Source organism: Solanum verrucosum, unplaced genomic scaffold (genome assembly GCF_900185275.1).
Source record: "Solanum verrucosum unplaced genomic scaffold, falcon-dt-bn FXZP01000183.1, whole genome shotgun sequence".
Taxonomy (NCBI): Eukaryota; Viridiplantae; Streptophyta; class Magnoliopsida; order Solanales; family Solanaceae; genus Solanum; species Solanum verrucosum.
The window spans coordinates 4,437,104-4,558,999 of record NW_026020430.1 but is presented as its reverse complement, the minus strand read 5'-3'; the positions used below and the strand labels follow the sequence as shown (position 1 = coordinate 4,558,999).

Sequence of the window (121,896 nt, the reverse complement as noted above, 5' to 3'; positions counted from 1 at the left end):
TAATAAAGACGACCTCATACCCGAGGGGACTCAAACTCGAAATCTATGAGATGAGGTAAAGCTCTCCCTAATAACAAATATGACTCCGTACCAAAGAGATTCGGCTAAGAACAAAGGACTACTTATCACTGATCCTTGTTGGTTAATAAACAATGTTAATATAAGGATAGCGGTTAAAAAGGGATAAAATTGTCATAATTTGAATTTTTGCTGAGAACAACTTTTGAATACTGACAGCTCTTCTTCTGTCCCCAGTTTACACTGTACTATTAGGCCTCTCTTCCATTCTCAAATCACATGCTTCTCTCACTTTCTTTGCTTAGTGAGAGAAACATCTGCCAATCCTTCAAGAGAAAATCATCATTTTCTCTTCTGCGTTTCGTTAAATAATCGGAGATTTTGATTAACAGAAGATCAAACAATGGCTGGATATGTAGGTGTTTTTGTATCTGATCCATGGCTTCAGAGTCAATTCACTCAGGTCGAGCTTCGGCGTTTGAAATCTCACGTAAGTTTTTCGATTTTCAAATCTATTTGATTTATGACTCTGCTATTAGCTAAGCTCGGATATAGGATGAAAGTTGCGGGAGGTTGAGAGAAGGAGTTACGACATTAGAATTTTGATGAAATTTCTGTATACTAGGTTCGAATGGAGTGGAATGAATTTGTTGGGGAGATGATAACGGGGATTTTAACTAAATTTGAATAGATGTGTAGTTGATTGATTTACTGTGTTAATCGGCTTATCAAATTCAGTTCTGAATTCTAAGGATTTTTGCTGTTTGCAGTTTAATGCGATGAAGAGAGAAAATGGAGGTCTGATGCTCGCAGACTTACCATCTAAAATGGCGAGAATAAAACACGTCGGTGAGAATCTTACAGAACAAGAAAGAGAGTCGTTTCTCAGAGATTCCTACAAAAGTTTGGAAGAAGATGTTGATTTCGAGCTATTTCTTCAGGTAACACACGATCTCATTTAGTAAAATGTTGTTAGTTCGATACTCTGCAGTTTCAAATTTGAAGAAGATAATAGATCATTTTTTTTCATCTTAGAAGCTATAGAAACTGTTTGTTACCACTAGAAAGGCATATTCATGTGCGAACTTGATTTGAAATTACTTTGTTTATAGAACCCTTCTATTGTACCTCCACACAGAGCTTCTTTCACTTCCAAACTATCAGAGGACAATGGAAAAAGAAAAAGGAATTGAGAATCCATAAGTTGATTCAGTCTCTGATCTTTGGCTTTCATTAGTTTCAAATGATTTTGTGTGTCCATGCTCTTGAACATAAACGGATCAATTCAGATGATACTCCCTGTAAATTTTGAGGTTTGTTATTTTGTTTTAACAACGGAACTAGGAAGAGGAAGACGAATAAAGAAGTGAATAACTAGATTAAAGAGGACATTTTAATCTCCCACAAGTATATTCCTTCATCTTGATGCCTTGCAATTTTGACTCCAAATGCATTCGTAGTAACCTACGAGCATTTGGTTTCAGTAGTTCTATTCTATGTATAAACTTTGTTAGAATGTACTCGTCAAGAAATTTTTGGTTTGATTTGTCTAAGAACACAAGTATTGTTGAACTCATGACAGATTTATTTGAAAATCCAAGCACATGCTGCTGCAAGGATGGGAAATACTGCAAAGAGTTCATCAGCTTTTGTCAAGTCAGCAACTTCTACATTGCTCCACACTATTAGTGAATCTGAGAAGGCATCGTATGTTGCACACATTAACAGCTATCTTGCGGATGATGAATTTTTGAAGAAATACCTTCCTATTGATCCTTCAACTAATGATCTCTTTGAGGTTTCCAAGGATGGAGTTCTTATTTGGTGAGCATCAAATCTTTCACTTTGTCTACTAATATGTCTCAAGTATGTAAAACTTCTTTGACTAGATTGTTCATAATATTGTTCTTTTGCTGCAGCAAGCTTATCAATGTGGCTGTACCTGGAACAATTGATGAACGGGCAATAAACATGAAGAGAATGCTGAATCCATGGGAAAGGAATGAAAATCATACCTTGTGCCTCAACTCTGCTAAGGCAATTGGATGTACTCTAGTGAATATTGGCACTCAAGACTTTATTGAAGGAAGGGTATGTATCCCTTTCACTTTTAGCAATCTGTTCTACAATGGATTTGTCCTATTAGGATACAATTCCGCAACAACTTAGTTGACTCCGTTCACTGTTGAGTTACCAAAGGGATCCCATCAGTTGTGGGCTTGTAAACTTGGTTTTCAGCATGACATACTCATAAAACCATCTCAGTCGAAATAGCTCTATCTTTCTTCCCTTGTATTTGAGAAGCATTTATGTAATATCAAAGGAATTGCCTCTCTCTTTTAATTTGAATGCGAATGATACCCCGAAACTTATGTTTGAGGGGTGACGTCAAATTTCTACTTGCATGTTCAGTGATATCCCTGCTGCCCCCACATTATCTTGTTCTCTGGTCCTGTGGCTGGATTATATTGATTTAAGTCATCCATCCTATGCTTCTTCTGTGCAATATCATGGTCTTATTATTATTCAAAGATATGTTCCATGTTTTTAGTATTCCTCAAGATATATTCATAAGCTTACTTTTATCAGTGTGAATTATTGTCTGTGAGATTTTATGGCTGACATGTTTTATCTATCTTCAGTTTCTGCAGTGTTACGTACTGGTCTAATACTTTATCTTTTTTGTCGGTTTCCAGAGGCATCTTGTTCTTGGAGTGATATCTCAAATTATTAAGGTAACCTAAATGTGTCCTTTTCTAAATCATTTAGTGGATTTTAAAATTTTGAAATAATGAGGTAACTTTGGTACGTAAAGATTGCCTTACAAAATGAAGGAATCTTCATTTTAGATATTAAAAATCATGGCCACAGATTTTAGCTCACAGGCTTGAAACCAGTACCAAAACTTTTTAAGGACATTGATTTACTTTCATGCTGTTTCAGATTCAACTATTGGCGGACCTCAACTTAAAGAAAACACCTCAATTGTTGGAGTTAGTTGATGATAACAAGGTAAAGACATACACTCATCTATGCTTTCATCAATTGACAACTTGTGCCAAAACTTGTGTTATATACTTGATTATCTCAAATCTTTGATGTCAGGATGCAGAGGAGTTGATGAGTCTACCTCCAGAAAAAATCTTGCTCAGATGGATGAATTTTCAATTGAAGAAAGCTAAATACGAGAAAATTGTGACTAACTTCTCATCTGACATAAAGGTAGATAAAAATAAGCTGGACTTTGCATCAATTAGGTGTGACTATGCAAATTTTTAATATGTGCAACATTTTCCTCGGTCTTTAATGTTATCTCTTTCCCTCAGAGAGAGGAAGACTGAGCCACTGAGGTGCTTGTTTTTTTCCTTCCAATTCCCAGAAATTCTAAATAAGTTATTTATTGAAAAAACGAAAAAGCATCAGATACATATTTAAGACATCAATGTGTTGAGAGTTCTTAAATAAGCTATTTATCTTTTATAGAATGCGTGGTGCAAGTCTTTCTTGTCCATCCAGAAATAAAAGAAAAGAGCTTTCCTCTTCATCCCTTTCGTGTTATTTTTGTCCATTTTGAGTGAATAATGCTGATTCTTAAGCCATCTGTCTGCTTTTGTAGGATGCAGAAGCTTATGCTCACCTCTTAAATGTTCTTGCCCCAGAGTACATTAATCCTACAACACTCACTGTGAAAGACCATTTAGAAAGAGCAAAGTTCGTATTGGAACATGCGGGTAGGATGGGTTGCAAAAGATACTTAACAGCAAAAGATATTGTGGAAGGCTCTCCAAATCTTAATCTTGCATTTGTAGCACATATCTTTCAGCACAGGTAAGAAGCATGTGTTTCTTTGCGTTTTACATATGAACTTGCTGACTGTTTCTGTTTAAAGTTTTCTTGTGTGTGACTCATTTACGAGAAGAAGTCTCTGGTTAAGCCTTTTCTGTTCTAAGAATTTCAGTTGTGGTAGGAAAAGGTTTTGATAAGTTTATTGCTTTCTGATTAGCAATATAGACAGAATATGTGCAACTTATGGACCATGTTAGTATGCATTTTATCTCGTTCTTCTAAAACAGCATGTCTTGGTGTTTTACCATGTTTCTTTCTTAGCATATTGAATGCCAGCAGAGTGACTAATTGTATGATTAGCCAATTCAGCTAGTCAAGTTTGAGAGTGCCTGTACCACACTCTTGTAATAGAATGACCAATTGTATGATAAGCCAATTCAGCTAATCAAGTTTGAGAGGTTATAACTTCAATAGCAAGTATGGTAAAATTTGTGCTACACATTTCATAGGGACTGACATTTAACTGTATGATTTAGTTATTTGATTACTTGTTTCAATCTTGAATTAACCATAAACCTCTTATCAATAGGAATGGGCTGTCAACTCAAACAAAGCAAATATCCTTTCTGGAGATTTCACCAGATGAAGCTCAAATGTCCAGGGAAGAGAGAGCTTTCCGCTTTTGGATAAATAGTCTTGGAAATTCATCTTACATAGACAATGTTTTTGAAGATCTCAGAAATGGGTGAGTGCTACCTCGGTTACCGAATGCTGCAAACTTTCCCCATGGCAGTGGGCTTATTTGATGTTACTACAAAAATTCCTGACTAACTATATAAATTGAACTCTGTTGTGAGCTAAGTGCAATGACATTTATATATCTATCTGGTATGGAAGTGATAAGTATTCATACCATGACCACTTTTACCAGAGTGCCTGTGCGCTGGTGTATTTATTTCAATCTAATGAACTGTTTGTGTCTTTCCAGATGGTTGCTTTTAGAGACACTTGACAAGGTGTCTCCTGGAATTGTTAATTGGAAAATTGCTACTAAGCCTCCAATTAAGATGCCATTCAGAAAAGTAGAAAACTGCAACCAAGTTGTGAAGATCGGGAAGCAACTGAAGTTTTCTCTTGTAAATATTGCTGGAAATGACATTGTACAGGGAAATAAGAAATTAATATTGGGTAAGTGTTGTCAACCTTTCTTCTTCTTCTTCTTCTTCTTCTTTTTGTCTCCTTTATTCATATCTGTAATACCAACATGCTTTTTTTGGTTTTCGGGGAAGGGGGAGGGATTGTTTAACTCAACTGTTTTGGACCAACATTCTTTGTTCCCTATTTCAGCTTACTTGTGGCAGTTAATGCGATGTAACATGCTTCAGCTCTTGAAGAATTTGAGATTTCATTCCAACGGGAAGGAAATCACTGATGCAGATATCTTAGAGTGGTCCAACAGCAAAGTAAGAAATTCAGGAAGCAAGAGTCGCATGGCTAGTTTTAAGGTAAAATTTCTAAGATCAGTCATTTTCAGATTCAGAACAATAGAGTTGAGTAGGCCTTCGATTGATTATATTGATAAAGCATGGCTTTGCTAGCAGACATATGATCATTATTAGCTTTGAGTGTGTGTGTAGGTGGGTGCATATAGCATCTATTTTCAATGTTTTGAGCCTTGCTTTGAATTGTTTTGTTATCAGTAATTAAAAGGTGTGAAAATAATGTTGGTGTGCACAACAAGTTATAAGTTTTACTTAGGCAGACTATACATGTATACATATGATATGTAAGCCCTGACTATCGAACTTTCAGTTAGTAAAAGTCACAATCAATCTTTTCCTGGTGGTAGATTACCTGATATGGCTTGCAAAGAAAGTTGTAACCTTTTACAGTCTCTGATTTTCAATTGGACACCTGTTTTTGGTAAAAATGGGATGATTTATGATTTATGATTTATGATCAGATATTCTGATATAGTTGTTGGATGAGGGATTACTAGTTGAATGATACCCCACAACTTGGCTAGCATACACCTCTTTTGCCTCTCGTTATCATGAGACAGAGAACTGAGTCTGTTTAATTTACAGGATAAGAGTTTGTCAGATGGCATCTTTTTCCTTGAGCTGCTTAGTGCTGTACACCCTCGAGCTGTTAACTGGAGTCTTGTTACAAAAGGAGAAACTGGTAATCTTATTTCAGACTTCAAATAGGCTCCTTCATTATGTTGTTCTGATTTTATGTTAGCTGCTTGTTAGTATCAACACGAGGCATTGTTTCTCCATTCAGTCCTGATATTGTCAGTACATTAGACTTCTTAGTAATACGAAATTTTGATTGATGCAGAGGAGCAAAAGAAGATGAACGCAACCTACATTATCAGTATTGCAAGGAAACTTGGATGTTCAATATTTTTATTACCCGAAGATCTGATTGAGGTAATCATTCATTTGCTCAACATGCATGGATATTTGATGCATTCTATCTTTCAGGACACTTAATAACCTGTCTGTGATGCCTTTAGCTTTCAGGCAATTGAATTTGCTGCCTCTAATACTAAAACAAGTAAAATCACATGCGGTTTAATTTCACGGATGGTCACTCAACTATGCCTAAGTATCGTGAAAGTTACTAGACAATTCTCTTGCAAGTATAACAGAAAGTCATTCGGAGGAAACAAATTAGACATGATAACAGTGACCATTCGTGAATTAACCCTATCGATGCTTGTATTGTGTCCTCTACTGACAACTGTAATACTGCAAAATCATAGTATAATGGTGTGTATGTGTGTGTGTTTAATCAGGTAAATCAAAAGATGATGCTTACACTCACAGCAAGTATAATGTATTGGCACTTGAAACAACCAATGGAGGACCAAATTTCAATTTCAGATAGTGATAGTAGCTCAGTGGACACAATTTCAACCTCAACGTTGGATGATACCGCGTCTGAGTGTTCAATGGATGACAACAGCAACAGATAAACTGGGAAAATTTTCATGTGTGCTGGATTTTTTTTATCTCCAAATTCTTTGTTTTGATTGAAATTTTGGAAAAAAAATAGGGTGTATGGCTTTGTAAGTAGTCAGTGTTCTATTGCAGTTCTCTTTTAAAAAAAAGAGAGTCTATATTGTGAATATAGTTAAGAGAGTTATTTTGTATTGTGCAAGAGATTTTGTGTAGTATACCTTGGTTTTATATGTTTACTAGTGAATTTGTATGTAAAAGACCTAAATAATCTTATTTTAATATCCAATGAAAATATTATAGTCGTCAAATCCAAGTAAGATTAGATTTCAAGTTTATTATTATTAACGTTTAATTTAATATTTTTTTAAAATCTTTTTGTCACTTAATTCTTTTAGAGATATAGTTGATTTTTATAATAGTCTGTATTGATGAATATATTTTTTCTTAGATAAATGTGTAAGTAATGAAAAAATTTTCATAAAAATTGATCTCTTTATGTGTATATGCAATAATTTTTTTAAAACATGTGTTTGAAGCAAAAGTTTGCAAGTTTATGCACTTTGAAATAACTTTAGATATGTCTTTAAAGTTACGTTGGACAAAGCTTAATTCTACAAAGTGGCCTATAGTGTATGCACATGTCTGAAATTAAGATATTTTATTCAAAGTTCAGACATATCATATCTAAATTTATTTTAAAAAGGAGGTGATTTTATTTAAAACTCAGTATAAATTATTAATTTATAAGATAAGAAAAACAAAACCAATTGATGCGAATTTATAAGAATTTTGTAACAACTATTGTTATTTATTTAAATTGTATGATAATAAGAAAACATTTTTTTTAGAAATAATTTTAGTCCATTAAAAATACAATTTTAATTATATGGTCCATTTCGAGGTAGGTCGTTTAAAAATAAAAATGATAACTAAATCGCAAAAAAGAAAATTTTTAGGCGTTAAAGGTCCCACGATTTAGGAGTTTTTCTTCCCCGCCAACATCCGATTCTTCAGATTGGAAATCGAACTTGTAAGTATAATCTATTAAAAAAATATTTACTTTTTGTTGTTTTGTTATTGAATTTGTGATTATTTTTTTATCTTGAATTTGTTATGCTTATTATGATTCTTTCTGGGAAAAATTCCGACGACTCGAGAAAATTTTGTGATTTTGATGTGTTTTTTTCACATGGTTTGGATGAGTAAACGTATATTTCTAGTTGATGTATATCAATATATGAGTTTGTTCATAGAAAAGTCATGAGGATTCTGGATAACTATTATTTTGTTGAATTTTCCCGTTTGGCCGTACGATTCTAAAGTTCAAACTTGAAAATTTGAGTTTTTGAAGTTGTTCTTGAAAATGCATTTTACTTGGAAAAAAATTGATTTTTTGCGAGTGGAAGATCAGTTTTTGGGAACTTGAAAATATATGAAAGTCTGATCAAATTTCATGGCCAAATAGATATTTGAAAATAAATTTTCAAAACTTAGATCCAAAATCTATGGCAGAATGCTGGATAAGTTTTTATCGGGTCAGTCATTAGGTGATTTATTTTCCTTTGTATATAGCTTGAATCCTATATTGTTTCTATTTTTATTTTGGCAGCTGGATGCTTGTAATACCTTGTTTACTTCAGGTTGATGAGGGTAGTAAATGTTTTCTCTTTATAAGAAACAAATTATCTTCTGTTTGATGAGGTTTTCCTGCGGAGATTTCTATCTCTTCTTTTGATGCAAGGAGAGGTTTTAGAAAAAAGCCGTCATTTGAGCCAATGAATGCTAAGAAAGACAATTTTTTACCAATATGGGTTGTGGTGGGATGGTTAGGTCTCGAATTGAGCCCTGGTAGCGCAGCCTCCCAAAAGGGGCCGTGCAATGCGCGAATGCGAATTAGTCGGGCTCCAATGCGGGTATCATAACCAAGTGGGAAACCAACAAAAAAGAAGACAATTTTGAAGTTTGGAAGTTTATTTATTTTTATTCCAAAGGAAGTTAGTAGGTTTTTTATGATCTTGATAGACATCGTAACTGACAGGTGAATCTTACTAAGGTCAGACTTGAAGATGGTTTCTGAATTGATAAATGCCAATCCCATTGTGTATGAGAAGAAGGAGCGTCAAGCTAGGATTGCTCCAAGTACGGCTGAACATTCAGCTGAAACTATCGACCAGCTAGAAATTTTTGATATCCTTCTGAATGATTGCATTCTACCTGTTATGTTTGACTTGAAATTAATCTTTCTATGATAAGGGACTATCTATGAGGCTAAAACCCATCCACTTCAGAATCTGTGAGTTTTATTCTCTCAAATACAATCATTCAGATTTCAAACGGAGCAGTACTAGCATGTTAAGTCTATGAGTAACGATACATAGAATACCTGGAGGAGGTCTTTGAATTTGCAAAGTAGAGTTAATTTCGTCTTACTTGTTTCTGATATTTATTTTTGTACTCTATAGTTCAATGTGAAAGATGAAGTGGAGAAAGAACCCTTTGCTCCTTTCTTCATAACTTTTTCTTATATTTATTAACGGGACATGTCATTCTATGCAAACAATCAATGGAGAAAACCTTTTGCACCTTGGTGCGCGAAATATGTTGCAAGCTTTCTCTTTTCTGGTACAAACTCTGTTAATATGACTTAAAGGTTCATGAATTGTGTTTGCAAGCTTTCTCTTTTTCTTGTACAAACTCTGTTAATATGACTTTAACTGTGAACAAGTCGTCCCTAATCCTCATGCTCCACGGATCTGATGTAGCATATGGTACTCTGTCCAAACAAAGATCAACCAGGTTTTGAGATTCATCCTTCTCCCAATCCTAGGAATTCTCCCTAAATTTCAATTTCTGTTGAACTTCCCCTTCATGTCTTATACAAATTTGTTGGATTGTCAGCTCTCTCTGACATGAGATTCTATAATGTTTGGAAAGGAAAGCCTCAACTCACACCCTCCACATAACCATATTTGTGGGGAGGGGGAGAGAGGAGAGGGTGATGAGGGCATGCATTATTTGCACTTCGACATTTGTTTTATATCTTTTGTGCTTTTGTCCATGGCAATTTGAAGTGCGCATTGGTTTGCTATTCTTAGCAAATAGTAGAATATTATAGGATCACATGTCATGAAAATTTTCAGGGTCACACTGCTTCCGGTACTGATCTGAGGTGATACTGTTCAATCTGAGATCGATTATCTTTGTATACTTCCTATTCAATTAAAGTATGGGTCAGTGTAACCAATTGCAATCTTCACTTTACTGCTTGATGAACTTTTACATTCTATCGTACTTCTCCTTTTGCTTCACAAATGTCAGTGTCCTTCGACGAGTAACATGAGTACATCCATTTGATTATGTATCCTAATAGGATCCTTCTAAATCTTTTTCTGCCTGTTTGGGTTATCATTGTGTCATTTCAAAGGGAACTAAGCAAGTATGAAGTTTGATTTGTTCGGGTTAAATTTATAGCTATGAATAGGTAATCATTCCTTAACATTCTTACACTACCTTAGAGATATAAAAGATCCAGAGCATCCCTATTCTCTGGAAGAGCTGAAAGTTATAACAGAAGATGCCATTGAGGTAGATGACAAGCGAAGCCATGTAAGGTGAGAACTAAATCCTTTTCGTATGATTCTATTTTGATTCCTCGTAGTTGGCATTTTCTTGTTGTCTAAGAAGAAGAATTTCTTCGATTCAGGGTCACATTCACGCCTACTGTGGAACATTGCAGCATGGCGACTGTTATTGGATTATGTTTACGTGTGAAACTTATGCGATGTTTGCCTTCACGTTACAAGGTATGCTTTATTACCCTTACAGACTCGTGTGTGTTACAATCTTTCCCTGTAAAAAGCATATTACAGTTGATAGACTATTTATTACGTTTTACATGATATGCTGTTATGATTTTATAGAAATCAACAATTCCCAAAATCACAGAGTACTGGAGAAGACATTCATACCTGTAACCAGTCTCTCTATGATATTTCAACATTCTTGTTGCATTTTTAAACTACAAGAATCAACGACTTCTATTGGAAATCATTCTTTTGTTGGAATATTATGATTTTCTTTTAATCATTGACGTTTTTAGTTGATATCTAGCTGTGACTTTAAATTGTTGGAAATGTTAATCTATTTGCAAGTTTTCAGTTTGCTTGTTCTTTTTAGTAATATATCGTTGTTGTCTTGCCAGGTGGATATTAGAGTAGCACCTGGGACTCATGCTACGGAAGCTGCAGGTATTTGTCTCTCTGTATCTGTCATACAACATCCAATATTTAGTCACTATTACCAGTAAACTCCAATTCTTTAGCTGTCACTCCGCCAGCATTTGTCCCTTCTTTTTTGCTTTGACAAAAGGGCATCATCCCTTTTCGAGCAAAGCTCCCGAACTATAAATTATATTTGCTCTTCTTAGCATACCACACGGGCATAGAGTTGATTATGCATTTCTTTTTCTGTGTATATGGTTGTTCACGCTATTAGTTAATGTAAGTTTATCCCAAAAGAAAACCTTACAAGCTTCTTGTTTGATCATCAAGCATTACCACACGAGAGCTTTCTAAGAGCATTACCACTGATCATTTGTTTTGTGATTGCAGTAAATAAGCAGTTGAATGATAAAGAACGAGTCGCTGCAGCATTAGAAAACCCTAACCTTGTCGACATGGTAGACGAATGCCTTGCTCCATCTCTTGAATGAGGAAGTAACTTCTTGTTCAGTATTATGCAGATACAACTTGAAAAACTTTCATCAAAAAGTCCTATGTTATATTATTTTGTTGTGGTTGTTTTTTTAACAGCTTTTCATTGGTTTTATTCAATTCATTATGTTAATAATGTTGTTTTAGTGAAACTATGAAATCACAATGTAGTTGGTTGGCATGAAATAGGTTACATCTTTTTTGTGAAGATCAGATATATGCAATATTTATATCATCATATCCCCTTGGTATTTTCCATATTCACGAATCACGATCATTCGACAGTTGGAATCTATATTGCTCGGACTCTTTAAAAACAGGTCCATGTCGGGCATTCTTGGAGGAGGATCCGACACTAATAGATATGACATATTGTATAAATATATCTACATAATACTCACTTGAGAACTTGAGGAAAAATGAGCTAAAAAAATCTGATAAAAATATTTTATCATGTATTTATAAAGTGTTTAGATTCTCAATTAAAAGACACCATAAACTCCAAATACAACTAGGAACTTGAAAAACAACCAAAACTCTATTTTTACTTTTAAAAATTCTTTTTTCCTAAATTTTTATTTTAATAAAATAACTTTATTTAAATTATATATAATATTTTTTAAGAAAAATACATTCAAATTCTAAAAATTTAATACAAAAAATATGATCAATTACAACTTTGAAAATTTTAAATAAAATAATTTTTAAAGATTTTTCTGACCAAACATCCCCTTAAAAGATCTAAGTAAATCTAGAGATAAATTTTTTAAAATGGTCGATGTATTCCGCATACTTTTTAAATGTGCACCCCCTTAAAAATAAAAAAAAAAATCTAAGTAGATCTAGATATAAAATTTAAAGAGTGATCGATGTATTCCACGTACTTTTTAAACGTGCGGTTAGTTTAGTGGTGCTTTATTGTTATATTGTTTTATTATTGGATGTCCCAATTTTGTCGCATGCCATTTACATTAACTTTCTGTTGTGCCATCCCTTTTTGGCCATGTCCACTTTTATCTTTTAGGACCAATTTGGATTTTGAACCCTTGATAAGTTTAATTAACAAGATTCGTCAGAATCATAATTTAAATTTTATATATTTATTTTTTAAAATTTTAGTATTGAATTCATAATTTCTTAAAGTTATATTTATATTTAGTTTTTAATATAATTTTGATAGATTTTTATATATAAATTGACGTTTTACAGTAAAATAATTAAGTTTAGGTAAATTTGAAGTTTTTTTGAGATATTTTTTTTTTGTTTGAGCACTTACGACTTGAATAATTTTTGTTTTGTTTTTTTTGTTTGAGCACTTATGACTTGGTCCTTTTTATTAGCATTTTTATTAGCACTTACGACTTGGACCATTTTTTTTTCTTTTTGAGCACTTACAACTTTGACCATTTTTTTTTTCTTTTTGGGCACTTACAACTTAAACCATTTTTTTTTCTATTTGAGCGCGTATGACTTGCACCATTTCTGTTTTTTTTTTTTTTTTGTTTGAGCTACTTACGACTTGGATCATTTCTGTTTGTTTGTTTATATCATATCGATGCATGTGACCAATCAAATTATTTTTTGGTGGGAGAGATCTGAATGATTTTTGAGTTCAATCCTTCTTTTTATTTTTATGAAGTCTGTAACAACTAATATACACACTTTAATATCAAAAAAGTATATTCGTAAAACAAAATTGGAAAATGAAGGAATATTGGGTGGCATTAAAGGCTCACCAATTGAATGGTAATAGTTTATTAACCCTTTCACTTTTTTTATGATCATCGTTCATTAACTCGTCCAGTTTGTTTGAACTCAATTACATTCATTCTATTTCTTTTTAGAGATGATTGCATAAGAGATCTCTATGTTTAAATTAATGACTTCTTTTTGTGTGATTAACAAGTAGCGAGACATGAAATAAAATTAAATTCATCAATCGATAGTAGAGTTCACCAAAGATTTTACCTACCTAAATAGTGAAATCTTACAATTGATTGGGATTGTATAAATTAGTGAGTAAATAACGATAAATTTTCTATTTGATTAAATTAAATATCATATCTACCTTCCTCCTGCACACTAATATTTCCTCCTCTATGTACATTGTACACATTTTTTTATTTTTTTTTATGTTCTAACGATTTTACTTTCTAATTTCAACTCAATTTCTCTAAATTAACTATTTCATTTTTGTCATATTTGATTATACATCAGAAAAACAGTTTTTTTTTTAATCTATCTTCTTAAATGAAATCCTTCAATAACAAGCGACATAATATTTAAATCTCGATAAATAATAGGTTCGTCTCTTTACCCTTTTCTCCTTCAAAATCATATTTTTATCTATAGTTGAGTTAAACATCATTACATACATTTAACAGACACATTATATATCACGCTCTTATCTTTAGACGGAAGTCCACAAAATCTCTCTTATGTCTCATCATTATATGGACTTCACAAAATGCACTTAACGATTTTTTAAATATATTTTATTTTATTTTACTTTAAACCATAAATTTTAATTGAGCAGTTTCAAATGATAACTTTGTAGGATGTGAGATTTAATAACCTGAATCCATAAACCAGTGACATATACAAAAAACATATAAACGTGTTTTTAATTAGAGATTAAAGAAGGATTAACAAAATATTATCAAGGGGATTGATTAGACAAATTGGTTGGTGAGGTGATTAATTTTATTTTCTTTTTGGCTCCCATCATGATAATCCTAAAATAAGATGTGTTATTGTCATTAGTTCTAAGTACCAATATTAAAATAAGAGCAGCAAAATTACATCATAAAAACATGATGTGGTATGTACAGTCTCCGTTTTATTAGACTCTGAATAAATTTATAATCTAAACAGCAAAGTGAGCTTTTTGCTTTAAAAAAAGAAAAGAAAAAAGTGATCGTAGGTGGGATTTCTTTTAAAAAAACTTTGTGATATAAAGACGTTATGAGATTTTCTAAAGATATATTAATATTTAAATAAAAAGCTAAATTAAATTATTGTCAAATATAAAACGTGTTTATTAATGATTTTGCAATGAGCCAATAAATAATTGAAAGATTATGTTTTAATAAATAATTATTGATTTTAGCGATACTTTTTGTTTATTACCATTTATAGCAACATATATTATGATAAATCTGCACAATATATTAAAAGTGAAATTATGCATGCAATATAGATGTATTATGTTTTAAAATATATTATACTTGTTTGATAATAAATTGACACAATATATTATAAGTATATTAAACTGTATAATAAATATATTATCCATCAATAAAAATTGTATTATATGTGTTTTTATAAATTATTAATAATATATATTAAAATTGTATTATAAATATATTATAAGAATTCAAGTAAAAATATGTTATTGCTATAAATGGTAAATATTTTTTTAATATAACATATTTATGTAAAGTTTCCGAACCAAGAAAAATAGGGACGGAATTATGATTTTGCTTATAGGTTAGGTGTTTTGGTCCATACTTTATAGTTTAAAAATCGCTTCATCTATATGTATAATTTTTCAATACACTTGTTTTCTAAAACTCAAAACTTATAAACTTAAAATTCTGGCGCGGCTTCAACTTCAGATAATAACTAATTTACTGTATTTTGAAAATCTTATATTCTGTCACTTTCTCCCAATATTGCCTTGAGCAAAAAAAAAGTTGGATGCTACAGTTTACTTTAGCTATAAAAACCCATCAAAGAATTCAGAATTTTGATATTACCAAACATGGCAAAAAAAAACTTTTTTTACACTATAATATACTGTTAATTAGTTTGTTGGCATTTTTGTTTTTGGTAACAGAAGGGGCACCTCAGAAGGCACTGATAACTCAACTCCCTGGCTTCAATGGCACTTTTCACTCAAAACATTATGCTGGGTTTGTATTCTTTTTGTGTTTTTTTGATAAAAAGATGTAATCTTTATCTTTATTTTTGTATTTTTCTGAATGTTTCTTGAAATGGGGTTTTCAGGTATGTTACTATAGATGAAAGTCATGGCAAGAATTTGTATTACTACTTTATTGAATCTGAACGAAATCCATCAAAGGATCCAGTTGTTCTTTGGCTTAATGGTGGACCTGGCTGTTCAAGCTTCGATGGCTTTGTCTATGAGCATGGTACGTAACAACCCCTTTATCGAAAAATTACATTTTATGCACAAGGTTTTTTTTTTTTTTTTTTTACGTATATATAGTAGATGAAGATCCCCTTTTGACATAGAGTGAGGGACTAATAGCGTGTTTGGTAAATCCTTACATTATAAGTGTATTTTCACATGTTGTAGTTGATAACCTTTCTTATTCTTCATGTTAGTAGTTCCATTTTTGTGGAAGCAGACACTAATGTTTGTATTAGAATAGACTGTCTACATCTCCGAATCCTGCTAACATAGGGATGGTTAAGAGTAAAAGATGTTAATCGGAAATGTCGTCCATAGAGATGCATATTACTAGTTTTTTTTTTTTTTGTGTAATAAGGAAGGGTATTTCTTTACATTGCAGGGCCTTTTAATTTTGATTTTGGAAAGCCAAGTGGTAGCCTGCCTTCTCTGCATAACAATCCATACAGTTGGTCTAAGGTTATTATTTGTGTTAATTCTACTTTTAGCATATACTTACATTTCATTAGCCACTCATTATGATTTGATTCTTCCAGGTTTCCAATATAATATATCTGGACTCTCCTGTTGGCGTTGGATTGTCTTACTCGAACAATAAATCTGACTACGTGACAGGAGACTTAAAGACTGCATCTGATAGCCATTCGTTTCTCCTCAAGGTAATATTCCATAAACTTGGGTTGATAGTTACTTTTACTAGTTTTACGCTAGCAATCAACCTACTGCAATACTCCTTTATTCGGGACTGGCAGTGTGAGCAGCCTACAGCGGTGGAGTTCTAAGTTTTATAGTTGTTCCATATAATAAAACTCATTTATTTCTTTGTCCTTCTAACTCATTCATGGTTCAACTAAATGATGCTCTCTCTCCCTCTAGTGGTTTGAGATCTACCCGGAGTTCCTCACGAACCCATTTTACATATCTGGAGAGTCTTATGCTGGAATATACGTGCCAACTCTGGCTTCTGAAGTAGTAAAAGGTAATCTCATGTATTGGTTGGTGCTACTGCTAGGCAGGGGATAAACAAACTAACCTTCTACTACCTCTGTCTTTTAGGTATTGATGTTGGAGTAAAGCCTGCTATCAACTTTAAGGTATAACACATTTCAAGAATTTCACGTGTTAACTAGTTGTCTAGGCTGTAAACTCTTTACGTTCTATTGCGGACAGGGTTACATGGTGGGAAATGGCGTGACAGATGACAAAACAGACGGTAATGCTCTTGTTGGATTTCAGCATGGTATGGGCCTCATTTCAGATCAATTATTCGAGGTATTTGCTTCTTCTTGTTTAACTTTTTATTGCTTGAATCATTTGACATGTTCCAACTTATTGTAGCATAACACATATTGGAGCCTTACTAGCTTCGGGTATATATGAGAAGGTTTATCAAACATAGATGAAATTGCGTTGTCAATTCTAATCCGCCAAAAAAGATGTCACAACTGGTCTCTGATTATTTTGTTTCATGCTCAGGAAGTTAATGCTGCATGCAATGGAAATTTCTACGAACCATCGCGAGAGGAATGTATAAAGTTGTTTCAGAAAATTGATCTGGTAAGGAGTTGTCATTTTGTCAAGACAACAATTCATTGCTCTGCTGTATTTACCCAAATTCACCTTTTTGCCTATTGCAGGTACTTAGTGATATAAACATCTATGACATTCTAGAACCGTGTTACCACAGCAAGGAATCTAGTTTAATTATCACTAATAGCTCAAGATTGCCTATGAGCTTTCGTAAACTAGGTGAGACAGAAAGGCCTCTTCCTGTCAGAAAAAGAATGTTTGGCCGTGCATGGCCTTTTAAAGCTCCAGTAAAAGAGGGACGTGTCCCAACTTGGCCGGAGATTCTCAATGGTGTAGCAGTCCCTTGCACTGTAAGTCATTCTTGATATTTTGTTTGTTCTCTAATGGTTCTCCGTTGAAATCCCAACTTAACTAATTTTATATCAAAACATGTTCATTGCTCTACGCCTCTACCTATGCATACTGTTTATCCTTTAAGCATCTTATGCACTTTTTAGTTCAACTGTTGTAAATATTAAGTTCTTTCAAGCTTATTTTGTTCCCTCTTTTAGCATCATGGCGGATTAATCTTCAACAATCTGAAATGAAATATGCAGGATGATCGTGTTGCTACTGTGTGGCTCAACAATGCAAATGTTCGTAAAGCTATTCATGCAGAGCAAGTAAGATACAGTTTTCTCATCTTATACTAGCTTTAAAGATGATGATTTACCTTTACTCAAAATAAAAAATAAAAAATAGAGTTGGTGATTATGGTTCAATCCTATGGTACAACAGACAACTGTGATAGGTCCCTGGGAGCTATGCACAGACAAAATATGTATCATGATTCTGGAAGCATGATTCCGTATCACAAAAATCTCACAGCTCGGGGCTATAGGGCAATCATATACAGGTTCAATAGATTACTAAGTCTCTTGACTTCTCTCTATGCATTTTTTTGTGATATTTTCTCTATCAAAGTAACTATAACATGTTCTTCCACTATACTCATGTAGTAGGCTGCCTAAGGAAATTGTTGTTAGTGAACATGTACCTGATCACACGCAAATTATCCGATATTGTTTTTGATGCTATAACCAGAACGATTATGTTCATTTTTTTGGTTTCTTGCAGTGGGGATCACGATATGTGTGTACCATACACTGGTTCAGCAGTATGGACAAGATCTCTTGGATATCCGATCGTGGATGAATGGAGGCCTTGGTATGTGAATGAACAAGTTGCAGGGTATGTTCGCGTTTTCACCTTCTAAGTCCTCTTCATGTTTAACCTCTCTAGCTAATACTGTTGCAATTCTGCAATATCCAATTTCAAATGCTTAAATGTTTGTGCAGTTTCATACAAGGTTATGACAACAACCTCATTTTTATGACTGTTAAGGTATGTTCATATCAAGAATTTTTTTTCATTTTTCTGTTTTTTTTTCTTTGATTTAATTGATTGATTTCCGATATCTTCAGGGAGCTGGACACACCGTGCCAGAGTACAAACCACGAGAGGCGTTGGCGTTCTACGCCCGCTGGCTAGAGGGCAAGAAGATATGATAATATGAATCATGAAGGCTGAATTAGTAGACATTAAGTCCAAGTATTTCTGAGATTTTTCTATGACTCTTAACAGGAGAATAATAGGGAGAAGAAGGATATTGGATTTTTATCATGTATTGATGTCTGCAATAAGAATTAGTATTTGTATGTTATCCAATGTACCTTGTGACTGTTAAGGCATGCTTATATTAACTTGCTTTGAATCGAGGATTTATTGAAAACAACATCACTATCCTATAAAAAGTAAGGGTTAGATCGATCTGTTATATTTTATCCTTCTCATACCTCATTTATGAAATTTTATTGAGTATCATGTTGTTGTTGTTGTTGTTGTTGTCATGTTGAATAAGTAGGTGTGAACTAAAAATCAAAAAGCTTAATGATCTTGCATGCTCGGTGTGAATAGATTGTTCATACCATGTTAGAAAAAATAGCTACAAATAAAGATAGATTTGTTACTGTGATTAATTCTAAGTATCAATATTAAAATAGGCGTGGGCAGGTGCAGACTTCCTTCTTTATGCTCATAGGCTTTGTTGTACCGTAATTTTTCTATCTATAGAAAAATCACATTTTTGAAATGTTCCAAGTATAAAATATTTTAAGAAAAATACTTAGAAAAGAGTCGCCACTTAATTTTTTAAAGAAATTAAGAAAACTTATAATTTTCAAAGATTTAAACAGAAAAAATCATTTGAAAATACCAAAGAGGGTTCGGGTTCAATTTACACTTCGAAAAGGGTTTAAGCATTCGAAATACCCACTAACATGCGATTGACCTGCAACTTGACTTAAAATATATTTTTTGACTAATTTTTAGAAAAGGTGATTTAACATAAGAAGAATAACTTACAATATTTGGTTAACTTAAAAAACAAAGTTAAATAAGTGACACATTTATTTTATTTTATTTTTTGAGAAAAAGGATCCAAAATGAAATATTTGACTTGAAATATAAGTGATTAGAATATTAATAAAACTAGGTTAATTAGAATTTATTTAATTCATTTTAAAATAACTTAAACCTATTTAATACATTAAAGCATGAAAATAATTTCTTATTAAATGACTAAACCTTTTGAAAAAATGACTAAGTATTATTATTATTATTATTATTATTATTTGATAAAAAAATGACTTACATTTTCCGAATTTATTTGAGAAAAAACACTTAAACATAAAACATTTTAAAATAAGTTAGAACGTTTTTTCAGTGAAAAGTGTTAAATAACAAATCTTTTTAAGAACAACGATTTAACTTAATTAACGATATAAAAATTGATTGATATTTGATTAGTAAAATAAATGACCACAACACAAAATAATATTTAAAACAAACCAACACTAAGAAATAACTCATCTTTTGGAGGATCTAATTAAATTAATTAAAATAAATTATAGTTAGAATTAAATAAAATTAGTCAAGCATAAGCAAATCAATTAAAAGAGTAAAAGATATTAGGAAATTGGGCTCCTTTTGGGCCAATTTTGCTGCAATTTCTGGGGATTTTACTCAATCCCGTTTTTGGTATACATCAGCTGTATATCGGTGTATATTGATGTGTATAGCCCTTTTTTCTGCGTTCCCGGACCTGTACGTCAACTCCAAAGACTTGTTCTTCAATTTCTCAAGGTTGAATGACTCAATAAAAGAATTTTGGACCTTTATGGCCCATCCGAAACATGAAGTGGAGAAAGATGGAGTCCAAAATGAACTCGAGTTGGTGTCACATGTATTAAAATGATGATGAGAGTTAGTATCTAATGATGATATCTTAAAACTATAACATTAAATGAAAAAAGATGATCGATAGTTTGCCACTTAACAAGACAACAAATAACTAACAGCAACCAAGACCAAGCAAAATGCAAAGAAATGACAGGGAGGCTAAAAGTGAGCCGTGATAGTTAGATTTTCAACTTAGACCAATGCTTCAAACTGACTTCCATTTTTTTTTGACAAATTGATATGCAAAAGAGGTAAACAACTACGGACAATTCAAAAGATAATAACAATGATATAAAATAAAATAAAATAAATAATAATAATAAAACAAGGACTACAACTAAGCAAACTTGTACAAACTAAGAGAAAACAATGGGAAATTTAACCACTTATTTGGAAATGCTAAATACATAACCCGATTTCGTAATTATCCGCAAGCAGTAAACAAGATACTAATAAAATAAGGAACTTGATACGCTTTACAAGACTATCCTTGAACTGAATTGAACCTTCTGTGATGACGACAAGAATAGCAAGACATGGTAAGACAAAGAAAGTCAAATTAGCACGAAGGAGCTTCCTAATCCATGCTCAATTTAGCTCACTGTAACATGCAAAAATAAACTAAAGATGTAATACCAACGAAATGCACGGAGAGCATAATTCACATAGCTACACAAATTTAATACTAAACTGGACATACACATAAGAAAAATACCAACATAAAGAAACCGAATTATCACTTGGCACGATGTGTCAAAATTGGTGATTTCCAAAATTTCGAGAAGCGAATCAATAAAAATGCAAATCCAAAAAGAAAAAAAGCATGCTCACCCACTGTCCAAACTAGGATAGAAATAGCACAAAAACTAAATATGAACTTTAAATTGAAATTATCTCATTATTGCCATTAACAGTAAACCAAACATTTCATATTTTTTAAGCAAATGTAAGCAGTCTGACTCAATAATAATGGCCAGACGCGGTGTTAATCAATAATGCAAGATTCTAGTGTTAGCAAAATGATGAATCTAGCATCATCTATGTGCATAGAGGAGATGGAAATCAATCTATTGCAATTCTAGAAAGGGTGCTAGGGAAAGGAGAAAAATACTCACTTGAATAACATTTTTTGGTCATGGTAACAAACCACATATAAGAGGCCTAGAGAATGATAATTTAACAACTGCTACCTGATGCATCCAAACGACTCCAACAAGTGTTACGTAAATATTGACGCTACAAAAGAAACTACGAATGAACATTAACCAAGCATGATGAATTAATCCCATTTCAAGATTACTACTTGCAACTCAGATAACTCGTATTCGAAAATAGCTTAACATAACCGCTTAGGTCATTCGCGTCCTCCAAACACATGACAAGAAAGCACATACTCTATTTCGACAAGTATGGGCGGAGTAGTATTAAGATGATTAACGAATAAGTAAATAGAAAATCGAAATGAGCCCAACTCAACCAAGAAAAACTCGAGAAGAACCATAAACAGAGAAAAGCAGATCAAACAGGCGATAAAGCCATTTTGAAAATGAAATACATATAATAGCATCGGAAAGACTACGATGAAGAGAAAACTTAGGCTCAAACTATATAGGATTCAGCTCATAACTAACAATAAATATTTCATCATTCAACACTCATCGGAATCGGAAAGAAGAAGGGAAAAAGGCCAAAAGTTATTTACTTTGTTGTGGGCAGCGAACAGGGACAAAACGAGCAGAGGCAACTTCACCACTACGCAATTTCGAACACAAACCAGCGGTTAAAAAATATGGGTAGGAATATTGAACCCAAATCCTCGAAGCAAGTATTTACTCTGTTTTTCCTTAACATGTAGTTAGTTTTGTATTTTAAACACTGTTACTCAAACATTTCTTTGTATTTTTTGCTAAAAAAAAATCCCCCCCTACAATGACCAACAAGGGACTATTTATATCCAGGGAATTATGGTTCACGATTTTAGGGGAAGAAAAAGTGAAAAACGGATAAGAACAAGGGCTAATTCGGAATTCCCCACAAATTCCCAAATTCAAAATCTTTACCAGGACCAGAGGACAATTGGGTTTTGTATGAGATTTCGTCCCAAATCCCAGAAAATTTGGGTCACTGTTTTCTATTGGGGTATTTGGTATTGATGTTGTATGTTGTAACAAGTCTGGGTGGGTTTTGGAATTGAGAGTGGATCGGGTATTTGAGAGCAAGTGAGCCTGGAATGGGCAAAATAAATAAATAAAAATTATACTGAATTTAGGGGTCCTGAAAAGGAAGCAAAGAATATAGTCGGTTTAAAAATAGCCGCACGAATTATATTTTAGCCAAATTGGTGCAATTAAACGAATTCGGCCTAAAAATAAGATGAATTATATTAATTAATTAACGAGCTTCTTAATCTTAACGAAACAAAATAATTAACTTACTTATAAACTAATTATTTAAAAATAAAAAATAAAAATATAAACTATTATATAACTAAACTAATTAACCAAATATTTAAGTAAAACTAAAAGCTTTTCGAAATAATTTTCGAATATCTATAAAATGTACTAATTGCATAAAACACATATATTATTCAAAAATTATAAAAAGTGATAATTATTTAAAATAACTTGCAAACTATTTTTGAAATTTTATAAAACTAATTATTTTAAATCGTTTAAAATTGGAGAAGCTCGAAATGATTAATTTATATTGTGGAGGGTCAAAATTGGGTGTCAACAGGCTTAACCAACCTACATCGTGCATGCAATAACTTGTGATGTGTAATATTTTTCTACAAATATATGTGTATACTTTTAAGGTATTTATTTTTTATGAATTACACAAAAATAGTTGTTTAATGGATATTATTGTTATAACATTATCTTTAATCAACCTTTCTTTCTGCTCTGAAATTCCTGTTATTTATGTACTACAAATGAACAAAAATAATGATTCAAAATATTTTCAAAACTTTTGAAAAAATTACAAGGCTAATCAATAATAGTTTGTGGCTAGATTTTTCTATCACGATCTATCAATCTCGTTTATGAACATTATGATAGTTAGGCATAGTCCGAACTCTTTCATAGAAAGTGACTTGAAACTAATCTCCCGTAATCACCCATCATGATTGGAGTTGAGATGATTTGCACTAACTTGGTTAGGTCAAATATCTGTAATAATAATATCTTTCATATAAATAATGATCTAATCAATTTGACAACAATGAATCATATATGCCATAACTACTATATATGAAGCTGAGTATCAATATTAATGAACTGAACAATATTTTGTTTAGTGGAATTGTTACAAAGAAAATAAAAAAGAAATAGTTTGATTTCTTGCGAGCTTCAATTCATATTCTTTCTTTTTCGACTCCAATCAAATTATCTTAAATTCTTACAAAAAGTTTATGATACTATACTCCAATATATTTAATTGTAGAGATTTTGGTGATTTCCTTGGAAAGATAAGTCGAGATAATCTATGATATTAGTTTTCATTGCATCTCGCTTAATGTGTCTCATATTTGTGCAAGTTTCTTCTATCTTTTCTCATTCTCAATTATTGTAATTTGTAATTATATCTTTATTGATCTATTTTTTTACCGCCAGTAGACATATAAATCAAAGTGCAAAAATCAAATATTTATCACGTAGTTAATATTTGTTGGCTTCTTTGCCTTACAATATCTTTTTCTCTTCTTTTTCCAGTTTTCATGTATTGATATTTTTCGTTTATACATTTGAGGATGTTAGCATCAGATTGATTCTTTCAATTGTACCAAACCATCCGAATCTCTTTGTATTTTATTGATGAACAAGTGCATCTCTAAGCACTTTTTTCTTTAATTATTCTCTATAATTTGGTGTAACTCATGGTACACATATTCTAATTTTATGTATTTCGTTTTAAATTGAATGTACCAATAAGTATGAGTTACAGATGCAATGCACGTGTCCAGAAATTAGTAAATTTATATCCTAACAACAAAATGAGTTTTTTTGGTTTAAAAAAAAAAGAAAAGGATAGTAGGTGGGAGCTTTTTACTAAATGAAAATATATAGCATCAATAATTGCAATTTAATTAGACACAGAATATATAATTATAGTTTTTATTTATTTGTGATATTAAAGATATTATGATATTTTTTAAAAAGATATTAAGATTAAAATAAATGGTAAAAAATAAATTATTATTAAATATAAAATGTGTTCATTATTATTTTGAAATGCACCAATAAAGCCAATAAATAATAATAATATCACATAAAATGAAACAAAGTGAGTAATATAATGAATAGCGAATGAATCGAACAAAAAGTAATAGGAACGGAATTACCATTTTTCTTATAGGTTAGGAACTTATGATCCATACTATATTATATGTATAATTTATTCAATATTCTACTTTTTCTAAAGAGAAAAGTGTCAAAAACACATTTAAATTATTCTTTTTTTTTAGGTTTCATATCTAAACTATTGAGAGGGTGAGTTTAGGTATGAAACTAAAAAAAGAAGAAGACAATTTAGGTATATTTTTAACACTTATCTCAAAAATATGATCAAACATAACTTCAATTTCAATTTTGAAAATTCTAAATAAAATATATTTTTTAATTTTTTTCCGACCAAACATCCTGTTAAAAAATCTAAGTACATTTGGAGATAAACTTTAAGAAATGATCGATGTACTCCACATTCTTTTTAAATGCCATCTCTTAGAGATAAAAGTTAAGAAGTGGTCGATATATTTCGTATATTTTTAAATGTGCGTTTTGTTAGTGGTTCTTAATTGTTTTTCATTTTTTTTTGTTTGAGCACTAATTTGGACCATCTTTGTTTTTTTTTGAGCACTTTCGTAAGACTTGGACCATTTTTTTTTTCTTTTTCTTTTCGAGCACTTACGATTTGGACCATTTTTATTTTGTTTTTTTTGTTTAGCACTAACGACTTGGGCCATTTTTGTTTTGTTTTCTGTTTACCATTAACGTCTTGAACAATTTTTGTTTTGTTTTTCTGTTTAGCACTAGCGACTTGGATCATTTTAGTTTGTATCTATGGATGCATGCGACCAATCGAATTATTTTTTGATGGGAAAGAGTCTAAATGATATTCTGAGTTCAATCCTTCTTTTCATTTTTTATTTTTATGAAGTCCGTAACAATTCATATATGCACTTTGATAATGTAAAAGTGTATTCGTAAAAAAAAATGGAAAAGGAAGAAATATTGGGTGGCATTAAAGGCTCGCTAATTGAATGGCAATAGTTTATCAACTCTTTCACTTTATTATACGATAAATGTTATATTTTGATGATTAAATTAAACATCATATCTGCCTTCCTCCTCAATACTAATATTTCCTCCTCTATGTACACTTTTTAAAAAAAAATATATATTTTTAAAAATATTTTAACGATTTTACTTTCTAATTTCAATTCAATTTCTCTAAATTAACTATTTCATTTTGTTATATATTGATAGATAAGTTAGAAAATAAGTTCTTTTATATCTATCTTCTTAAAATGAAGCCCTTCAATGACAATTAGCAACATAATATTTAAAACTCAGATGTATAATAGGTTCATCCCTTTGTTCTCTCTCCTTCAAAATCATACTTTTGTCTACAATCGAGTTAGACATCATAACATGTATTTAACACACATATTCTATATTACGCTCTTATTAGGGGTGTACTAGTCAAATTGTGAAGTCAAATCACGAATCGAATCAAATTGGAAAAAAATCAATTTGTTGTTTGATTTGGTTGATACGACCACTCTTGATTTGGTTTGATATTAAAAGAAAAAAGTCAAACCACACCTAAAGCAAACCGACATAATATATATATATATATATATATATATATATATTATTTATAATCTACTTTGTTAATATATTTTTATTTAGTTTATATTTTTCAATGTTTAGATATATTATTTTAAATTTGGGCTTGTAAAAAATATTTTATTTGTATTAAGATTGGAAGTTACAATTATATAGTTATAGTTTTTTAAATTTGAAGTTAACAATTTAGTTTGTAAATATTTTGTTTTGTATTTAGTTTGACTGTAGCCTTCAATTATTAATTTAACATAATGAATGTTGATATTTCAATAAAAATATTTTGCACTCATGTGAATTTTACCGTCTTTTTCGAAGATTTCTATTCATTTAACATTTTTAAAGTTTAGCTTATCACACACGTAAGTGAAAATATATTTGATTTCTTTTTAAAACACCATATAGTTATTAAAAACCAAAAAAAATGAAAAAAATGAAAGAACTGACTAAAGCCAAAATGAAAAACCCGACTTGATGTGGTTTGGTTTGGTTTTTAGATTTAATAAACCGACATAATTGATTTAAAATTTTTTAATGAAAAATCAAACTAAACAGACCTATTTACACCCCTAACTCTTATCATTAGATGAAAGTTGTCGGAATTTCTCTTATGTCTCATCATTATATGGACTTCACAAAATGAACTTAACGATTTTTTAAATATATATTTTTTTACTTTAAACAACAGATTTTATTGAGCCGTCTCTCTTTTATTATACTTTGAATATATTTATAATCTAAATAAGCAAAATTAGCTTTTTGCTTAAAAAAAAGAAAAGAAAAAAGGGATCGTTGGTGGGAGCTTTTCACTATAAAACAAAAATAGCATCAATAATTGCAAATAATTTTTTTTTTTTAAAAAAACCTTTGTCATATTAAAAATGTCGTGAGATTTTTTAAAGATATATTACTATTAAAAATAAAAGGCTAAACATTGAAACATTGTCAAATATAAAACATGTTTATTATTTTGAAATGCGCCAATAAAGTCAATAAATAATAGTATCACGTAAATGAAATGAAGTGAGTAATGTAATACTAAATATAGAATGAATTGAATGGAGAAAAATAGGGATGGAATTACAATTTTGCTTATATGTTAAGTAGGTCTGGTTCCTACTTTATATTTATCTTTAAAAATCACTAAATCTGTATGTTTTATTTATTCAATACACTATTTTTTCTAAAATTCAAAACTTAATCAAAGAATATACAGGAAGTTATACAATAACACACGAGGATATGCTAATTAATTAATAAGAGATATATTAATAAATATTTATATATGAAAGATATAGTCTTGAATAATAATAATTTTCTTTCAATTAAAAACAATTTTAAAAAATATTTTTTTCTCAAAATAAGTGTTTTTCGCCTACCAACAACATTGTCAAATAGACTCTAACAATATTTTGAAAACCTTATCTTGTGTCACTTTCTCCTAATCTTGCCTTATTAGTAAAAGTTGATGGACTAGTTATTAGTATGATGCTACAAAAACCCATGAAAGAATTCAGAATCTTCATATTACCAAACATGGCAAAAAAAATTGTTTTACACTATAATATACTTTTAATTAGTTTGTTGGCATTTTTGTTTTTGGTAACAGAAGGGGCACCTCAGAGTGCACTGGTAACTCAACTCCCTGGCTTCAATGGCACTTTTAACTCAAAACATTATGCTGGGTTTGTATTCTTTTTGTGTTTTTGAGAAAAAGATGTAAACTTTATCTTGATTTTTGTATTTTTCTGAATGTTTCTTGAAATGGGGTTTTCAGGTATGTTACTATAGATGAAAGTCATGGCAAGAATTTGTATTACTACTTTGTTGAATCTGAAAGAGACCCATCAAATGATCCAGTTGTTCTTTGGCTTAATGGAGGACCTGGTTGTTCAAGCTTTGATGGCTTTGTCTATGAGCATGGTACGTAACAACCCTTTTGTTGGAAAATTACATTATATGTACGAGGTTGAATTCTATTTGCGTACATATAGTAGATGAAGATCCCCTTTTGTGAAAATTTTGTCTCCACACTGTTGTTGCAAAGATAGAGTGAGGGAGGGACTAATAGCGCGTTTGGTTAATCTTTACATTATAAGTGTATTTTCACATGTTGTAGTCGATAACCTTCCTTATTCTTCATGTTAGTAGTTCCATTTTTTTGTGGAAGCAGACACTAATGTTTGTATTAGAGTAGACCGTCTACATCTCATCCCTTAGGCCGGGGTGAGACCCTTTCCGGAACCCATGTGGAAATGTAGTCCATAGAGATGCAGTTACTATTCTTATTCATCATATTTCTTGTTTTTCACTTATAATAAGGAAGGGTATTTCTTTACATTGCAGGGCCTTTTAATTTTGATTTTGGAAAGCCAAGTGGTAGCCTGCCTTCTCTGCATAATAATCCATACAGTTGGTCTAAGGTTATTATTTGTGTTAATTTTACTTTTATCATATGCTTACATTTCATTAGCCGTTCATTATTATTTGATTCTTCCAGGTTTCCAATATAATATATCTGGACTCTCCTGTTGGCGTTGGATTGTCTTACTCGAACAATAAATCTGACTACGTGACAGGAGACTTAAAGACTGCATCTGATAGCCACTCATTTCTCCTCAAGGTAACTACATAAACTTGATTCGATACTTAAATTTACAAGTTTTACGCTATCAATCAACCTCCTGCAATGTGAGCAGCTTACACCGGTGGAGTTGTAAGTTTTATAGTTGTTCTGTATAGTAAAATTCATTTATTTCTTTGTCCTTCTAACTCGTTCATGGTTCAACTAATTGATACTGTCTCTCTCTTTCTAGTGGTTTGAGATCTATCCGGAGTTCCTCACGAACCCATTTTACATATCTGGAGAGTCTTATGCTGGAATATACGTGCCAACTCTGGCTTCTGAAGTAGTAAAAGGTAATCTCATGTATTGGTTGGTGCTACTGCTAGGCAGGGGATAAACAAACTAACCTTCTGCTACCTCTGTCTTTTAGGTATTGATGCTGGAGTAAAGCCTGCTATCAACTTTAAGGTATAATACATTTCAAGATTTTCACGTGTTAACAAGTTGTTTGGGCTGTAAACTCTTTACGTTCTATTGCGCACAGGGTTACATGGTGGGAAATGGCGTGACAGATGAGAAAATAGACGGTAATGCTATTGTTCCATTTCAACATGGCATGGGCCTCATTTCAGATGACTTATATGAGGTATTTTCTTCTTGTTGTTTGTATGATTTTTTAGTGCTTGAATCATTTGACTTCCCAAACTGTTTTTGATTTCTGGAAGTCATATATATATAGCTGGCAAAAGATGATGCTTTGAAGTCTCTAATGCTTTTAATTAGGACATGTTCCAAATTATTGTAGCATAACACATAATGGAGCCTTATAAGCTTCTGGAATATATACATCTGTGGATCAAACATAGATGAAATTGTAGTCAGAAGATAGTGATCAATTCTAATCCGCCAAAAAGATGTTACAAAACAAATGTTAAGCTATGTGTTGTATACGTCTACCACTCCAATATAATCATGGCCTCATTGTCTATTAGCAACTGGTCTCAGATTATTCTTTTTCATGCACAGGAAGCTATTGTTGCATGCCATGGAAATTTCTACGAACCAGCGGATAGTAATTGTTCAGAAGTGCTTAATAAAATTGATCAGGTAATTAAGGTGTTAATTATTCTGTCATATACTTGATACATTTCGTCGAAACAGCATGCATTTCATAATCATTGCTATATATGCTCACCTTTTTGCCTATTGCAGGTAGTTTATGATGTAAACATTTATGACATTCTAGAACCATGTTACCACAGCAAAGAACCTAGTGTAATTACCACTGGTAACTCAAGATTGCCTATGAGCTTTCGTAAACTAGGTGAGACAGAAAGGCCTCTTCCTGTCAGAAAAAGAATGTTTGGCCGTGCATGGCCTTATAAAGCTCCAGTAAGAGCCGGACATGTCCCAACTTGGCCGGAGATTCTCAATAGTGTAGAAGTCCCTTGCACTGTAAGTCACTCGCTCTTCATTTTTTGTTTGTTCTCTAATCGTTCTCCGTTGAATTCCCAACTTAACTAATTTTATATCAAAACATGTCGATTGTTCTAGCTATGCATCCTGTTTATCTTTTAAATATTCTTATGCACTTATTCTATTGTCCAACTGTTGTAAATTTTAAGTTCTGCTTATTTTGTTCTCTCTAATTTGAGGAATTCATTTTTTGCTTTTTAGGACTTTCTTATTTTGGAACCCTCCCTTTATCCTATTGTGACCTAGCTCTTTAATGGAGTGAATTTCCTTATCTCAAATTCTGGTTTAATCTGAAATGAAATATGCAGGATGATCGTGTTGCTACTCTGTGGCTCAACAATGCAGATGTTCGTAAAGCAATTCATGCTGAACCAGTAAGATACAATTTTCTCATCTTTACCTTTAATAAAAAAAACAGAGTTGGTGATTTATGCATGGTTCAATCCTATGGTACAACAATAGGCAACTGTGATAGGTCCCTGGGAGATATGCACAGACAAAATATATCTTTTTCATGATTCTGGAAGCATGATTCCGTATCACAAAAATCTCACAGCTCGGGGCTATCGGGCAATCATATTCAGGTTCAATAGAGTACTAAGTCTCTAACTTCTCTCTATGCATTTTTTTGTCCTCTTTAATTTCTCGTATGTTTAGTGAGCATGTACCTGATCACATGCACGCTAATTATCCGAAATCTTTTTTTGATGCTATAACCAGAATGATTATGTTCATTTTTTGGTTTCTTGCAGTGGGGATCACGATATGTGCGTTCCATTCACTGGTTCAGCAGTATGGACAAGATCTCTTGGATATCCGATCGTGGATGAATGGAGGGCTTGGTATGTGAATGAACAAGTTGCAGGGTATGTTTGCGTTTTCACCTTCTAAATCCTCTTCATGTTGTTTTACTTCCTCTAATGTGTTGCAATTCTAAATCCATTTCAAATGCTTAAATCTTTTGTGCAGTTTCATACAAGGTTATGACAACAACCTCATTTTTATGACTATTAAGGTATCATGTTCATATCAAGTAAAACTTTCATTCTTCTGTTTTTTCACCTTTCTTTGATCTAAATTGATTTCCGATATTTTCAGGGATCTGGACACACCGTGCCAGAGTACAAACCACAAGAGGCGTTGGCGTTCTACACCCGCTGGCTAGAGGGCAAGAAGATATGATAATATGAACAATGATATGATAATATGAATGATGAAGATTGAATTGGAAGACATGCCCGGTGGCTAGAGGGCAAGAATAATATGAATACTGAAGAATGAATTTGTAGACATTAAGTCCAATTATTTCTGAGATAATATTGGATTTTTATCATGTATTTCAGTCTGCAATAAGAAATAAGTATTTGTATGTTATCCAATGTACCTTGTGACTGTTGAGGCATGCATGCTCATATTCATTATTTCACTCCAGTATTCATCTCCCACACTTATTTAAGCTCATCCACAACTATTTGAAAACATGGTTAATCGAAAACAATCCCATAAAAAGTAGGGTCCTCGGACCTCATTTATGAAATTTTATTGAGTATCATGTTGTTGTAGTTGTCACGTTGAATAAGTAGGGGTTAACTAAAACCAAAAAGCTAAATGATTTCGCAGTCTCACTGTGAAGAGATAGTTCGTACATAGAAAAAATATCTACAAATAAAGATAGGATTTGTTATTGTGATTAATTCTAAGTACCAAAATTAAAATAGGCGTGTCACATCGTCCTCTGGTTGTTATGAATTACACAAAAATAGTTGTATAATAGATATTATTGTTATAACATTGTCTTTAATCAACTTTTCTTTCTGCTCTGAAATTCCTGTTATTTACGTACTACAAATGAACAAAAATAATGATTCAAAATATTTTCAAATCTTTTGAAAAAATTGTAAGGTGAACCAATAATGATTGTGGTTGGACTCCTCTATTAATCATAAATCTCGATTATTAATATTATGATGGTCAGGCATAATCGAAACTCTGTCATAAACAGTGGCTTGAAACTGATTTTCCGTAGTCACCCATTATAATTGGAGCTGAGATGATTCATACTATCTTTATTAGGTCAAATATATGTAATAATAATATCTTCATATAAATAATAATCTAACCAATTTGACAACACTGTAACATATATGACATAACTACGTATATATGAAGCTGAGTATCAATGAACTTTAGAATATTTTGTTTAGTGGAATTGTTACAAAGAAAATGAAAAAAAAAATAGTTTGATGTGGTATGTACAGTCACCCTTTTTATCAGACTTTGAATAAATTTATATTCTAACAGCAAAATGAGCTTTTTGCTTTAAAAAAGAAAAAAAAAGATAGTAGGTGGGAGCTTTTTACTATATGAAAATATATAGCATCAATAATTGCAATTTAATTAGACACAAAATATATAAATATAGTTTTTTTTATTTGTGATATTAAAGATATTATGAGATTTTTTAAAAGATATTAAGATTAAAATAAAATGGTAAAAAATAAATTATTATTAAATATAAAATGTGTTTATTATTATTTTGAAATGCGCCAATAAATAATAATAGTATCACGTAAAATGAAACAAAGTGAGTGATATAATGAATAAAGAATGAATTGAACCAAAAATAATATGAACGAAATTACCATTTTTGTTATAGGTTATATATGTATGATTTATTCAATAATCTGTTTTTTCTAAAATTAAAACTTATAAACTTAAAATTCTAGCTCAGACTTAGAATAGATAGGAAGCTATAGAATAACAAATGCCATAAAAGTTTCAACAAAAACAATGATTAAATAACAGAGTATTTTCCGTTAGAAAAGTCATACCAGCATAAGCATGTGAGTTCATTTATAGTATTATCTTTTTTCTTGGTAAGATAATTCAATTATAATATACCAATTTGGTACTATTAAATAACAACCATATAATAACTAATTTACTGTATTTTGAAAACCTTATATTCTGTCAGTTTCTCCCAATCTTGCCTTAAAAGCGAAAAAATTGATGGACTACTTTTTAGATACAGTATAATTATTTTCTCAAAATATAAAAACCCATCAAAAAATTCAGAATCTTGATATACCAAATTAAACATGGCAAGAAAAAACTTTATTTTACATTGTAATATACTGTTAATTACTAGTTTCTTGATATTTTTGTTTTTGGTAACAGAAGGGGCACCTCAGAGTGCATTGGTAACTCAAATCCCTGGCTTCAATGGCACTTTTCACTCAAAACATTATGCTGGGTTTGTGTTCTTTTTGTGTTTTTTGATAAAAAGATCTCAACTTTATCTTTATTTTTGTACTTTTCTGAATGTTTCTTGAAAATGGGTTTTCAGGTATGTTAACATAGATGAAAGTCATGGAAAGAATTTGTATTACTATTTTGTTGAATCTGAAAGAAATCCATCAAAGGATCCAGTTGTTCTTTGGCTTAATGGTGGACCTGGCTGTTCAAGCTTTGATGGCTTTGTCTATGAGCATGGTAACAACCCTTCTGTCGGAAAATTACATTATATGTACTAGGTTGTACTTTTTTTTATAGTAGATGTAGATCTCCTTTTGTTTTTATAGTTGTACAAGGGACTAATAGCACGTTTGGTTTATCTTTAGGGTAAAGAGTCTTTACATTATCAGTGTATTTTCACATGTTGTAGTTGATAACCTCTCTTATTCTTCATGTTAGTAGTCTCGCTTTTTATGGAAGCAACCACTAATGCTTGCATTAGAGTACAAATCCTGCTAAAGTGGGATGCTTCGTGCACCGGATTGCCCTTTTTTATTGTCATTTGATAGTTATTAACTCATACTTGTAGTTATCTTTTAACTGATCTGCTAGTGTGAAAATGCTTTTTTTGACACATTCAATGTATAAAAGTTGAAAACTTTTTAATATTTTACATAGATAATAGGTCAACCAAAACTGTGTTTTTGACAGTCTCTTTCTTCCTTGACAGATTTGAAAATTCTTTTAACCAGCTCAAGTAAAAGATGTTAGTTGGAAATGTAGTCCATAGAGATGCAGTTGCTATTCTTATTCATCATAAACAAAGGATTTCTTTTACATATCTTTTTGTTGTTTTTTTATAGTAAGAAAGGGTATTTCTTTACATTGCAGGACCTTTTAATTTTGAGTTGGGAAAGCCAAGTACTAGCCTGCCTTCTCTGCATAACAATCCATACAGTTGGTCAAAGGTTATTATTTGTGTTAATTCTACTTTTATCATATGCTTACATTTCATTAGCCACTCATTATGATTTGATTCTTCCAGGTTTCCAGTGTAATATATCTGGATTCTCCTGTTGGTGTTGGATTATCTTACTCGAAAAATAAATCTGACTACGTGACAGGAGACTTAAAGACTGCATCTGATACCCATTTGTTTCTCCTCAAGGTAATATTACATAAACTTGGGTTGATAGTTAAATTTACTAGTTTTATGCTAACTATGTCCTAACTCATTTGTTGTTCTACTAAATGATGCACTTTCTAGTGGTTTGAGATCTACCCAGAGTTCCTCACGAACCCATTTTACATATCTGGAGAGTCTTATGCAGGAATATATGTGCCAACTTTGTCTTACGAAGTAGTAAAAGGTAATCTGGATCTTAAATGAACATGTATTGGTTGGTGTGGTGGGCTAAACAAACTAACTTTCTTCTGCTTATGTCTTTTAGGTATTGATGCTGGAGTAACGCCCGCTATCAACTTTAAGGTATATGTTATTTCAAGATTTTCACATGTTAACTAGTTGTCTGGGCTGTAAACTCTTAAGTCTTAACATTCTATTGCACACAGGGTTACATGGTGGGAAATGGCGTGACAGATGAGATAATAGACGCTAATGCTCTTGTTCCATTTCAACATGGTATGGGCCTCATTTCAGATGACTTATACGAGGTAATTACTTCTTCTTGTTTGATTTTTTAGTGCTTGAATCATTTGACTTCTGAACTGTTTTAGATTTCTGGAAGTCATAGCTGGCAAAAGATGATGTTTGAAGCCTCTAATGCTTTTAATTAGGACATGTTCCAAATTATTGTAGCATAACACATTGGAGCCTTAATAGCTTCTGGTATATATGAGAAGGTTTGTCAAACATATTTGAAATTGCCAGAAGATAGTGATCAGTTTTAATCCACCAAAAAAGATGTTACAAAACAAATGTCAATCTATGTGTATACATCTACCACTCCAATACATCAGCAAAAACATAATCATTGCCTCGTTGTCTATTAGCAACTGGTCTCTGATTATTCTTTTTCATGCTCAGGAAGCTACTGTTGCATGCCATGGAAATTTCTACGAACCAGCGGGTAGTAATTGTTCAGACAAGCTTAATAGAATTGATCAGGTAAGGTGTTATTCTGTCATACTTGACACATTTCGTCGAGACAGCAATTCGTTGCACTGCTTTATTGACCCAAATTTACCTTTTCGCCTATTGCAGGTAGTTAATGATCTAAACATCTATGACATTCTAGAACCATGTTACCACAGCAAAGAACCTAGTGTAATTACCACTGGTAACTCAAGATTGCCCATGAGCTTTCGTAAACTAGGTGAGACAGAAAGGCCTCTTCCTGTCAGAAAAAGAATGTTTGGCCGTGCATGGCCTTTTAAAGCTCCAGTAAGAGCGGGACATGTCCCAACTTGGCCAGAAATTCTCAATGGTTTAGATGTCCCTTGTACTGTAAGTCACTCTTGATTTTGTGTTTCCTTTTGTTTGTTCTCTAATAATGGCTCTCCATTGAATTCCCAACTTAACTAATTTTATATCAAAACATGTCAATTACTCTAGCTATGCATCCTGTTTATCTTTTAAGCATTCTTATGCACTTATTCTATTGTCCAACTGTTGTAAATTTTAACTTCTTTCAAGCTTATTTTGTTCCCTCTTTGAGGAATTCATTTCTTAGTTTTGAAGCTTCTCAAGGACTTTCTTATTTTGGAACCCTCACTCATCCTTTCTTGACCTCTTTAATGGAGTGAATTTCCTTATCTCTGACTAGTTTAGCATCATGGCGGTTTAATCTTCAACAGACACATAATCTGAAATGAAATATGCAGGATGATCGTGTTGCTACTGCGTGGCTAAACAATGAAGATGTTCGTAAAGCAATTCATGCTGAACAAGTAAGATACAATTTTCTCGTCTTGTACTAGCTTTAAAGATGATGATTTACCTTTACTGCAAAAACCAAAACAAAAAAATAAAGTTGATGATTTATAGTTCAATCCTATGATCCAACAGACAACGGTGATAGGTCCCTGGGAGCTATGCACAGCCAAAATAGGTCTAAGTCATGATTCTGGAAGCATGATTCCGTATCACAAAAACCTCACAGCTCGGGGATATCGGGCACTCATATACAGGTTCAATAGATTACTAAGTCTCTAACTGCTCTCTATGCATTTTTTTTCTTTCTTTTGAATTACTCATGTAATATTATGTAAAACACCTACAGAGAGAAAACTGGTTGTCCTGTGCATTTCATGTATATTCTGTTGTCTAAATGCTGCTTTGGTGATGGATGAGTTGACGCGGTCTATTCAGGAAAAGGTTCCGTGGTGTATGTTATTTGCGGACGACATAGTACTAATTGATGAGACGTGGGATAGAGTTAATGCGAGGTTGGAGGTGTGGAGACAAACGCTTGAGTCCAAAGGGTTCAAGTTGAGTAGGACCAAAACAGAATATTTGGGGTGCAAATTCAGTGATGCGTTGGAGGAGGCAGATATGGAAGTGAGACTTGCCACACAGATCATCCCTAAGAAAGAAAGTTTTAAGTATCTTGGGTCTGTAATCCAAGGAAGTGGCGACATCGACGATGATGTCACACACCGCATTGGGGTTGCTTGGATGAAATGGAGGAATGCCTCTGGAGTCTTGTGTGATAAGAAAATTCCACCTAGACTTAAAGGTAAGTTCTACAGAGTGGTAGTTAGACCGGCCTTGTTGTACGGAGCGGAGTGTTGGCCAGTCAAGAACTCACATGTTCAGAAAATGCAGGTTGCGGAGATGAGGATGTTGAGATGGATGTGTGGGCACACTAGGAGTGATAAGATTAGGAATGAAGTTATCCGGGAGAAGGTGGGAGTGGCCTCTGTGGTGGACAAGCTGAGGGAAGCGAGACTGAGATGGTTTGGACATGTGAAGAGACGGTGCGAAGACGCCCCAGTGAGGAGGTGTGAGGGGCTGGTTGTAGAGGGTACGCGGAGGGGTAGAGGTAGGCCTAAGAAGTATTGGGGAGAGGTGATTAGACAGGACTTGGCTCAGCTTCACATTACTGAAGACATGACTCTAGATAGGAAGGAGTGAAGGTCGTGTATTAAGGTTGAAGGTTAGTAGGGCTAGTGTGTTGTCCTTTCTTGCGAGGGTATGGGTTGTTAGCGTGTGTAGTAGTCTTAGCCTTGCACTTGCAGTTCTTGTCTGTGATACCTATAGCCTTATGTTGTTTTGCGTTTCACTTCTCTCATTGTTCTATTGAGGCTACTGTCTCCTCTGTTGATTATTCACTATCTTTCTTATTGGATGGTGGATTTGATGTACTTGAGCTGAGGGTCTTTCGGAAACAGCCTCTCTACCTCCACGAGGTAGTGGCAAGGTCTGCGTACACTCTACCCTCCCCAGACCCCACTTAGTGGGATTCCACTGGGTATGTTGTTGTTGTTGTTGTTGTCTGTTGTCTAAATGCCTAAAGCACATACTTATTGGGATTATAAAACTACTTGGTTTCTCGAATACGATAGCCCCCCATGTTAAGTACACACTACTCATGAAACAAAAACAATGGTTGAAGTTTTGCAACTATCTCTTACCAGATAGCAGGTCGATGTTACATACTGTGGAGACATGAAAACAAAGATACAAATGACACAAATCTGACCTCATCTATGGTTTCTCATGTTCCAATTTAAATGCTCTGTGTAAATGTAAAGACTCGTCAATGATTACCATGGTACACTAGTCCTCAAAAAAAAGACAATTGTCTACATATGTGCTACTTGTAGATCTGTAGCAGCAGTTACTCCTATGTCCCATCTTATATGACACTCTTTCCATTTGGTGACGTCTTAAAATGTTTGACATGATTTTCTATATACTGCTTTGAATTTTGATGCGATGTTTTCCCTATCAAACTAACTTTCAACCATTACTATAACATGTTCTTCCACTATTCTCATGTAGTAGGCTGCCTAAGGTAATTGTTGTTAGTGAGCATGTACCTGATCACACACAAATTATCCGAGATATTTTTTTATGCTATAACCAGAACAATTATGTTCATCTTTTTGTTTCTTGCAGTGGGGATCATGATATGTGTGTACCATTCACTGGTTCAGAAAAATGGACAAGATCACTTGGATATCCAATCGTGGACAAATGGAGGCCTTGGTATGTGAATGAACAAGTTGCAGGGTATGTTCGCGATTTCACCTTCTAAACCTTCTTCATGTTTAACTTCTCTAATGTGTTGCAATTCTGTAAAATCCATTTTAAATGCTTAAGTATTTTCTGCAGTTACATACAAGGTTATGACAACAACCTCATTTTTATAACTATTAAGGTATCTTCATATCAAGAAAAAGTTTCATTTTTCTATTTTTTTTCCTCTTTGATTCTGTCAATTGATTTCCGATATCTTCAGGGAGCTGGACACACCGTGCCAGAGTACAAACCACGAGAGGCAATGGCGTTCTATTCCCGGTGGCTAGAGGGCAAGAACATATGATGATATGAAGAATGAAGACTGAACTAGTAGACATTAAGTCCAATTATTTCTGAGATTTTTTCTTTTTCCTTATGAGTAGAAAACAAGGGAGAAGAATATTGAATTTTTACCATGTATTTGAATATATATATATATAAATTTATCCAATAAGAAATGATAATTTCTCTGTTTATCCAATTTATCTTCTGACTGTTAAAGCATGTTCATATCAATTTCTACGTGTTAAAGAAATCTACTAAATATGTATGAATTTTAAATTTGAAATCCGGTAACTCAAATGATCAATAGATTCGGTTGTATTTCACGTTCGTAAACTTCAAATCATAAATTTGACAAAAACTATTAAGTTTATATATTCAATGGACTATTTTACCCGTCTTAAATATAAGAGACTTTTTTTTTGTAATTTTACCAGTCAAACATTACAAAGATCTAAGATCATAAGTTGATAAAATACCAACCCATCAGATATTAAAGAACATTAAACCATATAAGTATTAGATAATAACCAATTTCCTCTATAATTTGACTTTTAACTGTATATTAAAAACTAGCGTAAATTAATCTTGACTTAAAAGCAAAAATTGATTGAGTAGTTATTATAATGATGTTTCACTTCATTTTCTGAAACTATAAAAACCCCATCAAAGAATTCTTTTCTCTTAAGAATCTTGATACACCAAACATGGCAATAAAAATCAAATTTTTACAGTGTTATATAGTTTTAACATTCTTCGTATTTTTGTTTTTGTTAACAGAAGGAGCACCTCAGAGTGCACTGGTAACTCAACTCCCTGGCTTCACTGGCAAATTTCAGTCAAAACATTATGCTGGGTTTGTATTTTTTATTTTTTTGTGTTTTTTTGATAAAAAGATATAAACTTTATCTTTATTTTTGTACTTTTTTTTTTAATATATCGTGAAAATGGGTTTTCAGGTATGTTAATATAGATGAAAGTCATGGCAAGAATATGTATTACTACTTTGTTGAATCTGAAAAAAAACCCATCCAAGGATCCAATTGTTCTTTGGCTTAATGGTGGACCTGGCTGTTCAAGCTTTGATGGCTTTGTCTATGAGCATGGTAACAACTCTAATTCTACTTACGCGTTGGGCTGAATTTGGGCGGATTAATGTTAACAGTTGATGTAACAGCTGATTCTTTTGTTCTATACATTGCAGGACCTTTCAGTTTTGAGTTGGGAAAGACAAATGGTAGCTTGCCTATTCTGCATAACAACCCATACAGTTGGTCCAAGGTTATTATTTGTGTTAATTCTACTTTTATCATATGCTTACATTTCATTAGTCACTCATTATGATTTGATTCTTCCAGGTTTCCAATATAATATATCTGGACTCTCCTGTTGGTGTTGGATTATCTTACTCGAAAAATAAATCTGACTATGAGACAGGAGATTTAAAGACTGCATCAGATACCCATTCGTTTCTCCTCAAGGTAAAACTATATAAATTTACTAGTTTTACGCTATCTATGTCCTGACTCATTTGTTGTTCTGCTAAATGATGCTTTTGATAGTGGTTTGAGATCTACCCGGAGTTCCTCATGAATCCATTTTACATAACTGGAGAGTCTTATGCTGGAATATATGTGCCAACTCTGGCTTCTGAAGTAGCAAAAGGTAATCTGGATCTTAAATGAACATGTATTGGTTGGTGCTAGGCAGGGGATAAACAAACTAACCTTCTGCGGCTTATGTTTTATAGGTATTGATGCTGGAGTAAAGCCTGCCATCAACTTCAAGGTATATACGTTTCAAGATTTTCACGCGTTAACCAGTTGTCTGGGCTGTAAACTGATCTTTATGTTCTATTGCACAGGGTTACATGGTGGGAAATGGCGTGACAGATGAGAAAATAGACGGTAATGCTCTTGTTCCATTTCAACATGGTATGGGCCTCATTTCAGATAAATTATTCGAGGTATTTGGTTCTTCTTGTGGAATCATTTGACTTCTGAACTTTTTTAGAATTCAAAAATCCACAAAAAAAGATGTTACTAAATAAGCTATGTTTATACATTTACCACTCCAATATAATAGCAACTGGTCCCTGATTATTCCTTTTCATTCTCAGGAAGTCACTGTCGCGTGCCATGGAAATTTCTATGAACCAGGGAGTCAGAATTGTAAAGACAAGCTTAATGAAATTGATCAGGTTAGGTGTTATTCTGTGATACTTGATTCATTTTGTGGCGACATGAACAATAAGCAATTCATTGTTCTGGTTTATTGGTCCAAATGCACCTTTTTCGCCTATTGCAGGAAGTTAATGATCTAAACGTGTATGACGTTCTAGAACCATGTTACCACAACACCGAACCTAGTGCAATCACCAATGATAACTCAAGATTGCCAATGAGCTTTCGTAAACTAGGTGAGACAGAAAGGCCTCTTCCTATCAGAAAGAGAATGTTTGGCCGTGCTTGGCCTTTTAAAGCTCCAGTAAGAGACGGACTTGTCCCAACTTGGCCAGAGCTTCTCAATGAGTTAACCGTCCCTTGCACTGTAAGTCACTCGCTCTTCATTTTTTGTTTGTTCTCTTTAACAGACACATAATCTGAAATGAAATATGCAGGACGATCGTGTTTCTAGTGTGTGGCTAAACAATGAAGATGTTCGTAAAGCAATTCATGCTGAACAAGTAAGACATAATTTTCTCATCTTGTACTAACTTTAAGATATAAGTGCAAAAACAAAAACAAAAAAATAGAGTTGGTGATTTATGGTTCAATCCTATGGTCCAACAGACAACGGTTATAGGTCCCTGGGAGCTATGCACGGACAGCATAACTTTCAGTCACGATGCTGGAAGCATGATTCCGTATCACAAAAACCTCACAGCTCATGGATATCGAGCACTAATATACAGGTCCACTAGATTACTGAGTCTCTTATTGTTCATTTTTCCATCCTCCTGTATTACTCGTGTAAAACACGAATAGACATTGACTAAGACACATATTTGTTTGTTGCAGTGGGGATCACGATATGTGTGTACCACACACTGGTTCAGAAAAATGGACAAGTTCACTTGGATATCCAATCGTGGATAAATGGAGGCCTTGGTATGTGAACGAACAAGTTGCAGGGTATGTTCGCGTTTTCACCTTCTAAATCCTCTTCATGTTTTTTAACTTCTATAATGTGTTGCAATTCATTTTAAATGCTGAAATCTTTTCTGCAGTTACACACAAGGTTATGCCAACAACCTCAGTTTTCTGACTATTAAGGTATGTTCATATCAAAGAAATATTTTTCATATTATATATTTTTTTTCTTTGATTTAATTGATTGATTTCCGAAATCTTCAGGGATCTGGACACACCGTGCCTGAGTACAAACCACGAGAGGCATTGGCGTTCTACGCCCGGTGGCTAGAGAGCAAGAAGATATGATAATATGAATAATGAAGACTAAATTAGTAGACATTGTTAAGTCCAATTATTTCAGAGATTTTTATTTCTCCCTTAACAGGAGAAAAGAAGGGAGAATGTTATTGGATTTTTACCATGTAATATTCCAGTCTGCAATAAGAAATTAAAACATTTGCTTTGTCCAATTGCATGATACCTTTTTACACTATTATGCTGCTTTGATCGTCACGTACTTTTTTGACCCGAGGATCTATCGAAAACAATATTTTTATCCCACAAAGGTGGAAGTAAGATTTACATACATTCTACCCTCTTCAGACCCCACTTAAGGGATTACCCTGGGTATGATATTGTTGTTATCTTGTTGATTTAAGTAGGTGTGAAATAAAACCAAAAAGCTAAATGATTTTACCAATTACAAACAAAGCTTAAAATGCGATCTCTGCGACCTAATTTAATAAGACACAAAAAAAGGGTTTTTTTTTATATTGGTATGTCATATTCCATGAGATTTTTGTGGCCGGAGAAGTACTATTTTGTATCTTCGAATATATATTTTGTTAATTTATGATAAATTTGAAGGATCAAAATTATTAATTTGAAGTAATTATTTTGAACCTTTTCTCAAATATAAGAGACCATTTTTATTAATTTGCGACAAATTTAAAGGATCAAAGCAAATCTCTCAAAGCTTATTTTCAATATTAGTATTTCAATCGAAATCCAGACGTATATATCAACTCGAGATATATTTAAGCCACATAGTGTGGTTAATTAAGTAATGTAACTAAAATGCATAATTGAAGTACCATAAACTTGTTTTCAAATGTAAGAGACTTTCACTTAGTCATTTTCCCAGTTAAACATTACAAAATCTAAGTACACAAGTTGATAAAATACCCCTCAAACATAAGAGACCTTTTTAGGCAATTTCTCAATCAAGCATTACAAAAATCTAAATCATAAGTTCATAATTAACTTTTTACTAGAACTGTCAATGGGCTAAAAGTATATTTAATTTGTATTAAAAAAAGTATAAATTTTTAGGTTGTAACTGTTCTTTAGTTTCCAAATTTGTTATTTCAATCTTTTTGTATTTATTTATTTGTGAAAAAAGATTACTATTTTAATATTTTTTGTTAGATTTTTATTTAGAATTATTGAAACAACGTCACTATTTGCCACATTTGTTATGCAAATCTTCTCATTTTTTGATGTTAGATTATAATTTGGAGCACCACTAATCATATGTAATGAATGTTATAATAGTAATTATTATGTATTTTTTCATATAATTTTGTTAGACATATTAAAAATTGAGAAATTTTCAGAAATAACAAAGATAATAGATATAATAAGGGTCTATATTTATAGTTTCAGTAATTGTGCTCTATAGATATGGTTATGTTTACTGTGGAGATTGCGGTTTGTATGTTTAGCTTGTCCGTTTGTATATTTCACTTGGAAATATACAAACAGGATAAGTATATACAAACGGGGATTGCATTTTGTATACTTCGCTTGCCCGTGTGTATGTTTTGCTTTCGAATATACAAACATGATAAATAATACAAATTTTGTATTTATACATTTAGAAAATTTTCAGAATTCCATTTGTATATTTCGCTTGCCAATATACAAACATGGTAATTTATAGTGATTTTTCTTAAATTGTATACAAATAGCTAGTGTAAGCATATACAAATTCTGAATTTATACCATCAGAAACTGAATTATACAAATTCTGGATTTATACAATCAGGGATCGAATTAGACAAATTCTGGATTTATACAATTAGAAAACCGAATAGCAAATTTTCGTGAAAGTGTGGCCACGGATTAAAAGTAATCGAAACTATAGCTATATTACATAATAATCTAAATGCTTGTCATTTCGCATAATTTTCCCTTAAAAGAATTTAATATATTGGCAGAATTTTAAGGTTAAAAATTTTGATTGGAAAAAAAATCGTAAAAATATGAAGAGGGGCTAACCCGCTCCAACCCATGGCCTTTTTTAGGATTGGCTGGGGTTCGCCACTTCAAGGCCCGTCAGCATGTCTTAACCCATCAAATTTCTTGTCCGGTAAAACTTAGACGGGATGGGGCTAGGCTGACCTTTTTTGACAAATCTATTCTTTATTAGGAAAAAAAATGAAGGACAAATTATAGAAATACACACCTTTTGTTTCACTTATTTCCATTATCTCTTATTACTTTTAAAAATCTCCAAAATCCCTTATTTCTTTAATGTATCCGAGATGCATATTAATGTATCCAAGCCAGTATTTAATGTATTTGAGCTACATATTATGTATCCGAGCTAGTTTTTAATGTATCCGAGCCAATATTTAATGTATCTGAGCAACATATTATGTATCCGAGCTACATATTAATGTATCCAAGACAAGTTTTAATGTATCCGAGCTTCAATTATTGTATCCGGTTTTTTTAATTTTTAAGAGATTAATGTAATTAGAAACTTATTAGGGATAGATTGTAATTTCATATTAAAACTATGAGATTTATGTAATTACCCAAAAATAAATAAATGACATATTTATATTTGGAAGACTAAAATAGATTACATTAATCTTGGTCAAAAGCAAAAATTGATGGAAAAGTTATTAGAATGATATCACATTTCATTTTCTCAAACTATAAAACCCCATCATTTGTGTTGTTTTAGGGAAAATATAAAAGAATTCTGAATTTTGATACACCAAAAATGGCAAGAATAAACATTTTTTTACAGTATAATATAGTCTTAACATTCTTGGCATTTTTGTTTTTGGTAACAGAAGGGGCACCTCAGAGTGCACTGGTAACTCAACTCCCTGGATTCAATGGCACTTTTCACTCAAAACATTATGCTGGGTTTGTATTCTTTTTGTGTTTTTTGATAAAAAGATGTAAACTTTATCTTGATTTTTGTATTTTTCTGAATGTTTGGGTTTTCAGGTATGTTAATATAGATGAAAGTCATGGCAAGAATTTGTATTACTACTTTATTGAATCTGAACGAAATCCATCAAAGGATCCAGTTGTTCTTTGGCTTAATGGTGGACCTGGCTGTTCAAGCTTCGATGGCTTTGTCTATGAGCATGGTAACAACTCTACTTCTACTTACGTGTTGGGCTGAATTTGGGCGGATTAAAATATTTTGACTAGATTTTTTATAGATTATCAGGGCTAGATATTAGTCTAAACTTTGATGGATTGAACTAATAAATGAACGGGGTAGTAATCAACCTAAACTTGAACGGGTTGGGCAGATTAAAATTTCATAGGCTAATTTTGACACTTGTGTATACTCCACCCTCTCCAGATTCCGACTTCTTTATATTGTTCTTGTTGTTTGTTGTTGTATACAAGGAGCCGGCTTTTGGCTCCCACTTTTTATCAATAAATTTGTATAATTTTCTTATATTAAAAAAAAAAAAATTAAAGATTTTTTTTTTACAATAAAAGGAAAGAAATTTTGTTAGATAACGAATTGATCTAGAAAAAGGGACCCCAAAATCTGTTAACGTGTGTGTACAACTTATCGGAATGAATCTCACAAGTAGTATTACTATTGTTCTCTCATCAAAATCAGTTTGATATATTATTATTTGTAGTTAATTTCTATTAATAAAATTTTACTTATGAATATGCATATTGATGTTGTCGTAGATCAATTAAGGTCTAATTTATATTTTTTTTTAAATAAAGAATTGAACCAACATAATAGTCTTAAACTTGAATTATCATTCTGATGGTTAAGACTCATTTTCTGAATAGATGATAATATTTTAATTGAAATATTCAATCAGATAAAGGACTTGATTTTTTTACAAATGTCTATAATTTTTAAAGAATAATGTTAACAATTCATGTAACAGTTGATTCTTGTGTTGTATACATTGCAGGACCTTTTAATTTTGAGGCGGGAAAGACAAATGATAGCCTGCCTATTCTGCATAACAATCCATACAGTTGGTCTAAGGTTATTATTTGTGTTAATTCTACTTTTATCATATGCTTACATTTCATTAGTCACTCATTATGATTTGATTCTTCCAGGTTTCCAATATAATATATCTGGATGCTCCTGTTGGTGTTGGATTATCTTACTCGAACGATAAAGCTGACTATGACACAGGGGACTTAAAGACTGCATCCGATACCCATTCGTTTCTCCTCAAGGTAACATTGCACAAAATTTACTAGTTTTATGTCCTAGCTCGTTTATGGTTTCTACTAACTGATGCTCTTGCTAGTGGTTTGAGATTTACCCGGAGTTCCTCACGAACCAATTTTACATATCTGGAGAGTCTTATGCTGGAATATACGTGCCAACTCTGGCTTCTGATATAGCAAAAGGTAATCTGGATCTTAAATGAACATGTATTGATTGGTGGTGTTCAGGGGATTAAGAAACTAACCTTCTTCTACTTATGTTTTTTAGGTATTGATGCTGGAGTAAAGCCCGCCATCAACTTTAAGGTCAGGGATGATTTTATTCAATATACTTCAGACATTTACTTAATGGTTGGCTTTAGGCCACTGATTACATTGAACCGTCCATGTTTAAGGTATATACACTTCAAGATTTTAACTAGTTGTCTGGGCTGTAAACTCTTTATGTTCTATTGCATAGGGTTACATGGTGGGAAATGGCGTGACAGATGATATAATAGACACTAATGCTCTTGTTCCATTTCAACATGGTATGGGCCTCATTTCAGATAAAATATTCGAGGTATTTGCTTCTTCTTGTTTAATTTTTTAGTGCTTGAATCATTCGACTTCTGAACTTATTTTAGAATTCTACTCTGTCAAAAAATATGTTACGAAGCAAATGGTAATGTCTGTTTATACATTTACCACTTCAAATTATTAGGAGCTGGTCTCTGATTATTCTTTTTCATGCTCAGGAAGCAAATGCTGCATGCCAAGGAAACTTCTACAATGAAACGAGTCAGCATTGTAAAGATATGCAAGGTAAAATTAATCGGGTAAGGTGTTATTTTGTCATGTTTGATTCAAACAATCCATTGTTCTGGTTTATTGATCCACATTCACCTTTTCTGCCTATTGCAGAATGTTGACGATCTAAACACGTATGACATTCTAGAACCATGTTACCACAACACTGTACCTGATGTAACCACTGATAACTCAAGATTACCCATGAGCTTTCGTAAACTAGGTGAGACAAAAAGGCCTTTTCCTGTCAGAAAAAGAATGTTTGGCCGTGCTTGGCCTTATAATGCTCCAGTAAGAGAGGGACTTGTCCCATCTTGGCCGGAGATTCTCAAACATACAAACTACGTCCCTTGCATTGTAAGTCGCTCTTGATTTATTCTTTCCTTTTGTTTATTCTCTTTAAGAGACATCTAATCTGAAATGAAATATGCAGAGTGATCGTATTGCTACAGTGTGGCTAAACAATGAAGATGTTCGTAAAGCAATTCATCCTGAACCAGTAAGATACAATTTACTCATCTTGTACTAACTTTAAACATGATGATTTACCTTTACTCCAAAAAAAAATATAATTGGTGATCGATTTATGGTTATACAACAGATAACTGTGATAGGTCGCTGGCGGCTTTGCTCAAACAAACTAATCTTCACTCATGATACTGGAAGCATGATTCCATATCACAAAAACCTCACAACTCGGGGATATAGGGCACTCATATACAGGTCCAATAGATTACTGAGTCTCTTATTATTCATTTTTCCATCCTCCTGTATTACTCATGTAAAACACGAATAGACATTGACTAAGACACATATTTGTTTGTTGCAGTGGGGATCACGATATGTGTGTACCATACACTGGTTCAGAAAAATGGACAAGTTCACTTGGATATGCAATCGTGGATGAATGGAGGCCTTGGTATACGAAAGAAGAAATTCAAGGGTATGTTTGCGTTTTTCACCTACTAAATCATGTTCATGTTTAACTTCTCTAATGTGGTTCAATTCTGTAAAATTCATTCTAAATGCTTAAATCTTTTTTGCAGATACGTACAAGTTGCAGGGTATGTTCGCGTTTTCACCTTCTAAATCTTGTTCATCTCTAATGTGTTGCAATTCTGTATGATTCATCTTAAATGCTTAAATCTTTTCTGCAGTTACATACAAGGTTATGCCAACAACCTCACTTTTCTGACTATTAAGGTATGTTTATATCATGAAATATTTTTTCGTTTTCTATTTTTTTTTCCTTTTATTTAATTGATTGATTTCGGATATTTTCAGGGAGCTGGACACACCGTGCCTGAGTACAAACCACTAGAGGCATTGGAGTTCTATGAACGTTGGCTAGAGGGCAAGAAGATATGATAATATGAAGAATGAAGACTTAATTAGTAGACATTAAGTTCAATTATTTATAAAAGATAGATTTTTCTTATTTTCTACAGGAAAATTTTATAAAAGAGAGGGGATATTGGAATTTTACAATGTATTTGAAGATATATATTCCTATCAGCAATAAAAATGATAATTTCTCTGTTAAAGCATGTTCATATCAATTTCTCTCCAATATTCATCTCCCACACTATATACATTGTAATTTTCGAGCCAGGGGTGCCAATTAGCTTTTTTTTACCAAATTATTGGCGGTTGGGATGCATTTTTGTATGATTTTAGAAGTGTGATTCCGTATCACAAAAATCTCACAGCTCGGGATATCAAACAATCATATACACGTTCATAATAGATTACTAAGTCTTTAAGGAATTACACTGGGTATGATATTATTGTTCTTGTGTTGATTAAGTAGGTGTAAACGAAAACCAAAAAGCTAAATGATTTCACAATTTTTACCAATAGCTGATTAAACATCATCAATAGTTAATATTTAATATACATTTATATTATTACATAACTATATTAAAAAAAAACATTAGAAATTCATTGATGTTGTATGTAAGTCACCCCCTTTATTAGACTTGGAATAAATTTATAATCTAAACAGCAAATAAGCTTTTTGCTTTTAAACACCATATATTTGTACTTGAGTTCTAACAGATATGTGGTGTATCTTAATTAATTGGTATGTTATGTAATAAAAAGATTAATTTAACAAGAAAATAAAAGAAAGATCCTGCATAAAAAATTTAAGAAGAAAACTTGTTTTTCTATAATTATGAACAAGATAATAATTAATATATTGCAAAGATTTGGGATTATAATCATTTTTAAAACAAATTATACAATATATTTATTATTTAAATCATGGTTAGAAATTTGTTTTGGGAAGTTAAATCTTAACCACTTAAATTAACTTATGTTATGCATCACTAATCCAAATAGAAACTTGAGGAAAATGGAGAGGAGTCGGATACAAAACTTATTCAGATATTCAATTATCCTAATTTGGGCTACTTTTCAGTGAATGTTGCACCTCAATGTATCTAACTTAAAATATGATACAAAATTCTTAATTAATGAACATATCTGTAATAATTTGAAAATAAATATAGAATTAGTTAATATGATATAGATGTATTATTGTATTTCATAAATATAAGAGACTTCTACTTTGTCATTTTGTCAGTCCAACATCCCAAAAATCCAAATACTTAAATAAATTGATGAATATTCCTTAAATGTATAAGACTTTATTTTTTTGTTATTTTCTCAGTCAAACATTTCAAAATATAAATCATAAATTCATAATTAACTTTTTACTATATTAAGACTAAATTAGATTGTATTAATCCAAATATTAATGGAATAGTTATTATAATGATGTCACACTTCATTTTCTCACACTATAAAAGCCCCATCATTTGTGTTCTTTTAGGGAAAACATCAAATAATTCTGAATTTTGATACACCAAACATGGCTAGAAAAAACATTATTTTAGAGTATACTATAGTGTTAACATTGTTGGCATTTTGTTTTTTGGTAACAGAAGGGGCACCTCAGGGTGCACTGGTAACTCAAATCCCTGGCTTCACTGGCAAATTGCTGTCAAAACATTATGCTGGGTATGTATTCTTTTTGTGTTTTTTGATAAAAAGATGTAATAAACTTTATTTTGATTTTTGTACCTTTTTTTTTTAATATTATTTGAAATGGGTTTTCAGGTATGTTAATTTAGATGAAAGCCATGGCAAGAATATGTATTACTACTTTATTGAATCTGAAAGAAACCCATCAAATGATCCAGTTGTTCTTTGGCTTAATGGTGGACCTGGCTGTTCAAGCTTTGATGGATTTGTCTATGAGCATGGTAACAACTTTAATTCTTAATTTTACTGGTTGAGTTGAATTTGAGCGGGTTAAAATATTTTGATTGTAGATGATAATACTCTAATCAATATACTCGATTAGACAAAAGACTTGATTTTTTTACAAATGCCTATATTTTGTAATGAATAGTATAACAGTTGAGTCTTGTGTTGTATACACTGCAGGACCTTTTAATTTTGAGTTGGGGAAGGCAAATGGTAGCTTGCCTATTCTGCATAACAATCCATACAGTTGGTCAAAGGTAATTATTTGTGTTAATTCTACTTTTATCATATGCTTACATTTCATTAGTCACTCATTATTATTTGATTCTTCCAGGTTTCCAATATAATATATCTGGATTCTCCTGTTGGTGTTGGATTATCTTACTCGAAAAATAAAGCTGACTATAATACAGGAGACTTAAAAACTGCAACCGAAACCCATGCGTTTCTCCTCAAGGTAACATTACTAGTTTTACGCTAGATCTGTCCTAGCTCGTTTATTTGTTTCTACTAACTGATGCTGTTGCTAGTGGTTTGCAATCTACCCGGAGTTCCTCAAGAACCCATTCTACATATCTGGAGAGTCTTATGCTGGAATATACGTGCCAACTCTGGCTTCTGAAGTAGTAAAAGGTAATCTGGATCATAAATGAACATGTACTGGTTGGTGCTAGGCAGGGGATAAACAAACTAACCTTCTGCTTATGTTTTTTTAGGTATCGATGCTAAAGTAAATCCCGTCATCAACTTTAAGGTCAGGGATAACAGCGTCCATGTTTAAGGTATATACATTTCAAGATTTTAACTAGTTGTCTGGGCTGAAACTCTTTATATATGTTCTATTGTACAGGGTTACATGGTGGGAAATGGCGTGACAGATGAGAAGATAGACGGTAATGCTATTGTTCCATTTCAACATGGTATGGGCCTCATTTCAGATAAATTATTCGAGGTATTTGCTTCTTCTTGTGCTTGAATCATTTGACTCTTGAACTTATTTAGAATTGTAGTCTGTCAAAAAATATGTTACGAAGCAAATGTTAATGTATGTTTATACATTTACCACTCCAATATATTAGCAACTGGTCTCTGATTATTCTTTTTCATGCTCAGGATGCAACTGCTGCATGCAAAGGAGACTTCTACATCTCAAGCAGTCAGAATTGTACATCATTACTATTAAAAATTAGTCAGGTAAGGTGTTACTCTGTGATGCTTGATTCATTTTGTCGTGACAACAATTCATTGTTCTGTATTGGTCCAATTTCATTTTTTCTGCCTATTGCAGAAAGTTATGGGACTAAACATTTATGACATACTAGAACCGTGTTACCACACCCCTTTTAGCACCAAAAACTCAGAATTGCCAATGAGCTTTCGTAAACTAGGTGAGACAGAAAGGCCTCTTCCTGTCAGAACCAGAATGTTTGGCCGTGCTTGGCCTTTTAATGCTCCAGTAAGAGAGGGACTTGTCCCATCTTGGCCAGAGCTTCTCGATCATAATAATGTCTTTTGCACTGTAAGTCACTCTTGATTTTTTTCTTTCCTTTTGTTTATTCTCATTAAGAGACATAATCTGAAATGAAATATGCAGGATGATACTGTTGCTACTGCGTGGCTAAACAATGAAGATGTTCGTAAAGCAATTCATGCTGAACCAGTAAGATACAATTTACTCATCTTGTACTAACTTTAAAGATGATGATTTACTTTTACCAATTGGTGATCGATTTATGGTTCAATCTTGTGGTACAACAGGCAACTGTGACAGGTCCTTGGGAGCTATGCAAACACTTAAACTTCACTCATGATGCTGGAAGCATGATTCCGTATCACAAAAACCTTACAACTCAGGGTTATCGGGCACTCATATACAGGTTCAATAGATTACTGAGTCTCTTAACATGCATTCTTCTGTATTACTCGTGGTATTTAAAACACATATAAAGAAGAAAACTGATCGTCTATATGTATTTCCTGTATATTCTATCGACTAAAACACATTTGTTTGTTGCAGTGGGGATCACGATATGTGTGTACCATACACTGGTTCAGAAAAATGGACAAGTTCACTTGGATATGCAATCGTGGATGAATGGAGGCCTTGGTATACGAAAGAAAAAATCCAAGGGTATGTTCGCGTTTTCACCTACTAAATCATGTTCATGTTTAACTTCTCTAATGTGATCCAATTCTGTAAAATTCATACTAAATGCTTAAATCTTTTTTGCAGTTCCCAACAAGTTGCAGGGTATGTTCGCGTTTTCACCTAATTCTAAATCTTTTTCATGTCTAATGTGTTGCAATTCTGTAAAATTCATCTTAAATCTTTTCTGCAGTTACACACAAGGTTATGCCAACAACCTCACTTTTCTGACTATTAAGGTATGTTTTTATCAAGAAATGTTTTTTTTTTTTTTCTATTTTTTCTTTGATTTAATTGATTGATTTCCGAAATCCTCAGGGATCTGGACACACCGTGCCAGAGTACAAACCACAAGAGTCGTTGTATTTCTACGACAGTTGGCTACAGGGCAAGAAAATTTGATTATATGAAGAATGATTTCAGAGATAAAAGATAGATTTTGCTTATTTCCTACATGAAAATTTTATAAAAGAGAAAAGAAAGGAGTGGGATATTTCATGATATATATTCTTGTCAGCAATAGAAATGATAATTTCACCTCACATCAATTTCTCTCCAGTATTCATCCTTATATACTAGTACGAGTAATATATAAAAGTAATCTATCTACATTGTGATTTTCGAGTCGAGGGGTGGGGTGCCTATAAGCATTTTCTGAACCAAATTATTGATGATCGAAGTATTTTTAGATCAAACTTAGACATTTTTTTACCCTTTTTTTCATTTCTATAAACGAGTTTGTTCTCTTGGTTTGATAAAGAAGCAATTTCAACAGCTTTTACTCCACGTTCATGATTGCTTAGAAAATACTCTCGATGAGTAAACTAGAGAAAGTGAAATGATTTACAACTATATAAATAATTATAATTGATTTTTGAATTATAAATTTCAAACATCTTCGATTCTTTGAATTCGTATCTAATAAAATTATGCTATATGAATTAATCAAACGTGTCATATAAATTGAAACGGCTAGAAAAACAAAGTGATTTTTTCCGTATGTTGTAGCCTAGATGGACAGTGAGTTATAATTATTTATGATGCGTCGAGGTGTACACAAACGGATCCAAACCCGACAATTATTTTTAAAAATACAGTTTTCTCCTTCCACACTAGTGGAGAGTTTAGGGCACTCATTTCCCCCAAAATTGGTTAACATTCGAAGATGGCCGTCGCTAATATGCAGAGATTCGCCTCACGAATCGCACGAAACCCTTCGATTTTTTCAATTACTCGATCCTCCGCATCCTCATGTTCATCCCGCACCGGCTCCGCCAAAGTCGCCGATCGGATCGTCAAGCTCTTCGCCGTTGACCCTGAGGGCTGTAAACGGGAGATTATTGGACTCTCCGGCCAAACTCTGCTCAAAGCTCTAACCAACCACGGGTTAATCGACCCGGATTCACATCGCCTTGAAGACATTGATGCGTGCTCCTCCGAGTGTGAGGTGCACATTGCTCAAGAATGGCTCGAGAAGCTTCCAAAAGCTTCTTACGATGAGCAGTATGTGCTGAAGAGGAACTCTAGGGCTAGGGTTTTGAACAAGCATTCTAGGTTGGGTTGTCAGGTGGTCCTCTCACCGGAGCTTCAAGGAATGGTTGTGGCAATTCCTGAGCCTAAGCCATGGGATATCCCATAAAAGGTGAAAATGAATATTTTTCTATATCTGTGAACTGGAATTTTAGTGCTTTGAGTTAATAAGATGTGGAACTTATGGTACTTGATAGGCAATTTCTGTCAAAATTGTCTGAAAGTTGACAACTTTGTTCGTTTTAAATGAATACTTTCCCAATTCCTGTATGAGTTATTTTTAATATCAATCTGTCTTTGGTGGTATGACGACACTTTAATTTACCGGTACTAGAATGGAATTGGTTTGATAGAGTGGAGTAGATATAAAAGATTCATATTGCTGGTCCCAAGTCCCAACTAATTAGTGATTAAGGCATAATTGTTGTTGTGAACTTGTAATTCCTCTGCAATCACATAGTCTGAAATTCATGTTCATGCCTTTGTAAAAATGTGTTACTGACTTGAGAAATATGGCTACGACTAAATTTGGTGAGAGGTGGAAAATATCATCGCCTTTCTTGACCATTGATCGTCAGACCACCTGCAACTAAAGATTGCATACCACTGGATGTGCCTATAAAGAAAACTAATTGTAATGTATTAGCTAGAGTGCTATTTACTGAGTATACTACGTCCCTGACCTTCTAAAGAAACAAGAATTCTTGAGCGTTGTCGCGGTTAGCTGCAACTAAACATCAGGTGCTACTGGAAGTGCCTCTATTTAGTTGTAGTGTATAAGCTAGTATTTACTGAGTAGATTATGTGCCTGACCCTCTAAAGCAGCAAGAATTCGTTATGTTTAGTTATAGGCACGTACAATCTACTATTTACTGAGTAGATTATGTCCCTGACTCTTTAAAGCAACAAGAATTCATTACGTTTAGTTATAGGCACATACAATCTACTATTTACTGAGTAAATTATGTCCCTGACCTTCTAAAGTAACACAAATTCATTCTATTGTGAGGAAATTCTCCTGTTTCAGTTTGCAAGGATTCTAGTCACACCCCATAGCAGGAAGACATGTGGTGCCATGTCTGAGATCAAATAAAAAACCCTTTCGTAATTGGGAGGGTTAGGATTCTAATCGGGACCTTAGGGACAAGGAACTATCCCAGCTAAAGAGATTTTATGCGACATGCTTAAGAAAGGTAACAGAGTATCATTGCTCATACTAAATTCATTCTGAGAACTGGATAGTAGGCGGCCAATCAGTTGCTAACCTTGCCTAACATTCTGCCAGCTTTCTGTTTGTTTGAGGTTATGAGCATTGTCATGTGTTAGCTCTAGATGTATGTTTTCTTCTATTATTCTCCAGTATTCCCATCACTTCTGCAATAAGGCTTAGACCTGTATCTGTTTCTGCTGTTAGACGTTCATCTATTGCCATACTGTCACAAAAATGTCATGCATCAAATTTCCTTTCTGAACTTTCTTTTGTTTTTTGTTTTGGTAAAGTAATAAATTTTATGAAGTAAAGGGCAAAAAATATAAACACCCTTTTTTATGAACCTGAATCAGAGTACTAATATATTTTGGCCTGTCTGCCTACTTTCTTGAAATACTACTTGAGAGCAACAACACTTACCCCGTGTAATCCCACAATTGGGGTCTGGGAAGGGTAGAGTGTACGCAGAACTTACTACTTGAGAGCATCAACCTTAAAATATATTTATCATTGCATTAAGCATAGCTATTCTTGTACTCATTGTCTATTGCAATTGCATGCGTTCTTTTAGCCATGTGTTCACTACATAGTTCTCTCTGTAATGAATGTAGACATTTCTTCCCTAGTCCTTCTTTACTCGTACTTGTGTCTATATACCTTCGAAATGTTTCGTTTTACTTCTATTAGACCAGCCTCCTTTTCACTGAGCCGTATCTTCATGGTACAACTTAGATTTTCATATGTTCAGATCACGAATATAAAGGCACTTAGACTTATTTGGAAGAATGTAAACTTTATAGTTCAGTGGGTAAGTCAAGAAGCTCGAACTAGCAAATTCAATATCAGTAGCCAGAAAGTCTTCAAAGTTCCACGTTTTAGTGTTCATTCACATAAAGCTCTTTAGTAGTAATTGTAGTACATGTGTAAAGGATGAGGTGATAAAAAGGTAGAATTGGGAAATAAAAATGGCGAGCTTCTTGGCTGGAGTTTGTCAACTCAATCCGATAACACAAGCTTGCAAGAAAAAATTGCACTGGCACATCTCATGACCTGTTTAAACATAGCAATTTGTATTATGCTTGCATATTTTTCATTGAGTTTCCCATTTACTTGGCATCTTGTTCTTGTGCTTATATATTTCCGTGCTGCTGTATTCTTTTCTGTGTTTCTGAATACTTGGAGCAAGCAAGCACTATCCAAAACCAATCATATCTTTGTTTTCGCAAGCAATGGGATTTCAATTCCTATATACTTGACAATTTGATCTTGGAGGACACACAGTTTGATCACATTACTATACATTTCTATCTCCGATAAGAATTACCTTGTGCAACAGACCAGTTGTTTATTGATGGTCAGTTGTGCACCCTCTTCTCTCCTCTCCCATTCAGTATGTAAAGACTATCTTAAAAGATAGAACTTGGGAAGCCAATATGATAAAGTTGGATAGATCTTTTTTAGTCGGTATGCATTGCAGACAAGTCAACAACGACCTAATTATTGGAACTAACCTATCTATCAGATTTATGGCTTCCACGCCAAGTGAAATGCAGTGGACGGTGAATGCAGAATGTAGTAGCTGTTAGTTAATGAAATTAGATTTCCAAAATTTCTGGATTAACAAGTTTGATGCTTCTGGTTTTTGTTCCTTTAACCCATGTTGAACAGGATAGACAATTGGTTTATGGCCTCTTACTGTCTTTAGCAGTTAGGCATGAGCAACACACCCTCATACATACAAGCATGTACACATCTCGACTAATTCAATGGGCACTTGCACACCTAAAAGTGTTTTCGCTATATCTACCAACACAACTAACATTGTTTTTTGTTTGAGTTTGGCCGGTCATGTTTCATGGGCCAATTTTGCCACCTCGACAGCATTCTCTGGTCTCCTTAATCTTTGCAGCACATCCGCCATGAACAACGGAGTAACTCAAAATCAGATTTAAGAGTCCCTACAATGAATGAAAGGCCACTTATTACGACTTTATATTGTTGAATCTATCAATTTCTCCAGCCTATATTTAGCTGGATGCATACTAGTACTTGTATAGTATACCCACCACTATATTTTACGTGGTCCTAAACCTTTACCTCACGTCTACAGACATGAGTTCCACAATGACATATTTCAAGAGATGCCGTCCAAACTCACCTACTCAAACGGAGTAACTACTTACTCATACCCGATATTTATATCAAACTAAGCAATTAAAAATTAAAACGAGAATAACATATCACTAAAAAAAAAAAACATAAACACTAGTCTCACAAAGTGAGGTATAGGAATGGTAAAACGTACCCAAATCTTATTCCAATCTAAGAGATAGATAGGTTGTTTTGATAAACCTTTGGTTCAAGAAAAACAATCCAAAGTTATCTAAAAAAAAAAAGCAACTGAAGTACAAGAAATAACAATCAAAACAAAAATAACAGATAAACGGCAACAAAACAACATAATAATCTATGTACAACAAATAATATAAGGTGCTTTTATTGGTCCATATTATCTATTTCTCGATTGCTTAGACTATCATTTATCTATCTCCAAAAAATTTAATACACCACTAAATTGGAGCAATAAAGTTAGATTTGAACAAAGTGTACCTTTTAAAACGTCAAATATTTTGAAACAAATCTAATTTATGTTAACTAATAGTTGATACGGAATAATAATTAATAAAGTCACCAAGAAATGTGGAATTAGATATTCTTGAATCTTGTGTCTATTTTTATATCTTAAAAAGAATATCATTGATTCCACGAAATTAGTGGGGGTCCTCAAATCACCCTTCTTAATTTTCCTCCACCATTTAAACCCCTTAGCCATTTATTTCTATCTTCTCAGAAATATTATTTCCCTTGTTATTTTCTCTCACATTTTCATGCTTCTTTTAACATCATCAATCCCAAACCCAAATCCTTTTTATACTAAAACCTTCAAAGGGTTTATTTTACATCATTCTCTTTGTAATTTCATCTAAGAAATGGACCCCGTAGAGCTAAATAGAATTTTCCAAATGTTTGATCGTAATGGAGATGGAACGATAACGAAAAAGGAGCTCAACGATTCGTTACAAAGCTTGGGAATAAACATTGAGGAACAAGAACTTGTTCATATGATTGAAAAAATAGACGTAAACGGAGATGGATATATCGATATAGATGAATTCGGGACATTGTACAAGTCAATCATGGATGAGAAGGACGAAGAGGAGGATATGAGAGAAGCGTTCAACGTGTTTGATCAAAATGGAGATGGATATATAACGGTGGAAGAATTAAGGTCCGTTTTGGGATCATTAGGATTGAAACAAGGAAAAACTTTGGAAGATTGTAAGAGGATGATCATGAAAGTCGACGTGGATGGTGATGGGATGGTTGATTTTAAAGAATTTAGACAAATGATGAAAGGTGGCGGATTTTCATTAACATGAAATTTATTAAAAAGAAAAGGGTATATACTTACTTGTGTATATATATCCTTTTTTTGTATGTGACCCTTTGAAAGAAGCAATACAAGTCATATTTCTTTAATCTTGGATTATTTACCTTTTTAATGAATAGATATGCCATTCAAATTAGCTTAAACTTTTAGATAAGCTAATTGAAGCTATATTCAAAATAACTCGCTAATAAATATCATCTAAACAAGATGAACATGCTATATTTTTATGCGCTAAATTTAGCACACCTAACAATTAGTATAAGCAAATTATGTGTAAAAGAATATTAGAAGTAGTATTTACCAGTTTCCGACCATGTAGTTTCAAGTTTTACAGGTGAAACACCCTAACAATGTCTTAGAATTTAAAGCTCCGAGCTAAAAGTGGCTATTTGTTAAAAGATTCACGAGTGATGGTTTGGGCCTTCAAAATAGACCATACTAGCCCAAGTCCATTTGCTAAGTATCCAATTTAGACCCATTTAGCTATTCCCGGAGACTAGTTCCCCGTCGGTCACCAGAAAGTGTGAAAAATGCTCCGGCGAGGTTTCTTCTTTCCGGCGACGCTCTGCAAATCACGGCAGCTACAACATCTCTTCTGCTGCCGTTTCATCTTCCAACCCGTTTTACCCCATTCCGTTCCCCAGCAAACCAGGTACTATTTCTTCAAATTCTGAATTTGTTTCTGCAAAAATCATGCATTTACACTGATAACTGTTTAATTTGAAGTGATTGTGCTAATCTCATGATGATATGTTAGTGTATTTAATGCAGTATGCAAGGTTTTTGAAAGAGAAGTCATAGTTGGGCCACGCTTAATCGTACAAAAATGGGATTTTGGATTGATAAATTCGGGCCGGTATTACTGTACGGCTGGCAAAGCTGGGGAAGGGGAAACGTCGAATGGCGGTGGTAATGATGTTGTTGCTGAGAGTTCCGGTGAGTTTAAAGAAGATAAAATCAAGAGGAAGAAACTGAAGGGTAAAAGACAGGTTGTGAAGTGGTTGAAGTTCTTCAGGTGGAAGAAGAAGAAAGAGTTCCAAAGGATGACAGCTGAAGAAAGAATCCTTTTTAAATTGAGGAAGGTAATGCTTTTCTTGTAGCATGTTATTTAGTCTAGTGGAAGTTTTGTAAGATGATGTTTGAAGTAAACCGGCACCTATGCTGGTGAAGGTCACAGGTACTTGTGGAATTAGTCGAGGTATGCGCAAACTGGCCTGACTCCACGGTTGTAAAGATAAATAGATGATGTTTGAACTTTGAACTACTTATGCTGCACGGGTTTTGGTAGCTTCAATCTGTTTGAAATACCATACTCTTTTGCGTTTGACAACTCTTGAAATTGTCTTAGCTTGTGTATTTCCTTTGAATGAATCAGTAAGCTATACCTCAATCTCTACCTAATTAAGGTCGGCTATTTGAATCTTCTATATCCATTTCACTGTATCTGGCATCATTTCATTCCAATACTCATAATATTAATATCCCCTTCACTGACATTCAAGTCTATAGTGTGCCTAAGAAGAATGTCTTAACAAATATGGATCTAATGCAAGTGTAAGAACAAATAAGTCTTGATCCCAACTAGTTTGTATCTTTAATGTAGATCCTTTGGTTATACCTTTTCCTGTTTTCTGTTAAATCTGCATCTCGTCCTAGAGATTGTGGGTCTTTTTGTTTATATGTTTTATTCTAATTAAAGTTTATGGGAAAGGACTAGTTATCTAGATATGCCTGTTCTAATCTTTTGTTTCCTGAAAGTATTACCCTTTGCCATTTCTGAACCTAGAATTATGTGTTTCTAATATATGACTTTGTTGAGGTTAAATAATTTAATGGACTGTCGGTAGCAATCTAGTCATATCAAAATGATATTTCAGTTGTGCTGATTGTGGTGTCATTTGCAAATCTATAACTGTTTTTATTGATAGTTGTGACATTAGTTTCTTCACTTATTTACTTGCCAATAGATGCTAAAGAATAGATTGCTCTTTGGATTATTACTTTATGGCAATTTGGGATCCAACACAATTATGGATGGGTTGCGCCACCTACTTTATGTTGACTGTCAAATACAATTGAAGTATTTAGGGATTGCAAAATTTCATCTTTCTAGGCACGGAAGAAAGAGGAGAGGCTTGTTGAAGCTCTTAGGAAGGTTGAGCCTAAGGAGATATCGGAAGCTACTCATGACCCAGAAATATTGACACCAGAAGAACACTTCTACTTCCTGAAAATGGGGGAGAAGTGCAAGAATTATGTACCAGTTGGAAGACGTGGGATATACCAGGGTGTGATCCTTAATATGCATTTGCATTGGAAGAAGCACCAAACTCTGAAAGTGGTGGTGAAAACGTTCTCTCCTGAGGAGGTTAAGGAAATTGCTGTAGAGCTTGCAAGATTAAGTGGTGGAATTGTTCTTGATATCCAGGATGATGACACCATTATAATGTACAGGGGAAAGAATTACTCTCAACCACCAACTGAGATAATGTCTCCAAGAAGTACTCTTTCCAGGAAAAAGGTTCACTTACTGTCTGCTAACTTTTGTGTATGCTATTATGTACATTCCCACTTTTTCGCGCTCTTATTTTTGTTATTGCCCATTTACACAGGCCTTGGATAAATCTAAATACAGAGATTCCTTAAGAGCTGTTGAGAGATACATTCCACGCCTGGAGCAAGATCTTGAGCTGCTTCGGTTGCAAGCTGAAAATGAAACTGATGCTCCTGACAAAAATCAAGAGGTTGGCTTTGAGAAATTTCACCCTGAACACCGTTCAGATCAGCAACTTGAGGCATCTGATAAGCTCAAACGGATAATGGTTGAAAATGAAGAACAGGGTGAAGAAAATGATTCCATGGTAGATACAGATATATGCTCAGATTCTGAAGATCTTTCAGATATTTTTGAGACAGACTCTGAGGAAGAGCATGAAGAGAAAGCTGAAGAACCACTATATTTGGATGTGTTTGAAAAGTTTCCAGTGCAAAGTAATGGAGATGAACAGGATTTCGAGGAGCATTTGCGTCAAATCTCTTCTAACTCGAGGAAAGAGAAATCACCAGGTAAAGATGTCGACACACCAGGTCTTGATGAGGTTGATAAGATTATTCTGCAAGCTGCATCACTTTTGAAGAAACGGAAGAGATGAAAAGTGGTTTATTCGTTAGCAAAAGTTCCAAGCGAGGTTTGTTAAGTGAGAGGGATGGTGGGCCTGTTATAGTCAACAGTTTGCAGCAGGCGTGAAGCAGCAATTTTTATCCATGTTCATCATGGTGGTTCCCTTCTCGCCCCTGTCTATAGAACTCTTAGGACTGAAGTGGTGAAAATGTGCAGTTGCAGCTGTTAACTTGTCCTCAACGAGAGCCCAGACACATTGTGGTAGAGGAACACGCGTGACAAAGTTGTTTTGCTGAACAAAGACGACTACAACATTAGCAATTTCATTCTGGGGCTCCTGGACAATAGGACTATTGTTTTCCAAGGGTTGATTCTTCCCTAATCCAGAGTGGAAGTTCATAAGTTTGAGCAGTCCTAGTGTGGTGCCATTTACAGAACTCTTACCTTTACGAGTCTACACAAGATAGAACTTACTCATATCTGATATTTACTTCGTGACTATAGTAAATTACAATGGTTTGGTTAAAACTGCATACTTCAAACGCGTAATTTATGTAGTTTCTCAGAAATGTATGAAGTACGAAGTTGATGACTGCCATTTCTTTGTTTTTCTTTACTGTGTTTAGTATATCATAAGAACATTTCTACGAAAATGTATCCTTGTGTTGATTTTGAGGTATTGAGATCTTGTTGAATTATTAGTGCATCACTTATTATATGAAATAGAATCTGTGCCAGATTCAACATTCAAGATTCAAACTTTATGAGTTCGACGCGCTTAAATACTTTACTTTTGAAATTGTAGATTCAAATTTGATATTTTTTGACATCGGATATATAGGATTTGGATCAATCCATTGTCTAAGTAGGCATTTGACCATAGATTCCAAATATTTGAATTTTATTTGAAACTTATGGTACTCTTCTTCTCCTTGATCTTCAGTAATCATGATTCGAATTATTGATCATCAAAATCTTCACATAACAGATGAATACTTTAATTTCACAATTTAGATATCTTTGTAGAGAATTCCTCTAACGCTAGCCAGCCGTTCTCTAAACAATTATGAGCATGTTTCTACATATAAAATAATATAAAGACTGAGTTAAATTAATTAATGAACCGTTGCTAGCACCCCTTTCTAGATATATATATTAAGCACAAAAATATTTTTATCAACACATTTGCAACATGCAGCACCCCAGTGTCAGAATACTAGTTCCTTTGGGTGGTCAAAAAGACATAATAATTGAACTACGTGATAATAACACATGTCTAAAAAATCATGCTCACACATATCACTTTTCTTTTAGATATTGAAAATCATAAATAGAACACATTGCTTAGTAAGAAATCACACAGATAGTAGATTTACAATGCGAAATAAGAATTTAAAATTTATGAATTTTAATAATTTTTAATATAGTAATCAAAATTATTGAATTCGATAGAATCTATCGTTGATATTTTAGATACGATTCTAATTTTTTTTTGTAAAAATTAAAAAAACAAAGCTTAAATTTCGAATATAAAAAGTGAATTAAGTAATAGTGGTCCCAAAATCGGCTTTGTATGCACTCCCTTGTCCCACCAGCCATTATCTTACTTTCACAACAATATAACTTTAAACTATACAGCAGAACTTCTTTATCAATATTATTTGTTCAAATATTTTTTTAGCGGTTATAACAAGATGATGTTATAAAATTAATTTCCATAAAAAAAGAAAAATAATTTATAAAATTTTTCTAAAGAAAATTATTTCCCATTACCATCCAAACAGAACTGTCAGAGTCACGTGCCTTTCTCACGTGACTCCAAATCTTTACTTATTTGTATTTCAGTGCTCTACTCTCTCAGCTTCTCTACTCTCTCCCTTTTCTTCTTCATCGCCGGTAAGTCAACTCGCACTGATCTGAAAAATTCTTAAGAGTTACCCTTTTGTAATTTTCTGTATTTTAATGGATTTTTTGAGCTATTTTAATGATTTAACCAAATGGGGTGCTAAAGTTCATGTCTTTATATGCATGTTTCAAGAATTATGTAAATTTTGGATTTAATAGTCATTATAATGTTTATATGTGAATAAAAGTGACTGAGAAGTGTGAAAGTCTCCTCCTTTAGGGTAATTACTAGTATATTTTGTTTGTACTTCTGTTTTGTGCTACATTTGCCTGAAAGTAAAAAAGGGATCTTGTTTTCTGTCATTTGTGGGAATTGGAATTTTAGAGATTTTGACCTTAATTTTCGTTTTTATATACTATAGGGTTTTTTTTTTGTTACTTTTGAAAATTTTACTCTTTTTTTTTTTTTCACCAGCATTAGTTTTCCTGATTTAGAGACCTAGTTGTGTTTGGTATTAAGGGAAATGTTTTGAAATTATTTCCTGGAAAAGTTTTTCAGATGTTTGGTTGGTGAGTGGAAAATATTAATTGAGGATCGATGTTAATAGCTTGTTTGACCATGTTTTTGGGAGACCATAAGTGTTTATTTGAAAAAAGTGAGGTGTTTGGCCAAGCTTTTGGGAGAAAATAAGTGTTTAATTGTTGCTCAAAAGTGTTTTTTAATTTTATTAGCCAAACACAAATTGTTCCTCACAACAAGTACTTTTTTTTGGAAAACACTTTTCAAAATAAGTTGATTTTAGAAGTTTGGCCAAACATGTTATAATTGTGAGAATCAAATTATGTTTTGTTTTGGGAATTTGATGAAATTTCTTAATTATTGAAAATAATGTTCAAGTGTTGTTTGTAGCAAGTATGTGGATTAAGAGTTGCGATATTTGTTAAAAGATGATTTTTTTATGCCATAGGTGAATTCTTTTGATGGAATTTTTTCCATGAGAAGTGTTGCCCAATAACTTCTTTAGTGAAATACTTTCTAGGAAATTGTTTTCCTCCTTTACCATACACATTGGAGAATCCCTAATTTGCCTTCTTCATCAGAATAATATGCAGTTGAAAAGAATGGAACGGATACAATGGTTTCACATAGTCAAGTCCAACTATTTTGTAGTTGAGGCGTAGTTGATTGATCACTTCCACTGATTTCACTATGATTCTTGTATTTTCCTTTTGTGCCCCGATTCCTTAAAAAAAGTTTAATAGCTGTAGGGTAGTTTCCGTCTGATTTTTGATAGATCGTCAAATTAGAGTTCAACTTATACTTACAAGTGAAGTTAGATGGGAATGTGAAAATTGTGGAGTAGCTCATTGAGTAACACCTTCTCTAATGTATGTACTTTGCTCATTCTGTGAATTGCAGATCACAGGAAAGGGTCCTCAAGTCAGGCACTGAGAAAAAATGGCAAGCCAGGGAGAAGCTCACCCCTACGTCCCGCATGATCTAAAATTGCCTGGTTTTGTTCCCCTATTCCTCTCACAGTCAGAAATTGTTGGTGTATATGGCATCTCATCCTTACTGGTTGTGGTGTTCATGTGGATATTCTCAGGTAATTATTCAATGATTATTGCATGACTGATTTATTCTCCTCTTCTCATCTTCTCCTTGTATAGTAATTTGCTTAGTATCTTATTCTTCATTTTTACTACTACCTATTGAGTCTTTCTATTTTGTTGTCATTATTTTCCTTTCAATCCTGATTACACTTCTTTTGACCCGAGGGTCTATCCGAATCGGCATCTCTACCCTACAATAGGGATAAGGTCTTCTTACGTCCTACCTTCCCCATATCCCACTTGTGGGATTACGATGGGTATGTTGTTGTAATTGCAGGCAGTCTTGACCATAAAAAAGAGAATCTAGTTTGATGTTAATGTCAACCCACAACTTTACTGACTTGTGAATGGGATTAAAGAAGATATTGAACCCTAAAACGTCGAGTTGTACAGCTTATCCTATGCCTCAATCAGGACTTCAAGCAGTCTTGACAATTATTTCACTTCTCAATTAAGCTCATGCAGCCCCCAAGTGTTAGTTTCATGTACTCAAAGTTTAGTAGTGAATGATAAATGAGGACATAAATTACTATCATGTTGGTCTTTTCTATCTAGTTCTATACTACATAATTTTCGGCTGCATTAGTGTTATAAATTTCTATATGCTAAGTCCATCTTTTTCATTCTCCATTGTGGCCACGTTTCGTTTTCTAACTTCATTTCTCCTTCTTTTCCTTGCTAGGGTTTGTTCCTAAATTATCAAAGACTGACAGGGTACTCATGTGCTGGTGGATTTTCACGGGCCTAACCCACATGGTCCTTGAGGGATATTTCGTTTTTACTCCAGATTTCTACCAAAAGACTAGTCCCGTTTACCTTGCTGAAGTCTGTAAGTCTCAATTTAGCAAGTCTTCTTACAAACAAGAACAGTTCTTTTGTATTAGGATATATTTCTAATTTGGCCTATAAAAGTACCAACACAAACAATATATTGCAGGGAAAGAATACAGCAAAGGTGATTCAAGATACGTAGGCCGAGATGCTGCAGTTCTTAGTGTTGAAGGGGTCACAGCTGTCATAGAGGGGCCAGCATGCCTTCTTGCAGTGTAAGTATCATTCTCAAGCGATATTAACTTGTCATGCACCTTGAGACTGTCAGAATCAATGTGCTTATCCTAAGGGGTTGCTTGTTCACATTCTAGTTATGCATGGACTTATAATGTACCGTATGTTATGCGAGAAATAACAATGAAGGATTGTATTGCAGTGAGCATTAATTATACAAGGAATAACTTAACTAATAATAATATACAGGGAATATAATTTTGATAAAGTAATAATACAAGGAATATAATGTAACAGTTACTTAATTCTCGTGTAATTTAATGTCGGTATTTTTTGATAGCGCCAACCAAACACTACATTAGATTATTGGGGATTATTTGTTCTTATACAACCATCCAAATGCTGCATTTAATTATGCGGATTGTTTTTCTTGGATAACTGTATAGCTATGTACCGGGTAACTCTTTGGAAAGTTGGGAAGAATTTTTTTGCCTCTGGGATTTGATGCTGGGATCATTTTGACTAAATCCTTTCAACCAAACTACTAGTAAAAGTATATGGACGGGGCAGGAAGATGTATTCAAGTTTGACCTCATTGTTCTTTTGGCATTGGCAGGTATGCTATAGCTACTAAGAAGGCATACAGGCACGTACTTCAACTATCCATTTGTTTGGGGCAGCTCTATGGCACGGCTATATACTTCATAACAGCTGTCTTGGAAGGCGACAATTTTTCTACAAGCCCCTTCTATTACTACGCTTACTATGTCTTTGCAAATCATTTCTGGGTTTGGATACCAAGTCTCATAGTGATCCACTGCTGGAAGAAAATATGTGCTGCTGTCAACGTCCACGAGCAGAAGACCAAGACCCGCTGAGATGATTCTAAACATTGATATCCAAAAGCCTCAACTGAATAACATTGTCACGATTCTATTTCTTTGTATGGTTGTTGAGTTTAATTGTCTTCATTAGAAACAATACTGGGATGGAATATTATCTCTGTTCTAGAAATCTGCTCATTCCTTCTGAAATATGTCATTCTATATCTATGTTCTACGTCTATATTTCTTAGTTCAGCCTCTTGTATACCAGGTCGCATGAACCCCTTTTGATGTCCTACGATTCTGCTAGTTTAGAAAGAAAGAAGGAGAAAAGATTGAAAAATACTGGTATGATGCCAAAATAAATTCTGCATTTCTGCAACTTGCAACAACAAATAAAATCTGATGATTACTCCACACTGCACTATGCATTGGTGCCATAAGTTAACAAGAGCTTTTCTCAAAGCTTCCAATGTAAGCTATGCAAAACAATCTAATACTTTAATTTAGATTCTAATCAAGTTATTGTTAAGGGATGACAGTGTTGTGATGAGCTGTCAGCAGTGGACCAGCTTTTTTATTTTAAATTTAAAATTTCCCAGGACTATAAATACTACTATCATCTTGGTTTATAGTGAAGAACAATGTACACTTGAACAAGTTTTATCAAGAGTTTACGTGATCTTTGAGTTTAAAGTTTGCGTGACTGGCTAAACCTCGGGTTTTGAAATCCATGACGACTTGACCTAAACAAAGGATATTTACGAAATAAAACATGTATTATGATTGTATACATTATAAGTTCTTTCATCTTAATTGATTTCTAATGGTTGCAAACATTAAAATCTTTAATTTTACTTATTTGAGTTATAAATTTATAATGTGCAAAACATAGGAAAAGAGCTAGTAACGAAGATTTGAGATATAAAAACTTAGCCTAAGACTAACCAACTTTTGAGTAAATGTCACTGATTTGAGGTAACACTTTTAGATCGAAAGAATAAAAGTGGTATGCATTCAATTTGGTTCAGAAACGATTAAATGTAGTATAAGATTGATAAGCTGATATACTAGCATTACCAGATGGGATTTTCTATTTACCCAACATAATTCATACAATCTTGGTGAATACAATCAATCTTGATTTCTCTTTCTATAAATTATCAGTTTAAATTAACATTGTTGAAAGTTACATGTTATTAATTGATAGTTTGATACTACAAATCGTTCAAATCCCCCCAAACTTTCACTTTTCTTTGGAAATAAGTAGTTAATAGTTAATACTAGTAAATAATTGCATACTACTTAGTTCTCGCCTTATTCCAAATATTAAGTCCATCTACTAAGCTATAGGTATAAATTTAAAACTACTAACAATGAGGGGATCCTAATTGGAAGATTAGAACTCCCCTGGAGAAAGAGAATGTGAAAAATCCCCTGGTGTGCGTTGGAAGATAAAAGGTAAATTTACATTGATGATGCAAAATAATTATTACATTATTAGTGTATAAAATTTAAATACAAAAAAAAAACATAGAATTTCATAAAAATGCAACAATTGAAGGTTTAAGTGTATATATGTTACACGAAAATGAATATCATTTTGCATATTATATGATAAACATATATAATTTTCTTTCTAGAGATTAAGGGCAATTGATAAGACAGCAGCTAGTACAAACCAACCTAAAAAGAAATATCCCACTAGTATTGTTGGTTCCACATCTTCTGGCTCCTGTAATTATGTTTATATACAATTAAAAAACGTAAAGTATTATTGATAACTCAGGTTATAATCATTTTCTGGTCTGGCTGAAGGAATAATTAATTTACAGTATGTTTGGTGAAAATGTTATCTTACTTATTTTCTAATGTTTGATAAGTAATTAAGAAAATATTATTTCAATAGACTTTTTTTAAAAAAAAAAAAATTTAAGTGAGTTTTGATATAATAATTACTCCCTCCGTTTCAAAAAAAAAAATGACTTCCATTCCTTTTTATTTTGTTTCAAAAAGAATGACCTCTTTCTTTTTTTGGTAATATTTTTAATTTCAGTTTTCTACGTGGCATGTTTAAAGCCACAAGATTAAAGGGTAATTTTATACATTTGACATAACTTTAATTTAGGACCACAAGATTCAAAAGTCTTTTTTATTTTTTTAAACTTCGTGTCAAGTTAAATTAAACCATTCTTTATGAGACGGAGGGAGTATTAATTAAGTGATGGAGAAAAGAGTAGTACCTGAGGAGGAGGAGTCCCCGTAGAGGGCGGAGTTGGATCAACCTCAAATGGCCATTTGTAATCATCCGGTGCTTCGCTCCTTACCAAACTCCAATCATACAGCCTTCTCTCCTCTGGTGTTGACAAAATTGAATATGATTCCTATATATGTCAAAAGAAAAATTAATCTCTAAAACTTTGTTTATTATTAATAGAAATGAAATGAAATTAATACTTTTAGGAGTTGAAGCTTCTTGTTAAGCTCTTCTTCTACCAATCCCTCATTCATAATTTCTTCAACTTTTTTCTTGTACGCAACTGGAACCTATATAGATATTGTACGAATACAAGTCAAACACTAAGAACAAACATCAAATGAATTAATGGGTGAAAAAGAGAGAAAAACAAAATTAAAGAGATGCTTTTGTGTGGACCTCAGCATATGAACATTTTCTTGAAAGTCCTAGTATTCCATAGTGATCTATGTCTGTTATTGCTGCATTCTAAAATGTAACTTATTAGTCAAATGAAGGACAAAAATAAAAAAAATCAGATGAACAAATCAAATTTAAAATCTTCGAAAACAAAGTTTAATTTCAATACACTTTTGCAGTGTCATGTTAGTGATAAGAAAAGTGAATTGTAAAAATAAATGAAATGGAAGAAAGCACCTATGCCAAGAAGAGCTTTTTCGACGTTAAGAGCAGAGATAATAGAAGGGGGAATTTCAACAGGTGAGGTTTCATCTGTGCCTATAGCTGAGGCTGTGTCGCTACTGCTGGAGTTTCCAACTATTAAAACCAATTTTCTGCTCTGTTTTCGGAAACTTATAAAACAAGATATATTGGAGGCTATGTAATTTTGAGTTGTAATTGTTGGGAACTTTTGGGTGTAAATGTTGGGAGTTGCAGCCATCCTGGATATCTTCTTCTCTATATTTGTTTTCCTTTCTTCTTTACCAATTTAGATAAAAAGGATGGCCAATTCAGCACCTTTCATTCCCAATCTATTACTATTAAATTAACAATATCTTTCATTGTATAAAATAAGCAGACAACAAAGTCGTTGTAGTATAGTGGTAAGTATTCCCGCCTGTCACGCGGGTGACCCGGGTTCGATCCCCGGCAACGGCGTTCGTTTTTTTTAAGTAACTAACAAGGTGAGTAGCCAACCAATTGAGCTACTAAAATTCTCCGAATTTATACATTTTGAGATATCTATGTTCTCCGTCTATATTTCTTAGTTCAGCGTCTTGTATACTAACACTACCAGGTTGCATGAAAGAAAAGATAAAAAAAAACGGTATGATGCCAAAATAAAATTCTGCATTTCCGCAACTTGCAACAACAAATAAAATCTGTAGATTATTACTTAAAACAGCCTCACTAACTCCACGAGATAGTGGTAAAGTCTGGTACACTCTAGACCTGGGATTTCACTGGCCAGGTATGTTGTAGTATTACTTAAAAATCACTGCACTATGCATTGACGTGATAAATTAACTATATATTACTACTATATTACATATCTTAACAAGAAGGAAAATCTTCCATATGACTTCCCTGTCCATCACCTAAACAATTACAATAGGTCCCCTTACAAAGGGTCTGTACTTAGCCGTAGATTTGACGTACTGGACCAAAGATGAAAAACAAGATATGAAGCTCCTGTGAGGTAGCAAATGTTTGATAGAATAGTTGAAGTGCACACAAACTAATCCAGACACCACTGTTATTAGAAAACAAAATAGGATTTGATAGAATTAGAGAGCTTGACAAATCAAGCAGTCCTGTTTTCATGGGGGTGGACGTTTGCGTGGATAAATGCATACCATGCAGCAGAAATATACACCAAAAGACCAGAAGAAACGAGGATTATGAGGAAAGTAACTGATAGAATAGTAGATTTAGCTCCACAGAATAGCATCCCAGTCTTGATCTCAATCACATTCAACATAGAAACCATGAGAAACAAGCACCCCAGAACAGAGGAAATGGCTGTCATCAACATTCCTGCTCTAAGGAGTGTACCATTGACAATAACACTGAAACCATGAGACAGATCTTCGCTATAGAGAAGATTGAGGGAGAGTTTTATGGCCTGTGCTACTAGTGATGAGAAGAGGAAGAAACTGAACGAAAGCACCTCGAAGATCACTAATTGTTTTACTGTTAGAATCCCTGGCTGACAACGTTCGCTACTGTTGAGGCTCTTTTGCCCTGGAGATGCAAGAGATAGTCCCACAAAAATGGCAATGGTAAAGAGTGAGTTCACATTTATGACTCCGTCTAGAGCTGTCACGACTACACTGTGCTTGCCACTGCTGCCTGAGTTTCTGGCAAATGGCAAAAGCAAGATTATACATATAGGTTATTTTAAAAATGAACAAAAAATTAAGGGTAGCGGAAGGGGAAATCAGGGAGGGAATTCCCTCACCAACAAGGTGAAAGTTCAGGTAGTCAACCAACTGAGCTACTAAAATTCTCCGGATTATACATTTAGGTTATGTCTTTTACCAACTATAAAATTTCGTAACAATTCAAAACAAAGCCAGCCAACCATTCTAAACATGTACATAACCAGTAAGCTAACACATTAAAATGCCTAAAAAACAAAGGATTCAAACTATACATATACTATCAGTTCTATCACTCCAATTTAACTGATTATAGCATGAGAAACTCGCGATTTTTTTTTTATTACCAGCAAATATTTGTCATAAATATATCTTGCACTTGCTTTATAAGCAACATAATTCATATAAATATTCTTTACAATAACGTTAAAATGTAATAATCTACATACTCTGAAGGTGCCATGGCTGTGCTCTAAAGCTGAAATGAGTAGTTATGTATTTGTTTTCTAGTAATGTTTACAATGACTGAAAAAAGTAATCTACAGGCCCTGAGGTTTTATACATGTGTTATGTGTATCCTCAATTTGGAGGTAAAGTATTTTAATGCATGATTTGCATGGAGAGAGAGAAATATTTGGTTGAACTGTTCATTTTTTTTGGATTTGGATTAATTTGCTTACTTGTAAAAGGCTATGATAGAATTTAAATAGAGTGAGTAACAATTAAAGATAATATTCTAAAGAAAAGGTAAGACATCTGCATTTTTTATGAGTTCAATCGTTCTTTACAAATATTCTTTTAGTTATATGACTCCCTTTTAAAAGATTATTCTAGCATGTACCCAATCAGCTCGATTTCTTCGACTCAGAGTCATGCTGACTTGAAAAATGTAAGAATTTTATATACAGTCAAGTCATTTAAAAGGTCACTAAAGATAACTACAAGTTATAAAGAATAAGACAAGTAACTCGTTACAACGAGTTAAATTGCACTCCTCCAAGAGCTTAGTAGTTCAATATACATCTTTCATATCCAATTTAACATTCAAAATAGTTACATCAATTAAAGAAATTTACTTAACAAAGTAAGGAAGATCAAGAACATATAGGAGGAAATAAGCCCAAGTGACACCAGAAATTCCACCAAAAAAGAATCCACCAGTGAATTTAGCCCATCCATCTGCAGTTTGCAATTGATCTGGCACTTTTTTCCTGCCAGTCAATGTTAATGCTGGTGCTGTTGATGGATCTCCTTCTTTGAATGATGAAATTCCATAAATTGTCAAACACATACTAAGAATCACAACAAGTCCTGCTGCTGCCAAAGAACCAGCTCCCCCTGCAACAATAGTAACAATATTTTCGACACAGAACTTAGATACATATGTGTACACATACATTTCGAAAGAAATGACCTTTTTAGACCATGGTCTAAAATTTTGTAGATGTTAGATGACAGTTTAATGTTTTGTCTATTTGCACAACTCTTAAAAACTAGGGACATCTATGGTGTGAATCAACCGCGAGTTATACAGATTAAACTCATCAAGTTAAAATTCTAAAGTCTGACTTTACCTGCATAGTCTGTGTTTCTTAACGGACCAGCCTTTACGAATGGGCCAACTAGTAAGAATCCATGGGCCAGGCCCACTTCTACTCCCCGGAGAAGTGGGTTCACCGCGGTCCGGTAGGCAGGCAAGTTGGAGAGGTACCATGCAATCAATGGACTTGAGGTGACTGGAGTTTCAAGACTTCCAATGAAAGGGTCACCATTAAGGGGCTGAATCACTTGGAAAGTTGGCTGCAGAATCAAGAAAAACAACACAAAGCAAAGGACAGTTATTGAGTAATAATCAGATCCAACAAACCAAAATTTACATTTTTGTTAGAAATTTTTTTCTTATAAGATAAGCTTTAGGTATGGCATTTGATTTTTTTTTTTCAAATCCCCTTTCAGGATTCCTTGCTCTGTCACTAGCCAAAGAATTAAATTACTGAATTTCCTCTACACAAGTGAAACTTTTTGTGTAATGGCAAAAGATGATTAAAAAAAGGTTAGTTCCATATATAGTTGCGCTTAGAAACTCTACGCTCCCTATTAGATTAAGGCATGCTCTTGAAACTTGATTTTAGATTGCAAGTTTGAATTCTAGGTGTGGCATTTAAATAATTTTCATTAGAATTTTAAGCTCCGCCACTTATCTAAAGAAAACACACAGAAATCCAAACTATAGGTGATTTTTTCCCATTTGTCCGAGCCTCAGTGGACAGAATTACTCGATACATTACAGTTTTTTTAAATTTATGGGATCTAAACAATAACTTAGTATTTTGGTTACTAGGTTCTGAATAGATTATTGAACATATTAAGTGAATCTATTTGACACAAATATAAAATCTACTGATTCGACTCCCGGCTGAGTTAGTTGAGGCATGTACAAACTGATCTGAACATTATAATTTCTCTCAAAAAAAAGTTGTCAAATTCAAGAACATGATAATAAGAAGAGTGATGATTAGTTATCTTACTTTATCAGCTTGGACAGCCTTGACGGTGAAGCAAGACTTTCTTGTTGAAGGGAAAATCTTAAAAGGTGCACCAGAAATGCCTTTGGGAGTAACAAGGCCGTGACCTCTGGTTAAAGACGAAGCAAAGCTGCTCTTCAACTGGCTAGCCATTGTGGATGCTGCAGTAGCCATTTTAGAAAATATTGTTTGGCTCTGTTTGTTTGATCAGTTAGTTAGAATATAACAAAAGATGCAGACAAGTCTTGTTAATGACTGGCAAAGAAAATCTTTTGGGTTTACAGATTGGTGGTTCTTAGGATGGATGAAACTCTTACGTGGGAGCTTCTTATTGGTCAGTTTTGAAACATTATCTCTTATCCGAACTGCATTGGTCAAGAATGGATCATTCATAGCTAACTTGATTTTTGTTAAAAGAACAGGGAAAGAATGTCCCTATTTACACCCTTCGGCTCAAGTTTGAAACCTCTTGTCAGCGAAAGCAAGGGGTTTGTCTGGGTCAAGTTCGTCGCACCAGGCTTGTCTAGTGCGGGTTACTCTCTTGTGTGTGGTTTGTGAGCTATATTGCATAAAAGCAGGGGTTTTACACTATGCACACCCAAAATATAGCCATGGTGGGTTTCCTTTGTCCTAAAAAAAATTTTAAAAAAAAATCCCTATTTACACCAAATTGACTAGTTTTACATTAAGAGATACAAATTAAAATTGAAAAGGGATTAAGTACTTTTGGACTTCGGTATCGTTACTAGTTGAGTTGCGCAAATCAGCTGATAGTCGAATATTTTTTGTTAATATGAGAATTTGTCACTCAAGCAATTTTGTAGAGTCGAGAGCCTAAAGGAAAAAAAAATTTCATTATATATTCCAAAAGGGTAACAAAAATCAAAACAAACCAAAAGGGTAAAAGCGTGACCCTCTCACACGCCTTATAGTAAAGGGTGTTAAATTTTTTTATTGAAAGGCGTGTGAGAGTCGAGCCATGTAAGGTGTTTTGGCTCCCACGCCTTCCCCTTAACGGGATAGGAGCATAGTTGAACCAGTTTGCTAACGGCAAGTGCATTTTTGTTATGTTTTTAATAGTTTTGAGGCATTTTTGAACCAAAAACCAAATGGATGATATTTTATTTCCAATAGTTCAAAGGTGACCATTTTCCGTTGATTAAATTAAAACAATTTATATGTAAGACATGTATCTTATATTTGATTCCATTTTTGACATGCATATAAACCAATTTCAAGCCAAATTTGTATTTCGTAAACAGCAATCCATTTAGTCTTTAGACTAAACAATCCAACTTGAACTGGTTGATTTGGAGAAACCAACTTCTTCTTTTTTGATAACCATGATGTCTGGACCAACTTTCGCACACCTCAACTAGATGGAAAGAATCATCTTAGATTTGAACCTGAAATCTCATGACTCTCAACCACTTCATTGACCACTAGATCACGCCCTTGAGTACTAGAAATCACTTTTTTTTTTTCTTTTTTATATAACCAAGACAAGCTCAAGATTAGCCGAGACATGCACCCAACACATTACACACATTATGCATTGCGCGATCACCACTAAACTAGAGCCGGAGGCAAGAATTAGAATCAAGAACGAAATGTGCGGATATGCTAGCATTTAAAGTAAACATTCATTACACTCCTCCAAGAGATCAGCGGTTCGATATACAACTTTGATATATCCAATTTAACATTCATATATAATAGTAAAGAAATTTACTTAACAAAGTAAGGAAGATCAAGGACATAAAGGAGGAAATAAGCCCAGGTGACACCAGAAATTCCACCAAAAAAGAATCCACCAGTGAATTTAGCCCATCCATCTGCAGTTTGCAATTGATCTGGCACTTTTTTCCTGCCAGTCAATGTCAATGCTGGTGCTGTTGATGGATCTCCTTCTTTGAATGATGAAATTCCATAAATTGTCAAACACATGCTAAGGATCACTACAAGTCCTGCTGCTGCCAATGAACCAGCTCCCCCTGCATACAATCGGTCGAGTTCGTCATCTATTATATATACATAAAAAAATTGACCTTATATATAAAGTGTAATTTTTCGACAAAGGGGGTTCAGAATCCCCTTCCGCCCCTACTTGTAGTAACATGTTAGTTAACAGCATATAGAACTCAAACTCTATGTGTAAAAATTGAAACTAGGAATTGGGCTTTACCTGCATAAGCTGTGTTTCTTAATGGACCAGCCTTTACAAAAGGCCCAACTAGTAAGAATCCATGGGCCAGGCCCACTTCAACTCCCCGGAGAAGCGGGTTCACCGCAGTCCGGTAGGCAGGCAAGTTGGAGAGGTACCATGCAATCAATGGGCTTGAGGTTACTGGAGTTTCAAGACTTCCAATGAAAGGGTCACCATTTAGGGGTTGAATCACTTGGAAAGTAGGCTGCATAACCAAAGAAGATCAGGACATGAATTAGTTAAAATTATTGGGAGTCAATTAAGCAAAGTCTGGCACATGTACATGATTCGAAGAGGGTTCAATTGAATTCTATTGTTGAAAAATTGTATCATGCATGGTGGCAGGGGCGTAGCTACTTGACACCCTTCGTCGGGAAATAATATCGTATATATAAGTAAAATGATATACGAAGTGATTAAATAACATATTTTAGACACCCTTGACAAAAAAAGTGTTGTAGCCTAGTGGTTTTAGATGTCTTGAAAGAGCCTTAAGTGCTCATGTGTTTAAATCTCACTATCAACAATTTTTCCCACCAAAAATTGTAATTAGGAAACTTATAAGATGCAAAAGGGGTGGAGCTACGTGGTTTAAAAGGGTTTCAATTGAATCTACTTTATAGAAAAATCATATTGTGCATATAGCCGGAATACTTGATATTTAACTTATAATTAAGCATAAAAAAATCTGAAATTGTATATGTTTGGATTTCATATGTGACATTTTATCATATTTTCTGAATCTCCTAGTTAAAATTTCTGATTTTCGAAAAACACAAAGAAAATATTGAAAATCAAGAACATGATAGTAAGAAAAGTGGTGATTTGGTATCTTACTTTATCAGCTTGGACAGCCTTAACGGTGAAGCAAGACTTTCTTGTTGAAGGGAAAATCTTGAAAGGTGCACCAGAAATGCCTTTGGGAGTAACAAGGCCGTGACCTCTGGTTAAAGACGAAGCAAAGCTGCTCTTCAGCTGGCTAGCCATGGTGGAAGCTGCAGTAGCCATTTTGCAAATATTGTTACACTTAGGTCAGACAGGAATATAACTAAGATTCAAACATGAACATGAGGATTTTTTAAATTTTTTGCTGGCAGACAAAATTTGTGGTTCTGAAGTTGGATGACTCTTACGTGGGAGCTTGTGATTGGTTATAAAATAATAAAACGTTATCCCTTATCCATACCTCATTGGTTAAGAATGGATGATCAACACTACATGATTCCTATGGACCTTTATTCTTTTTCATTTTTGTAAGTTCAATTTTTTAATGTTAAGAACCCAGTTTTTACATTTCAAAATCACTTGAAGATTATTACAAATAATAACCCATAATTAGTAAGTGAATTTAATCCTCGCATCAGAAGGGCACAAACAATTGAAATCGGGAACTCATATCACCTTTGTTGAAAAGGGAGAGGCATTGATAATTGGATTCCGTCTCTTCTATTACATTTACATTACATTACAAAAAAGTCATTCACATCATGATCGATCTACGTCCAAGCATAGCACCCTGCTTATTTAGCTTCTATTACATTTACATTACATTACAAAAAAGTCATTCACATCATGATCGATCTACGTCCAAGCATAGCACCCTGCTTATTTAGCTTACAAAGCTAGCTTTTACTAATGAATGAGCAAACCGATCTGACTATCACGGGTGGCTCATTTTACCGGGACGAGAACAAGTTCGACATTTCTTTGTTTCCCTGATTTGGTACACACTAGCAAGTAGACAAACTAGTTTATATATAATTTTTAGTAGCATCACGAAACAAACGTTAAACACGAGATTAATGGATATAAACATGAAACACAGTGCATATATTCAAAGATTAAAATATCAGCTTTTACACCAGATTAGAAATAGACAAGTAGGCTACATTCAGTATTAAATTCGCCCACACGAGCAAATTAAGCAAACTCCAAGGTTAAACACTAATAGTTAAAAGGGATAATCATCAAAGTTTCCTTATCAGTGCAGGTAAGGAGCCTTGTAATGGTAGCCATTTCCAAAAAAGTCGTGGCCAGGAGAGAAGTTGTAAGCAGGAGCACCCATGAATGATGGAACGTGGGTGCTGGTCGGTCCAGGGTAAGCATATGGTCTGTCATAAACGGGCTGCGGGTACCTATCAGTCATTCTTGGATAGAAGTTCTTCTCAGTGACGACATTATTTACTCGGGGGCCATTTCCGACACCATTGGGACGAGGTCTTTTGGATTGAGGTTTTGCAACTTCAGTTGCCTTTTTCTTGTCGGCCTTCACTTTCTCCAGCTGATGAACCCTTTTCTGAAGGGGATCCACAAGGTATTGCTCCTCAAGCTTATGGTCTTCAATGCATTTTAATACAGCCTTTAGTGCAGACAACTCTTTCTCATTGACATCATTCTGGGGAAAAAACAATTAATTATTCCAAATGACTAGATAAAATAAAAATTACACCCCTTTACAGCAAGCCTGGAATGGATTAGTATTTAGGTACCAAGGTCGAGTGTTCGATCCTCATGTAGTGTAATGCCCTAAATTTTGTGCCTTTTTGGCAATAGAGGAAATAGAGTCGGGAGGTATTAAACCCCTGGCCTTTTATACTGTAAAGACTTGAGTAAATCCATGAGATCTAATTATTAACGATCCCTTGAATGAAAAATCATTCTCATATGATATGCAAAAAAATAGTTTCAACAAACTTAAAATGATAGTAATTTTTTTTAAAAAGTACTCATCCTCCTCTGATAAGTTGCAAATTATGCACATTTTTGTGTTTCCGAAATGATATTTTTACAATATGTTCACTTTTTAAATTGTGACACCGCTAATGAAAAGTTCTACATACACAATTGCACACCCCAAAGGAACAGGAGGAAAAAGAGGTTTTTATATATGGACCATGACACAACAGTAAACACTGAACAGGCATCATTTGGAAAGCAAAATGATAAAAAGAAAAATGTCAAAGTCCAAATTATACCAACGCACAAGGAACAAACCTGCACAGTAGGTGATGCATTTCCAGAATTGAGAGGTGTAGATGCTTTGCTAGCTTCATTCAAGTAGGATTTCAATAGAGAAACAGGCGGAAACTGCTCTGTCAGCTCAAATGCAAAAGCTAGATTAACAGCGTCTATATGTCTTCCATTGTTTATCAACACATCAATAACACCTGTATAGAGCAAGCAGCAAACCATTCAAGCAGATAAGAGAAATGAAGCTTTAGCTTATTTTTTTGATAAGTAAGACTGCACTGACAAGTAAAGTATCTTCACAATGTCAGTTCTCTAAAAAAACAATTATGTGCAACCATTTATACTAAAGTATGGATCAGTAACCTAGAAAAGAAGGTAAGCAACTAGCTAACAACAAGTTTAAAATGTTTTACACCGTCAATGTATACATGTAAAAAGCACAAAAAAAGGGAAATATCAAAGATGTGACGTATTCCTTTGCAGTCAAGTGTCTGGTGAATTTGCTTATGTGCTTCAAATCGCTTTATCATTCTAGCATTATATGTTACTTCCTATTTTTAAAGTTTTCCATTCGTATCAAATTAAGTTATTAAATATCTAGACTCCAAATGAATTAAGACTTTCAACAAGCTAGATGAGAACACTGCATTCTGTAATTTTTACCATGATATAACTATTTTTGAACCATCATAAGATTACTCTTTGAAAAATCAAGGGGAGAACCAATAAAGAGGCCTTAAGAACTCGTAAAAAATAGAAAATGTAGAAAAAAACCTTGAACAGTTAATTCTACAAGTTATGGAAACCAACCTGGCATTCTGTCAGATAATCCAAGGGAACGACAGAGATCAGCTGTTTGGCGACGACGTGAAACCATGGGTATCAGCTTGGATAAGTTCTCCTGGTTAAAGTTGGAACTAATACTAAAAGTAGCAAGTAGCTGTAAGAATGCATGAGCCTCCAAAGAATTTCCATTATTTGCATCAACGTCAAGTTCATCCAACTTCGGGTTCCACTCTTCAGCAATAGCTTTTGCACGTCCTCTTATATTTTCTGATATTATACTTGAAATGGAATCTATATCCAGGGTGTTCAATAAAGTACTGAGGCATTCCAGCAACATAATACAAGTTCGTCGCAGTCCCAAAAGATTAGCATCTTTTTTAGCATCAGAAATAGACACATCAGAGTTGTAAAACCCGTTCAGTGAATCCAGAACCAGAGAGGCAGGATTGGTTGACGCTCTTAAAGCAAGTGGAATCTCCTCCCTGAGTGCTGCCAGGTTTTTACGGTTGTCTGATATGAATTTGTGCAGACCTTCAGAATCCATATTTCGGCATAGATTCACTAGCTCTGGATAAGACTTAACTTCCACAACACCATCCTGAAAAGATTTCCATGTATCCCCTGTAACATGCCCAATCTCTGTTACATTATCGGGTTTCTCTTCCAGAACAGATGGCTCGTCTTGAACTTCACAATTAATGACAGTTGGTTCCACAGAACAAGGATTCCTATGCTTCTCCAAAGCAATTGAAATGGCAGAAACTGCTGCATCTCTTTTCTCCTGGAGCCTCTGAAGAGAAGCTTGCTCTTTAGCAATAACAGCTGTTTGACGCTTCTCCAATATCTCTGTAGATTGAACAATTTTTGTCTCAAACTCCTTCTCTTGGTCTTCCAGTTCAGTGAAACGCCTCTTCAAGGACTTCTGAAGCCCATTAAAGTGCTCTTCAAGTTGCTTCCACTGCAGGTTGAGAGTAACAGCACGGTGACTTTCCAACTCAGCGAATGCTTTCTGTAGTTGCTGTATCTTAGATGTTGTGGAGTCCATCAATGTTGCAACTGATTGTGTATCTTCCATGGCGAAATTCCCTGATAAACTATTGAAATTTCAATAAATGCTTTTGAGATAATTGTGATAAAGCAACAAAATGCTCATACCTTTGTCAAATAAAATTCAGAAGTTTTAATGTTAGATATTTATGATGTTGCATAATTATTTGTAGACAGATTATTGAAAGAGGTCATACATATTACACACCTACTAGTACGAAGACAAGCCTAATTAAAATTTGTTTTAAGAATCTGAATACCTAAATTTTTCTTCTAATCCTTCAACTTCTCTTTTTATAAAGTATGTCAGAGTTGGTCATAAATGCTCCTAAACTAATTTCACATTACCAATGCTAATAGAGCCTTTCCCAGTACAAAATACCTGCTACTCTTTTTGAAAGAGTTGCTGAGAACCCAAAATAGATCATAGTTACAGGTTCTTCACCTATAGCCAAAAAGAGAGAAAATGGCAGACCCAAAAACAGAGAGGGAAAAAAGTTATTTTGGGGTAAGGGGTGAGAGTATTTGGCGATTAAAACAGAAAGCGGTTTAATTTTGATTACTTGCAAGACTTTGCAACCCAGGACCTCATTATTTTCAATCTGTATATAGTGATTAGTGAATTATAACATACTGTGTTAAGGTTAAGCTGGTCAATCCCATAGTTGCGACTGATAATACTAGTAAGTTGTGATCTCTTTTGTATCTTATATGACCATGTCAAAGTTATCATAAAAGACTAATTCACTTAGCTCATTGTACTTGATATTTTTTTTTAAATCTTATTGCTTGTTCACTAAAGGCATGCATGCAGTAGAAAAGCAAAAACTATGCCAAACACTGTAAATCTTGCCACATTTGATTCTTTTTCCTATCCATTTGGTATGAGAAGAAACATAATGATCATTTCTTTGACGTCCTAATTCAGTAAAACTCCTAAATTAGGCCAACAACTACTAAGTAAACGTAAATGTGCAATATTACCCGTAGAAAAACAACAGGTAACTCGAAATTCAGGATCAACAGATGTAGAAAAATAATACTCCATAGAATGCATTGTCAAAATGTCACGTTACTAAAAGAGCTATATAAAAACACAAAATACTTGCATCAATTCTCAAACAATTTATTTTTAAAAAAAAATAAAAAAAATTAGAGAGCCGGCGAAACAGAGCCGGCAGCAACATACTCGTCAATAGACGGAGTATAATTTCACTGAAGCTCAAGTAAACGACAGTATTTATACTGACGATCGACAAAATACACTGACAAAATAAAAAGATCAACTACTAAAATCCAAAAAAAACTTAGCTCCAACGAGCATTCAAAAAAGCAAACTTCACAACTACTGATAAAAAGTAAAACTCTACTAGTTAATTGTTGACGATAAACACTTGATCTGAAGGTACTGAATGACGGTAACGAAGGCAACAAAGCAAACTAAATAGAATTTCAGAGTGAACTTACACGATCGGCGTCGGCGGTGATAGGCGAAGAAGAGGTGTCGGCGCCAAATCACGCCGGAGAATTCAGACCATTTTGGGTTGGGGAGGGTTAGGGTGTAGGGATTTGAGGGAGAAAAAAGAGGAAAGTGAAATGGAGAGTACAATTTATTATCCAGCTACCCGACAGAGACCACTCACTCACGCAGACAGCGCACAAGCCACAATGAATAAAGAGCTTTCTACTACAGTACTCCCTCCTTTACAGCTTTTTTTTAAAAAAATAAAAAATAACACCAATTAATTTATTTTTTTATTTCTTCTATCTCAATTTATGTGATATCGTGATTAGATGAGGACATGACTCAGCTAGCTAGCGGTTGGCCATAAATTTTTAAATATTTTTAGCAAGTCATTTTTGGGTAAAATTTTACATGCGTTTGGCATAGAATTTCAGAGAAATATTTCACTTTAAAAAAAATATGTTTTATACTTATAAGTTTTAAAAATTAACTAAAATAGTCATAAGCTTGTATTATCATTTTATAATGAAAATGTTTCATGAAAAGCTATGACAACGAGCATAATTAGTATGAAGTTGAAAAAAAAGGAAGAAAACAAAAGGAAAATATCATTGATTTGTATATGAAAAAAATATTGCTACTACTTGTAATTGGAAGGTGTTTAAGCATTTTGATATCAAAATTAAAATATTAAGTACATATATTAGTGGGTATAAATTGACAAGAATGTGGTCATTACAATGATGTAACTCTTGTAATTACTATAGTCATGATCTACCACTAATTCCACATATTATTCTACTTCATTATACCTTGTGACTTAGGTAACCTCTGGGCTATCACCCAGTTTTCTACTCATTATCTTCATATTTATTGTAAGGAAGAATTCTTCACCTATAAATAATGTGGTTTTACTTTTTTATTGGGTAGAGGAGATATATTCCCAAGAAAGATGAGAAGTGTGAAATAATATTTTAGTGTGTAGTAGCGAAAGAGAGAGTTTGAGACAAAGAAAAGTCTTCAACTATATTCACTATATAAAAGAGAGTAATTATATATTGAAGGAATGTGTTTTTTGTGTGGAGCTTTGGACTCTTCAACTAAATTCGCAGTTGTTTGAGTTCTACGACGTTATTGGGTTGTTATATCCTGAAAGGGACAAATCGAGAGTGATATTGCTTGACGGTGAAAATTATACCGTAGTGGACTTGAATCTCCTGAAAGAGAATATTATATTCGCGCCTCAGTCTGAATGATTTGTTTATTCACTTTTGTTCATTTTATTTTCAACTGTAATTTATTGTATTTGTGGTATATTACACCAACAGGAAGTGGCTTCAAAAAACAAGTTCGAATAAAAATTGTATACATATGTACACAATAGTATAAATTTTGTACAACAAACTATGAATAAAATTTAGTCAAAAACTATAAATGATGGGTGTTTTTTATAAAATATAAACATTTGAGGTAATTTTAAAATTTCTACAAAAAAAATCAAATACTATTTTTATTTTTTTTGTAGAGCTTTTTTTTGGGGAGTAAAGGTTGTTTCTTGTCCTTCTGTTTATGTTACTATTGACTGTTTTCTTTTACTCCGATATAAATCTATAATCAAAACTAAAAGTTTAACCGTTAAAAGTTAAATAATGTTACATAATTTATTTATTTTTTAAAAAAACTGCATTAATTTACATAGGCTTCCACGATTCATTTGCTATATATTACAACTAACTCTCACATGCACAAATAATGTATAATCCTATCCACCAAACTTAAGCAAACGAAAAAAAGGATATTCTTCGTCCTGATCATATAATATAATATTCCATTGAGAGTTGGATTATCAACGGTGCAAAAATATGGGAACTCTTGATGTTTTTCTAAACAAATAATCTATAAAATACTTTTTGAGAACACTATACTTAGAAATATTTTTTTAAAAGGTCAATCAGACACTAATTCAAACATATATATTTAAAATTTATTGACCAAATATAATTACTTCTCACCACAAAAATAAATTTTAAAAAAACGTTTTTAAATACTAAAAATTTGATTGAACCAACTATTAATTAGCTTCGAATTATTTTGAATGTTCGTTAACATGTTTTAAAGGTATCGCTACGATCTTAAACAGCCCAATTGTGGAGCGTCCCATTCATTGCCACTGATAATATAGTTGCGAATTAAAATAATTTAAAATTAAAAATCTATTTATTTATTTGGTTGGTTGGTTCATAAATGTGCAATTTGATTTGTGGAAAGGTCAACTATAGCTTAATTTCAATAATTGTGAAAATAAAACTGAGATTTGATTAAATGTTTCTATCTATTCCGTGCAAAATCAAACCCTTTTTTAAAGTTAAAGATTGATCTACTTTAAGAAAAAAAATCCCATGTTAGCAAATTAACGAATCATTACTATTTCAAAATTGTTTGCTTTAGTCTTTTAGGTGCTTTTAACTTATTCTCAATTATATATTTTATTATTTCGTACAAAAAATATTTGGATGACTAAATCAAGTTATGATTTGTTCGATTCGTTTAGATTTCAGCGGATTAATGACCCATTTATTTTATTGATTCAATTTATTTTGATTCGATTGATTCAACTTATTTAAAACAATATGTTGATATATAACCTAGAATGATCCATGAAATTTTTTATAACTACTCATTCGAATTTTTCTTTTCAAGTTCATTAAAAACTGTAAACACTAGTTAATACAAATATTATGATAAAATATATGCTTTATTTATTATATTTTAAAGGATGTGAAAAATTAAAAAGTCGGCATTTGAAGGTCATTACATTAATTATAGTGAGAAAAACATGTTAAGAAAAAATCATCTATTTTTTAAAGTTGATTATAGGTTTGGATCAAATTTTCCGTCTAACTCATGCAACACAACATGTATTAATTACTTCATTATCTATTTATTTCCATTGCTCTAATGAAAATAGTAGACTATTTACTAATTTAATAGTACTTGTTATAGATAAATATTTTTATATTTACTTGAATGTTTCTATTTAAATATGAAGCGTATTGAATTTTAAAAAAATATAATTATTCATCTTTTTATCTCTATCTTTTTTTCTTACTTGCTTCAAGTATGCTCGATTGTGCAATAATACTGAATCAAAGCTCACTCTAAGTCATAATTGTCATTATTCTAAATCGTGCCATCTAAATATATTAGTCATTGACTCCTATATATATACTAGTTATTAGGTTCCCGCGCCAGCGCGGGCCCAATGTATATTACTTCCTCCGTCTCATTTTATGTGAGGTAGTTTGATTCGCCACGGAGTTTAAAAAAGAAATGAAGACTTTTAAAATTTGTGGTCCAAAATGAATGATATAAATTTGTATGACTGTAAATTATTTCATTAAGGGTAAAATAAATATTTTATAATCAAATTGTTACTTAATATAGAAATGTGACATTCTTTTGGGACTGACTAAAAAGGAAAGTAAATAACATAAATTGGGAGTAGTTCTTTGTTTCAATTTATGTGACACCGATGAAATTTGGAGAGTTATATAATTTTTTGTATGTGATTTTGTTCAATATATTTTGAAGTTGTTAATTTATTGTGATTTATAGCACTTCTTATATCATTTTCAAATAATATATATTACTCTTTCTGTTCCATTTTATGTGACGTAGGTACTTTTACGAAACTCAACTAAATTTCTTATATGATTCTTAAATATTTTTAGTTGTTATTTTACTTTAATTTACGTTACTTTTTATGTTATTTTCAAACTTCTTTTGTTTCAATATGGAATTAAAGAGTCAATAAAATTTCTTTAATGATTTTTAATTATGTTTTTTTAATATCTTATATTATTACATTGTGATTTTAAGTACTTTTTATGTAATTTTTAAATCTAGAACAAATTAAAAGAAAAACAAGGAAAAATTTAAATGAAGAAAATACTAAAATTTTCAAATCATCATATTTCTATATTAAAATGTTAAAAACTTTAAAACTCCACATATATGCAGAAAATCATATACGGAAGACAAAATAATTTTTAAAATATATATTAAAGCTCTTTCTAATAATATCACATATTTATTCTATTTTTCAAATAATATATATTACTCACTCAATCTCAATTACGCAGTACATATGAAATTTTGAGAGTTAATCAAATTCTTAGTACTATTTTAAACTATATTTTAGTACTATTTATATAATTTTCAAATAATATATGTTACTCACTCTATTATATTATGCAATACATGTGAAATTTCAAGAATTAACCAAAATTTCAATATTTTAAATTGATTTTTAGTACTATTTTTGTAGTAAATAGAGGAAGTTGAAGAAGAAGGGCAAATCGGTCAATTGACTGACTAACCCTAAGCTCCTAAACATTGTCACTTCTAAATGGAAGCACGGGCACAATATCCGTTAAATTGTTAATTATTATGATTTATAATATTTTTTACATTATTTTCAAATAATATATGTTATGTATTTTTAAATACTTTAAGTTGTGATTAATAATATTCTTAACGTAATTTCAAATAATATATGTTACTCCATTTGTCCCAATTTATGTGACACATGTTACTCATATGTTTTTCAAATATTGTAAGTTGTTAAGTATTGTGGTTTATGGTATTCTTAATGTAATTTTTCAAATAATATATGTTATTCCCTTCGTCTTAATTATACAATTCGCGTAAAATTTTGAGAGTTAATCGAATTTGTAATATTTTAAATTTATTTTTTAGTACTATTTAAAAAGGAAAAAATTAAAATATTACTATATAAGAAGAGTAGTAATTATATAGTAATTTTTCAAATAATATATGTTATTCCCTTCGTCTTAATTATACAATTCGCGTAAAATTTTGAGAGTTAATCAAATTTGTGATATTTTAAATTTATTTTTTAGTACTATTTAAAAAGGAAAAAATTAAAATATAATGAAAGAGGAGTGTATAAAAATAGGTGGGCCATATTTGTGATAGGTGGGCCATCTTCAAAAACCAAATGTAAAAGTAGGTGGGCCATCTTGGTGCCACGTGTCGAAAGAAGAGTGAATTTTATTTACTCTTCTTATATTTAATATTTATATTTATTCACTCTTCTTATATTTATATATTAATTATATTATATATAGTAATATATATGATATATGATTTAAATAAAATAAAAGTAGGTGGGCCATGGTGCCACGTGTCGAAAGAAGAGTGAATTTTATTCACTCTTCTTATATAGTAATATTTATATTTATTCACTCTTCTTATATTTATATATTAATTATATTATATATAGTAATATATATGATATATGATTTAAATAAAATAAAAGTAGGTGGGCCATGGTGCCACGTGTCAAAAGAAGAGTGAATTTTATCCACTCTTCTTATATAGTAATAATATTTATATTTATTCACTCTTCTTATATTTATATATTAATTATATTATATATAGTAATATATATGATATATGATTTAAATAAAATAAAAGTAGGTGGGCCATGGTGCCACGTGTCGAAAGAAGAGTGAATTTTATTCACTCTTCTTATATAGTAATATATATAATATAATATTACCTTATAAACATGAACTCCTAACTTGAATATTAAATTATTATAATATCCCTTACTTAGCTTGTGACTTTTTCGATGAGTTGCGACTTTTTCAATAAGTTGCGACTTTTCTCGAAGAGTTGTGATTTTTTGATGAGTTGTGACTTTTTCAATAAGTTGTGAATTTTCCAAAGAGTTGTGACTTTTTCAAAAGGGTTGTGACTTCTCGAAATGGTCATGCCTTTTCAGATAAGACACAAAAAACATTTGTTCATACTACCCTTTGTTGACTATAAATAGAGGGACTTCCTCTAATTTTTCAACCACAATTTTTTTAATCTTCTACTCTTCTTCTTTCATTATAATTTTTTTTGTGTGATTTATTGTCATTGAGTGAGTTCGAAGTTTAGCGGAATATGAGGTACCACTATTCTGATGAAGTAAGTCGTTCTATCCCAAGAGGGTATATTCCATAACCTCGAGTACTTGAGGAAAATAATTTTGATGATATAATAATTATGTTTTTGCTTAATATATACATTAGTATATAATGTTTCAATATATGAATTTAACATGATGTAGTCTAAATTCATTTGTTTTTGTCAACAATTTCTTTTGAGATGTAGATATATGCTTATGAATATCTTTTCCATTTAGAGAATTGTCACGATTTGTTTTTGATGCTCAAGACAAAAGAATGACTTTATTTATCAATGCTACTTATGTGATTTAAACTCTCATGAAGTTTGCTTCAAGATAGTTATTACTACATAAATATTGCCCTTTTGTATTTAAATTAAAGTATTATATATGTCACAAGTTAACAAGATCTTCTAACTTCAAAATATATTATTTTAAAATGTTCTGAAACTCACAACAAATGTGAAAATATGTGAATATAAAAAATGTAGTTGTTCTCTTCACATGTTCATATGATATTTAAATAATTTAACGTGGAATACACATGCAAAACACATCTGGTTAGATGACGAGAAAAATACAAGGTGAATATTGTCTATAAGGTAATATTAGTGAGATAAGACTAATTACATAATTGAACCTCATCAAATTGAAATAAATATATACATTGTTGCATTTAACTAATAAAATATTTCACTGACCATCTTCATAGGTTTGCGTGAATAAGTGATATATATGACGATCCACGTTGAACATTCACAAAAGAATCTTTAATATTATTTTCTGCTAAGCTTATTATTCAAATCTTCGTTTAAATAAACAATATTACTATTTACTATAACATATATTTTTAAAATTGGTAATCACGTGCAACACACGTGTAAAAAAACTATTGTATATAAAATATAGGATAGAAACTTCACTTGTAATAGTTTGATCAATCTAAGTGGCAATATTTTAAACATTTCATTGCAAATGTTAATCTGAAAAAAGGAGCAAATTTTTAAAGCTTTTTAATTACAGTGCTTGACCCTGTAAGAATGTTTTTCTTCATTAAGAATCTCAGAAGAAAAAAATGAATGTCACTAAAATAAACAAAATAAAATAAAATAGAACAATCGAAGAAACAAAATAATGGAGTTTGGACCAAAAAAGTGTATAATCCCTCCGTTTAATTTATATAATACTATTTGACTTGATACAAAGTTTAAGCGAGATATTTTTTATTTGAAAAAATTATTAATTAAAAACAAAAATTACATATTTCCATTACTATTCATCATTTTATTAAGATAAAATAATAAAGTTAAAATTTTCCAATTATAGAATTGTTTCAATTTGTTTATCATATTTATTAACAAAAAAAATAGTTCATTTAAAAATGATAGTTTAATTATTACTTTTTATTAGCTCTTTAATTTTAACATTCTAGCTTACATGTTTAATATCATAAAATTATTATTTTTGATGCATTTAACATTTTTTTTTATTCAAGATGATAAAATTAAAAAAAATTCTAACTTTCTTAAATTTTATATCGAATTTACACCAAACAAACAAACTAAAACGAACACAATAATATGTTATCTTAAGATAAATTGAAAAAGAAAATGTGTCAAGTAAACTCGATCAATTAGCTTAAGGTGTGAAAAGGGGAAAAAAAAGTCTAAAAGTCACAAGTCATCTAAAGTTTTTTTTCCTACATTTTCAATATTTTCATTTCAGTACTTTTGTTTTTTAAAAAAGAAAAATTATAACGGGTCCGAAGTTCATATTAAAATTCCAATACACTGCAAGATTCATTCGAAAAGATGTTTCTAACAAAATTTTCTTCATATTTAAATCTCGAATGTGAAAGTTCTAATTAAAATAAAATAATCTCACCAATGTACCACAATTCATGTCGATCCATTTCGGTATTTCAATGAATTATATTTTGGTTCAAAGAATAATGATGGGTTTCACACTTGCTAAAAACTTTTCCAACAAACAAATGAAATATCAAGTCAAGCAACTGGTCGTCGCCTGTCCCCGTTTTAACACTCTTTTTCTTTTTTGCAATTTCTTTGCAAGTTTTCAGTTTTAGTTCTCACTGTTAGCCTTCTTTTTTTGACCAAAGAAAAACTGTATCATCATCTTTTTGCCCCTTTTCTTCTTTGTAATTGACCATCAAGATCCAGCATTTGATATCCTCAACTGGGTTGTAAGTATCTTGCATCTGTAATTTCTTGGTCTTCTTTTGATAGTTTTAATGCTCAATTTGTTTATTGGTAGAATTTCTTATTAAAAATTATTTCTTTATTATGTTGTTGCTTGCCTTTGACTAAGGACTTGGTAATTTGTTGAATTTTGAAAGCTGTGTAGAAAGGGTCTGGACTTAATTTATGGAAATTGAAGTTTTTTTTTGGTATTTATTCCTAGTTCTTATAAAAGATTTTTTTTTATTGTTTTGGTAGCTGCTTTGAATAAGGACTTGGTAAATTTGTTGAATTTTGAAAGTTGTATAGGAAAGCTCTGGACTTGTATTTCTGGAAATTGAAGTTGAATTTGGCCTTTTGTTGTTTGATCTTAAGAACCCTTTTTGGGTTTTGTGGATTGTGTGAGATGGGGTTTGTTTAATATCTAGTAGGGGTCTTTTTTCTTTTTTGAACTTTCTTCTTGAAGGTGTGAACTTTTGAGCTTTTGGATGTGGATGTGGAAGATCAAGTAAATTCTGTATTTCGGAAAGAATCTCTCTACCATCTCAAGGTAGGGGTAAGGTTTGTGCAGTACCCTCCCTAGACCCGACCTGTGGGATTACACTAGGTTTGTTGTTGTCGTTGTTGTTGTTGACCTTAATAATTGTGACTAACCATTTCTTTAATACATTGGTTGCCTTCTTGAATACTTTGAAAGAGGACAGTGGTTTATTATTTGTTGAAATTTGGAAGTCATGGTCAAAAAACTCTCAACTTTGAAACTTTCTGGGATTGGAATTCGCTCTCTTGTTGTTTGATTTTCAGAACCTTTCATGGGTTCTACTAGCCTTGCTTGTTGGGATTCGTTGTATAGCAAGTAAGGAGGGTTTCTTCAACTTCCTTCTTGGAGGTGTGAAGTTTGTGCTTGTGGCTTTGTAAGGTCAGATAAAATCATCTTTCAATAAAAAAAATTAGTGTGTTTTGTTTATATCAAGTAGGGGTGTTCTTTTTTCTTCTTTTCTTTCAACTTCCGTGTGAAAGGCGAAAACTTTTATGCTTGTCGCTGTAGATGATCAGGTGAAATCATCTTTTGAATGAAGTTTTCCTTTTGTTGATGATAATTTATGTAAGTGCATCTCTTAGATTGCTGTAATTGTGCTTCTTCTCATCCCAGGTCTCTTTTGCCTCCTTGTTTGCTGTTTTTCCCATTAAAATCTGTAAGGAACAGTTTTCTGCTTGTATCTGACTTGTCCGATAATCTTTATTTTGGTTGTCCTGTAAGTGTGGGACTTGAGTACCTTTACTTCTGGAGAATCACTAGTTTGCTTAAGAAGAAAAGTTGTCTAGTGTTGATATGAAATGAGTCCTAATAGAGCGGATGAAACGTAGATTCATATAGTTTTTTCCGACTAGTTTGGAAGTGAGGCAGCGTTGATTGATTGATAAAACTGATTCATCATCTTATTTTTTTCCTTGCAGCCTTACATTTTGCTTTTTAACTCGGGAGAAATTGGATTTGTTCTTGCAATGGATTTTTCGGGGTTGCAAACTAGTCTATAGAGATCTTAAATGTTTCAGTCAACTGCTTAATTAGGACCTTCGATTGTTGCGGTTATGACTGGGCCTCTCACCAAGATGGCTTTGGATAACAGAGATCTTACTACCTTTGCTGCTATTTTGATCTACTTGGTCTTGAGCTGTGCTGTTTGCTCTGCTGTTCAAAGCGACATTGACTGTCTGAAATCTATAAAAGATTCATTTGAAGATCCATTGAAATTCTTGAACACAACATGGCAGTTCGATAATCAGACCGAAGGTTTCATCTGCAAGTTTGCTGGGATTCAGTGCTGGCATCCTGATGAAACCAGGGTTCTGAGTATCAGTCTTCCTGACATGGGTCTCAAGGGCAAGTTTCCACGTGGTCTTGAGAATTGCACCTCTATTACATCATTAGATCTTTCGAGCAACAATCTCCATGGAAGTATTCCAACTAATATCTCCAAAATTATACGTTTTGTGGTAACGCTGGATCTCTCATCCAACAATCTATCAGGGGATATCCCAGTTAATCTTGCAAACTGCTCTTTTTTGAATAGCCTTAGACTTGACCACAACCAGTTTACGGGTCAAATTCCTCCAGAAATTGCCCTGCTTGGTCGGCTCAAGAATTTTAATGTAGCAAACAATCAATTGTTCGGACCAGTCCCACGTTTCATAAATTCAACTTTTCCTGCAGAGAGCTATGCCAATAATGCCGGACTGTGTGGACCACCATTACCTCTTTGTAAGGGTAATGCTAAGCAACCCCATACTGGAATCATTGTTGGTGCAGCTGTTGGTGGGGTGACTTTAGGTGCTGTATTATTGACCATTGGTATGTTCTTCTATATGAGAAAGATATCCAGGAAGAGGAAAAAGGAAGATGATCCTGAAGGGAATAAATGGGCGAAGAGTATTAAGGGTTCCAAGGCAATCCAGGTGAGAATTAAAAAACTGTGTCATTACTGAAACTTCTGTTCGCTCTTTGTTGATAGGTCATAAATCAATTCTAGTGGGTTGTGGTTTGTGTTTACGGGTTCTACTGTGGCTTTGCAATCATATTTAGAACCATAAATTCGTGTTTTCATATAAGCATTTAACTAATGAATTTTTCACCATAAGCTCTTGTGTGAGTTTTCTCTTGCTCAAGCATTCTTAATTGACTTAAGGTGCCTTATTTTCAGCTTTCAATGTTTGAGAAATCTACTTCAAAAATGAGATTAAGTGATCTCATGAAGGCCACCAACAACTTCAGCAAGAACAATATTATTGGGTCAGGAAGAACCGGGACATTCTACAAAGCAGTACTTGATGATGGCACTTCACTTATGGTTAAGAGGTTGCAGAATACTCAACACTCAGAGAAAGAGTTTACATCCGAGATGGCTACGTTGGGAAATGTAAAGCACTGTAACCTGGTGCCTCTTTTAGGTTTCTGCATGGCGAAAAAAGAAAGGCTGTTGGTCTACAAAGATATGTCAAATGGCACCTTGTATGATAGGTTGCATTTGGTGAGTGAAGGGGAAAAAACTCTTGAGTGGCCTATGAGAATGAAAATCGCCATTGGAGCAGCCAAAGGATTTGCATGGCTTCACCACAACTGCAATCCTCGTATCATCCACAGAAATATTAGTTCTAAATGCATCTTGCTGGATGTGGAATATGAACCTAAAATATCGGATTTTGGACTTGCTAGGCTCATGAATCCAGTTGACACTCATTTGAGTACCTTTGTAAATGGGGAATTCGGGGACTTTGGTTATGTTGCACCTGAGTACGCACGAACTCTCATGGCTACACCAAAAGGTGATGTGTACAGTTTCGGTGTTGTACTTCTCGAGTTAGTTACAGGTGAGACACCAACTTCTGTCGCCAAAGCTCCCGAGACCTTTAAGGGGAATTTGGTGGAATGGATCACACAACTCTCTGGTGAATCTAAGCTTCAAGACGCGATTGACCATTCTTTGTCTAGTAAAGGTTATGACAGCGAGATCTTCCAGGTCCTTAAAGTTGCTTGTCGATGTGTGTTGCCTGCTGCTCCTAAGGAGAGGCCAACAATGTTTGAACTGTACCAGCTTCTGAGAGCCATCGGAGAGCGATATCATTTCACCACTGATGATGACATTATGATGCCTGAGAGTGATAGCGGATTCCAAATGGACGAGCTCATTGTTGCTCAATAAGTAAACGAGGCCCTTCGATAATGGTTGAGTAAGATACAATAATTACTAGATCATTTTCTATCCTGTACAAATACCACGGTTCACTATCTATATAGATCATTCTATTTCTACTGTAAGTCCCTTATTCATAGCTACCCAACTATGTAATTTGTGCTTCTTTTTCTGTATTTTTAATGGTGAAGAGATTTCTACAGATTGGTGTTAGTCAGTATTTTTCCTCTTTTCAGATTTACTGCTTGAACAGTGTTAGTCAGTATAAGATCTTGGAAATTCTTTATCCTTTTCATATGTATATAACAAGATTTATCATCACATCCAAAATAATAGGAAGGTTCAAACCTACATTGATGGACACAATAACAACATACACGAGGTCTGGGAGGGTAGAGTGTATGCGGATATTATAGAGAGGCTCAAGTATTCTTTGTACTAATCTAACTATGTGGAATATAAAATGCAAAGTCTTCAAATGTTTGGAACATTTTACAGTCAGCTTTGAGTGATGGATTTTTTCCAACTTTGCATTTTATAATGGGAAAAGGCTCAAATATGCCATCGAACTTTCTGAAAAAGCTTATTTTTGCCATCCGTTAAAAGTTTGCTCATCTATGCCATTACCGTTTAAGAAAAGGCTCATTCATGCCATTATTTTTTAACGGTGGTTTTGCAAAACCATTTTTTACACGTGGCCAATTATAACTCGGCCACGTCATTATTTTTTTTATAATAGAAAAATCAAAATTCTAAACAAACATTTTTTGCAAAACCATTTTTTACACATGGCCAATTATAATTCGGCCACGTCATTATTTTTTTCAGAATTTTGATTTTTTATTATAAAAAAATAATGGCGTGGCCGAATTATAATTGGCCACGTGTAAAAAATGGTTTTGCAAAACCACCGTTAAAAAATAATGGCATGAATAAGCCTTTTCTTAAACGGTAATGACATAGATGAGCCAAACTTTTAACGGATGGCATAAATGAGCCTTTTCTAAAAGTTCGATGGCATATTTGAGCCTTTTCCCATTATAAAATGCAAAGTTGGAAAAAATCCATCACTCAAAGCTGACTGTAAAATGTTCCAAACATTTGAAGACTTTGTATTTTATATTCCATATAGTTAGATTAGTACGAAGAATACTTGAGCCTCTCTATAATATCCGCATACACTCTACCCTCCCAGACCTCGTGTATGTTGTTATTGTGTCCATCAATGTAGGTTTGAACCTTCCTATTATTTTGGATGTGATGATAAATCTTGCTATATACATATGAAAAGGATAAAGAATTTCCAAGATCTTATACAAAATGATCTAATAAATACAACTTAGAGTTACTTATACTCGAAAATTCGTGGTACAGTCTCAGGCAAACTCCTATAAGGCCTTTATAGTAGATTACATTGGTTTTGGCCAGAAGCAAAAACCTAGGGAGTTGCCTGTTATGACCAACTAACTCTACTAAGATGATAAATATTCATCATCAGAGGAACTATGCTGCCGTTTAGCTGTGTAACTGCTAGTGACAGGTTGTAGATTTGGATTAACTGGAACTGGAAATTTATGCGCGGAGCTAACTACTGTCCTCTCATTTATCATTCCAACTTCCTTGCAAACGCGATCAAGAATCATTAGGAAGTCTTTGACCACCATGAAGGTTCTGAAAGGGTGAGCCTCTTCTCTAGCTGAATCTCCATGGAAATACTCGGTTATTTCCTTCACCAGTGACATGGCCAGTGCTTCTTGAGCTTGGAGCCTTATGATCTTCTCTTCTGCCATTTCCATAAACCTGTTCATGGACTCAGAGAATTTTTTAGTACTGCTTTCCTCTGATCCAACGGCTTCAATGTATCCTGCAACTTCAGTAATGTTTCCGATCCCCTTAGAAAGCTTTAAAACATCGCTGTGGAGCACTTCTGAATCCATAGCAGCAGCATTTTTAACATTTATAAGCTCTGAAGTAATGTTGGAAACAACTTGAAGGCCAAGTTTCCGGTACTTAGCGTCATCATTAGTGGTACACTGTTCGTTCTGATCTCCTCCGGAAAGACGAGTACCTTCACCTTTTATAATCTCCTGAACCACAAAATGTAAAAGGGTCGTTTTCCCATCTGCTCCCTTTACATCTACAAGCTTTAGCAGTGTGTCAAGTTTGAAGGCATGAGCATCTCCCCTGTTTGTCCCAACATTCATGCGGTTCCCTGTCTTCAACACGGCTTCCAGAAGCTTTAAGAACATTCTGCTACTTCTCAACTCTTCACATGCTGCCTGTAATAGGAAACCATTTTAAAGACACTTCACAAGTTCTGTTCTCTGATCTAAATCAAAATTCTTCTAGTGAATGGATCATCAATAACAAGTAGAAGTTGACGATGACTTAAAATAATTACCTCTAGAGTTTCAAATGACTTTCTGAGGTAGTCGACCTCATAATCAAAATTTGATATATACAGCATCGCGTCTACCCTTTTGAATGCAAAAGGTACATCAAGCACTGCTTTCAGAAACTTCTCTGCTGGCCCGAGCTTGACTGGAGAATCATCTTTGTATTCTTTTAGCTTACGTTCTTCCTCTTTGGATGGTGCCATCTTCAATAAAATCTCAAGGAGCTCAGTCCCAATAGTTTCAGCATTTCCTGAATAGAAGATGTAACTTGTTACTGCTGTCAATTCTCCTAAATCCAAACACTTAACAAGCTCTACATACACTTGAACTTCTGCCTATTGATGAAACCAACAAAGAACATTGAGGTGAAGGTAAACTTATAACATGATTTCGAAATCCATGTACTGAAATCCTTGTGAGCAAAGGAGCATAACTTTTAGCACGATAAACTACATGATTTTGCCTCAATCAATACTAACACACACTTCCATCATTCCATTTTTCAGCTCTTGATTTTCAATTCAGAGAGAGATTTAACTAATATAAACCACCAAATGTAAAGAATTCTTACAGTATCAAGCATTTTAGCCCATTGTAGTAGGTAATCTTTCTTATTTTCCAGCTTACAAAGCCCGATGGTTACCCGTAGTTACCTTTTAGGTCAACCTACTAGCATAACACACAATATGTTTAAGTTAAAACTCTTCAAAGAACGGTGAAAATGATGAATACCTTCTAAAAGGGCTTCACATATTTCCTCTGTGGTTACATTTATGGCCCTCAGCAAAATTGCAATGTTCTGTGCCTTCTTTGGATCAAGTACCCTATTCTCTTGGCTCGGTGAGGGAACAGGGCGTCTAGCTGTGTCGTTTGCATTCAAAGTTGGAGTCTTTACAACAAACAGTGTTTCTATCATCGCTTCATTCAACCTGCAAATTAACCAGTATCAGCTCTATTCAACTTATACAAACAAAAGGCAATAGTTACAGATTATCATACTTAAATGAGCTTGATTTCAGTTGATCCCAAACCATTTCGCGATCCGAACTTGCTCTCACTTTATCCCAATGCAAAGTTTTCAGCTTTGGTTTGGGTTCCTCAGTTTTCTCATCATTCTTCTCAATATGTTCCGAAATAGAAGGCAACTCCATTGGAGAAACCAATACTGGACTCTCAATTCCTACGGGTTTTAAAGGAGATTCAAGAACTGGAGGGTTAAATGCTGGCTTTGAAAATGGAGGTGAGGGTGTTTTGGGGATTTCCATATTCTTAGACGGAGGTGGCGGAGGTGGTCCAAAAGCTGGTGTGGCTTGCTGTATGTGATTTCTGATTCTCGCCGGAAACTGAACATCCTGATCCAAAAGATTGAAAATTCCCGGAGATGAGTCCATGCTTCTGGTTGAATATCTCTCTGGTGATAATGGGCATGGCGGTGATGGTGATGGAGATGGAGATTCTGCAAATGGTGGCACAATTGTCGCCGGTGGCGGTGGAGGAGGAGGTGGATACTGAGGTGGTGGAGCGGTGTCAACAGCGACCAGTTCCGGTGACTTGGGTCTTACACTTTTCCTTTCCGGACTCAAACTCGCCGGCGGCGAAATGCTCAGCGATACAGACCGGACCGGTGAACCGGACCCGGAACTCGAGGATGAACTCGAAGAAGATGAGCTACAGCCAACAAATTTCTCAACTTCAACAGCAGAAAAATCTCTCCGGGACAGTGAGTCACCTCCGATTGAACTCTCTCTACCACCCATAGATCCCGCAGAAGAGTAAAAATCTACATCATTTTCAGCAGTACCGGAGAAAAACCTGGTATTCCCATAACTCTGTCTCAAATTCCGTCCATGTAACGGCGGCAATGGACGGAGCTCCGGCGAGTCCATTTTTCTCGAAGAAGGAGTAGAGCTAGTGTTACTACCATTACGATTCTGAGCATTATGTGTTTCAACTCCGCCATGTGAGCTAGCAAGAGTACCCAAATAGAGAAACTCCGAACTAGTTTGAGACGGTCTTTGAAGCTTAGGAATACCATTATTACCATCACTCCTAGCACCATCCCGACTCAACCCATTGCTATTACTATCAGATCTTTGAGTTTTCCGGTCACTCTGTTTCCTTCGCTTTCGTATATGTAAAAAGATAGCAATAGATAGAACAATGACAGCAGCAAGAACAGAAATAATAGCAGTGACAATAAGTTTATTTGAAACAGGGTTAGATTTGGAGGTATTTGGAAGGATAATAGAAGAAACATTTGCAGGAATGAAATCAGCAGGTGAATCAGGGGGAGGTGGAGGAGAAGGGTAAGTAGGGAAAAAGGGGTTATTATCACTGTTATCAGGAGGAGTAGAGCCTTGAAATGGGTACTCTGTTGGGGCTGGAGGAGAAGGTATGGGTGGTTGAGAAGAAGGTGGTGGTGAGTCTAATGGGAAAAAGGGTTCATGGAGAACACGACGGTTGTTGCCGGAGACGGCGGCGGCGGTGGTGGCAAATGATAAGTGAGGTGAAAAACAGAGGAAGAAGATGACGAAAAAGGAAACCATCATTGTTAACAGATTCTTTCTTTAGAAAAAAAAGAAGAGAACTTTAAGAACTGAATCAAGAATCAAGAAGAAGTTGCTTACTATTGAGCATATATTTTATTTAATTTAGCTTACATTATTTAATTTTTTTGTGAATAATCAATCTGCTCTGTTCTTTGTGAATGTTCAGCAAGATTCCTTTTTTGGAATTTGGTCAAATAAGAAATGGTAATAGAAGACAAATTGCTGAAAGCATAGGGGGGGGGGAGTTGTCTGTGTTTACAGTGAGGAAAAAAGACAGAAATTTGAAGAGAGAAAAGAAGAAACCAAGAGAGTGACAGAAAGCAGAGGGAGAAAACAAAAAAAAAATCTAAGGGGAGAAAAAGTTTCTCTGTGTGTGAAAAGGTAGAAAATTGGGAAAGATTATGGAGTAATTATTGTATTAAAAAGTACATTCATGGAAGACAGAGATTTTGGATGGTGCAAATCCAGCTAATTTTATTCTTAGCTGGTGAGTGACAATGCTGCCTGTTGTACCATTGTGATGGGTAGTGAAACTGATTCATTAATTTCGACTTATATTGAGAAATATTATATCTAAAATGAATTGTGAAGCTTTAATATAAATAACGAACATAAAAAAAAAAAGGAAGAAGAAGACAGTGCTACCAGTTGTTGTGAAGTGATGATTCATGCAACGATACAAGTTGAGTTATAACGCCGTATCTCATAAGTCATAAGTGGCCCTTTTTTAGTTTAATTTTTTCCCCATTAAAATTTAAAAAGTATTATTCCCTCTATCCCAATTTATGTGATATTTTTCGTTTTTCGAGAGTCAAACAGTTTAAGTTTGACCGTAAATTTGCGTATGAAATCTTTAATTTTTTTGAAATAAAATTTATAAATTTGTAAACTACGTAAAAAGTATTATAACTCACAATAATTGATAATTCAAAATGTTTAAAAGATCTATGAAAAATTTACGATCAAAGATAGACTTGTTTGAATCTCAAAATCCGAAAAGTGCCACATAAAATGGGACGGAGGGAGTAATAAGTTACTAATTTTTTATAGTGTATTAATGTTTGAAAGTGATTTAGAATTTTTTTAAATAATAAATTATAAATCAAAAATAAATTCTTTTAACTTGGGACAAAGGGAACTTTATATTCAGAGCAACTCGAACATTTGATTAAAAATGAAGGAGTGCTTATCATTCCAATACAATCTTAATAGATTTGGATGTGTTACTCGATCATATAAGCGGACACCTATAGTCATACAAGGGGATGCACATGCACCCGTTAACTTCAGAAAAAATCATGTATATATATGTATATCTATTTTGAGAAACTGACAAAAATTAGGTATAGTTAACGATGCACCTATGAGGAGTATAAGAAGAAGTGCCCTTGTGTTGCTGATACAAACAAGCTAGTAGTACCACCCTCGAGATTAGAGTTTGAATAAAAAATTATTTTCTTAAATACATGATGACATTATATTGTAGATGGCAATAATTTAAACTTGATTAATTTTCTTGAAAGAACAGAAAGGGCAATGTGATTTATTTATTAATTAATTAGTAGTGAATTTTGGATGCTGCGCTGCATGGTTCATACTTACATTGCATTGTTATTATTTTATTATAAATAAATTAAAGTAGTAAATTTATATTCCTAGACTAGAAGACACCAATAGTAATATACATTTTTAAAAAGAGCAGCGTAATTTGACTATACAGAAGAATGTGGCCGACATTGATTTACAAATAATATTTTTATATAACCAAAAAATATATTTTTTAAAACTTCATAGACATTAGTATTCTCCTTATCCAATATTTAAATCAACATAAAATCACCTCCCACGTACATTAGGTATATAAACTAGTAATAATGCACTATATTATGTTTCAAAATGAGTCATCAAAACCAAGGTAAACAAAGAGAAACAATCTACTTCCTTTTTATAGATTTAAGTTTTTTTATATGCATTATCTATACAAAACTTTAACAATGTAATTTTATAAACAAAGTTTAAAAAAGATTACACAAATTTTACTCATTTTATGGAGATAAAAAAGATATATTTGAGAGATCCTTGACTCAAGTAACACATCAAATATATATATATGTGAAATTATTTTATATATGAATTTATTACACCCTACCAAATGATCACTGAGAGTGTCCCATTAGTAGTATCTAAACAATTCTTAATTTAAAAGTAAAAAAGTTGCAAATTGTAACTTTAGAGAAAACTTTTGTGTAACGGACAAAACAAAAGTAACAAATAATTTAGATGTTTCTGATGATAGGTAGATCCATTTCTTTAATGCATGAAGTTTTGACCCAACTAACCCATTATTTAAAGTATTTAACAAAAGTAGTATAATTTTTTGAAATTTTACCAAAATAGAATAAATGTACTTCTGAGTAATGTTTTATAAAAAATTTATTCTAAAGAATCAGCAAATAATATTTAATTATAAACGGCGTTAAAAAAAGTATTTTGTGATCAACAATTACGACATGAGATAGTACGTATTTCGGAGTAACGTTTTAATTAACGATAAAAAGACGTGTGAATCTTGGGGAGGCAACAGGGCAATAAGTTTTAGGGCTCTGTGACAGGAAAAATGTTATTTCGGTGATTCTTCATTTCCAATTTCACCATATGTGATACATCAAATTGATGTTGGGACTTTTCGAAAATGTTCAACTCCGATTAAAGTTTCGTGATTTAATTTTTTTTCTATTCTATTGTATTTTAAATTTTGCAATTGCTGATTGTGAACATATTATCAAAATTTTGTGATTTGCAATTTTGATTTACTGTGTAATACGATTTATTTTTTGGTTTTTATTTTAAATGTTGTATTATATTTTTGGTTGAATGCTGTTGAAATTTGACGTCATGTTAATTTTGAAAATGTGTTTTGCTGTAAATAAGTATTGAATTTGAAAACATGAGATTCAAATATTATTATGATATTATGAAAAATGAATTTTTAAACTTTTCCGGTAAAACTGAAAAGATGCGGTGGTGTTGTAGAATTAGGATGAAGGAAAGTGGAGATGAATGAAGATTTACCTGAGAGATTGATTAAATTCATGGTTGTACCAGAAAATCGTTACCTCATGGTAACGTTTTAAGATTAAATTGTTACTCATGGTAACGTTTTATACTTCTGTTAAATCTTTCTACCGTTAGTTTTGTCCGTTGAAATTTTTTAATATAATAATTTATAAAACGTTACTGACAAATACGTTTAATCTATTTGGGTAAAATTTCAAAAAAATGTTTTATTTTGATAAAATATTTTACATAATGGATTATTTCTGTCAAAAATTCTTAATGCATTTATTATCTTCTATCCGTATGATATTTCTCATTAATTTAACTAATACTTCACTTATTGAAGCTATAGTAGTGATTTTTTGTAAGAACAAAAAATCTTTTAGAGATTTTAGAACAAATTTATCTTTTGCTAAAGTCCAAAACAACTAGTAATATTTGGGACCGAATAAAGTAATAATCTAGTACTCAATCACACTTTTATCATTTTTAGTTTTCGTCCAAAAGAAAATGACGCAATTTTATATTTTAAATGATATAATTTTGTATTAATAAAATAATTTATAATCACGCAAGTTATTCATCAGCAACAACTATATATCCGATGATTAAACCTCATAAGTGTTGTCTAGAGAGGATAGAATGTACATAGATTTTATCACTACTTCGTGGAAGTAGATATTTTGTTTCTAAAAGAACCTCATAATAAATCCAAATACAAAGAAGAAGGATATAGTAAAGAGAATATAGCAAGTAACAAGGTATCAATGCAAACCTTATTAAAAAGGAGTTAAAAATAATATGATAATCAAAACATAATAAATAAGATATTAGAATAGACACAAAACATCTATCATATATTTTATTTAAATAAATCATAAAAAAATTATCTATATCATATCAAATGATGTTACATAAATTGAGACAGAAAAAACACAATAACATAAAAACAACTGACAAATGAGTCCAATTATCATGTGAAACTGAAGCAGATCATCAGTTCATGGAATTGGAAGAAGTAACCATTTTGGACACTCACAAACATGCAAAAGGCCTTTCAGAAAAATAAGGATAAACTATATAATAAAATTTGGACAAGTTTCCCATTATAATAATCTTTGTTTCTTATAATATAAAGTTTGTCAATATTATCATTTTGGGACCAAACTTTTAAACGTCTTTAAACTTTAGGACAAATACTTTCCCAATAATGTAGAGCTCCATGCATGGACACATATAGGCTCCTATTTCTTTACTAAACAAAATAATTGTAAGAGACATGAAATAATACAATTAATCATTTAAGCACAATAATAATTACTATTTGTCACTTATTGTAAAGATTTATTACAAATGATAAAGTATTAAAGTAACAAAAAAGATAAAAATGATATCTCAATGACATGAGTAAAAAAGTTTCAAGAATCTACTAGCCGTTTCGTTTTGTAAACATCTTGGAAAAGTTTGTCCCAAAAACAATCGGGAAAATAATTTTCTTGAGTCGATAGTTTATCAAAAACAATTTATTTACTCTATTAAAGTAAGGATAAAATTTATGTGCACGGTGTACCTTATCTTTTTCAAATCGTACTCATAAAAATAGATTCTTGTGATCTAATTTATTTTTCTGAATTCCGCACCTAACGAAAGCTTAGTATCAAACTTTTTTTTTCTTTTTGACATTGAGTGCAATAATTATTTACATTATCGTTGCATAAAGTTGAAAGTAGTTTTACAATTAGTATGCCAAAAGATAAAGAAAAAAGTCCTAAAACACCAAAAAAAGCTTTAGTGGAGAATCTCTCTTTATATAATTACTTTTTTTTTTTTTTATAATCTTTCCATCGTTTTTTCCCCTTTGTATGATCTAAAATTTGTCCGTACTTTAAATCATTTTTAAAAGAAAATTTTCCATCATTATTGCACCTATTCAGCATCGCACTCAATTAATATTAGTAGTATATTTAATATGGAATTAATAACGATTTATTAATAAGACCAAAGTGGTGAATTTAATTATTTATTTGACGAAGAGCCTAATAGCTTAATGCTACTTTGTGACAAGCGATGCCTTTAAGCATCCAAAATACGTCGAAATTAAAACTGATATATTGTTCATGATAGAAAATGAGTTAAAGTCCTGCTCCGACCATCTATTGAGTCATTAATCTACTTAATAAGACTCTCCCACAGTCTATCCTTTCTTTAGTTATTTGATTATGTAATACTTATTAAATATAATAAACAACAAAATTTATTTTAGCTCTATCGTAATCCTCAATCATTTTGTGGCATTGGGAGTGGAAACATTTCATTTTTCTCCAATTTAGCTCTAACAAAAAGCTCAATAGAGTTCTTAAGGGATAAGGCAAACTCGAAGCAGGGAAACAAAGTGAGTAAATATTTAGAGACTGTTTGGATGGCCTTATAACTTTTGATTTTAAAGGCAAATGTTATATAGAAATTTTAACTTGTGATTTTTGACTTATTTTTCGTCTTTTTTAACTTAAAAATAAGTGCTTATAACACATTTTAAATTTTACTCAATCTTGAATCAAGTTCGCACATTTTTTCCCCAAATGCCTCGCACTAATATAAGTATCACAAAGTCTACGTAACTTCCTTCTTTTTAGATACTAATACTAATATAAGACTCATGTCATGACTATATCTTAGTTGATTAGTTTGTCTTTTCTTGATTTGATGTAGCTAACTGACTACAAAAGGATGAAAGTTGCTTATACCAGAAAAGAGGAAAAAAAGTTAAAGATGCTTTAAAATGTCACTTGTAAGATAATTACAAGTTAATCACTATGCTTATCAATAATTAATAACTTGGTAAAAATATGAAATTTACACCAATAGTATAAATTATCGGTGTATATAACTTTAATCCTTATTTTTTTTATATGCAACATTGCGAAAGATTCCTCCATGTATGCAATGTGACGGCAGTTATAAACAGAAATTTGAAATCCAGATGTGACTTGTCAATACACATGTTCTTCCAGCCTAATAACAGCTGCTTTTGCTTCCTACTTAAACTGCACACATACCAAATTACATGCAATGCATCTATAGCAACAAAGACTACTGTTCCCTTCATTATTGTTCATACAACAAGACAACTGCTCCAATTTTTCATTATCATCATAATCATAACAAGTGTAATGCAAAGTTGAATTCCAGACCAATGCTCATTCTGTCATGAGAAGTGAAAACTCAGACTCTAGCAAAGTTGAAAGGAATAGTGTAATTTTTGAGGATCTGACAATAGTATAACATCATTTTTGGAGAGTTCGAGCAATATATACTACAGCTATCACTAGGAACCTAGCAAATACTCTCCCTTTTCTTGTCAAAGATCACTAATGAACTAGAACTGTCATGCTTCTTGGGTCAAACAACCGGACTAGCAAAAGAAGCATTCAAACATGACCTTGATCAAATAACGAAACCAAATGCAGATAGGGCTAAAGTGCCTAAAGTTGAGTACAAATCATCTTCATTGCCTATTTATATAAACTTCTCATATTTGCAGTAGGGCTACATTTTAGTCCAGGATTCGAATAGTAAAGCCAAAAATTTACATGTTGATCACTAGGAACATCTAACAATTAGCTTAGCCAAGTCCAATGCAGATAAAATTGGCCAAACACACAAAATAAATCTTGTTTTCATCAAGAAAGGAGTTATGCATCTCATTCTATCCTAGTATATACAAGAAGTGATTCCATTCATGACCATATAGCGACACTTTTTTTTAAAATTCTCTGCAGATGCTTAATGCTGTTGAGAAGTTAACCTTCAAACTCAATGGAGAAGACAAATGACAGAAGAGCAGACCAACATTCATCTCAACCTTCTCATTTTATTACCCAAAGCTCCAAATGGTTAAGACTGAACCTTGAGATTAGAGCCCTCAAAAGAGGGAAACATAGAATCATACAACAGCATGCAGCAACTTGCTAAACCTGAAGATGGATCAAGTTCCTCACCATCACTGCCAACTAATGGGAGCCCTTAATATATGACACAAGGGAGTACCTTGAACTAAATCCATCCTGAGGCTATTCTGAATGCAGGAAGGCATGAAATATTATGCTACATATAGAAAGTACTATGATCAGCACCTCTGCTCTTAGTAAAAAAACTCAAGCTGATATCAAGAACACTACATCAAGTAAACTTGACAGATTATACATGAAGAAAAAAAGAAGGGAAAATCACAAAACGCCCAATACAAAAGATTATTGACACTACCCTTTTCTTATTACTTCTTCAAATGCTTTGCTTGTGACGAAAATTCCACACAGTGCCAATGTTTTGTTTCATTTCACTCCAAATTAGGGATTGAAAAGTTACCTTGTGAAGAACATCAGGCCACAGGGACCTTCAATCCACAACAGAAAAACTATTGAATAAGCATAAAAAGATCAAAGCACTTGACGTAATTCCTAATATAGAAAAACCTAATAGCTTTTCAATTTCAAATGAAGCAAAACATGTGTTCAATGTTAAGCAGCATATGTCATGAACAAAATAAACTCTAAAATCATTAGTTGCACGTAAACAGATGATCATTATAGAAACCGGTTTAAGGTGAAACTCAGAATGGTGCAGTGATTGAACAGGACACTTATTTGAATAAAAGTTTTATCTTTCATCCACTGCAAGTTGTTCTAAATTCAAATATTGCATACTCGTCAAACATGTCCTTATTTGCCTTTCTACACACACACATATATAAACCTTACAATTTCTCTTTCTCATAATTCCACCGGCTGTTCAGTAAAATTTTCCACCATTATCCCAATAGCAAAGTTGCTGAAACATCAGGGGGGACAGGGAACTTGTTACAACTTCCTTTCTGTGCATGAGACTTGCACATAAATCCATTTTAAAGTAGCCAAATTTCCAAGTTCCAACTCATATTCATCATCTAAGTTGGAGAGGGTCCTCCTTCAATGAGATACTCAGTTACTTGCAAAAAAGATATGCTTGCTCAGTTGGTCCAGTTCATTTACTTGCTTAATGACATCTTGATCAGGGGATCAATTTTCAACGACACACAACTGAGAATGTTTAGTAATATGCACACACATACATATGTAGACTGGAGACAAAAAATCATCCCAAAAGAAGTATACATGATTATTATTTGATTCCAATGAGCCAAAATAATAATAAATAAATAGAAGATACAAAAATACCTTGGAGTTTGGCATATCATTTGATTACTTCTGTTGCTTTTCTTTATTGATGTAAGCATTACTCCAGTATGGTTTAGAAACTTCCATCCTTTTCCAACTAGCCTTGACCAGTTTCACCTTATATCTCCACCAGCACATTCAGGACAGCATAGACAAAAGTTTACATCTTTTATGCTCAAGGACAGTGCATCTCAGACACTTCCATGATCACATATCCACCTTACCATAATGAGTTTGAGGCTGCACCCATGCACCAATAACACATTTTTCCTCCATCTCTTTGCAAGATGAAATTGAATCTCTAACAGCAAACTTTTTCATGAATGTTCAAAATTTTCCAAGATATGCTTTCTTGTTCCTTATTCTATTGTGAACTTTTGTATCTATCACTTTAATCAAAAAATTTGTTCTAAAATATTATCATCTCAGAAACCAAGAAAGGGTTAATTTCTTTTTCCAATTCCACCTTTACTACTCTAAGAGGGCGGATATAGTCAATAATTAATCATTTAAGAACTACGGTTAACTTAGTCAAATACCCCTTATCTTTATGTTAATGATAGCAAATGGTTTTCTCAATGCGTGTGCCAAAACTTTAAACGATAGATAAAAAGGACAAAGAAGTATAAGATAGTTCCACCTGACTTCCATGAGGAGAAAATTTTGATTTGATATCCAAAACAGGCAGGAAAACATTTTGTCAGACATGCAGATGCCTCCTTTATCACTGTAGAGGCCAGACTATATGCATGCCTACTTTTTCAAGGTGGTTATTTAGAAAAGGGGGAAAATTGAAGTATATAAATCAAAACGCCAGATTGCACTCATGAATACGCAAAAAAGTTTGATGCATCTGACCAGTAATGTCTTCCAAGGAACAGTCTCACTCAAATAAAGATACAGATGTCAACACCGGCGCATGCCATAAAGTTCTTCAATTAATGAATTGATCAGGACATGAACTTCTGATATTTCACAATTCTATATAAAGGAACCCTCCAAATTCTCAACTGCAAAATCTGGGACAACATAAATTATACAACCACAAGCACAATTCAGCCGGCTACCTTTATTGAACCAATCTCATCAATCTTTGAGCTCCTGTGCTGCAACATTTTAGCAGGTAAGATGAAGGGACAATTAGTAAAAGGTGAATGTATACTAAGTGTAGGGATTAGATTGCGTACAATAAATTTATATCACAAAACTAACATTTGCAAATATATAATTTTCCTCAGCAAAGAAGGTTCAAAATATAGTAAAGAATAATATTATATGAATCCAACATTTTTTAGTTACCTTGCTTTTCTTGTGTTTGTGGATACCGTTGAGATCCTCCTCGTCGTGCTTCCTTTTCTGAAATCAGTTTAAGAAAAAAGATCAAAATCAATGAGTTCTTTTATCCCTTTTATTACCGTGAAGTATGACTTTTTGATTGCCAAATTCCAAGACGTTGCAAATCAGGGACGAAGTCAGCAAGGGTGAATTTTCCACAAAGCAACTCAATAGTTAAGTACCACCCGGCAAGAACTTTTTTTAATAGGTCCCACCCGGAAAGAACTTAAAACAAAAAAGGAAGTATCAAACTATCAGAGAGGAAAACTATAAAGTCAACACCGCATTAAGTAGATTACACAAAATTCAAACATGAGGTTATTCTTAGAGTAAAGGAGTGGATCAGAATTTTACCAACTTAAAATATATGTATCACTAAACTAAACCGAATAGGGCCGGACTCAACAACTTTTCGCCTCAATAACTTAAAAAGTCAAGTGGCAGTTCATTTCAAAGACCTCATGTTCAATGCCTAGAAAGCTGAACCTTAATTAATCTCAATATTGTTCCCACTTGATCATACAGAGGCAACTTGTAACAAAAAAGGATAATGTACAAATGGATTAAATTATAAAGTACAAATTCAGGAAAGCAAGTGCAACAGTCAGCACGATGGTACTGAGACCTGTTGTGAAATTTGTAGTTTCATCCACTTTAAAAGATTCTATTTAGTTAAGATAATGTTGAACCAGTCTTCTAAACTTCTGAACATGAACCTAAGACTATATTCAAAGTAACAACATACCATGAGAATCATCATTTTTGAAACAAAATCATTTGAGTTTAGATGACAGCAGACCTTTTCATGTTTCTTTGAATGCTCAGCACCAGGATCATTGTGGCCACTTTTATCTTTCTTTTTCTCTTTGTCCTTGTCTTTACTCCGATCTTTATGACGATGTTTGTGCTTCTTATGCTCTTTGTCCTTCTCCTTGTCTTTATCCTTGTGTTTTTTATGCTTCTTCTCCTTCTTCTCCTTGTCTTTCATCTCGCTCTTAGATTTTCCAGCTATAGTGGGGGTGCCTTTGTCAGACTATCAAACACCATGAAAAGACCGACTGATCAGTAACTATTATAACAGGAAAAACCATTTTATGTTTCAGCACATAATATGAGGAAACCCAATTCAAAAGCTCCAACTTCAGAAATCATAAAGGATAAGAGTGTTGCTTAGAAGCAGGTGAACAAATGGAGTTAAATCATCCAAATTCAAAAGCAGATATCTTACAGGAGACAAATTGACTGGAGCCGTTTCACGTAGTTGGAAGGCTTCTCTAAGGACATCTAAGTCAAACGGCCGGATACATGAACTTGTCTCTCTTGAAAAGGAAGTATCCTGTGTGAGCTGATCCAACTGCATCTTCTCACCTTTCCTAATTTCTGTGTCTCCAACCACATTATGAAGATAATGTGTATCGGAAATTGATAATGGAAGCGACCTCTTACCAAAGAACTCATAATGAGGCAACAATTTGAAGTGACTAATAAGATCACGAGCACCTGTGAGTTCTCTTGGCCCTAACAATATATTTGGACCAAATCAACAACAGTTATAAACTATGTATATCTTTATCAAACATGAACACATTCTAAAGAGGAGAACAAAATTGACAGTTATTTAGTCTATAACAAAATATCAAGTTATTGATCTAAGGAATTTTACAAACCAAACTATATTTGTGAAGGAATATGCAATACAAAAAATGGTAAAAGCCACAGATGCAATCTGCAGTCAGTTGGTGATAAAATGGTAAGCCTGCCACAACACCTCTATATTCATTTGCCACTACGAATTCCTCTGCTATGCAAATTATGTTCATTTAACACCTTAAGAAACTTAACTAATGCCGAGTGTTTCTCTTCTTCTTTATTTTTTGGTTTTCAGAAGCTTAGCTCTTCCACATTCCGCGGGTCTCTCAGTAACCTATGGCTTAAAATCTTAAAAACTTGGAAGTGATTTCTTTCTAGATTGAACTCTATTCTCTCTCTCCTTTTTCTTTTTGCTCTATCAGTTCACTTCATATTAAATTAAATATGATGGTGCATCCATTTTCCAAAAAGATTTACTTATAGCTTGACCACCCTTCATAAAATTTCTGGTCATGCCATTGGTATCATTGTAAGCAGAAGAAGTCGGCATAAATGGGTTGGCAATAAAACAATAACTTTATTTCCTGCAAGTAAGAGCAAGAGCAATAGGACTATAAAACAAAATTTCAGCAGCAAATAAATTCGCCATCAGCAGTCTGAGCAAGAATATCAATCAATGTGTCACATTCACCTTGAATCTAAGCCTAGGGATGCAATAACGAGCATTACTCATCAATTGCATACTAGTCACATGAGTAGACATGCAGTAGTCAACCACATTTACCAGTTTCAAAAAAAAAAAAGACATGCAGTAGTCAACATGTGTAACAAGCAAGGAGACTGTATGTCCCTATTTTTATTTTTTGAGGGGAAAGGTAAACATGTAAAAGTCTTACCTCTTCCAAAATTCTTGCTATCTGGATCCATCAATCAGCACCAAGTATATAAGTAGAGCATTATTTCCTGGAAAGTATCAGTAGGTAAGACAATCCAGAAATATCTAGTGCAGCAAAGGTCAATCTACTCATATGACTAGAATGCAAACAAAATGGCATTGGAGGAGGACAATTGGGAGAATGTAACCATAATACAACCGTAGTGCAAAATGAAAGATCTCATAAACCTTGTCAGTATCATTTTCAAATAAATACTGCCTTAATGCCATGGATTTGGCAGGGGCTACTACCGCCTATGTTCAAAGCAGAATACCAAGAGTAAAGATAAAGGGTGCTAAAAGCGACACTAACAGAAAGAAAGACAGCTTTTATCTGTACAACTAAGGAGAAAACTTATATATGAGCTGGAAGAGAGATCATTTCATATGCAATTTCTATACCTCTACTCTCAAGTGGATAGGGAGGTCTTATTTGATCAAGCATAGATACAACAAAAAGAAAATTGAAGTAAATAATAAGGAAAAAGAACAAGGACTCAGATTGGTCCTAAGAATAGTGTCTCCCGTGTACAATGGCGTGTATGTTATTTAGAGTGCATAGTGTCCCAAGAAATTGTCTATAATGACGGCCAGTGTTATCTACTGCACTAAGTCCAACCTCTCACTAAATTGTGTATAATCAGTCTAAAGATTAGTTTTTTTCAAACAGTTACTTCACAAATGCAACTCAAACAGTTTTTTCAGCCTAAAGATTGGTTTTTTCCCAACAGTTACTTGACAAATGCAACTCAAACCAGTTTTTTCAGCCTAAAGATTAGTTTTTTACAATAATTTACTTAACGAATGCAACTCAAATTAACACTTTGATCCTTGACAAGACTGAACAATAAAAATGAAAAAGAAAAAAAAAACTTAACTTACTGCTCCAACAGAAAGAGGAGAGAACTACACTTAGCTCAACTTACCTCTTTCTGTTGGAGTACCTCAACTTACAATAGAGAAAAAAAAAACTTATTAAAAGCTGATTCCATTACAATTTGAGTTTCAAATTTTCATAATTTCACACATCCGCATATTAATGAAGAAACACATTGATCTTTGATGATAAAGACTACGTGATCCCTTTCACAATCTAACATCAGTACATAGAGAATTCAAATCTCCAACTACGAAAAAGAGCTTACTCGATCAAACTGAGGGATATCCAATCCAATTGAAGAACGAAGCTCGTTTGTTCTCCAATTGAAGGTTCTCCTGAAGCAAAATAATCGAAATTGAGGGCTTAGGGTTTGCAAATTCACCGTAAGCTTCGTATATTTGAACCAAGAGAAACCCTAATTTTGCAATTTCGCGGAGTTGAAAAAAATATTGGCACCAATTACGGCGTATTATTATTATTATTGCGACATCGTAATATTTATATTTATTTTACTGGCGATGTCGCTACTCTGTTTCCTATTTGTGTCATGTTGACAATAATTGCCCCTGTCTGATCTGGTTTCTGAAGGAGTTTATTGTAATTTCGACTCAAATTATTTTATTTTTTGGTTCAAATAAAATCCACTAATATGTTTTTTTTTAAATCTGTGACTCAAAAAATCCACTAATATACATATTTTTTAAATAATGTGAGAATACTAAAAATATATAATGTGATTTTACATAAGTTAACAAAAAGTATGAAAAATGGCATCGGTTACTGGTAGCAACTAGTATAACTAAATAATGTCATTCAAGGATTGTTACGTAAGCAATCTATTTTAAAAGCCAACAACTACTTCATAACTAGAATTTGAAGTATAAATAAATAAATAGTTGCTTCAGATTATGCAAATTTTGCAAATTGACCATTCTCTAAAAGTATTTTGAATATTTAATTTTATGATTCAAATTTTTAATTATAAATCACATAAAAATTACTTTCTCCTAATTTAGATACGATTTAAATAATCAATTTCCTCTCTCCTCTCTCATATAAATTATAATCATAGAAAAGATCAAATAAGACTTCATTTATAAATTATAATCTAACGAAAATCCATGCGTACTTATCAAAGACAAATGAGATCTTCAATATACGTGTCCGGAAGTAACTCAAACAATTAAGAGTCTGGTTTGATCTGAAATCAGGCACGATCTGCTCGTTTATTGCTACATCTAAAAATAGCATCAAGCGAAGATGTCGTTATGTCCCTTAATCAATCAAATGGTCCTTTGACCTTCATTTGATTCCAAAAATCAGCATAGATCTCATCAAATTGTATACAACCCTTAGTAAAGACTAGACAATTAATTCCAGCAAGTGGCATGTAAGTCACACAAACATAAACTTTATTATTGTATCAAGATTCTCCATTAAAAAGAATGTTGAAAGGACCACGCCCAATAATATTACGCAAGCCTTCTATCTTAAGTATCAACGGTTGATTCTATAATTCAAATTCATAACATAGACTAATAAACTGTTGATCCAATCATGCAAGATTAGTAGATTGGCGACATTTTAAGAGTGTTTAACTCTAAGTCTCTAATACATCAATTACGTAAAATTACTCATCTGAATTCAGATACTATTTAAAATAATCACTTCTTAGTTCCTTCGTTAACTTTTACTCCATTACTTGTCCGTTATTTTAAAAATATTTTTTTACTTTCACTTGTTATTTTCAACGTATCAAGACTATTATTATTTTTTTACATGTTTTATCATTAACATTAATTATTCATTTCCAAATCATTTCTCAAAAACTAATCTAAACATGAATTTATAGGAGTGTGATAAATAGTAATGTCAATCATTATTTTTAATGGGTGTGCCAAATACGAATGGAAAGTAAAAAAGAACGGGTTTATTTTACTATAAACCTGGATTAGTATGCTATAATTATCAGTTTAATTAATTAAACAATAACTTAGAAAGATGCATAGTATGAAAGAATCTAGAATTTAACCGCGAAGTTATCTTCCTCCGTGAACGATCCCAACTCCGCCGTCTTCCGCCGCTGATCTTCGAAGCGGGCAATCTCGGAGACTATATCTTCTCCGTACTAGAAAAAAGGAGAGAACTTGGAAGTTTTTACAGATAATAAAATGTCCAGAGCAATGGCTTCCCTTACAATCAAAGCGATTTTCTGTATGCAATTGCTACCTTTGCTCATCGGAGCTTTTTCCGTTATCCGAATCAACCGTAGTTGGGATATGGAAGAAGGATTGCTACGAAGGCAAACCGGACACCAGAGAGAGTTTGATTACTTCAAGCTATCTCTCTTATGGCCTGGCACGGCTTGCCGGAATACCACCAAATGCTGCTCTTCCAATGCCTGTTGCCGGTACTTCTCTTTTTTCTTCTTTCATACCTCAAATGATGTTTCGTAAAACTTAGTCATTCAGCTGATTGACAGATTGTAAAATTAGACTAATTGTCGATTGATTTCTTCATTTTGCCTCTTTATTCTCAGATTGTAAAATTATATCATGTCTAAGGAATTTTATTAAATTAAGCTAGTTGTGTGTTTTGTAAGGATTTCATGACACTTGAAAGCAGAGGCTTACCTTTTTTTGTCTGTTTTTTTTCAGCTCAAACTCACCATCAATATTCACTATTCGTAAGTTATTCCAATTGGGAAGGATGTTTTTATATTTTGTTTTCATGTTGTGCAATGTGAGAGGTAGAATTGAATAAGGTTTCTCGTGCTTCAGATGGACTTTGGGCTGATTACAATGACGGAACTTGGCCTGCATGTTGTTCTGGCCCCCAATTTGATAGGGAGCAGGTATATTGCTAACCCTTTTCCCCGGACCAACTTTTTATTCCGCGAGGACTGTTTGAGGAGAAAGTTAACTGGTGGAACTGTTGTTGCTTAGATAAAGACCTGTTTGAAGGGAGAATTGATTGGTAGAACTGTTAATGTTTAGTTAAAGACTTGAAGCACGCTCTTTCATGGAAGATGGGCGCGTGCTTTCGTTCCCAAAATACATATATTTTGACGGTAAAGCAGTTTATTGGCTGTGAAGGCTACAAATAATTCATACCCATAATGCACCCATCGGCAAGTGTTGGTGGGATTTAATAGGGTATTATGTGACTGAAGATCTGTTTATATTGTTTGTCAAAACATGTTGACTCCAAATCCAGAAACGCTTGTCACAGAGAATAAGCTTTGAACAAATGAAGAATTTCAAGGCAAATGTGAAATGTTTGGATTTGCAAATGTTGTTATCCATTCGTAAGGAGGTTCCCAAAGCTTATTACTCTGGAAATTAGGATTTGGCAAAGTAACTTGATGCACTACTAGCATCTTACTTGCACTTTTATGACAGATCATTCATTCCTATTTTTGGTTTTAGTTAAAGAGTCTTAAATTGCATATAAGTTTGCCTTTCATGGTGTACAATCTGTTTTGTTTGAACATTCATTTCATTCTACTGGCATTAGTTTAAAGTGCTACTTCTTTTTTTTTCAGTCACCTTTGATCAATCCTGAATTTTGCCTTAACATAGAAGGATGTCTTTTCTGAATTTAATTATCAAAAATTTTAAGTGTATGGCATGCATTATTTGTAACAGTTGATTTGCAATGTATTTTGTATTAACTTGTGATTATTCAGAGATATAAAATATAATTTCAATAGAAGGATATTCTTCATCCAAACAAGTGTCTAACTTTTTGAATTGTATGAATGGGATAACCCTTAAAGTTAATGTGCTCTTGTTCGTGATTTTGGACTTCCCTTTGTTGTTAGATATAAGACAGTGTTGTAAAGGCTTTTTCATATTAAAAAAAAAACAGTGTTGTAAACACATGTTTAAGCCCTGAAGCTGAGTGTATGGTTGGCCTAGGTGCTGCACCCCGCTTAACTGGTGTTCAATGCAGCACCAAACTGCTAAGATACGTTCCTCAAAAGCGATGGGTTCTATTACAAACCAGACATCGTTAAACAATAACTATACAACAACAACATACCCAGTGAAATCCCACTAGGTGGGGTCTGGGGAGGGTAGAGTGTACGCAGACCTTACCACTACCTCGTGGAGGTAGAGAGGCTGTTTCCGGGAGACCCTCAGCTCAAGAACATCAAATCTAAGTGACAGGAGAGCTATATATAAAACATAACAACCAATCCAAAAGATAGTGTATAATCAACAAATGATACAATAACATCGAGAAAGTAATGTGAGGGGTGAAACGCAGTAAACAACAATACGGCTAGGACTACTCCAAACGCTAACAGCCCATACCCTCGCGAGGGACGGCAACACGCTAACCCTACTAACCTTCCACCTTAATACGCGACCTCCACTCCTTCCTATCTAGAGTCATGTCCTCGGTAATGTGAAGCCTAGCCAAGTCTTGTCTAATCACCTCTTCCCAATACTTCTTGGGCCTACCTCTACCCCTCCGCGTACCTTCTACCACTATTTCCTCGCATCTCCTCACTGGGGCGTTTGCGCTCCGTCTCTTCACATGTCCAAACCATCTCAGTCTCGCTTCCCTCAGCTTGTCCACCACAGAGGCCACTCCCACCTTCTCCCGGATAACCTCATTCCTAATCTTGTCGCTCCTAGTGTGCCCACACGTCCATCTCAACATCCTCATCTCCGCAACATGCATTTTTTGGACATGTGCGTTCTTGACTGGCCAACACTCCGCTCCATACAACAAGGCCGGTCTAACTACCACTCTGTAGAACTTACCTTTAAGTTTTGGTGGAATTTTCTTATCACACAGTACTCCAGAGGCAAGCCTCCATTTCATCCACGCAACCCCAATGCGATGTGTGACATCATTGTCGATGTCACCACTCCCTTGGATTACAGCCCCAAGATACTTAAAACTTTCCTTCTTAGGAATGATCTGTGCGTCAAGTCTCACTTCCACATATGTCTCATCCAACATATCACTGAATTTGCACCCCAAATATTCTGTTTTGGTCCTACTCAACCTGAAACCTTTGGACTCCAACGTTTGTCTCCACACCTCCAACCGCGCATTAACTCTATCCCGCGTCTCATCAATCAATACTATGTCATCCGCAAATAACATACACCATGGGACCTTCTCCTGAATAGACCGCGTTAGCTCATCCATCACCAAAGCAAAAAGAAAAGGGCTTAGGACTGATCCCTGGTGCAGCCCCATCTCAACTGGGAAGTGTTCTGAGTCTCCTCCAACTGTTCTAACCCGAGTCTTGGCTCCACCGTACATGTCCTTTATCGCCCTAATATAAATCATCGGGACCCCTTTAGACTCCAAGCACCTCCAGAGGACATTCCTCGGTACTTTGTCATAGGCCTTTTCAAGGTCAATGAACACCATATGTAGGTCTCTCTTTCTTTCTCTATATTTTTCTACCAGTCTACGCATAAGATGGATGGCTTCGGTAGTCGAACGTCCCGGCATGAATCCAAACTGGTTCTCCGAGATGGACACCCCTCTTCTCACCCTCATCTCCACCACTCTCTCCCAAATCTTCATAGTATGGCTCAACAATTTGATACCCCTGTAGTTGTTACAATTTTGGATATCACCCTTGTTTTTATACAACGGAACCATTGTACTCCACCTCCATTCATCCGGCATCTTTGTTGTCTTAAGGATAACATTAAACAGCCCAGTTAACCACTTTATGCCTGCCTTGTCCATGCTCTTCCAAAATTCTACAGGAATCTCATCGGGTCCGGTCGCTCTTCCCCTGCTCATCCTACTAATAGCCCGTATAACTTCCTCGGTCCTAATGCACCTACAGTACCCAAAATCCCGAAGTCTTTCAGAGTGCGCCAAATCACCCAATACAATGTCTGCTTCCCCTTTTTCATTTAAAAGTTTGTGAAAGTAGCTTCACCATTTTTGCTTGATGGAGGTCTCTTCCACCAATATTTTGCCTTCCTCATCTTTGATACACTTCACTTGGTCCAAGTCGCGCGCCTTCCTCTCTCTTGCTTTTGCGAGCCTATACAACTTCTTATCCCCGCCTTTGTCCCCCAGCTCGACATACAAGCATTCGAAAGCTGCCGTCTTCGCCTTCGTAACAGCTAACTTAGCTTCTGTCTTTGTCGTCTTATAGACTTTCTTAAGCGTCCGCTTCTCCTCCTCGTCTACACACTCCGCCATTTTTGTGTGTGCAGCCTTCTTCGCTTCCACTTTGCCTTGGACTTCCCCATTCCACCACCAGTCTCCTTTATGGCCTCCAAATTTACCCCTTGACACCCCTAACACCTTAGAAGCAACTTCCCTAATGCAACTAGCTGCTTTATTCCACATGGTGTCCGCATCCCCGTTACCACTCCAAGCCCCCATCCCCATCAACTCCTCACCCATCTCCCGCGAAAGGGCAGGGGTCAACCCTTCCCATTTAATCCTCGGTCGATCAGGTACCATCTTCTTCCTCCTAACCCTCTTAATTTTCAGGTCCACCACCAAAAGCTTGTGTTGGGTAGTGAGGTTTTCACTTGGGATGACCTTGCAGTCCTTAAAGAGACCTCTATCCCCCTTCCTAAGGAGTAAGTAATCTATCTGAGTCTTAGCTACCGTGCTACGAAAGGTAACCAAGTGGTTCTCCTTCTTCGGAAAGCACGAGTTAGCAATCACCAACTCAAAGGCCTTGGCAAAGTCTAGAAGCGAAGTTCCACCTCCATTTCTCTCCCCAAAACCAAAGCCTCCATGGACGTCATCAAAGCCACTAGAAGTTGCCCCGATGTGTCCATTAAAATCTCCACCAATGACAATCTTCTCGGTATTCGGAATACCTCTAACTACCTCATCCAATTCCTCATAAAAGAGCTTTTTGGCCTCCTCGTCCAATCCCACTTGAGGAGCATAAGCACTAATAACACTCCAAGTACATCCTCCAATGACTAGCTTAATCGTCATCAGTCTATCATTGATCCTCCTAACCTCCACCACTTGCTCCCTCAAATCCCCGTCTACTAAAATACCCACTCCATTTCTATCCCTTGACCCTCTTGAGTACCACAACTTAAACCCGTCAACATCCCGAGCCTTGGAGCCTACCCATCTAGTCTCTTGGACACAAGCTATATTTATCTTTCTCTTCTTGAGAATTTTCACTAGCTCTATAACTGTTGGTTGCCGTTATTGTTATTTTTATTGCATTACATAATTACATTTATATTATTTCGGTACCTTTTTCATCTGCACTTTCTTCACTAAAATGGACAGTTTAATAGAGCTTTGTGCTTGACACTAGCGGGCTATGGAGCTTTTATATGCCTTTCTCCTTTCACTATACTGATTTAAGGTCCTTGCCTTGGATTTTTGTTGGGAAATGGTATCACAGTTCTGGCTTAAGTATGCAGATACGGTTAGAATGTTAAGCCTATCAATATCTTTGCTGGCAAGTTGCTTAGTAATATATTTAATATGAGCATCTGGAAGTTCTTTACAGAAGGATCTGTGATAATTTTGAATATTGAGAATTCAGCAGATGAGACTGAATAAAGAAGCTTCTATTTCTTCAACTCTAAGGGACATCCATTTCCTACTGCATATTTATATAAATATTCACCAGCACTGAGTTTGAAACATTTTGTCTTTTGAGCTTACATATCCATTCATTCTGTAGATTTCAACACTGCGTAGGCCTATGAAGAAGTACTGGCCTTCTTTTAGTTGCGAGGCCACCTCAACTTGTCACCATGAAAAAGGATCATTTTGGGCTCATGAGGTGGTTTTTCATTGTTACTTGTACTAATGATTGATAAAGAATTCGATACAATTCAAGGAACTAACATGTCCTTCTTGCATTTCTTTTATGCTGACTCTGGAGATATTCATTTTCAGTGGGGTAATCTCTCTTTGCCTTATTTTATATTCAGTTTATATATATCTTGCAAGATGACTTGATGGCTTTGATCAAGATCTTTGATTGAAATGAGAAGCAAGATTCTTTAAATAGGAAGTACCTTATTGCTGACATCTTCTAACATTATTGCTTCCTTCTTCTCCTGGATATAATTACACACATTTTATAGTCCTTGTGCATTCTCATTTTACATTATTTTTTATTTTTTTTACAAGTCAAAAATAAAAACAATATCATATGAAAGTTTGCGGATAACTAAGCTGAAGTTAAGGCCAGTCTGGAATGTTATTTTCTACTAAATGTGGGATAACTTTATTTGCCCTTTACCCTATCTCTTGTCTGGCAGGAAATACAACAACAACAACAACCCAGTGAAATCCCACTAGGTGGGGTCTGGGGAGGGTAAATAGTACGCAGACCTTGCCACTACCTCGTGGAGGTAGAGAGGCTGTTTCCAAGAGACCCTCAGCTCAAGAGCATCAAATCTAAGTGACAGGAGAGATATATGCAAACATAACAGCCAATACAAAAGATAGCGTATAATCAACAAATGAGACAATAACAAGAAAGATAAGGGAGTGAAACGCAGTAAACAGCATAAGGCTAGGACTGCTCCAAACGCTAACAACCCAAACCCTCGCAAGGGAAGACAACCCGCTAACCCTACTAACCTTCAACCTTAATACGCGACCTCCACTCCTTCCTATCTAGAGTCATGTCCTCGGTGATGTGAAGCATAGCCAAGTCTTGTCTAATCACCTCTTCCCAATACTTCTTGGGCCTACCTCTACCCCTCCGCGTACCCTCTACCACCATTACCTCGCACCTCCTCACTGGGGTGTCTGCACTCCGTCTCTTCACATGTCCAAACCATCTCAGTCTCGCTTCCCTCAGCTTGTCCACCACAGAGGCCACTCCCACCTTCTCCCGGATAACCTCATTCCTAATCTTATCGCTCCTAGTGTGCCCACACATCCATCTCAACATCCTCATCTCCGCAACATGCATTTTATGAACATGTGCGTTCTTAACTGGCCAACACTCCGCTCCATACAACAAGGCCGGTCTAACTACCACTCTGTAGAACTTACCTTTAAGTTTTGGTGGAATTTTCTTATCACAC

The 121,896-nt window shown here is 33.5% G+C and overlaps 18 protein-coding genes, 1 long non-coding RNA gene, 1 other non-coding gene and 1 pseudogene across 31 annotated transcripts in view; 14 read left to right on the top strand and 7 right to left on the bottom strand.

Annotated features, from left to right (window-relative positions):
- Positions 1–217: 217 nt before the first annotated feature.
- LOC125808017 (fimbrin-2-like) lies at positions 218–7,081 on the top strand. Its single transcript, XM_049487785.1, has 14 exons — positions 218–508; positions 789–959; positions 1,601–1,842; positions 1,938–2,109; positions 2,715–2,753; positions 2,962–3,030; positions 3,124–3,240; positions 3,635–3,846; positions 4,394–4,549; positions 4,793–4,992; positions 5,152–5,309; positions 5,892–5,988; positions 6,148–6,239; positions 6,608–7,081. Exons 1-14 carry the CDS (start codon positions 422–424, stop codon positions 6,785–6,787), a joined length of 1,992 nt encoding a protein of 663 aa, XP_049343742.1. The 5' UTR covers positions 218–421; the 3' UTR covers positions 6,788–7,081.
- Positions 7,082–7,700: 619 nt separating this feature from the next.
- Positions 7,701–11,723, top strand: LOC125808022 (protein AE7-like). Of its 3 annotated transcripts, none has more exons than XM_049487790.1 (6): positions 7,701–7,803; positions 8,812–8,961; positions 10,280–10,384; positions 10,477–10,576; positions 10,975–11,020; positions 11,384–11,723. In XM_049487790.1, the coding sequence occupies exons 2-6, from the start codon at positions 8,840–8,842 to the stop codon at positions 11,482–11,484; spliced, it is 474 nt and encodes a 157-aa protein (XP_049343747.1). In that variant the 5' UTR covers positions 7,701–7,803; positions 8,812–8,839; the 3' UTR covers positions 11,485–11,723. The 3 variants fall into 3 exon arrangements, with proteins under 3 accessions (XP_049343747.1, XP_049343748.1, XP_049343746.1); XM_049487791.1 differs by having other exon boundaries at positions 7,707–7,803; positions 8,796–8,961; XM_049487789.1 differs by having other exon boundaries at positions 7,707–7,807.
- Positions 11,724–15,225: 3,502 nt separating this feature from the next.
- On the top strand, positions 15,226–48,848 carry LOC125808062 (serine carboxypeptidase-like 20). 7 transcript variants are annotated; one of them, XM_049487847.1, is made up of 15 exons: positions 15,226–15,266; positions 27,848–27,981; positions 28,074–28,219; positions 28,643–28,719; positions 28,797–28,919; positions 29,113–29,215; positions 29,293–29,330; positions 29,407–29,508; positions 29,889–29,969; positions 30,075–30,317; positions 30,647–30,712; positions 30,801–30,922; positions 31,091–31,204; positions 31,308–31,353; positions 38,999–39,113. In XM_049487847.1, exons 1-15 carry the CDS (start codon positions 15,249–15,251, stop codon positions 39,080–39,082), a joined length of 1,497 nt encoding a protein of 498 aa, XP_049343804.1. In that variant the 5' UTR covers positions 15,226–15,248; the 3' UTR covers positions 39,083–39,113. The 7 variants fall into 7 exon arrangements, with proteins under 7 accessions (XP_049343804.1, XP_049343803.1, XP_049343805.1 ...); XM_049487846.1 differs by lacking the exon at positions 38,999–39,113 and adding an exon at positions 31,437–31,535; XM_049487850.1 differs by lacking the exons at positions 15,226–15,266; positions 27,848–27,981; positions 28,074–28,219; ... (10 more) ...; positions 31,308–31,353; positions 38,999–39,113 and adding exons at positions 45,208–45,356; positions 45,441–45,586; positions 46,391–46,467; ... (10 more) ...; positions 48,608–48,653; positions 48,735–48,818.
- Positions 15,369–31,719, top strand: LOC125807636 (serine carboxypeptidase-like 20; annotated as a pseudogene).
- On the top strand, positions 39,743–42,500 carry LOC125808064 (serine carboxypeptidase-like 20). The gene is given in 15 exon segments (XM_049487852.1): positions 39,743–39,916; positions 40,020–40,080; positions 40,082–40,166; positions 40,265–40,341; positions 40,419–40,541; positions 40,623–40,725; positions 40,811–40,848; positions 40,925–41,026; positions 41,180–41,260; positions 41,368–41,610; positions 41,681–41,746; positions 41,853–41,974; positions 42,081–42,194; positions 42,290–42,335; positions 42,417–42,500. Coding segments are annotated over 15 exon segments (1,494 nt in total). The 5' UTR covers positions 39,743–39,767.
- Positions 48,849–50,325: 1,477 nt separating the features above from the next.
- LOC125808065 (serine carboxypeptidase-like 20) lies at positions 50,326–53,271 on the top strand. Its single transcript, XM_049487853.1, has 15 exons — positions 50,326–50,474; positions 50,574–50,719; positions 50,904–50,980; positions 51,058–51,180; positions 51,254–51,356; positions 51,440–51,477; positions 51,574–51,675; positions 51,837–51,917; positions 52,012–52,242; positions 52,318–52,383; positions 52,482–52,600; positions 52,741–52,854; positions 52,957–52,974; positions 53,063–53,108; positions 53,188–53,271. Exons 1-15 carry the CDS (start codon positions 50,326–50,328, stop codon positions 53,269–53,271), a joined length of 1,497 nt encoding a protein of 498 aa, XP_049343810.1.
- Positions 53,272–53,933: 662 nt separating this feature from the next.
- On the top strand, positions 53,934–54,713 carry LOC125807839 (uncharacterized). The gene has a single exon (XM_049487570.1). It carries the CDS (start codon positions 54,035–54,037, stop codon positions 54,506–54,508), a length of 474 nt encoding a protein of 157 aa, XP_049343527.1. The 5' UTR covers positions 53,934–54,034; the 3' UTR covers positions 54,509–54,713.
- A 3,810-nt stretch (positions 54,714–58,523) lies between these two features.
- LOC125807829 (calmodulin-like protein 3) lies at positions 58,524–59,052 on the top strand. The gene has a single exon (XM_049487560.1). The coding sequence runs from the start codon at positions 58,600–58,602 to the stop codon at positions 59,047–59,049; it is 450 nt and encodes a 149-aa protein (XP_049343517.1). The 5' UTR covers positions 58,524–58,599; the 3' UTR covers positions 59,050–59,052.
- A 494-nt stretch (positions 59,053–59,546) lies between these two features.
- Positions 59,547–62,780, top strand: LOC125807924 (uncharacterized CRM domain-containing protein At3g25440, chloroplastic). 2 transcript variants are annotated; one of them, XM_049487675.1, is made up of 4 exons: positions 59,547–59,712; positions 59,818–60,142; positions 61,174–61,581; positions 61,673–62,780. In XM_049487675.1, the coding sequence occupies exons 1-4, from the start codon at positions 59,591–59,593 to the stop codon at positions 62,210–62,212; spliced, it is 1,395 nt and encodes a 464-aa protein (XP_049343632.1). In that variant the 5' UTR covers positions 59,547–59,590; the 3' UTR covers positions 62,213–62,780. The 2 variants fall into 2 exon arrangements, with proteins under 2 accessions (XP_049343632.1, XP_049343633.1); XM_049487676.1 differs by having other exon boundaries at positions 59,561–59,712; positions 59,832–60,142.
- A 1,185-nt stretch (positions 62,781–63,965) lies between these two features.
- On the top strand, positions 63,966–67,693 carry LOC125807524 (probable 3-beta-hydroxysteroid-Delta(8),Delta(7)-isomerase). Its single transcript, XM_049487247.1, has 5 exons — positions 63,966–64,077; positions 65,447–65,633; positions 66,323–66,469; positions 66,578–66,686; positions 67,262–67,693. Exons 2-5 carry the CDS (start codon positions 65,486–65,488, stop codon positions 67,521–67,523), a joined length of 666 nt encoding a protein of 221 aa, XP_049343204.1. The 5' UTR covers positions 63,966–64,077; positions 65,447–65,485; the 3' UTR covers positions 67,524–67,693.
- A 1,235-nt stretch (positions 67,694–68,928) lies between these two features.
- LOC125807522 (NAD(P)H-quinone oxidoreductase subunit U, chloroplastic) lies at positions 68,929–70,646 on the bottom strand. The gene is made up of 5 exons (XM_049487246.1): positions 70,363–70,646; positions 70,126–70,187; positions 69,927–70,016; positions 69,713–69,853; positions 68,929–69,204 (listed from the first exon to the last, which is right to left on the bottom strand). The coding sequence occupies exons 1-5, from the start codon at positions 70,604–70,606 to the stop codon at positions 69,109–69,111; spliced, it is 633 nt and encodes a 210-aa protein (XP_049343203.1). The 5' UTR covers positions 70,607–70,646; the 3' UTR covers positions 68,929–69,108.
- A 106-nt stretch (positions 70,647–70,752) lies between these two features.
- On the top strand, positions 70,753–70,824 carry TRNAD-GUC (transfer RNA aspartic acid (anticodon GUC)). The gene has a single exon. It is a non-coding gene; the product is annotated as a tRNA-Asp (tRNA).
- A 646-nt stretch (positions 70,825–71,470) lies between these two features.
- Positions 71,471–72,510, bottom strand: LOC125807784 (uncharacterized). Its single transcript, XM_049487522.1, has 2 exons — positions 72,497–72,510; positions 71,471–72,026 (listed from the first exon to the last, which is right to left on the bottom strand). The coding sequence occupies exons 1-2, from the start codon at positions 72,508–72,510 to the stop codon at positions 71,471–71,473; spliced, it is 570 nt and encodes a 189-aa protein (XP_049343479.1).
- Positions 72,511–73,053: 543 nt separating this feature from the next.
- LOC125808078 (uncharacterized) lies at positions 73,054–76,577 on the top strand. The gene is made up of 2 exons (XR_007441678.1): positions 73,054–73,171; positions 76,353–76,577. It is a non-coding gene; the product is annotated as an uncharacterized LOC125808078 (long non-coding RNA).
- LOC125808076 (photosystem I reaction center subunit XI, chloroplastic-like) lies at positions 73,097–74,824 on the bottom strand. The gene is made up of 3 exons (XM_049487863.1): positions 74,576–74,824; positions 73,622–73,847; positions 73,097–73,385 (listed from the first exon to the last, which is right to left on the bottom strand). Exons 1-3 carry the CDS (start codon positions 74,744–74,746, stop codon positions 73,120–73,122), a joined length of 663 nt encoding a protein of 220 aa, XP_049343820.1. The 5' UTR covers positions 74,747–74,824; the 3' UTR covers positions 73,097–73,119.
- On the bottom strand, positions 76,166–77,891 carry LOC125808077 (photosystem I reaction center subunit XI, chloroplastic). Its single transcript, XM_049487864.1, has 3 exons — positions 77,616–77,891; positions 76,758–76,983; positions 76,166–76,566 (listed from the first exon to the last, which is right to left on the bottom strand). Exons 1-3 carry the CDS (start codon positions 77,784–77,786, stop codon positions 76,301–76,303), a joined length of 663 nt encoding a protein of 220 aa, XP_049343821.1. The 5' UTR covers positions 77,787–77,891; the 3' UTR covers positions 76,166–76,300.
- A 706-nt stretch (positions 77,892–78,597) lies between these two features.
- LOC125807367 (FRIGIDA-like protein 3) lies at positions 78,598–83,205 on the bottom strand. 2 transcript variants are annotated; one of them, XM_049487065.1, is made up of 4 exons: positions 83,049–83,205; positions 80,559–81,628; positions 79,773–79,945; positions 78,598–79,173 (listed from the first exon to the last, which is right to left on the bottom strand). In XM_049487065.1, exons 2-4 carry the CDS (start codon positions 81,607–81,609, stop codon positions 78,760–78,762), a joined length of 1,638 nt encoding a protein of 545 aa, XP_049343022.1. In that variant the 5' UTR covers positions 81,610–81,628; positions 83,049–83,205; the 3' UTR covers positions 78,598–78,759. The 2 variants fall into 2 exon arrangements, with proteins under 2 accessions (XP_049343022.1, XP_049343021.1); XM_049487064.1 differs by having other exon boundaries at positions 80,559–81,620; positions 83,049–83,152.
- A 7,838-nt stretch (positions 83,206–91,043) lies between these two features.
- On the top strand, positions 91,044–95,118 carry LOC125807382 (probably inactive leucine-rich repeat receptor-like protein kinase At5g48380). The gene is made up of 3 exons (XM_049487080.1): positions 91,044–91,229; positions 92,683–93,681; positions 93,927–95,118. Exons 2-3 carry the CDS (start codon positions 92,818–92,820, stop codon positions 94,923–94,925), a joined length of 1,863 nt encoding a protein of 620 aa, XP_049343037.1. The 5' UTR covers positions 91,044–91,229; positions 92,683–92,817; the 3' UTR covers positions 94,926–95,118.
- Positions 95,119–96,288: 1,170 nt separating this feature from the next.
- On the bottom strand, positions 96,289–100,155 carry LOC125807486 (formin-like protein 1). Its single transcript, XM_049487209.1, has 4 exons — positions 98,312–100,155; positions 98,045–98,241; positions 97,318–97,562; positions 96,289–97,195 (listed from the first exon to the last, which is right to left on the bottom strand). The coding sequence occupies exons 1-4, from the start codon at positions 99,859–99,861 to the stop codon at positions 96,389–96,391; spliced, it is 2,799 nt and encodes a 932-aa protein (XP_049343166.1). The 5' UTR covers positions 99,862–100,155; the 3' UTR covers positions 96,289–96,388.
- An 8,896-nt stretch (positions 100,156–109,051) lies between these two features.
- On the bottom strand, positions 109,052–113,345 carry LOC125807848 (mediator of RNA polymerase II transcription subunit 19a-like). Of its 2 annotated transcripts, none has more exons than XM_049487580.1 (6): positions 113,136–113,345; positions 111,953–112,019; positions 110,695–110,984; positions 110,266–110,499; positions 109,431–109,487; positions 109,052–109,237 (listed from the first exon to the last, which is right to left on the bottom strand). In XM_049487580.1, exons 2-6 carry the CDS (start codon positions 111,981–111,983, stop codon positions 109,187–109,189), a joined length of 663 nt encoding a protein of 220 aa, XP_049343537.1. In that variant the 5' UTR covers positions 111,984–112,019; positions 113,136–113,345; the 3' UTR covers positions 109,052–109,186. The 2 variants fall into 2 exon arrangements, with proteins under 2 accessions (XP_049343537.1, XP_049343538.1); XM_049487581.1 differs by having other exon boundaries at positions 109,052–109,232; positions 113,136–113,310.
- A 1,545-nt stretch (positions 113,346–114,890) lies between these two features.
- LOC125807886 (ribonuclease 2-like) overlaps positions 114,891–121,896 on the top strand; it is an 11,498-nt gene continuing 4,492 nt past the window's right edge. The window contains exons 1-5 of the mRNA XM_049487634.1: positions 114,891–115,280; positions 115,528–115,556; positions 115,651–115,724; positions 120,534–120,635; positions 120,752–120,755. Coding sequence (XP_049343591.1) covers positions 115,042–115,280; positions 115,528–115,556; positions 115,651–115,724; positions 120,534–120,635; positions 120,752–120,755 — 448 coding nt within the window. The 5' untranslated portion in view covers positions 114,891–115,041. The remainder of the gene's footprint in view (positions 115,281–115,527; positions 115,557–115,650; positions 115,725–120,533; positions 120,636–120,751; positions 120,756–121,896) is intronic.

Coding starts and splice junctions, on each gene's coding strand:
- LOC125808017 (XM_049487785.1), top strand. CDS start 422: ATGGCTGGATATGTAGGTGTTTTTGTATCTGATCCATGGCTTCAGAGT. Junction 2,110..2,714: donor AAGACTTTATTGAAGGAAGG/GTATGTATCCCT, acceptor GTCGGTTTCCAG/AGGCATCTTGTTCTTGGAGT. Junction 3,241..3,634: donor ACTTCTCATCTGACATAAAG/GTAGATAAAAAT, acceptor CTGCTTTTGTAG/GATGCAGAAGCTTATGCTCA.
- LOC125808022 (XM_049487790.1), top strand. CDS start 8,840: ATGGTTTCTGAATTGATAAATGCCAATCCCATTGTGTATGAGAAGAAG. Junction 8,962..10,279: donor GACCAGCTAGAAATTTTTGA/TATCCTTCTGAA, acceptor AACATTCTTACA/CTACCTTAGAGATATAAAAG. Junction 11,021..11,383: donor TCATGCTACGGAAGCTGCAG/GTATTTGTCTCT, acceptor TTGTGATTGCAG/TAAATAAGCAGTTGAATGAT.
- LOC125808062 (XM_049487850.1), top strand. CDS start 45,208: ATGGCAAGAATAAACATTTTTTTACAGTATAATATAGTCTTAACATTC. Junction 46,968..47,121: donor AGCCCGCCATCAACTTTAAG/GTCAGGGATGAT, acceptor TCTATTGCATAG/GGTTACATGGTGGGAAATGG. Junction 47,808..47,883: donor CAAACTACGTCCCTTGCATT/GTAAGTCGCTCT, acceptor TGAAATATGCAG/AGTGATCGTATTGCTACAGT.
- LOC125808065 (XM_049487853.1), top strand. CDS start 50,326: ATGGCTAGAAAAAACATTATTTTAGAGTATACTATAGTGTTAACATTG. Junction 50,720..50,903: donor TGGATTTGTCTATGAGCATG/GTAACAACTTTA, acceptor TATACACTGCAG/GACCTTTTAATTTTGAGTTG. Junction 53,109..53,187: donor TCACTTTTCTGACTATTAAG/GTATGTTTTTAT, acceptor CGAAATCCTCAG/GGATCTGGACACACCGTGCC.
- LOC125807839 (XM_049487570.1), top strand. CDS start 54,035: ATGGCCGTCGCTAATATGCAGAGATTCGCCTCACGAATCGCACGAAAC.
- LOC125807829 (XM_049487560.1), top strand. CDS start 58,600: ATGGACCCCGTAGAGCTAAATAGAATTTTCCAAATGTTTGATCGTAAT.
- LOC125807924 (XM_049487675.1), top strand. CDS start 59,591: ATGCTCCGGCGAGGTTTCTTCTTTCCGGCGACGCTCTGCAAATCACGG. Junction 59,713..59,817: donor TCCGTTCCCCAGCAAACCAG/GTACTATTTCTT, acceptor ATGATATGTTAG/TGTATTTAATGCAGTATGCA. Junction 60,143..61,173: donor TCCTTTTTAAATTGAGGAAG/GTAATGCTTTTC, acceptor TCATCTTTCTAG/GCACGGAAGAAAGAGGAGAG.
- LOC125807524 (XM_049487247.1), top strand. CDS start 65,486: ATGGCAAGCCAGGGAGAAGCTCACCCCTACGTCCCGCATGATCTAAAA. Junction 66,470..66,577: donor CGTTTACCTTGCTGAAGTCT/GTAAGTCTCAAT, acceptor AATATATTGCAG/GGAAAGAATACAGCAAAGGT. Junction 66,687..67,261: donor CCAGCATGCCTTCTTGCAGT/GTAAGTATCATT, acceptor TGGCATTGGCAG/GTATGCTATAGCTACTAAGA.
- LOC125807522 (XM_049487246.1), bottom strand. CDS start 70,606: ATGGCTGCAACTCCCAACATTTACACCCAAAAGTTCCCAACAATTACA. Junction 70,188..70,362: donor AAAAGCTCTTCTTGGCATAG/GTGCTTTCTTCC, acceptor TTTAGAATGCAG/CAATAACAGACATAGATCAC. Junction 69,854..69,926: donor AGAAGCTTCAACTCCTAAAA/GTATTAATTTCA, acceptor TGACATATATAG/GAATCATATTCAATTTTGTC.
- LOC125808076 (XM_049487863.1), bottom strand. CDS start 74,746: ATGGCTACTGCAGCATCCACAATGGCTAGCCAGTTGAAGAGCAGCTTT. Junction 73,848..74,575: donor AGGCTGTCCAAGCTGATAAA/GTAAGATAACTA, acceptor TTGATTCTGCAG/CCAACTTTCCAAGTGATTCA. Junction 73,386..73,621: donor AAGAAACACAGACTATGCAG/GTAAAGTCAGAC, acceptor CTATTGTTGCAG/GGGGAGCTGGTTCTTTGGCA.
- LOC125808077 (XM_049487864.1), bottom strand. CDS start 77,786: ATGGCTACTGCAGCTTCCACCATGGCTAGCCAGCTGAAGAGCAGCTTT. Junction 76,984..77,615: donor AGGCTGTCCAAGCTGATAAA/GTAAGATACCAA, acceptor TTGGTTATGCAG/CCTACTTTCCAAGTGATTCA. Junction 76,567..76,757: donor AAGAAACACAGCTTATGCAG/GTAAAGCCCAAT, acceptor GATTGTATGCAG/GGGGAGCTGGTTCATTGGCA.
- LOC125807367 (XM_049487065.1), bottom strand. CDS start 81,609: ATGGAAGATACACAATCAGTTGCAACATTGATGGACTCCACAACATCT. Junction 79,946..80,558: donor ATTATCTGACAGAATGCCAG/GTTGGTTTCCAT, acceptor TGCTCTATACAG/GTGTTATTGATGTGTTGATA. Junction 79,174..79,772: donor ATGCATCACCTACTGTGCAG/GTTTGTTCCTTG, acceptor TTTTTTCCCCAG/AATGATGTCAATGAGAAAGA.
- LOC125807382 (XM_049487080.1), top strand. CDS start 92,818: ATGACTGGGCCTCTCACCAAGATGGCTTTGGATAACAGAGATCTTACT. Junction 93,682..93,926: donor AGGGTTCCAAGGCAATCCAG/GTGAGAATTAAA, acceptor CCTTATTTTCAG/CTTTCAATGTTTGAGAAATC.
- LOC125807486 (XM_049487209.1), bottom strand. CDS start 99,861: ATGATGGTTTCCTTTTTCGTCATCTTCTTCCTCTGTTTTTCACCTCAC. Junction 97,563..98,044: donor ATGTGAAGCCCTTTTAGAAG/GTATTCATCATT, acceptor TCTTCTATTCAG/GAAATGCTGAAACTATTGGG. Junction 97,196..97,317: donor AGTCATTTGAAACTCTAGAG/GTAATTATTTTA, acceptor TTCCTATTACAG/GCAGCATGTGAAGAGTTGAG.
- LOC125807848 (XM_049487580.1), bottom strand. CDS start 111,983: ATGGATCCAGATAGCAAGAATTTTGGAAGAG. Junction 109,488..110,265: donor ATTCAAAGAAACATGAAAAG/GTCTGCTGTCAT, acceptor AACTGATTTCAG/AAAAGGAAGCACGACGAGGA. Junction 109,238..109,430: donor ACAAACACAAGAAAAGCAAG/GTAACTAAAAAA, acceptor AAAATGTTGCAG/CACAGGAGCTCAAAGATTGA.